Source organism: Schistocerca nitens, chromosome 11 (genome assembly GCF_023898315.1).
Source record: "Schistocerca nitens isolate TAMUIC-IGC-003100 chromosome 11, iqSchNite1.1, whole genome shotgun sequence".
NCBI lineage: Eukaryota > Metazoa > Arthropoda > Insecta > Orthoptera > Acrididae > Schistocerca > Schistocerca nitens.
In genome coordinates this window covers 136,838,323-136,982,501 of record NC_064624.1, presented here as the reverse complement: position 1 = coordinate 136,982,501, position 144,179 = coordinate 136,838,323, and the positions used below count along the sequence as shown (strand labels likewise).

General features: G+C 41.9%; 1 protein-coding gene across 1 annotated transcript; it reads right to left on the bottom strand.

The window, feature by feature from the left end:
* Window positions 1–49,387: 49,387 nt before the first annotated feature.
* LOC126212714 (beta-1,3-galactosyltransferase 6-like) lies at window positions 49,388–128,226 on the bottom strand (the record flags this gene model as incomplete). The annotated part of the gene is made up of 4 exons (XM_049940126.1): window positions 49,388–50,684; window positions 99,041–99,157; window positions 117,385–117,572; window positions 127,945–128,226. Coding segments are annotated over 4 exons (885 nt in total), but the record flags the coding sequence as incomplete, so codon positions are not given.
* Between the last annotated feature and the right edge of the window lie 15,953 nt (window positions 128,227–144,179).

Below are 144,179 nucleotides of genomic sequence, written 5' to 3'. Positions count from 1 at the left end.
AATATCAGAAGGAAACTATATCTGTTTTAGGCTATTTCTCGAAGAAGAACGTTAATGGGTCGGACTGAAAAACGAAGAGCTGGAGAGAGACAATTTTTGCGTAGACATTGATAATGGTAATTCAATTGTTGTTTTGAAGATATGTTTAAATGTCTACTGCACCTGTTGTTGTTGTTGTTGTTGTTGTGATCTTCAGTCCTGAGACTGGTTTGATGCACCTCTCCATGCTACTCTATCCTGTGCAAGCTTCTTCATCTCCCAGTACCTACTGCAACCTACAGCCTTCTGAATTTGCTTAGTGTATTCATCTCTTGGTCTCCCTCTACGATTTTTACCCTCCACGTTCCCCTCCAATACTAAATTGGTGATCCCTTGATGCCTCAGAACATGTCCTACCAACCGATCCCTTCTTCTGGTCAAGCTGTGCCGCAAACTTCTCTTCTCCCCAATCCTATTCAATACTTCCTCATTAGTTATGTGATCTACCCATCTAATCTTCAGCATTCTTCTGTAGCACCACATTTCGAAAGCTTCTATTCTCTTCTTGTCCAAACTAGTTGTCATCCATGTTTCACTTCCATACATGGCTACACTCCATACAAATATTTTCAGAAACGACTTCCTGACACTTAAATCTATACTCGATGTTGACAAATTTCTCTTCTTCAGAAACGCTTTCCTTGCCATTGCCACTCTACATTTTATATCCTCTCTACTTCGACCATTATCAGTTATTTTGCTCCCCAAATAGCAAAACTCCTTTACTACTTTAAGTGTCTCATTTCCGAATCTAATTCCCTCAGCATCACCCGACTTAATTCGACTACGTTCCATTATCCTCGTTTTGCTTTTGTTGATGTTCATCTTATATCCTCCTTTCAAGACGCTATCCATTCCGTTCAACTGCTCTTCCAAGTCCTTTGCTGTCTCTGACAGAATTACAATGTCATCGGCGAACCTCAAAGTTTTTATTTCTTCTCCATGTATTTTAATACCTACTCGGAATTTTTCTTTTGTTTCCTTTACTGCTTGCTCAATATACAGATTGAATAACATCGGGGAGAGGCTACAACCCTGTCTTACTCCCTTCCCAACAACTGCTTCCCTTTCATGTCCCTTGACTCTTATAACTGCCATCTGGTTTCTGTACAAATTGTAAATAGCCTTTCGCTCCCTGTATTTTACCCCTGCCACCTTTAGAATTTGAAAGAGAGTATTCCAGTCAACATTGTCAAAAGCTTTCTCTAAGTCTACAAATGCTAGAAACGTAGGTTTGCCTTTCCTTAATCTTTCTTCTAAGATAAGTCGTAAGGTCAGTATTGCCTCACGTGTTCCAGTATTTCTACGGAATCCAAACTGATCTTCCCGGAGGTCGGCTTCTACCAGTTTTTCCATTCGTCTGTAAAGAATTCGTGTTAGTATTTTGCAGGTGTCGCTTATTAAACTGATTGTTCGGTAATTTTCACATCTGTCAACACCTGCTTCCTTTCGGATTGGAATTATTATATTCTTGAAGTCTGAGGGTATTTCGCCTGTTTCATACATCTTGCTCACCAGATGGTAGAGTTTTGTCAGGACTGGCTCTCCCAAGGCCGTCAGTAGTTCCAAGGTAATGTTGTCTACTCCGGGGGCCTTGTTTCGACTCAGGTCTTTCAGTGCTCTGTCAAACTCTTCACGCAGTATCGTATCTCCCACTTCATCTTCATCTACATCCTCTTCCATTTCCATAATATTGTCCTCAAGTACTGCACCTAATTCCAAAAAATTTTTAAAAGTTATAACTGTGCTTTGATGAATTTACAATGCATATTTTATAATGCAAATCATTTCACACCTGTGATTACTTTACGCGATGCAACGGCATTCACATTGTGTTGTCATGAGTTTTGCCACCATTAACACAACATTTATTTTTCTGCTCATTGTATCAAGTGCTCACTTAAAATGATCAAACACTTTAAGAGAAATCAAAGTATTAGAGGTAGGGGTGTAAATGTGGAAGCGTGTGGGTAATGTGGAAACGTGTAGTATCTGGCCTGCAGAGTTCTGCACTGTAGTGGCGCAGCCAGAAATCGTTGCAATAGTTCCTATTTGTCACGGTAGAGGGTTAGCAGTCCGTTGAGCAACAGACGCCGTGACAGTGACGCAATTTACGTTCGCGCATTTTCTAAACCTTTTTCGAGGTAAGTTGTGCTATTATATTTATCTATATATTTTGTAGTTACCTTTTTTTACGTCTGATAAAGGGAGGCGCATAGAAGGTTTTAACAGTCCTTTGTCAACCTTAAATGGATAGTTGCTTAATGTAATCTACCGAAATTGAAAATGGCTATTGTGTAGGTAATGTGGAAGCATACATACGATGGCATTGTCGAAACGTTTCCACAATACCAACATCAAATACATTACTTCTAATACGTTTTGCGTCTGTTTCTAGATGGCACGAAAGCTAACTGATCGGAAACCAACAGCTATTGTGAAGAAGTGGGATGTTGAAAACATGATTAAGGCTATAATAGCCTCAAGGGAAAGCAGGTGGGGTTAAGAAGAGCAGTAAAAGCTTTCAGTGTACCTCAGACGACACTTCAAAGGTCTGTGCATAGTGGTATGTCACCTGAAGAATGTGTTTCTTTGAGACTTGGATGTAAGCTTGTACTACCTGATGCTACTGAGAAACAGTTGGTACAGTATCTCATTGAAATGGATAAAACAGAAGGTCGACATCGTTGTCAAATACCTCATCAAATACGTGTGTGTCCCCACACGTCCTCTAAAGAGGACGGTTTCCAACAGAGGTCGTAAGCCAGGTTCATCAGCTGCTTTGACATCTTCGCCGTATAAAAGACGCCTTGAAGACTCCTTACTGAAGGGTAAACAGAAGCTTCCTAAGGCACCTGCCAAAGCAAGAACAAACATGGAGCTAATCCCAGAAATCCGTGAAAAAAACGGCTTAAGTTGTCTGAGGATTCAGATGAAGAGCCCAATGCACCAACTGTCTCTTCAGGAGAGTCACATTTGGATCTGACTGTTGGGCAAGAAAAACCTACTGAAGAAGGTGCAATTTGTATTTTTCGTGGAGGCGCATTTTCCAAAGACATTCAGGGAGAATTGTGGATTAAGTGTGTAGTGTGTGAGGAGTGGAGTCACTCTTTGTGTGCCGGAAATGGAGATATTTACATATGCGACTTTTGCAAGTGAACTTCACTTATGAAGCATTTTTCTAATACAGTAGCGTTTAAAAATATTTTGTGTAATTTAAATTTAATATAAAATAAAATAGTTTCTAACATTTTCAATAGTTTTTGTTTGAAGTAGTCAGTTTCCCACAATTTTAAGGCGTTTCCACATTACCCACACTTCTTGCAAAATTAATCAGTTGTTGTGCAAGCAGAAAAGTTTTTTAATTTTTAACGTATTTAGTTTTTGTGTTTCATAATATTACATTCATTGCTAAAACATTATGAATTAGCTTCGGCTAATTTTTGAAGCTGAAAGAGAAGCAAACATTTCTTTTATACAGCAAAAACAAACTGGGTTTCCAAATTTACACCCCTACCTCTACTTCGTAAACAAGGTAGGGAAGCAAAGGACATTCATGCCGATTTCCAGAATACACTGGGGAACTCTGCTCCTTCATATTCAACTGTTGCCAACTGGTCAAATTAATTAAAATTACGTTATGAGAGCTTAGCTGATGATCCGCGTAGTCGTCAGCCAAGACGTGTCACTACACCAGAAATCATTGCAAAAGTGCACAAAATGCTCATGGAGGACCGCCAATTGAAAGTGCGTGAAACTGCTCATGCTTGCCAGATGTCATCTGAAAGGGTACATCACATTTTAACTGCAGAATTACAAATGAAAAATTTTTCTGTAAGTTGGGTACTGCAACTCTTCATGCGCGCCCGCATACATGTGCCGTCGCCATGACAAAATTACACGAACTGAGGTATGAATTGTTGCCACACCCGCCTTATTCGCCTGATGCGGCTCCGTCAGACTTCCATCTTTTCCAAAAACTGGAAATTTTTCTTGGTGGACGAGGATTCACTTCAAACGAAGAATTGATAGGCAGAGTTGACAACTATTTTGCAGGCTTGTAGGAAACTAATTTCTGAGACATCGTTGGACCAAGTGCATCAGTTTACAAGGTGTACAACTTTGCTTCCGCGGTTTGCTGATAGGCGGCGACGACAGTAAGTAGCGGTCGAAAGAAACAGATCGCAGACGTCAGGCGGTTAGCTTGGACCTCGGTAAACATAACCTCATTCAAACATTACTCGATTTGTGTCTGTATCATAAAGTTGTTCTTGACTGAAAATGTCAGTTTACGAGCCAAATTCTTGTCATTTGCGGGAGGTGTTACTGTTTTGTTTCAATGTGAAGAAAACAGCGGCCGAGTCTCAGTCGAATGCTCTCAAGTACGTACGGTAAGGACGCTATTAGTGAAAGAACGTGTCGTGAGTGGTTTCAACGAAGAACGGTGATTGTAACGTCGTAGACAGGCATAGTGGTGGAAGGGAGGATGTTTTCGAAGATGCAGAATTGGAGACATTGCTGAGTGAAGACTCGCGTCAAACTCGAGAAGAATTGGCACGATTAGTGGGAGTGACACAACAAGACATTGCAAAACGTCTCAAGGCTATGGGCATGATTCAGAAAGAAGGAACTTGGGTCGCATGTGAACTGAAAGCAAAAGACGTTGAACTGTGTTTGTGAACAGTTGCTTCAGAACCAAAAACGAAAGGGATTTCTGCATCGCATTGTGACCGGGGACGAAAAATGGGTTCATTACGATAACCCTAAACGAAAAAATCATGGGGATACCCCGGCCATGCTTCCACGTCGACGGCCAAAACGAATATTCACGGCTCCAAGATCATGCTCTGCATTTGGTGGGACCAGCTTGGCGTCGTGTACTGTGAGGTGTTAAAACCAAGTGAAACAATCACATGTGCTCATTATCGAACGCAATTAATGCGCCTTGGCAGAGCAGTAAAAGACAAACGGCCGCAGTACACCGAGAGGCACGATAAGGTAATTTTGCAGCATGACAACGCTCGACCCCACGTCGCAAAAGAGGTCAAAACGTACCTGGAAACGTTAAAATGGGAGGTCGTACCCCACCGGCCGTATTCTCCAGGCATTTCTCCCTCTGACTATCACCTGTTTAGATCAATGGCTGACCAACACTTCCGACCTCATGAAGAAGTCACAAATTGGATCTATTCACGGATCACTTCGAAAGATGAAGAATTCTTCCGACGCGGGATTCGTACACTGTCCGAAAGATGGGAGAAAGTAGTGGCCAGCAATGAAACACATGTGCTCATTATCGAACGCAATTAATGCGCCTTAGCAGAGCAGTAAAAGACAAACGGCCGCAGTACACCGAGAGGCACGATAAGGTAATTTTGCAGCATGACAACGCTCGACCCCACGTCGCAAAAGAGGTCAAAACGTACCTGGAAACGTTAAAATGGGAGGTCGTACCCCACCGGCCGTATTCTCCAGGCATTTCTCCCTCTGACTATCACCTGTTTAGATCAATGGCTGACCAACACTTCCGACCTCATGAAGAAGTCACAAATTGGATCTATTCACGGATCACTTCGAAAGATGAAGAATTCTTCCGACGCGGGATTCGTACACTGTCCGAAAGATGGGAGAAAGTAGTGGCCAGCAATGAAACACATGTGCTCATTATCGAACGCAATTAATGCGCCTTAGCAGAGCAGTAAAAGACAAACGGCCGCAGTACACCGAGAGGCACGATAAGGTAATTTTGCAGCATGACAACGCTCGACCCCACGTCGCAAAAGAGGTCAAAACGTACCTGGAAACGTTAAAATGGGAGGTCGTACCCCACCGGCCGTATTCTCCAGGCATTTCTCCCTCTGACTATCACCTGTTTAGATCAATGGCTGACCAACACTTCCGACCTCATGAAGAAGTCACAAATTGGATCTATTCACGGATCACTTCGAAAGATGAAGAATTCTTCCGACGCGGGATTCGTACACTGTCCGAAAGATGGGAGAAAGTAGTGGCCAGCAATGAAACACATGTGCTCATTATCGAACGCAATTAATGCGCCTTAGCAGAGCAGTAAAAGACAAACGGCCGCAGTACACCGAGAGGCACGATAAGGTAATTTTGCAGCATGACAACGCTCGACCCCACGTCGCAAAAGAGGTCAAAACGTACCTGGAAACGTTAAAATGGGAGGTCGTACCCCACCGGCCGTATTCTCCAGGCATTTCTCCCTCTGACTATCACCTGTTTAGATCAATGGCTGACCAACACTTCCGACCTCATGAAGAAGTCACAAATTGGATCTATTCACGGATCACTTCGAAAGATGAAGAATTCTTCCGACGCGGGATTCGTACACTGTCCGAAAGATGGGAGAAAGTAGTGGCCAGCAATGAAACACATGTGCTCATTATCGAACGCAATTAATGCGCCTTAGCAGAGCAGTAAAAGACAAACGGCCGCAGTACACCGAGAGGCACGATAAGGTAATTTTGCAGCATGACAACGCTCGACCCCACGTCGCAAAAGAGGTCAAAACGTACCTGGAAACGTTAAAATGGGAGGTCGTACCCCACCGGCCGTATTCTCCAGGCATTTCTCCCTCTGACTATCACCTGTTTAGATCAATGGCTGACCAACACTTCCGACCTCATGAAGAAGTCACAAATTGGATCTATTCACGGATCACTTCGAAAGATGAAGAATTCTTCCGACGCGGGATTCGTACACTGTCCGAAAGATGGGAGAAAGTAGTGGCCAGCAATGAAACACATGTGCTCATTATCGAACGCAATTAATGCGCCTTAGCAGAGCAGTAAAAGACAAACGGCCGCAGTACACCGAGAGGCACGATAAGGTAATTTTGCAGCATGACAACGCTCGACCCCACGTCGCAAAAGAGGTCAAAACGTACCTGGAAACGTTAAAATGGGAGGTCGTACCCCACCGGCCGTATTCTCCAGGCATTTCTCCCTCTGACTATCACCTGTTTAGATCAATGGCTGACCAACACTTCCGACCTCATGAAGAAGTCACAAATTGGATCTATTCACGGATCACTTGGAAAGATGAAGAATTCTTCCGACGCGGGATTCGTACACTGTCCGAAAGATGGGAGAAAGTAGTGGCCAGCAATGAAACACATGTGCTCATTATCGAACGCAATTAATGCGCCTTAGCAGAGCAGTAAAAGACAAACGGCCGCAGTACACCGAGAGGCACGATAAGGTAATTTTGCAGCATGACAACGCTCGACCCCACGTCGCAAAAGAGGTCAAAACGTACCTGGAAACGTTAAAATGGGAGGTCGTACCCCACCGGCCGTATTCTCCAGGCATTTCTCCCTCTGACTATCACCTGTTTAGATCAATGGCTGACCAACACTTCCGACCTCATGAAGAAGTCACAAATTGGATCTATTCACGGATCACTTGGAAAGATGAAGAATTCTTCCGACGCGGGATTCGTACACTGTCCGAAAGATGGGAGAAAGTAGTGGCCAGCAATGAAACACATGTGCTCATTATCGAACGCAATTAATGCGCCTTAGCAGAGCAGTAAAAGACAAACGGCCGCAGTACACCGAGAGGCACGATAAGGTAATTTTGCAGCATGACAACGCTCGACCCCACGTCGCAAAAGAGGTCAAAACGTACCTGGAAACGTTAAAATGGGAGGTCGTACCCCACCGGCCGTATTCTCCAGGCATTTCTCCCTCTGACTATCACCTGTTTAGATCAATGGCTGACCAACACTTCCGACCTCATGAAGAAGTCACAAATTGGATCTATTCACGGATCACTTCGAAAGATGAAGAATTCTTCCGACGCGGGATTCGTACACTGTCCGAAAGATGGGAGAAAGTAGTGGCCAGCAATGAAACACATGTGCTCATTATCGAACGCAATTAATGCGCCTTAGCAGAGCAGTAAAAGACAAACGGCCGCAGTACACCGAGAGGCACGATAAGGTAATTTTGCAGCATGACAACGCTCGACCCCACGTCGCAAAAGAGGTCAAAACGTACCTGGAAACGTTAAAATGGGAGGTCGTACCCCACCGGCCGTATTCTCCAGGCATTTCTCCCTCTGACTATCACCTGTTTAGATCAATGGCTGACCAACACTTCCGACCTCATGAAGAAGTCACAAATTGGATCTATTCACGGATCACTTCGAAAGATGAAGAATTCTTCCGACGCGGGATTCGTACACTGTCCGAAAGATGGGAGAAAGTAGTGGCCAGCAATGAAACACATGTGCTCATTATCGAACGCAATTAATGCGCCTTAGCAGAGCAGTAAAAGACAAACGGCCGCAGTACACCGAGAGGCACGATAAGGTAATTTTGCAGCATGACAACGCTCGACCCCACGTCGCAAAAGAGGTCAAAACGTACCTGGAAACGTTAAAATGGGAGGTCGTACCCCACCGGCCGTATTCTCCAGGCATTTCTCCCTCTGACTATCACCTGTTTAGATCAATGGCTGACCAACACTTCCGACCTCATGAAGAAGTCACAAATTGGATCTATTCACGGATCACTTCGAAAGATGAAGAATTCTTCCGACGCGGGATTCGTACACTGTCCGAAAGATGGGAGAAAGTAGTGGCCAGCAATGAAACATACTTTGAATGATACATGTGTAACCAATTTGTTTCATTAAAGCCTCAAATGTTGGGGAAAAATGGCGGAAGTTGTACTGCTTGTACAAGGAGACTACATTGAAAAATAAAAAGTTTCAGTGATGTAAGTACTTTTTTTCTATTTCGTTCTGAGAACTTTTCTAACCACCCTCGTAGTTACACAGTACCTCACCCCACATCCCACATCCCTGACCATCACATTACATCGGTCACCCATTGTGACATTCACTGATGCTGGCACAGTGGCAGATTATAGTTACATTGTGATTTAATACATGTGGACCATTTCAAATCTGTGGTGCCGACTGCCGACTTGTTAGTGTGAACTAAAAAAAAAAAAAAAAAATCCCTCGGAGATGCTGGAACACTGTCCTGGTGTGTTCCAGCTGAAACTGAGCCCTTCACCTGACTTCAGTAAATAAATAAATTAACACTTTTGGAAGTATTATACACTCCTGGAAATGGAAAAAAGAACACATTGACACCGGTGTGTCAGACCCACCATACTTGCTCCGGACACTGCGAGAGGGCTGTACAAGCAATGATCACACGCACGGCACAGCGGACACACCAGGAACCGCGGTGTTGGCCGTCGAATGGCGCTAGCTGCGCAGCATTTGTGCACCGCCGCCGTCAGTGTCAGCCAGTTTGCCGTGGCATACGGAGCTCCATCGCAGTCTTTAACACTGGTAGCATGCCGCGACAGCGTGGACGTGAACCGTATGTGCAGTTGACGGACTTTGAGCGAGGGCGTATAGTGGGCATGCGGGAGGCCGGGAGGACGTACCGCCCAATTGCTCAACACGTGGGGCGTGAGGTCTCCGCAGTACATCGATGTTGTCGCCAGTGGTCGGCGGAAGGTGCACGTGCCCGTCGACCTGGGACCGGACCGCAGCGACGCACGGATGCACGCCAAGACCGTAGGATCCTACGCAGTGCCGTAGGGGACCGCACCGCCACTTCCCAGCAAATTAGGGACACTGTTGCTCCTGGGGTATCGGCGAGGACCATTCGCAACCGTCTCCATGAAGCTGGGCTGCGGTCCCGCACACCGTTAGGCCGTCTTCCGCTCACGCCCCAACATCGTGCAGCCCGCCTCCAGTGGCGTCGCGACAGGCGTGAATGGAGGGACGAATGGAGACGTGTCGTCTTCAGCGATGAGAGTCGCTTCTGCCTTGGTGCCAATGATGGTCGTATGCGTGTTTGGCGCCGTGCAGGTGAGCGCCACAATCAAGACTGCATACGACCGAGGCACACAGGGCCAACACCCGGCATCACGGTGTGGGGAGTGATCTCCTACACTGGCCGTACACCACTGGTGATCGTCCAGGGGACACTGAATAGTGCACGGTACATCCAAACCGTCATCGAACCCATCGTTCTACCATTCCTAGACCGGCAAGGGAACTTGCTGTTCCAACAGGACAATGCACGTCCGCATGTATCCCGTGCCACCCAACGTGCTCTAGAAGGTGTAAGTCAACTAGCCTGGCCAGCAAGATCTCCGGATCTGTCCCCCATTGAGCATGTTTGGGACTGGATGAAGCGTCGTCTCACGCGGTCTGCACGTCCAGCACGAACGCTGGTCCAACTGAGGCGCCAGGTGGAAATGGCATGGCAAGCCGTTCCACAGGACTACATCCAGCATCTCTACGATCGTCTCCATGGGAGAATAGCAGCCTGCATTGCTGCGAAAGGTGGATATACACTGTACTAGTGCCGACATTGTGCATGCTCTGTTGCCTGTGTCTATGTGCCTGTGATTCTGTCATTGTGATCATGTGATGTATCTGACCCCAGGAATGTGTCAATAAAGTTTCCCCTTCCTGGGACAATGAATTCACGGTGTTCTTATTTCAATTTCCGGGAGTGTATTAAGATACAGAATAATAGGTAACACATTACAATGGCAACGTTAGTCAAGTTATAATATGTGAAAATTCGACCACATTTTTTTACAACAATAAATTAATTCAAAAGTGCCGTTTTGTTGTAAACCTGTAAATTACCTAAAGCGGACTGATGCACAGGACACAGAAACGTGTAACAGGAAACAGCAATCACACTACCTTTTGAGCTCTTGCTCTTTTACTAGTACAAGTACACACATTTACAAGCACAGCCGCACTGAAAACCAAAAACACAATCCCGTGGTCACAGTGATACTGATTATTGATAACTTAAGAGTGAAAGCAGTGGCCTGAACCGATGAAGGTGGGAGTAGGTAGGGAAGGACACAAATACTCAGTAGTGTGCGTAAAGGAATTATATTTAAAAAATTTATGAATATATAGACGCTAGTTCAACTACCATAGAGTATCTCTGGACTGAGCACTGCGTTCTGCGCATGTTGTCAACATAAAACCACGATTGTCACGTGTTTTCGGGACTTCGCTGTGCGTGTGTGCTTTTTTCAGAGTTTGAAGTTTATAATATCAAGAGTTTTTGTTGTGTTTTCACCGTTTGTTGATAGTGTAATAGCGGTGGTGAATTACTGTTGTTGCTACGGATGCAAAGAAAAATATGTGAAAGGAGGGATAGTAAATTTTCATGGGTACTATGTTTAAAAATTTCGAGACGCATTATAATTAAGGCTTGATTGTGTAGACCTATTTTTCTACGATTTTATGACTACATAATAGATATTACGGCTCGTACAAAGGCCTACAAACAATCGTTTCCTCTCGTAAATTTGCTTGTGGAACAGGAAAGGGAATGGTTAGTTGTTTCAGCAAATACTATCCTCCATGTATTTATCAGTGACTTGTCGATTATGTATATAGATTTGAAAGACGGGAGACAGATAAATCCAATAGAGTGGGAGTCTGTAATTGTCTTAATATAATATGTGTGTACAAACCTTTTTGTTTACTATGAAGTTACAGTAGGAGACCATGTTAAATCTGTCTGGGACATGGAGAATGATTATGTGTCATTTATATTTTAGTTTCCCGAAGGATGAACAAGGAGTAAAGATGTGGCTCCAGAAAATAAGGAGGAGTAATTTTGTCCTCACAAAATATTCCAAAGTATGTTCAAATCGCTTTCAAGAGGAATGTTTAGAAAGAGAAAAATATGGACGTGTGTGGATGAAGGTAGATGATATACCAACTATTTTTAATTTTCCACATCACCTACTACCAATTTCTGCATTCAGCTTAAATACATTTTCTGCACAAATCAAATAAAAACACAACAGTGTAGCTAATCAAAGTACACATTCATCTTCTTTGGTGTATTTTGCCTTCAATTTATTTTCTTCGTCTTTTGATTAAGAAGCGTAAAATATTAGTAAACATGTCCCCAAACTCTTTCATTTGTGTCACTTTTCACTTCCCTTGATGGTGTTATATGGGTTGGCTGTTACATGACCAACTGTATTTGCTTTACAGTACACTTATTCTCCGATCGCCTCTTTTCCCCCTTCCTACTCAGTCTACTATTTATTTAATAAACTGGGAGCAAGTACGTAAAATCCGTTAAATAAACACTTCAAAGTGTCACCAGTAAGAAAAATTGTGCTTTAGGTCGCAAAAACGAAAAAATAAATACGCAGAAATAGCAAAAAAAAAAAGGACGAATTAACAGGGATATAATCGCTAATATGTGGCAAATTCGGTGTTTTCCTGACACTTGCAAAAGTACTAGCGTACTGCCAAGTCGTTTTGCAACTATCACTGCAAAAATGTACGTCAGGCTCTGTAATGCTATAAAGTACCGTATCATACCGAAAACTACCAAAAATCGAGTGCATCTGAACTGTGGCACCTATCGCAAAGAAGGAGAATGCAATATCACTTGCCCTTAAAAGTTACGTAGCTGGTTTATTCCCGGTATCAAATGGATACTGTTAAAATGTTTGCGCAACATATATAAATAATCCACGACACGTACGAAAAGAATCCGTCTGTACTACGGATGTAGTGACATTGGAAATATACAGGGCGCAATACAGACACACACACGACTCTATGTCAACTACCAGAGATTAATGCGTAAAGCATTTGCTGAACAAAAGAAGCTTTACGCTCTTCGTTTATTAGTTTTAGAATAAGTTACCTTTCGCTGTTATCCTGTGCTAGTGTTAAGACGTGTTGTGCCATTTCTTACTGATAAAATTGAGTTAAAAAATGAAATTGATTTTGAAGCAGAGCGATTTCGTCTTTTGGGACACCATGGGGCCCAGCTCCTGAAATTCTGGAAAATTATTTCTATTATTTTTATTTTATGCAGAGAATTTATATGGAGGCGACGATCTTCATGGAGACGCTGCTCAACAATAGAGGTATGTGAATGAGCTCATCTTTTTCCTTTCGTGGCCGCTACCGTCAATTTCAATATATTTGCCGAGACATTCAGAACCTGCAGTCTTTCTTTTCATTTCGGGGGGATGACAGCCCTCAAAATGTATGTGCCTCTATCCCGTTCGTATGTTCGCATATATTTGAGTGTTTACAAGCGTAACTATATTTAAGACACACTTCCTTTTTTTTTTTTTTTTTTACCACTCATTCGCGAATGTACGTGCCCTCTTATTTGATGTTGTCAGTCAGCCGTAGTCTTTAATAACATTATTCGTAATATTCAGTCGCTTAGTTTTCACGATTGATTATTGCCTGTGTCGCAACAGCGCTTCACGCGGAATACACTACTGGCCATTAAAATTACTACACCAAGAAGAAATGCAGATGATAAACGGGTATTCATTGGACAAATGTATGACACTAGAACTAAAAAAAAAAAGAAACGTGTGACTAGGGCCTCCCGTCGGGTAGACCGTTCCCCTGGTGCAAGTCTTTCGATTTGACGCCACTTCGGTGACTTGAACTGAGATGTGATTACATTTTCACGCAATTTAGGTGCATAGATCCTGAGAAATCAGTACCCAGAACAACCACCTCTGGCCGTAATAATGGCCTTCATACGCCTGGGCATAGAGTCAGACAGAGCTCGGATGGCGTGTACATGCAGCTTCAACACGATACCACAGTTCATCGAGAGTAGTGACTAGTGTATTATGACGAGCCAGTTGCTCGGCCACCATTGACCATACGTTTTCCATTGGTGAGAGATCTGGAGAATTTGCTGACCAGGGCAGCAGTCGAACATTTTCTGTATCCAGAAAGCTCCGTACAGGACCTGCAACATGCGGTCGTGCATCATCCTGCCGAAATGTAGGGTTTCGCAGGGATCGAATGAAGGGTAGAGCCACGGGTCGTAACACATCTGAAATGTAACGTCCACTGTTCAAAGTGCCGTCAATGCGAACAAGAGTTCACCGAGACGTGTAACCGATGGCACCCCATACCATCACGCCGGGTGAAAAGCCAGTATGGCGATGACGAATACACGCTTCCAATGTGCGTTCACCGCGATGTCACGAAACACGGATGCGTCCATCGTGATGCTGTAAACAGAACCTGGATTCATCCGAAAAAATGACGTTTTGCTATTCGTGCACCCAGGTTCGTGGTGGAGTACACCATCGCAGGCGCTCCTGTCTGTGATACAACGTCAAGGGTAACCGTAGCCACGGTCTCCGAGCTGATAGTACGTGCTGCTGCAAACGTCGTCGAACTGTTCGTGCAGATGGTTGTTGTCTTGCAAACGTCCCCATCTGTTGACTCGGGGATCGAGACGTGGCTGCACGATCCGTTACAGCCGTGCGGATGAGATGCCTGTCATCTCGACTACTAGTGATACGAGGCCGTTGGGATCGAGCACGGCGTTCCGTATTACCCTCCTGAACCCACCGATTCCGTATTCTGCTAACAGTCATTGGATCTCGACCGACGCGAGCAGCAATGTCGCTATACGATAAACCGCAATCGCGATAGGCTACAATCCGACCTTTATCAAAGTCGGAAACGTGATGGTACGCATCTCTCCTCCTTTCACGAGGCATCACAACAACGTTTCACCAGGCAACGCCGGTCAACTGCTGTTTGTGTATGAGAAATCGGTTGGAAATTTTCGTCATGTCAGCACGTTGTAGGTGTCGCCACTGGCGCCAACCTTGTGTGAATGCTCTGAAAAGCTAATCATTTGCATATCACAGCATCTTCTTCCTGTCGTTTAAATTTCGCGTCTGTAGCACGTCATCTTCGTGGTGTAGCAATTTTAATGGCCAGTAGTGTATTTATTATGCGACATCCATAATAAATTTTATTTAAAAATTTCGACGGCTGACAGAATAAAAATTATTTCTAACAATAACAACAGCAAAATATAATAGTATAAGAGGACACGTTACATGTGAAAGAGGCAAGTCTTTGGGCAGGTAACTCTGCAGCCACACAATAAGATGAAGGGAGCAGAGACAGTAGGGAAAAAAATGTAGGGAGAGGAAGATGGGATAAAGCACGGCCGGTCAGAAATTGTGCACGCGTGCTGTGCTCCTGCACATGTGGAACTTCCGGGTCACAGCACGCACGCCGCAGCCGTCAGCGTTCATGTAGTGCACATTTTTACGCACAGATGTCGCTTTATCCACTTGCTGGGATACTCTGTACCGGCGCATTTTAGTGCTCTTTCCACAGGTTGCAAGCCAACCCTGGGAAGGTATTTCGCGTATTAAACATTTAAAATTCTGTCACAGTATACTCATTGAGACGTCTACTTTCATGTAATGTTTTTGATCTAGTACCTCCCGTAAACTCGACCCTCCTCACCCGCTCGTCTCCCCGATCCTCACCCACCCCCGCCCGCTGCCGCGCCTGTATTCCCATGTCCCACCCGGTCTCCATCTCTCAACCCTCCCTACCCTCTCCCAAGGTGGCTTCCGCCAGCTCCCCCTCCCTGATGATGTCCTCCTCCCCTGCATCTACCCCTCCTATCAACTTTGATCCTCCCCCCCCCACCTCATGTGTCCTTTCCTTTAGGCACCCTCCCTCCCCCCCTTTCCCTTCCCTTCTCTTTCCTTTCACCCCTCCCTCCTACCCTCTCCCCTGGGCTTCCCCTCCCCCTTCCTCCCTCCCCCTCTCTCCTTTGCCCATGGCCTCTCTGCTCTCCCCTCTCCCATTTCCCCTTCCTCCTCCTCCACCTCCTCTCTTGGCAGGTCCCCGGACTCGTACACGCTTACACGCTCCGTGAACATTCGCGCGCCGGAGAACATCGCCATCAGTGTTTAGTGTGTGTGCATCGTTTTGTGTTTCGTGCAGTTACAACTCAACTGTTCACATGTGCCGTCGCCGTTCTCCGTGTTTAGTGCACCGTGTCTCCAAGTGTTAGTGTTTTTTTCGTCCAACGTGAACGGCTTCTTGTTTCTTGTTTTTTTTGTATCTCCATTTTTTGCCCGCCGTTTTTTGTATTGTATATATCGCCTCTCTGTCATGTTTATTGTTCCACTTAAGGCTGAAGAGCAGCGTACTATGCTGCTGACAGCCCGCCTGTATAGGTGCTTAAAATTACAATAAAGGGAAAAAAAAATTGATCTAGTATTTAAGAAAGAGAGCAGTTAGCAACTTCCAACGAAAGTTATTCACGATTTCAAATAACATTAAACTAATGCAAGGTTTCCTATAACTAATTCTCGGTGCCCTCAGTTACACCCACATAATTTCTGTCTCACTGACCTCCGAACAGAATGATAACCGCAGACCATTCGATGATCACCTGTTATTTCAATACCATTATTGCTACATCTTTCATCAGTTCCGTCTGAAATCTGCATAATAACCGACAATTAGATGAATGTTATGTTTTATCGACTTCAGCTGAGCGTAGCCCTTCACACATAAAAAAACCCTAAATGTAAGTATACATTGGAACAATCGGTTTAATGACCAATGTTCCTGATAATAATGTAACATGGAGCAGAATGAGGCAGTACTGCACAGTTAGTAAAGAATACTTTTTAATTATGAAATGAATAAATACAAACACGTTTATCACTGGTCATGAGAAATGATATAGGTAATATCGGGCAAAAAAACACGGCTCATTGACAAACGCAAGCAGTTGCGAAGATTTTCATCACTTATGCTTGATCGAAACCTTGATTTGTTCATTTTCATCACTGAGAAAAATGTTTCACAATCATATGTCGACCCGAACATGGACATAACTCTCGCGGCTTCTCGGTGCAGGCGTGGAAATTCTTGTTGTTAAAAATTTTCGAATTCTTTTGTACTTCGCGCTGCAAAGAAGTCTTTGTGATACGTATTGTAGTGTCTTTCAATTGAAAACTTACGCTGGCCGCCTATTATTCGTCGGCACAGCAAACACTGTGAGTTTTCACCAACTGCTACAAGAAAGAATTGCAGTTCCCAGTAATTTTTAAACGACTGAGAACATGGATCTCCCGTCCTTTGCTTTTTCATAGTACCTGCCATTTCTCAGCACTTCTCTGTTAAGGTTACGGTCACCAGAGGTAAAAGAGACTGGGTATGTTGCGCTCTTGCTTGTACCACATAAACAGGGGAGTGGAGCCACCGACGTTCATTTAGGACACGTGTCTAATAACAGATGTCGCTGTCGCACACGTGCGCACATGTCCAGCACTTCCACACGTCTGCACACTGTGTAGCGTTTGGCCGGCTCTTGGGTAAAGGGAAGGAGGAAAATGAGAGGAATGTGGGATTAAGAGGGAGAAAGGGATGGTAGGGAGAAGGGTAGAAAGGGGGGGGGTAAGTGAGGGGTAGAAGGGGAGGCTTATATCCACATGGGTGAGGGGAGGGGAGGGGGAAGGGTGATGGAAGTACATGATCTGGATAGCGAAGAGTGGTGTGGACAGAAGAGAGAAGCGAAAAGGTAAGGTGAGACAGTGTGAACAGGTTAGAGGAGGTTTAGAGCAGGAGGATTGTGAGAGAGCAGGATCTGCTACAAACACAATTCCCACTTGCATAGCTCATAGAAGCTTGTGCTGGAAGAGAGTACCCAAATGGCCTGGATATTGAGGCAGCTTTTTTAATCATTTTTGTTCTGATGTGCAGCATGTTGGGCAACTGGATGGCTGAGTTTGCAATTCAGCACAGTTTGGCAGTGGCCATTCAAGTGAGTATACAAGCTATAACTTATATATGACATGGTTGCTTTCACACATGGCCCTGTCTGTTATTGCATAGGAAATGTCTGTGACCAGACTGTGATAGGAGGTGGTGGGTGGGTGTACCACATTCCAGTAACTACAAATGACAGGAACATGTATGAAAGTGGGCGCTGATGACCACGCTGTTTAGCGCCCGTAAACCTCAAACACACACCCACTCAACATGTATGAAAGCAGCTATGTTATAATCAGCTTTGCTGCAATTACTGTACAGAATCCTATGTTGGCACGACAAGTAATTGTACACTCGCACGAATGGTCACTGACGAATCACACACTTGACCATGTAGTTGCCGAACGTGCTGTGCACCACAACATAAATGACCTCAACAGCTGCTTCATTACATGGGCCATTTGGATACTCTGAATTGCACAGATGAAAATTGTCTCTCCAGCATATTCTGTGTTCTCACGATCTCCTCACACCCTCCTCCCGATCTAGGTTGTGCACTACCTTCTCACACTACTCTTTTCCATTCATATCGACATATCCTTTCTCTCTCTCTCTCTCTTTCTTTCTTTTCTTTTGTCCTCTTCATCTCCACCTTCCTCTCCTCCCCCCATCCCCTCTCCCTATATATCTCTCTCTTTTTTTGCTGTACTCTCTGTATTGGTTTTGTCTTCTTGTGCTGCCATGTGCCATGGAGTCATCTGTCCAAAAATCTGCCCCACTTCAGCTCTCTGCATCGTTCCCTACTTTCCCCCCACGTCCATCAGCTCCGACAGCCACTTTCAATAATCGATTAGCAATAATCAGTAATTTCACGGCAATGAGAGTGTGCATTTGGATGTGTGTGTGTGTGTGTGTGAACATGTGTACTTCTGCTATAAAAAGAGCAAGAGCTTGGAAGCTAGTGTAAATGCTGTTAGCGGTTCTGTGTTTCTCTGGTCCAAGCATCGTTTCACTATAAGTGATAGGTTGCCTTTCCCTTATTTTACATATTGCTGCTTACAGAAAGCAGCCACGTTATAATCAGCTACGCTGCAATTACCGTACAGAATCCTATGTTGGCACGACAAGTAATTGTACACTCACATGAATGGTCACATTAAACCTATAAATTACAATTTTAATATATATTCAGTTACTCATTTGTGTCCATTGTCTTTGTTTTTTGTGCAGACATTGCTTCCCTAGAAAGCAGTACTCTTAATCAGAATTCAGTGTGAGCAGTTATAATTTGGATCTCATTGTAAAAATCTCACTACTGTGCAGTGCTTGTGGTGTACAGATCTGAGAGCGCCATATTTTAACAGAATGTGCTTATTATCAAGATATGAGGATTGCAACCGTCTTACCAGCTGACCTGAAATGAATATAGTTTGTGTTTTAAGATTCTGTGTAATGTCTGACCTACATGGATTAGAAGAAGATTTTAATGCATTTTCAGTGTAGCTGGCTCATCATAAGTTTTCCCAGTGATTAACCAGTCACAGTTCACTGTTACATTATTTTAGCTATTGTCTAGTATTAGTCAGCATATTTTAAAAATGGATTTTACAAACTGATGTATGTATTTTGTGTATGTGCTTCTGTGTGAGTGTGACTGCCAGTGGAGCAAAGAGTACCACATTTAAAGTTGATATATTACCTTTTTGAAACACAATGTTAAACATTTCAGAAACATTCAACTCAAGCTAATGTAGTAACATTGGTGACGACTTTGCTGTCGAGCACTGTACATGTACCGCTGAGCAAATGAGCAACCGATGCTAGCTTTGAGGTCAATTCTCAAGTGGCTTTTATTTCATACACTATGTGTTTGAATGGTTAAACCATTATCATTAAAAGGAAAGCAAGGTTGCATGTAAGAATCTCCTAGGCATCCACATAGATAATAAATTGTGGTTGCTCTAGCATGTGGTTAAGTTAACAAAAATCACAGTTCTTCCTGCTTCGCAGTTAGACATATCTCTCACTCTGTTAACTGCAAAATGGTTCAAATGGCTCTGAGCACTATGGGACTTAACTTCTGAGGTCACCAGTCCCCTAGAACTTAGAACTACTTAAACCTAACTAACCTAAGGACACCACACACATCCATGCCCGAGGCAGGATTCGAACCTGCGACCGTAGCGGTCGCGCGGTTCCAGAGTGTAGCGCCTAGAAGCGCTCGGCCACCGCGGCCGGCTGTTAACTGCAGATGAGATTACTAGTCTTATGCTGTTGTCTTCCAGGGCATTGCAGCTAAGGTGAAAACTATTCTACAGAAGTGCTGCAGTAACAACACTGTTTGAAGTCGATAACTGAACATCTAGCAGAAGCCCTCTTCAGGTAGATAGGGATTCTTCAACCTACATGTGAAGACATTTACTCCATAATGGTGTTTGTTGTTAATAATAAGAGTGAGTTTAAGATGAACTTGGTAGTTCACAACCACAAAACTAGAAGTAGAAACATTTACAATGTTGTTGTTGTTGTTGTGGTCTTCAGTCCTGAGACTGGTTTGATGCAGCTCTCCATGCTACTCTATCCTGTGCAAGCTTCTTCATCTCCCAGTACCTACTGCAACCTACATCCTTCTGAATCTGCTTAGTGTATTCATCTCTTGGTCTCCCTCTTCGATTTTTACCCTCCACACTGCCCTCCAAAACGCAATTGGTGATCCCTTGATGCCTTAGAATATGCCCTACCAACCGATCCCTTCTGCTAGTCAAGGTGTGCCATGAATTTCTCTTCTCCCTAATTCTATTCAATACCTCCTCATTAGTTATGTGATCTATCCATCTAATTTTGAGCATTCTTCTGTAGCACCACATTTCAAAAGCTTCTATTCTGTTCTTGTCCAAACTATTTATCGTCCATGTTTCAATTCCATACATGGCTACACTCCATTCAAATACTTTCAGAAACGACTTCCTGACACTCAAATCTATACTCAACATTAACAAATTTCTCTTCAGAAACGCTTTCCTTGCCATTGCCAGTCTACATTTTATATCTTCTCTACTTTGACCATCATCAGTTATTTTGCTCCCCAAATAGCAAAACTCCTTTACTACTTTAAGTGCCTCACTTCCTAATCTAATTCACTCAGCATCACCCGACTTAATTCAACTACATTCCATTATCCTCGTTTTGCTTTTGTTGATGTTCATCTTATATCCTCGTTTCAAGATGCTATCCATTCCATTCAACTGCTCTTCCAAGTCCTTTGCTGTCTCTGACAGAATTACAATGTCATCGGCGAACCTCAAAGTTTTTATTTCTTCTCCATGGATTTTAATACCTACTCCGAATTTTTCTTTCGTTTCCTTTACTGCTTGCTCAATATACAGATTGAAGACTGTGCAATTCTATTAAGCGTTCAGAATGGAGCCATACATTGTCCAGTCACATGAATGTGAATATCTGTCAAAAGCCACAATAACCACCTTTTACAGCACAGAATGGTGCAAGACAAGCAGGGAGAGTGTCGGTGAGATAATGGAAGGTACTGACTCCAATGCTGTGGCCAGCTGTGCTAGAGTTCTCAGTTGAGGATCCACAGCACGAACAGCCCGACTGAGGTGGTCCCGTAGATTCTCAATAGGGTTTAATCCTGGGGAATTGGGTAGCCAGGGGGCGTGGTGAACTCATACTGGTGGTTTTTGAACCGTGTCTTAGTTGAAGATCAGGACTCGGAAAAAATTCCCAAATCAGTACCCTCAGTACCTAAGAAACTTGGTTTCAGCTAAATCGGTTGAATCTAAACATATCTAAGACTCACGTGATGCAGTTCAGAACCAAACAGTCAAAATGTGAGCAGATTAAGATTGTACACAACAACCAAGGTATAGAAGAAGTTGACTCAGTCAAATTCTTAGGTTTAAATGTGGATAAAAATTTGAGCTGGCAGGCACACGTTGAATACCTGGCAAACAAACTGAGCAGCTTTGCATTTGCAATGCAAATATTGTCAACTGCAATTGACACAGACACACGAAAAGTAGCATATACGAGCTACTTCGAATCCATTATTAGGTACAGTATTGTTTTTTGGGGTAACTCGACAAACATAGTGTGGATACTAAAAATACAGAAAAAATCATACGAAATATGTGCACTGCAAATCACAAATAACCATGTCAACCATTATTTAGAAAACTCGCCATCCTTATACATATATGAGATTATCATATTTTTGTACAGCAGACATGAATTATTTGCGGGAAACCATTTTGTCCATTCACATGATACCAGAAACAACCCACTGCCTCAGACCGTATGCCCAGGACCTCAGTACATGGGAATGAAAATTTGTAATAAATTAAAAAGGAACAAGTTGATGCAGATGAATTTTAAGTTCACTTAAAAGAAAGCTGTATGACACTTTGAAATCCTCTCAGAAGGTAACATTAGCATGTTTCACGGCATGTCACACGGCAACATGTCACACAGCTTACAGTACGAATTGTGTTTTATTCATCTCATGACGTACATTTGCAATCCATTTGGTTTGCGTACAGGAGCCATGTCAAAAATTTATAGAACAATTACAATGATTTTTACATTAATAAATAATAGTACTATAATAAATTATCCTTATAGTGTTGTTATTTATTATAGTACTATTACTTATTAATGTAAAAATCATTGTAATTGTTTTATAAATTTTTGACATGGCTCCTGTACGCAAACCAAATGGATTGCAAATGTACATCATCAGATGAATAAAACACAATTCGTACTGTAAGCTGTGTGACATGCAGTTATTACACTAACATGCCGTGAAACATGCTAATGTTACCTTCTGAGGGGATTTCAAAGTCTGACCATGCATGTGTCTAATGGAAAAGGGTATTGGACTATAATTTCGAATTTTGTTAAGTTGGCAGAAAAACCAAACGGCCTTTAACCTCGGGAGTCAACAGAAGTGGTAAAATCATAAATGAATAAAAAAAAATGATCCATCGCTAGCCTAATTAGGCACATTAATTTGGAAGAGAATGTAGATGAAGATGAAATAGAAGATAAGATACTGCATGAAGAATTTGAAAGAGCACTGAAAGACCTGAGTCGAAACAAGGCCCCGGGAGTAGACAACATTCCATTAGAACTACTGACGGCCTTGGGAGAGCCAGTCCTGACAAAACTCTACCATCTGGTAAGCAAAATGTATGAGGAAGGTGAAATACCCCCAGACTTGATGAAGAATATAATAATTCCAATCCCAAAGAAAGCAGGTGTTGAAAGATGTGAGAATTACTGAACTATCAGTTTAATAAGCCACGGCTACAAAATACTAACATGAATTCCTTACAGACGAACGGAAAAACTGGTAGAAGCTGACCTCGGGGAAGATCAGTTTGGATTCCGTAGAAATGTTGGAACACGTGAGGCAATACTAACCTTACGACTTATCTTAGAAGAAAGATTAAGAAAAGGCAAACCTACATTTCTAGCATTTGTAGACTTAGAGAAAGCTTTTGACAACATTAACTGGAATACTCTCTTTAAAATTCTGAAGGTGGCAGGGGTAAAATACAGGGAGCGAAAGGCTATTTACAATTTGTACAGAAACCAGATGGCAGTTATAAGAGTCGAGGGGCATGAAAGGGAAGCAGTGGTTGGGAAGGGAGTGTGACAGGGTTGTAGCCTCTCCCCAATGTTATTCAATCAGTATATTAAGCAAGCAGTAAAGGAAACAAAAGAAACATGGGATCAGTTGGTAGGTCATGTTCTGAGGCTTCGAAGGATCACCAATTTAGTATTGGAGGGTAGCATGGAGGGTAAAAATCGTAGAGGGAGACCAAGATATGAATACACTAAGCAGATTCAGAAGGATGTAGGTTGCAGTAGGTACTGGGAGATGAAGAAGCTTGCACAGGATAGAGTAGCATGCAGAGCTGCATCAAACCAGTCTCTGGACTGAAGACCACAACAACAACAATTTGGAAATATATATTTGATAAAATCGGATACTAGTTGTTGAAGTTACTTTTATTGAGATTTCCCTTTGAATAGCAAACAGGATACTAACTGACACAGTGCACTTTTTACTGTGTGTAGCAGCAGTTACCAATAACTCACCCACACCAGTAAATTATGGGGAGCAAAATTGCACTGACCTCATACTAATGACAGCCACACTCGAGAGCATTACTTAATCAAATACTGAAACATCACTGCATGCAGTGAAGAACTAATTTTGGACATGAGGGGCCTCTACCTTGATAGACATTAAAAACACTAATAAATATCAATAACATCTTACATACACTGTTTAAAGTCCTCTGCATATAGCAGTTTTCATTAATAACAGTGATTGTTCAATTTTTTCTTAATAGGTGGAGAGTCTGATGGGGACCCATAAACTGGTATAGTTTCAGTAGCCAAGTTACTTTGATTATTGCAATAGTAAAAACTAACTCTACAGGCTAATCGTTCACTTAAATTATTTTACAAGGTAATAAAATACAACACTGGGCTTGATTAACTTAAAAAGGAACCATTTGTGATGGATACCAAAACTACACCATCCTTGAAAATGCGTATAACTTCACTTCTAAGAGTACTACCGGAAATCTGTTTGTTATATGTACTTCAACTTTAATCACCTGTGAAACAGGTATTCTTGGCAATAATATTTAAACAACCTTGCACTGTAATCCTACAAAACTATATTTTATAATAAACTAAGGATATTTTAGCAAAAGTGTATCCAATTTCTATTTTGTGGTTTTAGTTTTTAAATAATTAAGGTTTTCACTTTCCTATTAATTGATCTTTGAATTTATGCACTTAAACATCCTACCTTAACAATTTCTCTTGGAGTAGTTCATTAATAAAGCATCCAAATGTTACTCTCACTTTTAACTTTTGCTACTCCTTTTACTTTAGACATAAAATCACTTTTAAACACATTAGGTGAGGACCCTGTGTAGGTTCATGATCAGGACTGAAGTTATGATTTTGAACACGAATTGACGTTTTATGCGATTACTATTCAAACAACACACAAATTAACTGGTCCATGTCCATATACATTACTTAACCGCCTGTATGAAATCTGTGAAGCAGTGGTGAAGATTGGTGGCAGGCAAAATGGTGGCTAACTGTACTCACGGCTCTTGATGTGCGAATGCTCTATAAAATCTCTTCTTGGAATCAGATTTTCAGCATATAAGAGCCATTCCATTATTCTGTGAATACCAAATAATAGATCCACATCTGAGGCAAATTCCTTCTAATGCAGCTTCCAATTGCCTCGTTGAGGAGTACTGTGCAAAGGTAGCCACATACTGCATACTGTTCACACAAAGAAGCCACTCAGTTCGACTGCTAAGCCCACCTTTCACATCTCGCCATACCACTTTTGTTGCGGAGGGACTTCCCTACAGCGTTTACATGTTACAAATGCCCTAAGTGTGAACCAGCTTTTAACAAGCATACATTTTTTTAAAACCTATTCATACCATAATAATTTAAAATTTCAACGTATTCCTTAGCTTTCTTCATATATACATTACAAAACTCTAATTTTCTTGCCATACATCAAAGAGTTCAAACAACAAAGAATGCACACTTCATAAATTACAGATACACAGTAACTTAAAATAAACCTACTCCTAATTGATATAAGTGTTACACATTGCCCTGCTGGTAAATGCCATGGTGCCAAGAAAAAACAAACTGTGTTGTTTCAATAATAATCACATAAAACGTCAAGTCACATTCAAAATCATAACTTCAGTCCTGATCAAAAACCTACACAGGGTCCTCACCTAATGTGTTTGAAAGTGATTTTTTTGTTTAAAGTAAAAGGAGTAGGAAAAGTTAAAGTAAAAGTAACATTTTGATGCTTTATTAATGAGCTATTCCAAGTGAAATTGTTAAGGTAGGAAGTTTAAGTGCATAAATTCAAAGATCAATTAATAGGAAAGTGAAAACCTTAATTATTTAAAAGCTAAAACCACAAAAGTGATGTTAGATACGCTTTTGCTAAAATATCCTTAGTTTATTATAAAACATAGTTTTGTAGGATTACAGTGCAAGATTGTGTAAATATTGTTGCCAAGAATACCAGCTTCACAAGTGAATAAAGTTCAAGTACATATAACGAACAGATTTACGGTAGTACTGTTAGAAGTGAAGTTACACGCATTTTCAAGGGTGGTGTAGTTTCGGTATCCATCATGAATTGTTTCCTTTAGGTTAACTAAGCCCAGTGTTGTATTTTATTATCTTGCAAAATAATTTAAGTGAATGATTAGCCTTTAGAGTTAGTTTTTACTATTGCAATAATCAAAGATCTTTGGCTACTGAAACTATACCAATTTATGGGTCCCCATCATACTCTCCACCTATTAAGAAAAAATTGAACTATTATTGTTACTAAGGAAAAGTGCTATATGCAGAGGAGCTTAAACAGTGTATGTAAGATGTTATTCATCTTTATTAGTGTTTTTCATGTCAATCAACATAGAAGCCCCTCATATCCAAACTTAGTTCTTCACTTCATGCACTGATTTTTCAATATTTGATTAACTAATGCTCTTGAGTGTGGCTGTCATTAGTATGTGCTCGGTGCAATTTTGCTCCCCATAATTTACTGGTGTGTGTGTGTCGGTTATTGGTAGCTGCTGCTACACACAGTACAAAGTGCACTGTGTCAGTTTGTATCCTGTTTGCTATTCAAAGGGAAATCTCAACTAAAGTAACTTCAATAACTGATATCCAATTTTCTCAAATATATATTTCCAAATTAATGTGCCTAATTAGTCTGGCAACGGCTCATTTTTTTCATTCATTTATGATTTTACCACTTCTGTTAACTCCCGAGGTTAAAGGCCGTTTGGTTTTTCTGTTAACTTAACAAAATTTGAAATTATAGTCCAATACCCTTTTCCATTACAGACGGAGATGGTTCCCAAGGATGGCTGCATACTTGCGTCAATCCACTGCGCCTTCCAGACTGGCGAGGTCAGCCAAGGAATGTCACGTAAACATTCCGCAGACTGTAACACTCAGACAATTGTTGCAGGGTGTTTGCTTTCAGGCATTTCACACTACACACCACCAGCCATCTGGCCGATGGAGAATAAAACATGATTCATCTGAAAAGGCAACCTGTCGCCTCTCAGTGATGTCCAGTTACAGTTTTGCCACGCAAATACCGGCCTTTTTCACTGATGAGCATCAGTCAACATGGATACCTGAACAAGGTACCTGCTACAGAGCCCCATAAGCAGCAATATTCGCTGAATGGGTATTGAGGAGATACTTTTGGTAGTCACTTGGTTCATCTGAGCGGTCCGTTGCCCAGCATTTCCACATCATTTTGTCCATATGTACACTATGTGATCAAAAGTATCCAGACACCTGGCTGAAAATGACTTATAAGTTCACGGTGTCCTCCATCGGTAATGCTCGAATTCAATACGGTGTTGGCCCACCCTTAGCTTTGATGACAGCTTCCACTCCTGCAGGCATACGTTAAGTCAGGTACTGGAATGTTTCTTGGGGAATGGCAGCCCATTCTTCAGGGAGTGCTGCACTGAGGAGAGGTATCGATGTCGGTCGGTGAGGCCTGGCACGAAGTCGGCATTCCAAAACCTCCCAAAGGTGTTCTATAGGATTCAGGTCAGGACTCTGGGCATAGCAGTCCATTACAGGGATGTTATAATCCTGCATAATGAACAGGTGCTCGATCGTGTTGAAAGATGCAATCGCCATCTCTGAATTGCTCTTCAACAGTGGGAAGCAAGAAGGTGCTTAAAACATCAATGTAGGCCTGTGCTGTGATAGTGCCACGCAAAACAACAAGGGGTTGCAAGCCCCCTCAATGAAAAACACGAGCACACCATAAAACCTCTGCCTCTGAATTTTACTGATGGCACTACACACCCTACCATCGGATCGCCACTATGTGTACAGTGAATCGTCACTCCACACACCGCATTTCCACTGTTCCATCGTCCAATGTTTACGCTCCTTACAACAAGCGAGGTGTTGTTTGGAATTTACCGGCATGATGTGTGGCATATGAGCAGCCGCTTGACCATGAAATCCAAGTTTTCTCACCTCCTGCCTAACTGTGATGGTACTTGCAGTGGATCCTGATGCAGAGTGGAATTCCTGTGTGACGGTCCGGATAGATGTCTGCCTGTTACACATTACGATCCTCTTCAACTGTCGGCAGTCTGTTATTTAAAATTTCAACAAATTTTTTTGCTTTCTTCATATATACATTTCAAAACTCTTAATTTTCTTGCCATACATCAAAGAGTTCAAACAACAAGGAATGCAGACTTCATAAACTACAGATATCCAGTTACTTGAAATAAACCTACTACTATTATAAGCATTACACAGTGTCCTGCTGGTAAATGCCATGGTGCCAAGGAAAAACAAACTGTGTGTAGGGACGGAGATGGTTCCCAAGGATGTCTGCATACTTGCGTTGGTTCACTGCGCCTTCCAGAATGGCGAGATCAGCCAAGGAATGTCACGAAAACATTCTCCAGACTATAACACTCACTCAGACGATTGTTGCAGGGTGTTTGCTTTCAGGCATTTCACACTTTACACACCAACAGCCGTCTGCCCGATGGAGCATAAGACATGATTCATCTGAAAAGGCAACCTGTCGCCTCTCAGTGATGTCCACTTGCAGTTTTGCCACGCAAATACCAGCCTTTTTCACTGATGAGAAGCAGTCAACATGGATACCTGAACCAGGTACCTGCTACAGAGCCTCATAAGCAGCAATATTTGCCGAATGGGTATTGAGGAGATACTTTTGGTAGCCACTTGGTTCATCTGAGCGGTCCGTTGCCCAGCATTTCCACATCATTTTGTCCATATGTACACTATGTGATCAAAAGTATCCAGACACCTGGCTGAAAATGACTTATAAGTTCACGGTGCCCTCCATCGGTAATGCTCGAATTCAATACGGTGTTGGCCCACCCTTAGCCTTGATGACAGCTTCCACTCTCGCAGGCATACGTTCAGTCAGGTTCTGGAATGTTTCTTGAGGAATGGCAGCCCATTCTTCACGGAGTGCTTCTCTGAGGAGAGGTATCGATGTCGGTCGGTGAGGCCTGGCATGAAGTCGGCATTCCAAAACCTCCCAAAGGTGTTATATAGGATTCAGGTTAGGACTCTGGGCAGAACAGCCCATTACAGGGATGTTATTGTCGTGCATTACGAACAGGTGCTCGATCGTGTTGAAAGATGCAATCGCCATCCCCGAATTGCTCTTCAACAGTGGGAAGCAGAAAGGTGCTTAAAACATCAATGTAGGCCTGTGGTGTGATAGTGCCATGCAAAACAACAAAAAACACAATCAAAGCATAACACCTGTGCCTCTGAATTTTACTGTTGGCACTACACAGCCTACCATCAGATCACCACATTGTGTACCGTGATTCATCACTCCACACAACCTGTTTCCACTGTTCAGTCGTCCAATGTTTATGCTCCTTACACCAAGCAAGGTGTCTTTTGGCATTTGCCAGCATGATGTGTGGCTTATGAGCAGTCGCACAACCGTGAAATCCAAGTTTTCTCACCTCCCACCTAACTGTCATATTATGCTTATCCATTACGGATATTTTAGAACTTTTTTTTTATTTATTTATTTATTTTTTTTAATAATAATGCTTTACTACATGAACCGGTTTTCGAACCTTTTCAGTTTCATCTTCAGATAGTTTTTGGAGGATCTGGGAAGTTACATCATTACTGGTAGTAGCATAATGATGGGTGCTGGTTCTATGGCAGAAAGATGGGTCACACTTTAATGTATCGCCATGACTATAGCTTATCTGTCAATATGGGTGTAAATTTAGTTTTTACTTACTGCGACAGTATAGGCGGCGTTTCTCGGATCTGTCTGCCTCCATTTTGATGTCCAGAACACTTTCACACAAACTATATTAGTTTACAGTTTGACAGTGACACTTTACCAGCATCCAGCGTGCGCTTTACAACTGTTGCTTGTAACAAAGATCTTGACAGAAAGATATGGCATAAGCCTACTTTGTACAGAGATGTAATTGTTGTTCTTTACATGTGTTAAAGCCGATATAAGGGCAAGTATTTTAACCAGAATGGCGATAACATGAGAGCACAAGATATAATAAATAAATAAATTACTACAAGAACAAATTTCAGGTGATCTGATATCTTATTTCTACTTGTATTTTACAAGCAGCTTTTTCTTAATTATTATTATTTTATTTAATAGCAATTATCATGTTTGGCATTAACATGAATCCCAAGGAATCAATAATACAGAGTTATTGTATCTGTATCGACAGATAAGCTATAGTCATGGCGATACATTAAAGTGCGACCCATCTTTCTGCCATAGAACCAGCACCCAGCATTATGCTACTACCAGTAATGATGTAACTTCCCAGATCCTCCCGAAACCATCTGAAGATGAACCTGAAAAGGTTCGAAAACCGGTTCATGTAATAAAGCAGTATTATTCAAAAAAAAAGTGACTGGTTGCAGTTGTGTATAACTTATTTACATACTAACTGTCATAGTACTTGCACTGGATCCTGATACAGTTCGGAATTCCTGTGTAATGGTCTGGAGAGATGTCTGCCTATTACACATTACGATCTTATTCAACTGTCGGCAGTCTCTGTCAGTCAACACAAGAGGCTGGCCTGTACGCTTTTGTGCTGTACGTGTCTCTTCACGTTTCCACTTCACTTTCACATTGGACACAGTGGACCTAGGGATGTTTAGGAGTGTGGAAATGTCGCGTACAGACATATGACACAAGTGACATACAATCTCCTGACCACGTTCGAAGTCTGCGAGTTCTGCAGAGTACCCCATTCCACTCTCACACTACGTCTAATGTCTATTGAGGTTGTTGATATGAAGTACCTGGCAGTAGGTGGCAGCACAATGCACCTAATATGAAAAACGTATGGTTTTGGTGGTGTCCAGTTACTGTTGATCACATGGTGTATCTCCGCTTCGCAGTTGTTTACTCATCATCTATGGCCCTTGGTGCACCACTGTTGCTTTTAGGGTTGGGTTGTTTGCGGGGAGGAGACCAAACAGCGAGGTCATCGGTCTCATCGGATTAGGGAAGGAAGTCGGCCGTGCCCTTTCAAAGGAACCATCCCGGCATTTGCCTGTAGCGATTTAGGGAAATCACAGGAAACCTAAATCAGGATGGCCGGATGCAGGATTGAACCGCCGTCCTCCCGAACGCGAGTCCAGTGTGCTAACCACTGCACCACCTCGCTCGGTTGTTGCTTTGACACTAGGTTTGGATACTACTGTTTTGCCCTGCACAGTATACTTTAACCACAGCAGCATGCAAACTAGTTTGCAAACCTAACCATTTCAGAAATTCTTACACATTTAGCCCAAAATCCAATGATCATGCTCTTTTGGACACCACATAAATCGCTCCATTTCCACATTACTACAACGACTGTACTGTTCTCTATGTCTTCCCGACAAACTTTACATTCCTTCCTCTTCTAGTGCTGCCACCTGCCGTCTGCAGGTGGTTATTGCATGTAGACATCAAACATAGGTAGTGGTCACATTACTGTGCCTGAACTGTGTATATTCTACCACAGAGTGCTAATAGCCATCGGGCAGGGCATATAGAATGCTTATATATTCAAAAACAATGTAAAAGAATACCACATTACCCACTGCTTCTTATAATTCATCAGAATATTTTGACTCATGGATGGAAGTTAACTCTAAATGTTTGTATTAAACAGGTTCTAACTTTGCCAGTATACAGACAGTTGCTGGTGTTCTGTGTAAAGTTACATAATTGCTAGTGTAAAGATAAAACCAGTCTCCGAGTACGGTGAGGTGAGGAGCAGTGGCTTTTTAACCCTTAATTCGTGAGGTGTGGTCTCTCAGACCGCACAAAAATTTCGGAACTTGCTCCCCAAGGCCAGCTGTGGTGAATGCTTCTATAATCCCCTTACCCACCTTAATTTCCAATCCTACAATGTCTTGCTGTCGGTTGCATCATCACCTTCTGTGTTTATTGTTGACACGTGTTATTGATAGGTGTCGGAGTCTCCTAGACCGCACCTCGTGAACTACGTACTGTTTTCTTCAGTACGGTACCGTATAGCTCAAAATGTGTTCGTACGAATGTGTCATTTTTAACTTTCCCAAGTTTGATAAAATTGTTAGTCAGTCTCTGGAGGAAGGTGTCAGTGATATAGATCAAGAAATAAGCAGAAAAGATGACGATTTTACATTAGCCAGTGATGACAGTTCTGTTTCTTCAATGAAATACTTAAAGTGTCTGTGAAAATTGAATGTGTTCTGAGTGGTGATGAAAGTGTAGTTCCCAGCAATGAATGTCAATTTGACAGACTTTATTTTTGTACCTATCGGGTGGAATTCTTTTTGCACAAATTTACACCCTGGAATTTAGTTTTATTTGGAAATTTATTTGCTGCAGAGATTGTATAATTTTTTGGAATGTAAAATTTAGTACTCTAACAGTCCATTTTTGTGTATTATTTAAAAGGACCACACAAAATTGAGTGTGTTATGTGATGAATAGTAAAATGCTGCAGGCTTTGTTTAGTGCAATAAAATGAACTATAATCATTTAAATAATTGTAAAAATAAATGTTATATAAAAAAGCACTCCGTCTTCAGGCCACGAGTGGCCTACCGGGACCATCCGACCGCCGTGTCATCCTCAGTGGAGGATGCGGATAGGAGGGGCGTGGGGTCAGCACACCGCTCTCCCGGTCGTTATGATGGTTTTCTTGACCGAAGCCGCTACTATTCGGTCGAGTAGTTCCTCAGTTGGCATCACGAGGCTGAGTGCACCCCGAAAAATGGCAACAGCGCATGGAGGCCTGGATGGTCACCCATCCAAGTGCCAACCACGCCCAACAGCGCTTAACTTCGGTGATCTCACGGGATCCACTGCGGCAAGGCCGTTGCCGAAATGTTATATAGCGTAGCCTTAAATCTCGGTTTTAACTTAGGGGTCCCAGAGACCTCACCTTGTGGTATACGTTACAGAAATGTCATCTTGTGAGTTAAGGGTTAAAAGTAGGTGCCACCACGATGGAAAAATAAGGTTATGTAACTCTTACTATAGGTACAGACCTACAGTCCAGGTACACATTGTGACCCCCGCATCACAGTATCGTACTGAGTTTGTCCAATACAGACAACTTCATTAGCTGTCTGGATTCCCTTTATGCAGTATTGTGGGGCAGGGAGGGAGGGGGGGGGGACGACATAACTTATTTTTTCAGGGTGATAATGAAAACTTTATGACTACCTCTTTTGTATCACCAGTCTGTCCCACTTTTCCTGGCCACCACAAGTATCTTTTCGTCCAGAAGCAAAATAAAAAGTGTATCAAGTACATGTTGTTTAGCTACCAAGCAGTACACTATATTAAAAAAAAAAAAAAAAAAAAAAAAAAAAAAAAAAAAAAAAAAAAAAAAAAGAGGACCCTATACAGAATGTTTATAAATGAATCGTTGTTGTTTTAAAAATCAATAATATGCTGATTTACAAATTATATAGGCAAATCTTACAGCACAGGCAGCAGCAGCTGTCAAAGTTTTGATGTGCTACCCTTAAAATGAGAACAGTGAGAGACTTAAGATCAGAACTGGTGATCCCGAAATATATTAACTTAAGGAGTAGTGCTATCTTAGAAGCAAAATAACCCAGGACATAAAGAGCAGACTAGCACTGGCAAAAATGGCATTAACTCAAGGAAGAAATTTCCGAGAATGTACGTTTGAGAGCAGTAGTGAAACATGGACTGTGGGAAAACCGGAACAGAAGAGAATCGAAGCATTTGAGATGTGTTGCTACAGATGAATGTTGAAAATTAGGTGGACTGATAAAGTAAGGAAAGAGGAGGTACTCCACAGAATAACTTCCATGGTACTAGAGAGATGCAGAGGGTAAAAAGTGTAGAGGAAGACAGAGAATGGAATATATTTAGCAAATAATTGAGGACGTAGGTTGCAAGTGCTACTCTGAGATGGCACAGGAGAAGAATTTGTGATAGGCCACATTAGTCAGAAGACTGATAACAAAAAAAAAAAGCATGCACTTGTCATGATTATTGCACGGCAGTGTGTCTGTTTCCAAAATGGCATCGCAACAGAGAAAGCATTCTGTGTGCACCATTTCGAGGTGTCCAGATGTATGGTCACAGTGCAGTGTGAGTTTTGGGCACAGTTCATGGAAACGAGACACCTTTGTAAGGTGAAGAGTCCTGATCGACCTCGTGTGTTTAATGGAAATGTTGAAAAAATGCACGAGATGTTTCACCGAAGGCGTCACAAACCACTTAATAAAGCGAGCAGGTAACTGTTTGTGCCCAAGGTTATGATGTTGGTGGTATGTAAGTGGCTGTGTTTTAAATTGGAAAAAGTAGGTGTAGTGCAGGCCCTTACACCAGCAGACAAAGTGAAAAGGCGTGACTTTTTTGAAGAGTTGCATTTAGAAATGGGGAACACTGTTTTTGTAGAAAGACTTGTCTTCTGCCATGAAGCCATTTTCTATGTAAGTGGCATGGTAAACACACACAAGGTTTGTAACTGAGGGTGTGAAATACCATCAAAGTATCAGCATGACTCTCCAAATGTGAATGTTTTGTGTGCAGTGTCACACGAGAACTTTTTCTTTGAGCAACAAGCGGTGATGGGTAACTCATTTCGAGACACGTTGAAAGCCTAATTCGTAACTTCAGCTGAACACCAATTACGATGATTACATTTTACAAATGGACAGTGCTCTGCCCCATTTTCACAGGAATGCACAAGAGCTTAACTGTGATCTTTACCACGCTGGATTGGATGTGCTGCAACACAATCTTCTCCCCTGGGCACCCCATTTGCTGGATTTAACACCGTGTGATTGCGTTCTCTGATGTTTTGTGAAAGACCAAGTTTATGTACTGCCAATGACCGCGTCCCTCGAGGAAGTGTACGATCGCATAAACGGTGCGCTTCAGACCGTCACTGAGAACGTGCTACAATGAGTACGGGAAGAATTTGATTACTGTGTAGATGTGTGTTGTGTGAGGGAGGGCCCACATATTGAAGGATTGTGATTAATGCATCAAAAAATTGGACAGTTGCCACTTCTTTAAACAACCTGTATCAGTTTTATTTGGTGATCCACCTGCTCTTCTCAAGACCTTTCAAAAACATGTCACCGAGCGAGGTGGCGCAGTGGTTAGCACACTGGACTCGCATTCGGGAGGACGACGGTTCAATCCCGCGTCCGGCCATCCTGATTTAGGTTTTCCGTGATTTCCCTAAATCGCTCCAGGCAAATGCTGGGATGGTTCCTCTGAAAGGGCACGGCCGACTTCCTTCCCTAATCCGATGAGACCGATGACCTCGCTGTTTGGTCTCTTCCCCCAAAAAACCAACCAACCAACCAAAAACATGTCACAGTGTACCATTCATGCACGCATGATGTTTTTAATAAACATAACATAAAACTAACTTGGACTGTTCTGTACTAGAACACAGTGCACATGCCTAGAATAAAGTAACATGTCCACTTGCTGGAGATGACAGTAAACAATTGGAAAGCTATACAAGTCACACCAAAATCCAAGAAAGGGAATAGGAGTAATCCACTGATTTACAGACCCACATCACTAATGTCAATTTGTTATAGGGATTTGGAAAATACACTATGCTAGGACATCACCAATCACCTTGAAGAGAACGAATTATTGACAAATAACCAACATGTATTCAGAAAATATCATTCTTGTGAAACACAGCTAGCTTTTTATTCTCACAATGTAATAAGTGCTGTTGACAGGGACTTTAAATTGAGTCAATATATTTAGATTTCCAGAAGGCTTTCGACACCATTCCGCACAACTAAATTGCGTGCCTATGGAGTGTCATCTCGATTGTGTGGAAGGACTCATTATTTTCTGTCAGAAAGGTCACAGTTCGTAGTAACTGACAGAAAGTCATTGAGTAAAACAGACGTAATATCTGGCACTCTCCAAGGGAGTGCTGTTACAGGCCCTCTGTTGTTCCTGATCTACATAAACTATTTAGGAGACAATCTGAACAGTCGTCTTAGATTGTTTGCCTATGATGCTGTCATTTACCATCATGTAATGTCATCAGATAATCAAAACTAATTGCAAAATGATTTAGACAACATGTCTGTATGGTACAGAAAGTGGCAGTTTACTCTAAATTATGAAAAGTTGAAATCATTCACATCAAGTGAAGACATGAGAAGAGATGCTGGTGGATGTAAAGCTGTGAGCGCAGGTTGTGAACCTTGCTCGAATAGCTTACTTGCATTTGCCTGCGAAAGGCAAATGCCGCCGGTTTGAGCGCCAGCCCGGCACACAGTTTCAATCTGCCGAGAAGTTTCACGTTTCTCGTGTGAGACAAATTCGCACTTTAGTATATTTATCATTGACATATAAGCCTAACATTCATGTAATTTCAAGAAATGAGTTTCACAAATAGGTGAAATACATAAAACGCAAAATTCTAGCATCTCGCATGTGGTCCGTATGAGATGATTTTTTTAACCGTCAAATGTGGAAAATCGCTTACTATATGGGACGGTTGTCAACCAGATGTCACACTTAAAGTCATTCAACAAACATTTTCACATTCAATTACCCTATAAAAAAGCAGCCGAAGATCTTGGCACAACCTTGGACCAACATCCAAACTGGGAAGAACAAACTGTTTTGGCATGCAGGAAATTTCTCTCTTGTATGCATATAGCCCAAAAAAATAAAAAAATATTTCCATCTCAAATTAAAGAAAAACTAGTCTGTCTTTACTCCTATCACATATTTACTACTATGATGTCCAACACGACTCAAAGGAAACTCCAGATGACTAGAAGTAGCTATCATTATCTGTCTACTGTATGTGATTAACATTCGGTTCTTTGACCACGTCAGCGCTTCCGGTGCTGATTTAGGGTGGATGCTATCGCACGATTGGTTTTCTTCATCAGTTCCTAGTAACTGGGGTCCTCAAAATCTCCCTTCAAATATCAAACACCTGTTCTCATTCCGTAATTGCAATTGCTTGTGTCCACCATTTTGGCTGTACCTTTGCTTAACACTAATTATATCTCTGTCTGCCTCTCCATTCCGGCACTACAACTGTTAACAAACTACCCTACAACCTGCATCTTGTCCAAAGCCACTCTGTATTAAGAGAGCTTCATCTGTTGGCATCATCGTAGTTTCTCTCTTGGGACACACTACGGGTTTTCCTTTTTGCCAACAGTGAATCAGTGACTCTGTCACAGTGTCAACACTATCCATACTTTTCTCGTCCCTTTGTATTTCTATTTTCTTTCTTCCTTCTCGTCTGATAAACTTATACTGTAATTTCTCGCTCTTCCTCTGACCAGTCACCAAATTACAGTTACACGATAAATCACGTAAATCTAAAGGTAGTAAATTCAACTAAATACTTAAGGATTACAATTATAAATAACTTCAATTGCAACGATCACATAGATAATTTAGTGAGGAAAGCGAACCAATGACTGTGATTTAGTGGCAGAATATTTAGAAGATGCAAAAGGTCTACTGAAGAGACTGCTTACACTATGCTTGTCTGCCCTCTTGTGGAGTACTGCTGTGCGTGGCATCTGCATCAGATAGGACTGACGGAGGACATCAAAAAGGTTCAAAGAAGGGCTGCTTGTATGCACTGTATCGAAAGAGAGGAGAGATTGCCACAGATGTGATATGTGAAACGGGATAGCAATTATTAAAACAAAGGGATTTTTCATTGCGGCGGGACTCTCTCATGAAATTTCAATCACCAACTTTCTCCACCACGTGTGAAAATATTTTGTTGGTGCTCACCTACATATGAAAAAACAATCATCACATTGAAATAAGATAAATCAGAGCTTGCATGGAAAGACTTAACTGCTCATTTTTCCCAGTCGCTGTTTGAGAGCGGAACTGAAAAGAAGTAGCTTAAAGGTAGTTCGATCAACACTCCGCCAGGCACTTAATTGTGCGTGTGTGCGTGCAAGGGATAAGTCCCTGCAGTCGTCCTATTCATCTGTGTCCTCGGTGGCTCAGATGGATAGAGCGTCTGCCATGTAAGCAGGAGATCCCGGGTTCGAGTCCCGGTTGGGGCACACATTTTCAGCGGTTCACATCGAGGTATAACAACAACACCTGTTGGCAGCTGAGGTTGTCAGCTAGTTATCATTTATTCCAGGAAAAAGCTGCACGGTCATCAACAGTAACTGTTCTTTCGAGAACAAGTTACTGTCTTCGTATATATAGTTAAAGGCTACCCAGCCATTGACCTTCGTCTGTGCGAATGCGCACAGGTTGCCCAAACTCTTACGGGAATCGCCAAAGCGTGCGCGAGTAATGAGTGGATGGGCAAATGTCTATAAGGTACATTACATATGTAGAATTGTGGACAGTTGGGGATGTGAGTCTCACGGGAAGCGTGCAAGGGATAAGTCCCTGCAGTCGCCCTATTCATCTGCGTCCTCGGTGGCTCAGATGGATAGAGCGTCTGCCATGTAAGCACGAGATCCCGGGTTCGAGTCCCGGTCGGGGCACACATTTTCAGCTGTCCACATCGAGGTATAACAACAACACCTGTTGGCAGCTGAGGTTGTCAGTTAGTTAGTTATCACTTAATTGTGAATTGCGGAGTAATCATGTAGATGTAGAAAATGTACATCAGTCACTCAGTCAACCACCTTCAGTTGTAGGTTTGTGCAAGTAAAGTGTACACCATGAAAAGAAGGTAGAAATGCTATTTCCCTATGGAGAATGTAATTTTGTATTTTCCTAGTGTTTCTACTTGTTTACTGTCAAATCCAGCAAGTGGAGAAGTTCACGTATATATAGGTAGATAATATATGTAGTGTGTGCTAGTGTTTTTAATAACATCATTTTTATATACAAGGGCTATTCAATAAGTAAGACAACTTTTCAAATTGTGCAGGCAATGTACATTCGATTATTGATCTTTTTATTGTTATGTTGGTTCACATGTCCCGAACATACATTCACAGTTTCAAGTGTACAGCATACTTTGTTTGTTTTTGACAGATAGAAAGGTTAGACATGTTTCAGTGCGCTCAACAATTTTCAATCCTTATAAAAAATGCAGCAAAGAATTTGCAATCAAATTTTGTGTGAAAAATGGAATCAAGTGCTCTAAAACACTATAAATGTTGACAGTGGCATACGGTGAGTCAGCTCTGTGTGAAAAAAAAAAAAAAAAATGTGTACAGGTGGTACAAGCTCTTCCAAGATGGCAGAGAAAATGTCAACATTGTACCTCGCCCTGGATGTCCCAGCATATCAACAACAGATGATAATGTCGAAGCTGTGAAGAAATCAAATTACCGTAAGAGAAGTTGCAAACGATGTTCGCATATTGGTCGGCTCGTGTCATGCAATTTCTTCAGATGTTTTGGACACGAGACGTGTATGGCGAAGTTTGTTCCAAAACTTCTCAATTTTGATCAGAAGAACCGTCGCACGAGCATTGCTCAGGAGCTCTTGAATGATTTCACTGGTGATCCTTATTTGCTCGAAAGGGTCATAACTGGTGATGAAACATGGGTTTATGTTTATGAGATTGAAACCAAAGCCCAATCATCACAATGGAAGCATCCCAGAGAGCCAAGACAGAAAAAAAGCATGCCAAGTTCAATCAAATGTCAAAGTTTTGCTCACTGACTTTTTCACTTACCATGGCGTAGAACATCACAAACTTTTGCCACATAGGTTGTACGGTCAATAAGGATTATTACCTTGGCGTTATGTGTCATCTGCGAGAATCAATACGCAAAAAACATCCGAAATTGCGGAAAAATCATTCATGGCTTTTCCATCACGACAATGCACCTGCTCATTGATCATTGCTTGCGAGAGATCTTTTGGCCAAAAACAACACGACAATCGTGCCTCATGCCTCAACCACCATATTCGCTGGATTTGCCCCCCTGTGACCTTTTCCTGTTCCCAAAACTGAAGAGACCTATGGAAGGACGAAGATTTTCAACGATTGAGGAAATAAAAACTGCATCGCTGGAAGTACTCAATCAAGTCTGTACAAAAAAAAAAAAGTGCTTATGAGAAGAGCTTCGAGGATTGGAAGAAGTGTTGGCACACGTGTATTGTATCTGAGGAGGATTACTTTGAAGGGGACAACATGAATATTGATGAACAAATAAATATTTTTTTCATAAAAATATAAAGTAACCTTACTTTTTGAACACACCTTGTAAATGTTAGTGAGATACATTTTTGAACAGATTTTGAGGAGAACACTGGGATAGCAATAAAAAATACAGAGTGCTATTTAGAAAACTGTTCATATCTTTATAATGCACAAAGTTACAAGAAAGACGGCCGTGCAAGTTAATGTCAGCCTGGTGGTTAAGCATTTGCTTGAAACATACTTTAATTTTTTTCTGGGCAAAAAGTCAGTCAGCACCTGTTTTAATTTTTTGTTAGTTCAATTTACAGATTAAGCCAGCGGTGACTGTTTCTGCCTCTTAATGTATAACTTTACTGATTCCACATACAAAAAGATCCTCCCTGATGTGATTTACTGAAGATGATCTGTGCATGAATCATTGAATGATCACAACAGATTTTCAGGCCATGGCTGTGAACTTTTCCAGTGAATGGGAACATTGCAGGATAAAACTTGTGTATGCATATGCTGTCCAGAAACAGAAAAAAAATTCTTAGCTGTTGGCACTTCTATCAAAATTTCCTCAAAAATGGTTCTGCTCAACCTCAGACATATCGTTTAATTTTATATCGAGCTAAAGGCTTGGACCTCATTTGTCCAAAACGCTTCATACCTTCTTCCAAGACTGTTATTCACCCAATACAGGCTAGCTGACTACACACCTTCGACTTGAAGATAGCAAATAAAATTTCAGTTGCTGTTTCCGTGTGTCTTTGTCTCCCACTATCCTCTACCTGTTGAAGCCTGCAACTTTTCTCAGTCCTTTATCCCAGCAATCGATTGGTATGCCTTGTGGTCTTCATCTTTCTCTGGACTTCACTCTGTTACTGTCTATGTCCATTTTCAGCACACTATGTTACGTCCATTTTCATTTTACAGCCTTTGTCATTTCCACAACATCCTCAATTACTGCTATTGCACTTATGACTTTGTAGCACCCCATCCCTCCTTAATTAATTAATTAGGGCGAGATACTGGTCGTTCCTGCCAATTCACGTAACTGCGTCAGACACACTAATGATACAAGTTGTTCCTCACGAATTATTGTGTGTGGAGGCTTATGTCGACCAGCTCATAAAGAGAAGGTCCAGCACACTGAAAGTTCCTGATCCACCATTTAGAGGTTTGCTATATATGTGTCGAACACGCGAAAGAACTTGCCCCCTTCTAACAGCCGTGTACCGCAAGTCTCTAGAGGAACGGAGGGTTCCAAATGATTGGAAAAGAGCACAGGTAGTCCCAGTGTTCAAGAACGGTCGTCGAGCAGATGCGCAAAACTATAGACCTATATCTCTGACGTCGATCTGTTGTAGAATTTTAGAACATGTATTTTGCTCGAGTATCATGTCGTTTTTGGAAACCCAGAATCTACTATGTAGGAATCAACATGGATTCCGGAAACAGCGATCGTGTGAGACCCAACTCGCTTTATTTGTTCGTGAGACCCAGAAAATATTAGATACAGGCTCCCAGGTAGATGCTATTTTCCTTGACTTCCGGAAGGCGTTCGATACAGTTCCGCACTGTCACCTGATAAACAAAGTGAGAGCCTACGGAATATCAGATCAGCTGTGTGGCTGGATTGAAGAGTTTTTAGCAAACAGAACACAGCATGTTGTTATCAATGGGGAGACGTCTACAGACGTTAAAGTAACCTCTGGCGTGCCACAGGGGAGTGTTATGGGACCATCGCTTTTCACAATATATATAAATGACCTAGTAGATAGTGTCGGAAGTTCCATGCGGCTTTTCGCGGATGATGCTGTAGTATACAGAGAAGTTGCAGCATTAGAAAATTGTAGCGAAATGCAGGAAGATCTGCAGCCGATAGGCACTTGGTGCAGGGAGTGGCAACTGTCCCTTAACATAGACAAATGTAATGTATTGCGAATACATAGAAAGAAGGATCCTTTATTGTATGATTATATGATAGTGGAACAAACACTGTTAGCAGTTACTTCTGTAAAATATCTGGGAGTATGCGTGCGGAACGATTTGAAGTGGAATGATCATATAAAATTAATTGTTGGTAAGGCGGGTACCAGGTTGAGATTCATTGGGAGAATGCTTAGAAAATGTAGTCCATCAACAAAGGAGGTGGCTTACAAAACACTCGTTAGACCTATACTTGAGTATTGCTCATCAGTGTGGGATCCGTACCAGATCGGGTTGACGGAGGAGGTAGAGAAGATCCAAAGAAGAGCGGCGCATTTCGTCACAGGGTTATTTGGTAAGCGTGATAGCGTTACGGTGATGTTTAGCAAACTCGAGTGGCAGACTCTGCAAGAGAGGCGCTCTGCATCGCGGTGTAGCTTGCTCGCCAGGTTTCGAGAGGGTGCGTTTCTGGATGAGGTATCGAATATATTGCTTCCCCCTACTTATACCTCCCGAGGAGATCACGAATGTAAAATTAGAGAGATTAGAGCGCGCACGGAGGCTTTCAAACAGTTGTTCTTCCCGCGAACCACACGCGACTGGAACGGGAAAGGAAGGTAATGACAGTGGCACGTAAAGTGCCCTCTGCCACACACCGTTGGGTGGCTTGCGGAGTATAAATGTAGATGTAGATGTAGATGCCTGACAAAACAGACACCACACATACATTGTAAATCTGTAAGCTTGCTGCTATGATATCTTCAGGGCAGATGTACAACAGCTCTGAACTTCTTGCACGAATAGAGGAAAGGAAATAAGGTAAAGTGGACAGGAACAGTACTTAGTAGTTTGCGATGAGTCGAGAATTTGGATTGGCCATCAAGTATGCTCAGATGGCCGAAGTTGTTATGGCGACCGCTCGCATAGAGCGAACCAGTCCAGCACATATTTTCAACTTTCACCGTTGGATTATTTTAGTGCCCATTTGCGGCTAACAGCAGTAGCTCCCTCAAAATGCTGACATTTGTGGGTGCTGTATCAAAAACAGTGTGTCTGTTCCATCTATACAATATATCAGTAAGCTTGACTACTATATTTTCAAGGCAAGTGTACATTAGCGTCCCAACCTCCTGTGGGAATGCAGCAAATATGCAAGCAAATGAGAATTTGAATTGGTTGTGAAGCATGCATGGATAGTCAAAGCAGTTACAATGACTGCTCATGTAGAGCAGGAAGTCCAGGTTCGAGTCCCAGTCTGGCAAAAATTTTCAACTTTCCCCACTGAAGTATTTCAATGCCCAGTTGCAGCTGATGTTAGTACTTCACTTGAAGTATTTAGAGCTTTACTTACATCACGTCTTGTGAAGCCGTCTCGATGTCCCAACTGTTCTTCTAATCCAAAAGTTATAGCTCTGCACAAGATATCGACTGACTGTAAATAATGGAATGAAAAGTGGAAAAACCTCATGCTACTTTAAATGAAAAGTATCAAGATAGTGGAATGCCCTCCTGTTTCAATGAAAAAGCAAGAGGAAAAAAAAAAGATCTTTAGATCTTTTAATGTACGTTCACAAATTCCAAACTTCACTTATCAAGCACCATTTCAAGTTTGTAAAATTATCTCCACACAAATATGTAAGTTGTGCTTGTCTGAATATATATATATATATATATATATATATATATATATGTGTGTGTGTGTGTGTGTGTGTGTGTGTGTGTGTGTGTGTGTGCGCGCGCGCGCGCGCGCGCGTATGTGGGCATGCATGCAACTGATCCAAGTTTACCTATTGCAGCATTTCATTCACTAACTTCAAAATTTGGCACAGAATTAACTATGGAAGAAATATTTGTAGCACAAGATAAGCTAAGAAATCTGGTTGTTAAGCAAGTTACACAAATAATGTAACAAGGGATAGGGTGTTCTATAATATTTTTTACTTTATTTTTTAAAAACAGCTGACAATTTATCACCACCCTCTCATGACATATATTCTAAAACATCAATATCCTACACATATATGGACACAGAGAACCAGTTATTGTAAACTGACATACACAAAATTCAATAAATGGATCATCATCACAAATTATGCTTGTATGTAGCTTTTGTGCAGATAACTTTTTTGGTTTTGCCTTTAGGTACGAGCATTCAAGCATTTTATGGCTTGTACAATAACAATTATTCTTCTGAATTAACAGGGTACACAAACACTGAAGTACACAAAGACAAAGGAGGTACAAATGTACACAGGACATGATGAGAAGAATACAGACACAAATAAATATCACACAGTAAATGCTCCATTTATATGGCACAAATTACTCGTCCCACTGACAAGCCTGGCGACGAGACTTAAACAACTAAGAACTGAAGCCTTTGGACTAGATATCATTGGGGAGTTGTGTGTACTGACAGCTACACAGTCAAACAACAAATATTTTCCAGGTCACAGCCAAGCAATGTTTCCCTACACTGACTGTGCACTTATGATAAGTTGCCATTTTATTCGCCTATTCACAATTAAGTTTTCTCACAATAGACATTTCACATACCTGTGCGGCAGTTGTGTAAAAGTGTTCATGTACTGCAAGTAGATATTAAGACTGACAACAGCATGCACCGACAGACAAGAGTGAACATTGTTAAAGACTGAAACGGCCTCAAATTAATCACACTAGTTAAAATGTGTATGGAAGAAACCTTCTGCTGAATACAACTCCAGTAGGAGAAACTGAAATTAAAGTTGTATGGTGGGCTGAGACACACGTATTACTTAAACTCGTCTTAGAGAATACTGACAGAGAATTTGCTAAAAGTGACCCCCCCACCCAAGAGACTCGAACTCCAGAGGGAAAACATTATTACATTTCATATGTGGTTGATACGGAATTAATAAAAAATGACGACACAATACTTAAAATGAAGTAATTATTACAAAATCTCTGAGAAAAGAGAACACTGAATATTTAGGGATAAGTACAGCCCCACACACACTGAGTCTGCAACATGCCTGCTGAACGGCCTACGTTCGCAACACATTGCTGTCTGCGATAGTGTCAGAACACATAAAAGGAAATGGTGTTTCTGCCAGCTATCCACATCATCGCCACACGGCACTAGCTTTTTTTACAATCTGAGTTGTGATTTTGTCTGCCAAGTGCCGAGTTTGTTTCACAAACAGTTTAATAAAGGAGTGGACGAGGCAGCAGACTACGGGGGTGGTGTCACTGTAGCGAGCGGAGAAGTGCGCCTGTGGAATGTTTGGAACGAGGACTGCAGGAACAATAAGGGGAAACTACACTGCAGAAAATTTGTGCTGTTTTTGACGTCCAAAGCAACTGCATTGAGAAGAAGATTCCACAACTTGTCGTACAATACCAACACAAGGAGCACATGGTGGAGAACCGTGAGACACTGGATAGTGGCGCCGACTCTGTATACGAGCCTTCACAGTTTGGATTTCGTCCTTGCAGTTTCTGGATGGGATACGTGAACCAAAAGGTGTCATGGACAAATAAGTACAAAAATTATGCTGCATGTCTTTGTTTTTTATACTGTCCACTAACACTCATCCACACACACCACTGTAATAAGACATTTGATAATTTAAAGGGTACAGTATGGTCTAATAAAGTAGAACAGAAAATGACTATTAATGAAGGTAATAATGAATTAAGGATGGGTCTGCCTTTCGGCAAATACACAAATTGTTGTTTTGTCTTATCACCCAAATAAGTTTCAGCACAGTTGTGGGACCTTTAGTGGTTTTTTATTACTATTTTTCTCTTATTTTACATTTTGTGTGTCCTGTGGCTGCCGACCAAAATCAGGCACAGGTCTAAATTAATACACCATATCTGGTCCTTAGCTGTGATAAGTTTGTTTTTATGTACCAGGCGTGTTTTATGTAGTCAAGTTGAATGTTTTCCCCTGATCGTTTGTAAATACGTCATATTGCTGTGACTTGGACACATGTTTCACTGCACAAATTTATGTCTCTGATCAGAGCTACGGCAACATAATAACACAGTATTTACAAACGAACAGGAGAAAACATTCAAATCAGCTACACAAAGCACATCTGGTACAGAAAAACAAACTTGTCACAGCTAAGTACTAGCAAAATGCTACAAGGATGATATGGTGTACTAATTTAGACCTGTGGCTGATTTTGGTTGGCAGGCATAGGACACACACAATGTAAAATAAGAGGAAAATAATAATTAAAGAAAAGCACTGAGGGTGCCACAAATGTGTGAAGCATTTTTGAGTGATAAAATAAAACAATAATTTGTGTACTTGCAAACAGTTAGATCCCTCTTTAATTCACTATTATTTTTCTGCAAGCACAGGAACTGATCTCAAAACTCCAATAAGACTACTAAGAAGTTTTTGAAGGCCTTCCAAGCCATAATGGTGAAACTAGCAGTACTCCTATTGCTATGTTGGAGACTAGGAGAAGCAATCTGTGACTGCTTGCTGACGACGCAGTAGTAAATGTCAAAATGTTGCCACCAGGTAATGGTAGAAGAATTTGGACAAAATTCCTATTTTGTGGCCGGCTGCTGTGGCCGAGTGGTTCTAGGCTCTTCAGTATGGAACAGTGCAACCGCTACAGTCGCAGGTTCGAATCCTGCCTCGGGCATGGATGTGTGTGATGTCCTTAGGTTAGTTAGGTTTAAGTAGTTCTACGTTCTAGGGGACTGATGACCTCAGATGTTAAGTCCCATAGTGCTCAGAGCCATTTGAACCAATCTATTTTGTGTGATGAATGGCAACATGCTCTAAATGTACAAAAATGTAAGTTAATGCAAATTAGGAATCACTGTATTTACAATGTGCTGCTCAACACAGTTGCATCAATTAAATAGATAGGCGTAACACTGCAAATTGAACGAGCACATAAGGATGCTAGTAGGTAAGGTAAATGGCTTTGTTTTAGAAAAGTACAGCTCACCTACAACGGACAGTGCACACAAAACACTTGGGCAACCCATTCCTGAGTACTGCTTGAGTGTTTGGGATCCCCACCAGGTAACATTAAAGCAGACACGGGCAACCTTTGGTGACCCACGGACCTGATTCATTTACTTACTCAACAGCAGTGCTCCTAGCACAAAGTCAAAATCATAGTGTCTGTGACATTAATGTTTACAGTGAAATGCACCAATATCAATGGAACTGCTTCCCTAACACACCATGAAAACAAATTGTGCCTCGAAACATACATTTTTGAAAGTACATTAACTTTATGTTCACCCCATCCTCAGATGTAAATTTACATATGCGTTGTGAAGATTGTTTCTTTGCTTACGTTGCATTCACAGTTTGGTCAGAGTACAAATAGTGACAAAATCTGCACTCTATATTTGATGATAACAATTAAAGGATGGAATATGACAGCTTCACTTCAAACACGGGCACTCAAAAACTGTAGAGAATGTACTACTGTGGTGATTAGTTATGTCATGTAAAGAGTGGAAAACTTAACAATAAACTCTCAAATAATTAGTAAAACTAAATGGATGACCAAGGAAAGCAGTGTTATGTTGTCGTCAAATTACATGCGACTGGAGCAACCAACTAAATCAGTTGCCACCAAACGCTGCTGCAAATTGAGCATGAAATGTAATTAGCATCAACAATGTAAGCACTGGACTTCTGGGATCATGTAATGAAGAAGACAATCTAGCAGTGGTGGATAGCATAGCTAAGAGAAGCATAGGCTTCAGTTTAACCCAATTGTAGGATCTGGGGCTCGAATTGCTTAGTATGTGAAACTTACTGGCAGATTAAAACTGTGTGCCAGACCGAGACTCAAACTCGGGACTTTTGCCTGTCACGGGCAAGTGCTCTACCGACTGAGCTACCCAAGAACGACTCACGATCCGTCCTCACAGCTTTACTTCTGCCAGTACCTCGCCTCCTACCTTCCAAACTTTACAGAAGCTCGCCTGCGAACCTTGCAGAACTAGCACTCCTGAAAGAAAGGATACTGCGGAGACATGGCCTGGGGGATGTTTCCAGAATGAGATTTTCACTGTGCAGCGGAGTGCGCGCTGATATGAAACTTCCTGGCAGATTAAAACTGTGTGCCCGACCGAGACTCGAACTCGGGACCTTTGCCTTTCGCGGGCAAGTACTCTACCATCTGAGCTACTGAAGCACGACTCACGCCCGGTCCTCACAGCTTTACTTCTGCCAGATGGTAGAGTACTTGCCCGCGAAAGGCAAAGGTCCTGAGTTCGAGTCTCGGTCCGGCACACAGTTTTAATCTGCCAGAAAGTTTCATATCAGCACACACTCCGCTGCAGCGTGAAAATCTCATTCTGCTTAGTTTGTGTCAGGATACATATCAAAACTCTCACTCACTCTCTCTGTGCCTGTTAATAAATAAGTGCCCATTAAGGCATCCCTTACAGTATTGACATATGCAGTTGAATAGAAAGTTTTCTGACAGACAGAGAGTAGTATGTCGTCCTGAATGGGGAGACTTCAACAGAAACAAGTATAACATCAGGTGTGCCCCAGGGCAGCGTAATAGGTCTGCCGCTTTAACAATTTACACAAACGATCTGGTTGACGGTACTGACAGTGGCATTAGACTGTTTGCCAATGATGCTGTAATCTACAGGAAAGTAGTATCATACAAAAGTTGTGAACAAATCAATGAGGATTTGCAGAAAATAAATGCGTGATGTAATGACTGGCAGTTATCTCTCAATATTAGTAAGTGTAACCTACTATATATAACAAAGTGAAAATCCCCATTAATGTACAAGCACAAAATAAATTCCCAGTCTTTGGGAGCGGTAACATCCGTCAAGTATCTGGGTGTGATTATTCGAAATGATCTCAAATGGAATGATCAGATTACACAAGTAACGGGCAAGGCGAAATCTAGATTGCTGTTAATTGGCAGAAGGCTTGCTGGTAGAATCCTGAAGTGCAAGGCTTATTGGTAGAATCCTGAAGCGATGCAGTCCTTCAACAAAGGAAATTACTTACAATATGTTACTTCGTCCAGTCTTAGAGTATTGTTCATTTGTATGGGACCCTTACCAGTTGGGTCTGATTCAAGAGACGGAGGAGGTCTGAAGAAGAGCGGCAAGATTTGTGACTGGTACTTTTAGCCATTGCAAGAGCATTACAAATCTCATAGAAAGTTTGAAGTGGGACACACCAGCAGACAGATAATGCGCTAAATGGAAGGGACTGCTCACTAAACTCCAAAATCCGATCTTCACCTAGTACATAGAGCATATATTATTACCACCAACTTTCAAATCACGCAATGATCATCATTCAAAAATCAGGGAAATTAGAGCTTGTACTGAGGTGTTCTGACAGTTGATTTTCCCTCATGCGATCTGCGAGTGGAACAGAGCGGGGGGGGGGGATAGGACTTTGGTGCAAATAGTGCCCTCTGTCACAGACCGCTTGGTGGCTAGCAGAGTACTGGGTGATCAAAAAGTCAGTATAAATTTGAAAACTTAATAAACCACGGAATAATGTAGATAGAGAGGTAAAAATTGACACACATGCTTGGAATGACATGGGGTTTTATTAGGGGAAAAAAAAAAAAAATAGTTCACAAAATGTCCGACAGATGGCGCTGGACAGCAAAACGTCAGTGACTGCTACCCTGACGGGTGAGAGGGGAACGTACGGTATTTATGCAGGATGCCGCTCCAACCGATATTGCTAGATGCGTGAAAGATCTCTTGTGCACGTCGTTTAGTGACGATCGTGTGCTCAGCCGCCACTTTCGTCATGCTCGGCCTCCCAGGTCCCCAGACCTCAGTCCACGCGATTATTGGCTTTGGGCTTACCTGAAGTCACAAGTGTATCGTGATCGACTGACATCTCTAGGGATGCTGAAAGACAACATCCGACGCCAATACCTCACCATTGCAGCTATTGCCGAGGAATGATTGGTGGACATATTGAGCATTTCCTGTAAAGAACATCATCTTTGCTTTGTCTTTGTTATACTAATTATTGCTATTCTGATCAGATGAAGTGCCATCTGTCGGGCATTTTTTGAACCTTTGTATTTTTTTGGTTCTAATAAAACCCCATGTCATTCCAAGCATGTGTGTCAATTTGTACCTCTCTATCTACATTATTCCGTGATTTATTCAGTTTTCAAATTTATACTGATTTTTTGATCACCCGGTATATATGTAGATGTCGATGTTCTTATAAGAAGTTTTCCTTTGAGCAGTTTGACACAGCCTTTTGTTCAGCTTTAGAATTTTACGAGACTTTCTCATTCTTCAGGGTGCCTGGAAACATTTGTTAGGATAGCATGCACAGTCCCATTCTGAATGGTGAGTGATGAAATCTGCATACCACATGCGACAAAGACAATTAGGGAAGCTGTTGGAAACACTGTGAAATGTGACTACAGTAATTCGGGTGCAAACCCAGATATCTGAATAGCGAGATCACACGACAGTACCAATTTTTCAGTAGTAAGCAGAATAGGAAATTCTGCGCACAAACTGTCGAACGATAAGGGGGAATACGAAGACGACGGAGGAGGAGAAGGGAACAGTGCTGCAGTGCCGACGCCGGGCCTCACGGGACGGAGGGGTCGTGCCGGCGGCAGCAGAGAGAGGGCGGCGCCAGCCAGTCGTAGCGGTAGGACAGCCGCAGGCGCGTCTCCTGCCCCCCGGGGCACAGCCGGTCCGAGCCCCAGCGCAACTGCTCCCACATGGCCGCCATCTCCGCGGCGCTCTTCTTGTGCGTCACCAGGTAGCTGTTGTGGCAGCCACGCGACTTGTACTCCGTGTCGAACCGCGGGTCGTGCACGCGCCGCACATCCTTCAGGGGGGCCAGCCACGTCCCCACCGACACGTCCTCGTTGTAGAACAGCCTGCCGACACATTTTGGTAATCGCAAACAGGTAATGTAAACGTATTCGGATATTATTTGTCTGGCCAGTTTGAAATTAAGCTACATTTCGTGCGCATCTCTCTATAACGTAAAGTGCACCGTCCAAAAAGTAGCACGTCAGTGGATTCTAAGCAAAGAAGGGAAACCAGAAAGATGGAAGGAGTATATAGAGGGTCTATACAAGGGCGATGTACTTGAGGACAATATTATGGAAATGGAAGAGGATGTAGACGAAGATTAAATGGGAGATATGATACTGCGTGAAGAGTTTGACAGAGCACTGAAAGACCTGAGTCTAAACAAGGCCCCGGGAGTAGACAACATTCCATTGGAACTACTGACGGCCTTGGGAGAGCCAGTCCCGACAAAACTCTACCATCTGGTGAGCAAGATGTATGAGACAGGCGAAATACCCTCAGACTTCAAGAAGAATATAATAATTCCAATCCCAAAGAAGGCAGATTTTAACAGATGTGAAAATTACCGAACTATCAGTTTAATAAGTCACGGCTGCAAAATACTAACGCGAATTCTTTACAGATGAATGGAAAAACAGGTAGAAGCCGACCTCGGCGAAGATCAGTTTGGATTCTGCAGAAATGTTGGAACACGTGAGGCAATACTAACCTTACGACTTATCTTAGAAGAAAGATTAAGGAAAGGCAAACCTACGTTCCTAGCATTTGTAGACTTAGAGAAAGCTTTTGACAATGTTGACTGGAACACTCTCTTTCAAATTGTAAAGGTGGCAGGGGTAAAATATAGGGAGCAAAAGGCTATTTACAATTTGTACAGAAACCAGATGGCAGTTATAAGAGTCGAGGGACATGAAAGGGAAGCAGTGGTTGGGAAGGGAGTGAGACGGGGTTGTAGCCTCTCCCCGATGTTGTTCAATCTGTATATTGAGCAAGCAGTAAAGGAAACAAAAGAAAAATTCGGTGTAGGTATTAAAGTGCATGGAAAAGAAATAAAAATGTTGAGGTTCGCCGATGACATTGTAATTCTGTCAGAGACAGCAAAGGACTTTGGAAGAGCAGTTGAATGGAATGGACAGTGTCTTGAAAGTTGGATATAAGATCAACATCAACAAAAGCGAAACGAGGATAATGGAATGTAGTCGAATTAAGTCGGGTGATGGTGAGGGAATTAGATTAGGAAATGAGACGCTTAAAGTAGTAAAGGAGTTTTGCTATTTGGGGAGCAAAATAACTGATGCTGGTCGAAGTAGAGAGGATATAAAATGTAGACTGGCAATGGCAAGGAAAGCGTTTCTGAAGAAGAGAAATTTGTTAACGTCGAGTATAGATTTAAGTGTCAGGAAGTCGTTTCTGATAGTATTTGTATGGAATGTAGCCATGTATGGAAGTGAAACATGGACAATAAATAGTTTGGACAAGAAGAGAATAGAAGCTTTCGAAATGTAGTGCTACAGAAGAATGCTGAAGATTAGATGGGTAGATCACATAACTAATGAGGAGGTATTGAATAGAATTGGGGAGAAGAGGAGTTTGTGGCACAACTTGACTAGAAGAAGGGATCGGTTGGTAGGACATGTTCTGAGGCACTGAGGGATCACCAATTTAGTACTGGAGGGCAGCGTGGAGGGTAAAAATTGTAGAGGGAGACCAAGAGATGAATACACTAAGCAGATTCAGAAGGATGTGGGTTGCAGTAGGTACTGGGAGATGAAGAAGCTTGCACAAGATAGGGTAGCATGGAGAGCTGCATGAAATCAGTCTCAGGACTGAGGACAAAAACAACAACAACAACAACAATAACAACAACAAAGGAGGAACCAGACGTGGGCACAATCTTCTCGATACCTTAAAAGTAAAGGATGGAATGGCATTCCAAAACTGGTATCAGATAACTACAGATAATTTCAAAACACTTCTACAGATGGCTGGGGGGACACATTTAGAAAAATTGGCCAAGTGCAATTAGGACTCGCGCACTGAGGGTTCTGTACAGACTTACTTATGTAAATACAGGGTGTATATAAAGTCCGGGAACACTTTTCATTATTTATTGCACAAGAACTAAACACTGACCAGGTAGCTAGTGTCGGAAGTTCCGTGCAGTTTTTGCGGATGATGCTGTAGTATACAGAGAAGTTGCAGCATTAGAAAACCGCAGCGAAATGCAGGAAGGTCTGCAGCAGATAGGTACTTGGTGCAGGGAGTGGCAACTGACCCTTAACACAGAGAAATGTAATGTATTGCAGATACATAGAAACAAGGATCCTTTATTGTATGATTATATGATAGTGGAACAAACACTGGTAGCGGTTACTTGTGTAAAATATCTGGGAGTATGCGTGCGGAACGATTTGAAGTGGAATGATAACTGGTAAGGCGAGTGCCAGGTTGAGATTCATTGGGAGAGTCCTTAGAAAATTTAGTCCATCAACAAAGTAGGTGGCTTCCAAAACACTCGTTCAACCTATATTTGAGTATTGCTCATTTGTGTGGGATCCGTACCAGGTATGGTTTGCAGAGGAGATAGAGAAGATGCAAAGAAGAGCGGCGCGTTTGGTCACAGTGTTATTTGGTAACCGTGAAAGCGTTACGGAGATGTTTAGCAAACTCGAGTGGCAGACTCTGCAAGAGAGGCGCTCTGCATCGCGGTGTAGCTCGCTGTCCAGGTTTCGAGAGGGTGCGTTTCTGGATGAGGTATCAAATATATTGCTTCTCCCTACTTATACCTCCCGAGGAGATCACGAATGTAAAATTAGAGAGATTCGAGCACGCACGGAGGCTTTCTGGCAGTCGTTCTTCCCACGAACCGTAGGCGACTGGAACAGGAAAGGGAGGTAATGACAGTGGCACGTAAAGTTCCCTCCACTACACACCGTTGTGTGGCTCGCGAAGTATAAATGTAGATGTAGATTGTACAGATGTCATACACATTGCATTTTGAAGAGAAACTCTGAAAGTTTTTTTTTTTACGAACCACAACTGACCCGGCAGACGGCAATACAGTAATCAAATTCTTGCCATACCCATCTCAGCATGGTACCATTGACGGTGGAAGTCGCTTCCCGTATTCTCTCCCGGAGTTCTGCTACATCACGTGGTAGACGCAGACCTTCAATGTGTCCCCACAGAAAAAAGTCACACAGAGTTAGATCTGGTGACCGGAGAGGTCATTTCGTGAAACAGCTCACTCCGCACATGAACTCGCTATGTTTGCAACTAGTGCTGACTATTGGCAAATCACCAAACTACACTGTGGCGATATACGTGAAAAAAACTTTCAGGGTTTCTCTTCAAAATGACACATGTATGATATCTGTACAATGTTAGGTTCTCATACAATAAATAAATGAATGTAAGTGTTCCTGAATTTTACGTACGTCCTGTAGATAATTCCTCGATTCTGGGAATCAAGAATCTTGGCCATTTTTGCCTGTTATCGACATTGGTACTGGCAAGACACCAATCCCAGTGATTCACAGATTTCTGAGAATGTTTTAATTTCAATAATATAAATGTGACACAAAATAAAGCAGGAGGCAGGCAACCATTATTATAACGAACAGCAGTTCTGCATTCAGGCTGACTGGGTTGCAATGGCAAAAGTAAAACATGAGGCATCAGACTATTCTGCAAATATCTGTTTCACATACAACTTGAAACACCGTATCTACATGCAGTAATCACTCCTGGATATCTGATAATGTATAAATTCCTAAAAGAGTAATATCAGTCCGATGTTTGATTTTTACCATTGTAAACTAGTCCGCCTGAATGAAGAACTACTGATTGTTTTAATTTCAAGTTTTACATCGGATAACAAATGACAAAATAAATATTTTTTCCATCATACAATTAAAAATTAACAATTTTTGGACTTTTTCCTTTGCTTGTAATGTAATATCTTTCTTCTTGCCAACAGGAAGTACCCTATAGGTTTTGAGGAGTGGGTTTGCAAGTATCAAAATATGTTACCTAAATGGCTGTAGCTTTTGGTTGCAGTGATTTAAAAGCTTACATTTATTAGATGGCCAAGGGCCTATAGAACTTGTTATGTGACATAAATTTCAACTTGATACAGCTACCCATTCCCGAGAAAAAGTGTTCTTATCAGATGGATCAACAGAGTCAGATAAAAAAAAAAATAAATAAATAATAATTTAAAAAAAAAAACTTCTCATGTGATACAGTTTTCAAGTTTTTGCGTTTGGCTGTACTGTGAAATTCTTCTTTTTGCCAAATTTCATAGTCCCATACAGGTTTTCACGAGTGGGTTCGTGAGTATCAAAATATGTGACATAGATGGCCACACCTTCAGACTGCATTGACTTAGAAACTTTTGTATGATATGATTATTAATTTATAGTTTTCAGATTTTTTCCTTTGCTTGTAGTGTGAAACCTTCCTTTTTGCCACATTTCATGAATCTAGGCCTACGGGAAGTACTCTACAGGGCTTGATAAGTGAATATGAGAGTATTAAAATATGAAATAACTGGTGGTATCTTTTGATTGCATTGACTTAGGAGCTTCAATGTTTTACACTGATAAGAGATCACATTTATGTTACATAAATTTCAGCGTGGTAAGTCCAACTCTTCCTGAGACTAAGGGTTTTTGACAGACAGACAGATTAACAAAGCAATCCTATTAATAGTTTCATTTTTACCGACTGAGGCACGAAACCCTAAAAAAGAAGACAATTTCAGAGTGTCCATTTCTGCTTCCCTCTCAGTTGCAACCACAATAACTTCACATTCTCCAAACAATGAACAGTGAGTTATTTAACTTCCAAGTATTGTAAGCAATCATTTGAGAACAAATACATAGGGGGCTCTTAATATTTTATGCAAAAAGTAAAACATTTCCAAAACAACTGCTTCAGCAAGGGATGCATCTTTAATTTGTTTACGTAAAGATGATTTTTTTCAGCAGCGAAGTAGAGTGAACACAAGTCTTTGCATGGCAGGGCAAATTAGTCTGCCACAAAGAATTGGGGCACTGAGTCCCAAGAATGAATCAGTTTGTACTAAGCTTTACAATAGGAGTCCTGTCACGAGGTATACATTTGGATCAGGCACATTTCTTTCTGTGTCAGTTTCTACTATTTGTGGCCTTCTGGCATGCTCTGATCAGCCAGCCTTTGATACATAATATGCTATAAATTCACAAACATATCCACCCTTACACGTTCATACAAGCATGATTCACACAGAATCTTTACACAGGTTGTAAACATATTAATTAAACCATGATGTGTTCCCATCATGGACACGAAATGTCACTCCCAACACCAATTACATATGGAACAGATAACAATGACAACCCCTAAGAAGTTTCCCGGCTTGTGCTGTGTAAATCATTTCAAGTATATCAAATTTATGATATTCAATTATCTGCCATTGTTCTCAGAATTTTATGTGTAACTCTGTGCAGTGGCCCATAAACAGATTTTCTGTTTTGCCAGACAAGATCTCCAGCCATAGACATTTAGTGGTACATGTTCAGAGCATAGGCAAGTTGATAGTATTATACTCTACTGGCCATTAAAATTGCTACACCGTGAAGATGACGTGCTACAGACGCGAAATTTAACCGACAGGAAGAAGATGCTGTGATATGCAAATGATTAGCTTTTCAGAGCATTCACACAAGGTTGGCGCCGGTGGCGACACCTACGACGTGCTGAGATGAGGAAAGTTTCCAATCGATTTCTCATACACAAACAGCAGTTGACCGGCGTTGCCTAGTGAAACGTTGTTGTGATGCCTCGTGTCAGGAGGAGAAATGCGTACCATCATGTTTCCGACTTCGATAAAGGTCGGATTGTAGCCTATGGCGATTGCGGTTTATCGTATCATGACACTGCTGCTCACGTGGGTCAAGATCCAATGACTGTTAGCAGAATATGGAATCGGTGGGTTCAGGAGGGTAATATGGAACGCCGTGCTGGATTTCAACGGCCTCGTATCACTAGCAGTCCAGGTGACAGGCATCTTATCCACATGACTGTAACGGATCATGCAGCCACGTCTCGATCTCTGAGTCAACAGATGGGGACGATTGCAAGACAACAACCATCTGCATGAACAGTTCGATGACGTTTGCAGCAGCATAGACTATCAGCTCGGAGATCACGGCTGCGGTTACCCTTGACACTGCATCGCAGACAGGAGCACTTGCGATGGCCTACTTGATGACGAAGCAGGGTGGACGAATGGCAAAATGTCATTTTTTTGGATGAATCCAGGTTCTGTTTATAGCATCACGATCGTCGCATCCGTGTTTGGCGACATCGCGGTGAACACACATTGGAAGCGTGTATTCATCATCGCCATACTAGCGTATCACCTGGCGAGATGGTATGGGATGCCACTCATTACACGTCTCGGTCACCTCTTGTTCGCATTGACGGCACTTTGAACAGTGGATGTTACATTTCAGATGCGTTACGACCCGTGGCTCTACCCTTCATTTGATCCCTGCGAAACCCTACATTTCAGCAGGATAATGCACGACCGCATGTTGCAGGTCCTGTACAGGTCTTTCTGGATACATAAAATGTTAGATTGCTGCCCTGGTCAGCACATTCTCCAGATCTCTCACCAACTGAAAACGTCTGGTCAACGGTGGCCGAGCAACTGGCTCGTCACAATACGCTAGGCACTACTCTTGATGAACTGTGGTATCGTGTTGAAGCTGCATGGGCAGCTGTACCTGTACACGCCATCCAAGCTCTGTTTGACTCAATGCCCAGGCGTATCAAGGCTGTTATTAAGGCCACAGGTGGTTGTTCTGGGTACTGACTTCTCAGGATCTATGCACCCAAATTGCATGAAAATGCAATCACATGTCAGTTGTAGTATAATATATTTGTCCAATGAATACCCGTTTATCATGTGCATTTCTTCTTGGTGTAGCAATTTTAATGGCCAGTAGTGTACATATATGGACACCAACTCTGTTGAGAAAGTGAAAGAGTGATGAAATAGAAGAACTATGTCTGAGGAAAGAGGTGCGTGATATTGGTAAATAGTGGAAATACTGGGTGGTCATAATTAAAGTGCAACTACTCACAGAGGTTCAATGTTGGCTGCGATTATCATATGGCAGCAAAACCTGGTAACTACTCTAGTGCATTACTGTAGAACCGATTTACACTGGAAAAAAAGCTAGTTCCAATTCTGGCCACCAGGTGCAAATCTGGTGCTGTGAATTCAAGAAAGACATACAGAAAAGTTTCTATACGTAATGGATTAGGAACGGGACGCGGGCAGTACAGGTCAAACAAGTGAGAAAGGCATAATGTTGATTTTATTATTAACAGCAGCTTACATAATTTGTTCATATGAGCACTGAACATGTCAACTTGATGTTGCATCTGCAAAACAACATAATCAACAGTTGGTTGCAGCAGTTCCGGGGAATCAGTGCAACATGTTCCTGCATATTGGCCTTCGGATCAGATCGAGATCAAACGTGTACATGGTAAATGCGTTCTTTTAGACAGCCCCAGAAGTCACACAGATTCATACCACGTGGTCTTGCAGCCCTTGCATCTGGGACACCTCTGCAGATAACACGTTTGTGGAAGGTTGCACCTTTATCTGGGTGAGTAACATGAGGTGTTGCCCATCTTGGATGAAACCAGTGGTTTCTACATAGTTGTGCTCTTCCAAAGCAGGAATTACATGTTGTAAAACGAGGTCTCCTGCAGAGCCATGGTACACCTGAGAGGTCCTACGGGTGTGTTCTCTTCCAGGAAGAAAGGACCGAGAATAAAGGTACTTGTGAATCCAAACCATAGAGTCACATATGAGCGGGGGGGGGGGGGGGGGGGGCAAAAATAACTGGAATTTCTTTCTAGAAAGCATATGCTTTATTGTTTTCAAATACAACCTTAATCTCCTTCGAAGTACTCTCCATTAGCATTAATACACTTGTCCAAATGTTCATTCCAGTGTTTGAAGCACCTTTTAAATTCGTCCTCTTTGATACTAGCACTTTCATGACATTGCGTTTTACGTCTTCCACATCCACAAAATCCTTCCTTCTCAAGTCTCTTTTCATCCTCCGGTAAGAAGCTTCGGCACGAATTTTGCTGTCACTCTTCGCATCCCCAAATTGACGGTCAAGATGCGCCGAATTGAGCTCCAGGACAACCCGGATAAGTTCTCGAGTTCATCGATTGTCCCGTGTTAATATCCACTGATGAGATCACGGATTTTGTTGATGTTGTCTTTGCTTTGAGCAGTTGAAGGTCGACCGGAACGGGGCTCATCTTCAACCACCATTTCTTCCTTTTTAAACCGAGAAAACCATTCTTACACTTGCGTTTTACTAAGAGCACGGTCTTTGTAGGCTGTCTGAACCAGCGCAACAGTTTCTGCTGCGTTCTTGCCGAACATGAAACAAAACTTCACTGCCGCACATTGTTCGTAAAAAATAGCCACTTCCTCGTGTCACGTCTGCACTGTACGCACACTCAAAGAACTGCCAAAGAAACCACACTTCTCACTGTTGGGTGATGGCGCTTGGCAGAATGACTCAGCAGAGCTCGTACTACAACCTCTGGTGGCGCAACCTGCTACTACAAGTACACGATGTGCAGCATCACGATTCCGGTTACTGTTGGGTCCCCCCTCGTATGGTGAATGCAATGGCTCTTGATGCACAACACGTAGGTTAACGGTAACCCAAATCTGGCTGTTCTGTGTATTCCCTGCACCCTGTAGTGTAAAATGTCTCTCATCATTCCACAGAATATTGCCCAGCCACATGTCATAAACTTTGATCTATGCCAGAAACCGAAGAGCAAGCACAGAACATTGTTGCGGATCACGAGATTTCAGTTATATATGACGGTAGTATCTGTTCCCGAAAGAACACATACCATGGATGACCATGCAGCTTTGCTAGAAATGAAATGATAATTAAATAGACACCCTAGCTGCAAACAGGCGTTGATATACTTCATTGGGGACATTACGAATGTAGTGGTGTGGACATGTTGGGAATGTGGATCTCACGGGGAGCGTGCAAGGGATAAGTCCCTGCAGACGCACTATCATCTGTGCCCTCGGTGGCTCAGATGGATAGAGCGTCTGCCATGTAAGCAGGAGATCCCAGGTTCGAGTCCCGGTCGGGGCACACATTTTCAACATGTCCCCAATGAAGTATATCAACGCCTGTTTGCAGCTAGGGTGTCTATTTAATTATCATTTCATTTCTAGCAAAGCTGCATGGTCATCCACGGTATGTGTTCTTTCGGGAACAGATACTACCGTCATATATAGTTAAAATATGGCTTCCCGGCCATTGACCTTCTTGTGTGAACGCACACGCTATGCCCGAACTCGTGCGGGACTTGGTAGATTAATCTGCCACGAGTAATGAGTATGATGGGCAAACATCTATTAGGCGCACTACGAATGTAGTGGTGTGGACATTTTGGGAATGTAGATCTCACGGGGATCGTGCAAGGGATAAGTCCCTGCAAACGCACTATCATCTGTGCCCTCGGTGCTCAGATGGATAGAGCGTCTGCCATCTAAGCAGGAGATCCCGGGTTCGAGTCCCGGTCGGGGCAAACATTTTCAAAATGTCCCCAATGAAGTATATCAACGCCTGTTTGCAGCTTGAGATTTCAGTTGTTGCACTGTCTAGATCCTGCATGGGTACCAGTGTAAAATAGACCACAGAAACTTCCTGTACTGTTGACCATGGGATGGACAATTCTCATGGCACTGCACAAACACTAGCACTACACAGAGGACACACTGCGTGGTCAGTTACAGCAACCGCAACCTCACCAAGAACTTCCACCAGGATAGGATACCTTCCTCTTCCACGTGCCGCACCACACTCACCGAAGTTTTCGAATTTCACTGTCATCTTCTTTAAACCACTTAATGAGATTGGGCATGTCCTCAGAATTTTCAGTCAGCAATACTCAATGCAGCACTTTAAATGCTGCCATTCACATGAAACAGTTTCACCACTAGTAAACACTCTCTCTTCTCAATAGCCACACTGTGGACTCACATTATGGGTTATCAAATGACAGCACGGGTTTCATACCATCATGCAAACAGTGTACAGTGTACAGTGTCAGCTTTGCACCTGGTGGCCACAATTGGAATTTTTTTTTTTTTTCCAGTGTACATCAGTTCTGCATTAATGTGTTAGCATATCTACCAACTTTCGCTACCATACAATAATTACAGCCCACACTGGACCTCTGTGAAGTGGCTAATGCAAAAAAAGAGTCAGTTGCAATATCTTTTTCATTGCTACTACAATAATTTAAGTTTTTTCTTTTGTTAATGTATAATATACACTCCTGGAAATGGAAAAAAGAACACATTGACACCGGTGTGTCAGACCCACCATACTTGTTCCGGACACTGCGAGAGGGCTGTACAAGCAATGATCACATGCACGGCACAGCGGACACACCAGGACCCGCGGTGTTGGCCGTCGAATGGCGCTAGCTGCGCAGCATTTGTGCACCGCCGCCGTCAGTGTCAGCCAGTTTGCCGTGGCATACGGAGCTCCATCGCAGTCTTTAACACTGGTAGCATGCCGCGACAGCGTGGACGTGAACCGTATGTGCAGTTGACGGACTTTGAGCGAGGGCGTATAGTGGGCATGCGGGAGGCCGGGTGGACGTACCGCCGAATTGCTCAACACGTGGGGCGTGAGGTCTCCACAGTACATCGATGTTGTCGCCAGTGGTCGGCGGAAGGTGCACGTGCCCGTCGACCTGGGACCGGACCGCAGCGACGCACGGATGCACGCCGAGACCGTAGGATCCTACGCAGTGCCGTAGGGGACCGCACCGCCACTTCCCAGCAAATTAGGGACACTGTTGCTCCTGGGGTATCGGCGAGGACCATTCGCAACCGTCTCCATGAAGCTGGGCTACGGTCCCGCACACCGTTAGGCCGTCTTCCGCTCATGCCCCAACATCGTGCAGCCCGCCTCCAGTGGTGTCGCTACAGGCGTGAATGGAGGGACGAATGGAGATGTGTCGTCTTCAGCGATGAGAGTCGCTTCTGCCTTGGTGCCAATGATGGTCGTATGCGTGTTTGGCGCCATGCAGGTGAGCACCACAATCAGGACTGCATACGACCGAGGCACACAGGGCCAACACCCGGCATCATGGTGTGGGGAGCGATCTCCTACACTGGCCGTACACCACTGGTGATCGTCGAGGGGACACTGAATAGTGCACGGTACATCCAAACCGTCATCGAACCCATCGTTCTACCATTCCTAGACCGGCAAGGGAACTTGCTGTTCCAACAGGACAATGCACGTCCGCATGTATCCCGTGCCACCCAACGTGCTCTAGAAGGTGTAAGTCAACTACCCTGGCCAGCAAGATCAACGGATCTGTCCCCCATTGAGCATGTTTGGGACTGGATGAAGCGTCGTCTCACGCGGTCTGCACGTCCAGCACGAACGCTGGTCCAACTGAGGCGCCAGGTGGAAATGGCATGGCAAGCCGTTCCACAGGACTACATCCAGCATCTCTACGATCGTCTCCATGGGAGAATAGCAGCCTGCATTGCTGCGAAAGGTGGACATACACTGTACTAGTGCCGACATTGTGCATGCTCTGTTGCCTGTGTCTATGTGCCTGTGGTTCTGTCAGTGTGATCATGTGATGTATCTGACCCCAGGAATGTGTCAATAAAGTTTCCCCTTCCTGGGACAATGAATTCACGGTGTTCTTATTTCAATTTCCAGGAGTGTATTTTGGAAAACTCGATGTGGCATTTTGCTCAATGGAGATAATTATCAAATATTATTACTTTTGTGACAACTTTCGCCAATCGATAAAGGAAAACAATTAACTATAACTGTTTAAAAAGGAACAGCATGTGCAGCACAAGGAGGTTAGAATAGGATAACCACCTTGATGCAGTGTTACAGAGTTCATCCTCTCAGCATCATTGGCCTGCATGACAGTTGTAGCCAGTCTATGTCATGCGGCCGACGAACAAGTCAGCCACAGCGCTCCCTCATCTCTCACAAAATTAAATTAAATTAAAAATAAATAAATATATCCTTGTGAAAGAACGGATTAATTATATTAAATAATAGCCCATTAAAACAAATTGCTAGTGTCAGCAATTTTTTGACACTGCACAAACTTTCTGAATGCTTCAAAATAAATCTTTGTGTGACCTCAACTGCCAAAGCTTCATCTATAAATGTAAGACGACACCTATAATAACCTATTCCACAACATAAAAACATTGACCTCAGGAGTAGTAGTAGTTCAATCTGCCAATGTGCGACGACTCTGTATTTTTTGAATGATGAATTTAGGAAAAAACCTTGTCTTATAACTGGAAAAATACAGTACTTTAATAGGAAACTATTGAAGATAAGAAGAGTGTTACCATAAAAACGATAGATGTCTAAAAGAGAAAGGTGTTATGAGGTAATCATAGGAAAGTTTAAGATTTTTAAGCACTCTGAATGTTGTTCACCTGCACTGTTATTAAGACAAAACTTTAAAACTATTATGAATGAAATTAAGTTGTTATGGAAGGGCAACCTGAATTTCATACAAACAACATGCTTAAAAAATTCTTTCTTGTAAACTAGGCCTTGAAAGAACATTATTACAACTGTATTGTACTACCAAGAAGGGGTAAATATGATAATGATAAAACAGTATTAATTAAAACAAGTGCAGGCATTTTAAAACAGATATATTGTAGTGGGCATCTAGGTTTGAATATTTATCATATTAAGAAAATTTTATGTACAAAAGTAGAGACACGTTCCACAAATTAAAACAGAGCCATCATTACTACTGTATTGTTGGTTAACCTGAAACAATGAAATGTGCAAACAAGAGGCACCTTATTCTCACTATTTGGTAGTAAGCATTGTTAACTTTATAATACTTCAGTAATTTGAGAGATTTATCAAAAGATTTTATTGGTAACACAAAAATATAGTAAAATGATAGAAGCTTGAAAATTAAGAAAAATAGCTGTATACACCATGAGATCAATTGTCTATGTGTGGTATATGTAGTGTTACATAAAATTCCATAGAACTGAACGAAAGCAATAAAATGTGTCATCATAGAGGAGAGCACAAATATTGTGTGATCTGTTATTTTATTTGCATTTGTCAAAAACCAAAACAGATGAACAAAGAAAAATTTTAACTCAAGTAATATAAAATGGGAAGGGGTGTCAAAACCTGCGACATATGTTGCCAACACGGTGACCAATTTGAAAGCCACTATCTTGGATGCAACTCCATTCTCAAAAGGAAAGGAGCTCATGTAATATATCAAACAGATGGAGAATTATGCAAGAAAAACAAGGTGCCGTTTATTCTCAGTTTATGAATCAGGTTTCTTTTTAAAAGGTGTCATGTTAAGGGACGATAAATGCCTTCAATATGGGGCAACTTGGCATGAGAAAGTAGCCGTCCAGACATGAATAATGGAATTCCTGACAACATTGGCCTGCTTTGGAGAAGTACCAAGTCCTCAAAGCATATACATTTTTGACTGTTAATGAAATATAAATAATTCTTTGGCTAGACTTTTATTTAGAGGTTTCATGCTGGATGTTATGCTTTGACAGAAGTTTGGTGTCATCCAGTTGATGATGTATTTGTTGATGGACAATATATGGAATATAAATACAAAAGGTTTTCATACATTTTTCAAGGAAAGTTAAGCAGTCTGTCACAGTTTTACACAACGTAAGGGAAAGCAGCTGAAAGGTGCCAAGAAAACAATTTATTAAATTGTCTTTAATTAAACCACATCCAACACAATGGAACACAACAGGAGTTAAAACATCTCAGTACTGGGACAAGTGAAGTGTTCACTTTGAAAGGAGGTAGTCCATAAGTGTGCGCAACCATTTGTCAAAAACCAAAACAGATGAACAAAGAAAAATTTTAACTCAAGTAATATAAAATGGGAAGGGGTGTCAAAACCTGTGACATATGTTGCCAACACGGTGACCAATTTGAAAGCCACTATCTTGGATGCAACTCCATTCTCAAAAGGAAAGGAGCTCATGTAATATATCAAACAGATGGAGAATTATGCAAGAAAAACAAGGTGCCGTTTATTCTCAGTTTATGAATCATGTTTCTTTTTAAAAGGTGTCATGAAAGCTGACGGTATTGACACAAGTCAAACACACTGACATCATTCTGCAGGGTGGATACTCATACATGGAAGGAAAAAAGGAAACCTAATAATTCCAGGAGTGAGGAAGAAGATCGTGTCAAGAAGCTCATGATACATTGATGGTGAGTGTGCAGGGGGACAGCACACCACAATAACAGGGGGACAGCACACCACAACAATGACTTTTCTTTCCTCTCAGCTGAGCTCCACACCAGTAATAAGTATTAGTTTAATCGTAGTTTCGACACATCAGTTATTAATATGGAATAATATTCATATAATTAACACACTTTGAAACATTAAGTTTTTAAATTTTGTCATTTATAAGATTCAGTAAAGTTCAATTTCCTGAAATTCCCTGAGATTTCCACATTTTACAGAAGAATCGTCTGGAGAGAGAACACCCATGTTACCGCTGAGGACTTCAACCCACACCAACCAGAAAGACCACGTATTACTGCAGTGTTACATATCACTCCAGAAGAGTGAGGTGTAACCCTATGTATTCTTTACCAAATAATTATACTTGTGAACATTACAACAATTTACTACATAGGAGAGCTCGACTACTGGGTAATTTTATTATTTATTTTCATGTGACGAGGGAGTGTGTCTTCAAGATGGGATGGCAATTACAGAAACTTCACACATGATCTGTTCAAATGGTTCAAATGGCTCGAGTACTATGGGACTTAACATCTTAGGTCATCAGTCCCCTAGACTTCTTGTTGTTGTTGTTGTGGTCTTCAGTCCTGAGGCTGGTTTGATGCAACTCTCCATGCTACTCTATCCTGTGCAAGCTTCTTCATCTCCCAGTACCTACTGCAACCTACATCCTTCTGCATCTGCTTAGTGTATTCAGCTCTTGGTCTCCCTCTACGATTTTTACCCTCCAATACCAAATTGGTGATCCCTCGATGCCTTAGAATATGTCCTACCAACTGATCCCTTCTTCTAGTCAAGCTGTGACACAAATTTCTCTTCTCTCCAGTTCTATTCAATAGCTCCTCATTAGTTATGTGATCTACCCATCTAATATTCAACATTCTTCTGTAGCACCACATTTCGAAAGCTTCTATTCTCTTCTTGTCCAAACTATTTATGGTCCGTGTCTCACTTCTATACATGGCTACATTCCATACAAATACTTTGGGAAACGACTTCCTGACACTAAGTCTATACTCGATGTTAACAAATTTCTCTTCTTCAGAAACGCTCTCCTTGCCATTGCCAGTCTACATTTTATATCCTCTCTACCTCGATCATCATCAGTTATTTTGCTCCTCAAATAGCAAAACTCATTTACTACTTTAAGTGTCTCATTTGTTAATCTAATTCCCTCAGCATCACCTGATTTAGTTCGATTCTGTCTCATTATCCTCGTATTGCTTTTGCTCATGTTCACCTTATATCCTCCTCCTTTCAAGACACTGTCCATTTCATTCTACTGCTCTTCCAAGTCCTTTGCTGTCTCTGACAGAATTAAAATGTCATCGGCGAACTGCAAAAGTTTTTATTTCTTCTCCGTGGATTTTAATTCCTACTCCGAATTTTTCTTTTGTTTCTTTTACTGCTTGCTCAATATACAGATTGAATAACATCGGGGATAGGCTACAACCATGTCTCACTCCATTCCCAACCACTGCTTCCCTTTCATGCCCCTCGACTCTTATAACTGCCATCTGGTTTCTGTACAAATTGTAAATAGCCTTTTGCTCCCTGTATTTTACCCCTGCCACCTCTAGAATTTGAGAGTATTCGAGTCAACATTGTCAAAAGCTTTCTCTGAGTCTACAAATGCTAGAAACATAGGTTTGCCTAGCAGTGCAGTTCTGGACTGAAGCGCCTAGAACCGCTCGGCCACAGCAGCCGGCCACACGATCTGTACAGTCCACAAATCACCAGACCATGTTGGGGTAGCATATTGTCCCAACAGTAAGATAAGGCAAACAGGACAATAACAAAGATAAACAAACACTGTACTGTAATTTTATTAAAATCTGTCATACTGAACTGTCAATTCACATTCTCAAATCCAAGTTTGTTAGTAGTATTCTCGTGTGTGAGATGAAGAGTAGCGTACTTGTTACATGAGGATTCCTACATCGGGTTTGAAGGGTACATGACACACGTTTCTGAGAATATCAGCATATTTATTAAAGAAAAGTAGTTTGTTCTATATCATTGTCTTCCAGCACATATGCATAATCAAGTGAAGAAGTCTGCAACTGCTGCATCCATGTTGAACTAAGCAATACTTATGACGGGCAGTGAAAAGAAAGCAAGACAGATGGGAAAATGTAAGTCTACTGTTTATTACTTCAAAAGTAATCACCATGACTGTTAATACACCATGAGACAAGTTGGTGAATGCCTTAATGGAAAAATGTTTGCAGCTGTCTAAGGGACGATGATCGTACAGAGGTGTGCACCCCTTTGTCTGAAGCAAATCCATGGCCACAAACGTCTTTCTTTAGGGGTCCAAAAATGTGGAAATCATCACATGGAGAGAGACTTCGACTGCACAGAGGATGTGTATGGATTTCCCAATGAAACGTCTGCTGCATACTTGAAACAATCTTGGCAACATGTGGGTGGGCATTTTGTTGGCAAACCCCTACACATTCTCTAAATTTTGTTACTCAGCAAATACCACCATTCAAAAAGTTTTTTTTCAGATTTTTAAATTTTTTGAATGCAAACCTTTCTGAAACCCAGCATTGTTCTCTTGTAACCTTAATTCTTCTGGCTCAAAATATTGTTACTTCTATTACGAAAACATGTTGCATAGTAAAATATTTGAAATATAAGATTTGGGTTTTTGAAAATTTCTTGGTTTGCACAATAACAAATGGCCAAAAATCAACTCATAAAAATATAACCTAACACAAAAGCCATTTGATGAATATACGGTCACTGGTTAATGGAAATAACTTCGTTTGCAAACTGATAGCCAGAAAAATAGAAGGAAAAGCTGAAGAAATTATAAAAAGATGGGAAATGGAGGAAATGGCACCCGATTAGGCTGAAACCCAAACATTGTTGAGAGTTTCCAAGAGAATGTTACACAAAGACTAACTCAAATAGGAAAGGAATACAAGTAGGGAGGAATGAGTAGCTCTGAGAAATAAATTGTTGCAGGCAGCAGAGGGGGAACTACAGGTGATTATAATTAAAGTTAAACTTTCAAAACACTAGAAATAACACCACTGGCCAGAATGACGTCAAACTGCAACGGAATATTATCGGAGAAGGTAGAAAACGTATGGCAGAAGAAAAAAAATACTGTGAGAATTGATTAATAGGTGGTGCTGTAAGTGTCAGAATATGTAAATGAAAACACCTGTCATGCGCACGGCCCACTGAAGTTTGTTATAAACACACCGGCTACACGGCTTTTCCTCCTATTGCATCTGCGAAGTTCGCCATGACTATCTCAATGCAGGATTGTGCTCTGCTTGTAAAGCTGTATTACAATAATAATGACAGTGCACATGTCGCTCTCAAGAAGTTCCTGACACTGAAGGGTTTGAAAAAAGGTATTGGTCCGATGACTGCCATGGATCTGAAGAAAATGATTCGAAAATACGGGTTCTTCTGGTGTGCAACCTGGTAGAGGGAGGAAACGAATTTATTCCAAGTCAGTGGAAGTAGTGGCCACAGCAATGCAGAAGACGAGTGGGGGTGGGCAAATGTGTACTGCACGGATAATTGCCCGAACATTGGACATAACAATGAGCACGGTGCGTAAAATCATACGAAACACCCTTCTTTGCTATCCATTTAAAATTACCCGTGTGCACGAGTTGCTTCCTGTTGACCTGCCAGCAAGAGAGACCTTTGCTTTAGAATTTCTTGCTCACAGGGAAGTGGACAATGATTGGCTGTGGAAGATTTTGTGGATAGACGGAGCCCACTTCCATCTGACAGGATATGTCAATACACAGATTTGTCAAATATGGGCAATGGAAAATCCGTATGCAAATCAACCAGAACCACTTCAGCCTGAAAAGGTCACTGTGTGGTGAAGGTTTACAGCATCATTTAAAATAGGGCCATATTTTTTCGAAGAGACAGGTGCTTCCGGTCCTGTTACCTGTACACTCACTGGTAAACGTTACGAATGAATGTCTTTTGTGCAACCAGCTCTCCAACAGCACGGATGTGTGGACGGGATCATTTTTATGCAAGACGGCGCACCTCCGTGCATTGAAACAGCGCACCTCCGTGCATTGAAAATCCAGTTAAGTAGCTGCTGAAGCACCATTTTGGAAATGCTAGAATTATCAGCCGCCACCATTTCCCTACAGCCTGGCCGTCCCGATCACCTGATCTTATTCTGTGTGACATCTGGCTGTGGGGATAGCTGAAAGGTGTTGTGTTCAGTGTTCTGATTGCAAGCTTGGCTGCATTGAAGTCACGCATTGTGCAACACATTCTTAACGTGACCCCGGAAAATCATGCATGCCTATACCAGTATCTTTAGTGCTTCAGTGTATATTGTCACAGAATTTCAACATTCCAGCTGCAATACCAGGGGAGAAAAAAATTACTGTGTGTTACTTTTCGATCCTCCCTCGCACACATGTGGGATAGAAAAACAATTAAAACCACTCGATCAGTTGTGGAACGTGCTGTTTCTCGATTTCAACATGTTGCAGAAAATGGTGGAGAGCATATTGACCACGTTCTGCACCAGTCACATGGAAATTAATAATCCAATATGATTTTTATTGGTGCTTTTTATGTGGTTTTTGGCCTTAGAACAATTAAAAACGAATATGATTGATGCTTTTTATGTGATTTTTGGCCTCAGGACAATTAAAAACTGGTGTGAGTAATGATTTTTATGCAGTTTTTGGCCGCAGGACAATTAAAAACCGATTTTTCCCATACAATGTGATATGACCTTGCTGATGAATGGGCTTACATAACTAACAGTATCACACCTGTACACCCATGCACACTGAGTAGTACAGTTTGTTTAATGTCAAAAGTACACCTCAGGCATTGTTGTATGAGTCATTTGTCATTTGTAGTCATGATGCTTACAGTATCATCTATTGGTATATTTTGTAACTATATATTTTTCTTCTGTCATACGTTTTCCCCCTTCTCCAATAATATCCCGTCACAATTTGATGTAATTCTGATCAGTGGTGCTATTTCTACAGCAGTTTGAAAGTTTCACTTTAATTATAATCATCCTGTAAGCAAAAAAGCAAGGCTCAAAAGAAAACTTTGTCTAACAAACAAGATAAATCTGCGTTATGAAAACAGAAAACATAAAAATGTGGCAAATGAAACAGGTAGCATGGAATATAGATGCCTGAATTTATGACCGTCACGCGCAATGTGATGAAACAGGAGTGACAAGTGAATATTTGCACAGCAGAAGCAGCGTGTATGTCTATGGAAAACACAGACGCTGCTTTCAGGAAAATTATAAAATCTTTAGAGAAAAGGCAACTAGCTTATGAGCTCAAACGACAAGAAGGGAAGACAGAAGCAACATATGGAAGGGATGTATACAGGGTGTTACAAAAAGGTACGGCCAAACTTTCTGGAAACATTCCTCACACACAAAGAAAGAAAATATGTTATGTGGACATTTGTCCGGAAACGCTTACTTTCCATGTTAAGAGTTCATTTTATTACTTCTCTTCAAATCACATTAATCATGGAATGGAAACAAGCAACAGAACGTACCAGTGTGACTTCAAACACTTTGTTACAGGAAATGTTCAAAATGTCCTCCGATAGCGAGGATACGTGCATCCACCCTCCGTCGCATGGAATCCCTGATGCGCTGATGCAGCTCTGGAGAATGGCATATTGTATCACAGCCATCCACAATACGAGCACTAAGAGTCTCTACATTTGGTACCGGGGTTGCGTAGACAAGAGCTTTCAAATGCCCCTATAAATGAAAGTCAAGAGGGTTGAGGTCAGGAGAGCATGGAGGCCATGGAATTGGTCCACCTCTACCAATCCATCGGTCACCAAATCTGTTGTCGAGAAGCGTACGAACACTTCGACTGAAATGTGCAGGAGCTTCATCGTGCATGAACCATATGTTGTGTCGTACTTGTGAAGGCACAAGTTCTAGCAGCACAGGTAGAGTATCCCGTATGAAATCGTGATAACGTGCTCCATTGAGCACAGGTGGAAGAACATGGGGCCCAATCGAGACATCACCAACAATGCCTGCCCAAACGTTCACAGAAAATCTGTGTTGATGACGTGATTGCACAATTGCGTGCGGATTCTCGTCAGCCCACACATGTTGATTGTGAAAATTTACAATTTGATCACGTTGGAATGAAGCCTCATCCGTAAAGAGAACATTTGCACTGAAATGAGGATTGACACATTGTTGGGTGAACCATTCGCAGAAGTGTATCCATGGAGGCCAATCAGCTGCTGATAGTGCCTGCACACACTGTACATGGTACGGAAACAACTGGTTCTCCCGTAGCACTCTCCATACAGTGACGTGGTCAACATTACCTTGTACAGCAGCAACTTCTCTGACGCTGACATTAGGGTTATCGTCAATTGCACAAAGAATTGCCTCCTCCATTGCAGGTGTCTTCGTCGTTCTAGGTCTTCCCCAGTCGTGAGTCATAGGCTGGAGTGTTCCGTGCTCCCTAAGATGCCGACCAATTGCTTCGAACGTCTTCCTGTCGGGACACCTTCGTTCTGGAAATCTGTTTCGATACAAACATACTGCGCCATGGCTATTGCCCCGTGCTAATCCATACATCAAATGGGCATCTGCCAACTCCTTATTTGTAAACATTGCACTGACTGCAAAACCACGTTCGTGATGAACACTAACCTGTCGATGCTATTTACTGATGTGCTTGATGATAGTACTGTAGAGCAAGAGTCGCATGTCAACACAAGCATCGAAGTCAACATTACCTTCCTTCAATTGGAGCAACTGGCGGTGAATCGAGGAAGTACAGTACATATTGACGAAACTAAAATGAGCTCTAACATGGAAATTAAGCACTTCCGGACACATGTCCACATAACATCTTTTCTTTATTTGTGTGTGAGGAATGTGAGAGGGGGTGAGGGGGGTGAGGAGGGATGTGGGGGTGTGAGGGGGTGGGGGTGTGAGGGGGTGGGGGGGGGTGAGGGGGCGTGAGGGGGGGTTGTGATGGGGTGTGTGAGGGGGGGTGTGGGGTGATGAGGGGGGCCGAGGGGGGGTGAGGGGGGCATGAGGAGGGTGTGAGGGGGGCGTGAGGGGGGCTTGAGGGGGTGTGAGGGGTGGGGGTGTGGGGTGGGGGTGTGAGGGGTGGGGGTGCGGGGGGGTTGAGGGGGGGTGATGGGGGGTGATAGGGGGGGTGATGGGGGGGAGGGGGGGAGAGAATGCCAACATGTGTGAGGGGGGGGGGGTGTAAAAGGAAGAGTGGTGGAAGGAGGTAGAGCACGATCTGAATGGGGTGGGAGTAATGTTGACAGAAAAGAGAAGGGAAGATTATTTATAGAAGAACAGACTGACTGGTAGAACCTAATATGGAGAAAGATCAATTTGGGTGCTAAAGAAATGTAGAAATGTATAAGGCAATACTAACACTACAATATACTTTAGAAGAAGGAAAGGAAACCTTCATTTAGAATTACAGTATTTGCATCTACGGAATGAACCTTTGACAGTGTTAACTATACTTGCTGTTATTCACACTTACTGATATTCTGAAGATAGCTGGCACAAAATTTGGAAGTGGTACGTTATCTCAAACTTGTTCAGACATCAGACTGTAGTGATACAAGTCGATGGACGTGAAAGAGAAGCAATAGTTCAGAAGTTTCACAGGGCCCTCTTGGAAGAATGTACATCACCTGGAGACATTGCTATGATCCATACAGTCATCCCCATACATTCCATGCACGTCCCTTGACTTTTGCTCAGTTTGTGCCTTTTGGCCCACAAATATCTAACAACACTTTGCTACTTTTTACAAGTTCAGGTCAGTAACATGTGTGCCTGAACTATTGAACAGTCGATAGTTCAGCCTTCTCTCGCTACAGCTGCACATGAAAATAAAATACCCTCTGTAGCACAAACTTCAAACTACACTGAAGAGTCAAAGAAACTGGTACACCTGCGTAATATCGTGTAGGGCATCTATAAGCGTGTAGAAGTAACGCAACATGATGTGGCATAGACTCGACTAATGTCAGAAGTAGTGCCAGAAGGAACTGACACCATTAATCTTGCAGGGCTGTCCATAAATCTGTAAGAGTATGAGGTGGAGATCTCTTCTGAACCACACATCGCATCCTAGATATGCTCAATAATGTTCATGCCTGGGGAGTTTGGTGGCCAGCAGAAGTGTTTATCTCAGAAGTGTTTTCCTGGACCCCCTCTGTAGCAATTCTGGACACGTGGGGCATCACATTGTCCTGCTGGAATTGCCCAAGTTCATCAGAATGCACAATGGACATGAATGGATGCAGGTGATCAGACAGGGTGCTTACGTATGAGTCACCTGTCACAGTGATATCTAGACATATCAGCAGTCCCATATCACTCCAAGGGTCCCACATCAATCCAAATGCACATGCCCCACACAATTACACAGCCTCCACCAGCTTGAACAGTCCCCTGCTGACATGCACATTCCATGGATGCTTGAGGTTGTCTCCATACCTGTACACGTCCATCTGCTCGATACAACTTGAAACAAGACTCGTCCAACCAGGCAACATGCTTTCAGTCATCAACAGTCCAATGTCAGTGTTGATGGGCCCAGGCGAGGCATAAAGCTTTATGTCATACACTCATCATGAGTACACAAGTCGGCCTTCGGTTCCCAAAACCCATATCGAAGATGTTTCCAGGAATTGTTAATATGCTTACACTTTTGGTGGCTCACACTGAAATCTGCAACAATTTGTGGAAGGGATGCATTTCTGTCACACTGAACGTATCTTTTCAATCGTTGTTCGTTCTTTTCTTGCAGGCTCTGGCCCCAGCGATGTCGGAGATTCGATGTTTTACTGGATTCCTGATATTCACGGTACACTTGTGAAATGGTCATACAGAAAAAATCCCCACTTCATTGCTACTTCGGAGATGCTGTATCCCATCACTCGTGCGCTGACTATAACACCATGGTCAAACACACTTAAATCTTGATAACCTGCCATTTGAGCATAAGTAACCAATCTAACAACTGTGCCGGACATTTGTTGTCTTGTATAGGTGCCATATTCTACCTGTTTACGTATCTCTGTATTTGAATATGCATGCCTATACCAGTATCTATGGTGCTTCAGTGTATATTGTCACAGAATTTCAACATTCCAGCTGCAATACCAGGGGAGAAAAAAATTACTGTGTGTTACTTTTCGATCCTCCCTCGCACACATGTGGGATAGAAAAACAATTAAAATCCTCAAAAGAGGAAAGGCCACTGGACCTGATGGGATACCAGTTCGATCTTACACAGGGTATGCGAAGGAACTTGCCCCCCTTCTCGCAGCGGTGTACCGTACGTCTCTAGAAGAGCGTAGCGTTCCAAAGGATTGGAAGGGGGCACAGGTCATCCCCATTTTTAAGAAGGGACGTCGAACAGATGTGCAGAACTATAGACCTATATCTCTAATGTCGATTAGTTGTAGAATTTTGGAACACGTATTTTGTTCGAGTATAATGACTTTTCAGGAGACTAGAAATCTACTCTGTAGGAATCAGCACACGTTTCGAAAAACATGATTGTGTGAAACCCAGCTCGGCTATTCGTCCACGAGACTCAGAGGACTATAGACACAGGTTCCCAGGTAGATGCCATGTTTCTTGACTTCCACACAGTCGTTTAATGAACAAAGTAAGAGCATATGGACTATCAGACCAATTGTGTGATTGGATTGAAGAGTTCCTAGATAACAGAACCCAGCATGTCATTCTCAATGGAGAGAAGTCTTCCAAAGTAAGAGTGATTTCAGGTGTGCCGCAGGGGAGTGTCGTAGGACCGTTGCTATTCACAATATACACAAATGACCTTGTGGATAACATCGGAAGTTCACTGAGGCTTTTTGCAGATGATGCTGTGGTATATCGAGAGGTTGTAACAATGGAAAATTTTACTGAAATGCAGGAGGACCTGCAACGAATTGACGTATGGTGCAGGGAATGGCAATTGAATCTCAATGTAGACAAGTGTATTCTGCTGCGAATACATAGAAAGAAAGATCCTTTATCATTTAGCTACAATATAGCAGGTCAGCAACTGGAAGCAGTTAATTCCATAAATTATCTGGGAGTAGGCATTAGGAGTGATTTAAAATGGAATGATCATATAAAGTTGATCGTCAGTAAAGCAGATGCCAGAATGAGATTCATTGGAAGAATCCTAAGGAAATGCAATCCGAAAACAAAGGAAGTAGGTTACAGTACACTTGTTCGCCCACTGCTCGAATACTGCTCACCAGTGTGGGATCCGTACCAGGTAGGGTTGATAGGAGAGATACAGAAGACCCAACGGAGAGCAGCACACTTCGTTGAGGATCATTTAGTAATTGCGAAAGCATTATGGAGATGATAGATAAACTCCAGTGGAAGACTCTGCAGGAGAGACGCTCAGTAGCTCGGTACGGGCTTTTGTTGAAGTTCGGAGAACATACCTTCACCGAAGAGTCAAGCAGTATATCGCTCCCTCCTACGTATATCTCGCGAAGAGACCACGAGGATAAAATCAGAGAGATTAGAGCCCACACAGAGGCATACCGACAATCTTTCTTTCCATGAACAACAGGAGACTGGAAGAGAACCGATAGAGGTACTCAAAGTACCCTCCGCCACACACCGTCAGGTGGCTTGCGGAGTATGGATGTAGATGTAGATGTAGATAACATGGAAGTGAAACTTTCATGAGAGACAGTTCAGTTGTGAAGATAACAGAAACGTTCCAAATATGATGCTATAGAAGAATTCAGAGGGTTGGTGGCGTAGGTAGTGCAGCTCATAAAGAGGTGCTAGATCAAACTGGGAAGAAAAGAGCTTTACAGCACAATTTGTCTAAAATAAGAGAGGAGTTGGTAAGGCAAATCCTAAGGAATCATCAATTTGATAATGTAGGGAAGTGTGGGCGGTAAAAGTTGTAGAGGGAGACCAAGGCACGAATGGAGTAAGCAGGTGCAAATGGGTGTGGCCTACAGGTGCGGTGTAATGAGATACCACACAAGACGAGTTTGCAAAAGTTGCTACCAGAAGCACCACGGATGCCCATCCGCAGCAGGAACATCACTGTGTGCAGACCAATCATACTGAACACAAGAATCACGCCCCGTGGAGTGACAGCGCTATCAGCAAGAGAGACGCACACTTAAGTAACCATGTATGAGCAGGAGTGGCAAGTTGTAGTCAGTCTGAGCCCTGCTGGGGAGTTCCCGTAGAATGTTCATCATGTCTTCAAGCCGTCAAGAAAGGTAGAGACAGTGGTTGATAGGCAGACAGTGGCCAGTCTTCAGTAGAAACGGAACAGAGAATAGTATTATTGTGTACGGACAGAGACTGCCTACCTAGAGATTTTAAACTGAGTACTGTTAGTTTGGATCTGTTCTTCAAGTAGTATGTCAAGACAGAAAATTGGCTTTCTTCTGACTTCAGTTCAGAAAACGTTTTTTAGTTTGTGTTTGTGGAACTGTAGTCAATACAGGACAGATGCACTAAACAGCATTCTGCAACTGCTGTAACTAGCATTACCAAAGTTGAGTAATATTTTTTACTACCGTATTTACTCGAATCTAAGCCGCACTTGAATCTAAGCAGCACCTGAAAAATGAGACTCGAAATCGGGGAAAAAAAAAATTCCCGAATCTAAGCCGCTCCTGAAATTTGAGACTCGAAATTCAAGGTGAGAGAAAAGTTTTCGACCGCCCCTCCAAATTGAAACAAAGTCGGTCCGTTGTAACATCGAACACAATTGAGGTCGAATGGATGAAGACACAGCTACCACGACGACCGGCTGCAAGCCCGAAATCTTTTTGAATACAGCTACAGTAGTTTGGTTTGAGTTGTAAGCTTAACAGTTAAGCTTTATCAAGTAGTCATTGCCATGTGTCAGGCGCTCCGTCCATATTTATACGGGTACCCTTCCTTTTTCATGTGCTTCATCTGGTTTGAATCGATTGCTTATTTTGCTATGATCTGATAAGTGCCATTCTCTTTGTTATACGTGTTTACGTCACTCTAAGCTGAAAATGCATTATTGTACTGTGTTGTGCATTGTTTGTCACATTCTGATACTGAGTGTTCATGACCTGTCGCCGCTCGCGGCATAGCTTGCTTTTGTGCATGATACCGTGGCTTACAATGAAAAAAAAAGGGAGCAATTGTCTCATAAGCGAAACAATGGCAAAAGACTGCTATTTGCTGTTACTTACACTGTTGCTTTCTTTGATAATGATCAACAAGAACCGAATAATAGACTGTAGAAGATGTTCTGAACGAGAGTTTAGCGAAAATTTATCTCTGTTTCAAAATATTTGCAGACACTTCTTTAGCACATTACATTCTGCACAGAAATTAGAGACATCTTAAATTTAAAAATCTTATCAGTTGCCATGCTTCATTTCTGAATGTATCACTATTCAACATAAGAATAATATGATTATAAAATGACATGATATTTATATTCTTCTGCATTTGCTGTTGTCTCACTCTAGTTTCGTAGTTTATTAGGCAGACAAGATTTGAATAAGATAGTAGCAAACACGAAAGAATACATGGCATAATGTTTACATTTTTCTCGTTTTTTTTTTTTTTTTTCTCCTTTTTTTTCTGATGCAGAAGTTTTGGTGCCAGTATTTATCTTTGTGCCTGCAAAGTACGCCTACATATATTCGATGGCAGAAGTTAGTTGTGGCTGCACCTACCAACATTTTTCAGAATTTCTCCTTACTTTGCACTCGATTCTAAGCTGCAGGCAGTTTTTTGGATTACAAAAACCAGAAAAAAAGTGTGGCTTCGATTCAAGTAAATACGGTATTCACTATTCTGTGTCACTGTGTGCCTGCTGCCCCAGATCCCGTGCATCCTTCCTACCAGGACACCTTTATTGGTCTTTTTCAGCATCAGCGAGATTTTCATCAAAGTTGACACCCCCCGACCACAACGTGGAAGGTCAGCAGAGGTGAAGAGGCTGGTGCATGATAGAGTAGCATAGAGAGCTGCATCAAATCAGACTTCACACTTCTGGCTACAACAAGAACACAATACGTGTTTTCACATGCTATAAAAACAACAGGTGTTGTTTTCCTTCTCTGTAGAGATTTAAATCTAAAACTTGAACTGCACAATCGTTGGTAACTTAAAAGAAATGGGAAATCCCACAATCAGGCCCTGCACACTGGTCACTTTAGTAATCTAATTTCTCTTTATTGAGTTTGTTTCCTAGTACACTTTACATTTCATCTGAAAAAGTGTGTGCAATGTGGTAATCTCATATAAATTTTACAGCTACTATACAGTGCACTTTAGATGGAAAAAGCAGAATAATAATTGTCAACAAATGGAATTTTGACCAAAGCTGTGATGCAAGGACTGAATCTGAACACAATGTGCTTTTCTGTGCTTCAAAATTTACCATAGGCACTAATGAAGCAGTAAAAGATCTGTACTTCGAGAGGATACAAATGTATGACCCCTGTAAAAATGTCAATATGCTTGCAAATGAGCCAATAACAATAGGAATATCTTTAAAAGTATGAGGGTTACTCAAAGTTTTCACTATCACATAAAAAAATAAAGTTATGTAATTAACTTTTTTGGCTATATACTGGGCAAACACGGCATAAAGACAAATTACAAACTTGCGAAGAAAATCAAAGAGTGTCTCAGATCAGCAAAGGAGAAAAGACCCACTTTCAATGTTGGGAATATATTGCATTCCGTGTACATCTGGAAAAGTCTATGTCGGAAAGAGTGAACAATCAATCAACACCAGGAACACTGAACATAAGGGGCATCGCAGGTTGGGGCAGGTGGAGAAATCACCCATGGTGGAGGACATGCTGTGTGAGACAGACCACATAGCGAAATTTGCTGACAGAAGTTCTTGATGTAGAGAACAGCTATGACACCCACTTGTTCAGGGACACTATAGAAATATGAGGGTTACCCAGAAAGTAATGCACTGCATTTTTTTTTTTCTTCAACAATTCTTCACTGAACATAATTAGAATTACATGTACAATAGGACACTGTTTTATCAACACATCCTACACATCATATATTAGTAGTAGCTGAGGTTCTAGTTAAACTGAAAAGAACCTGGAAAGGACAGAAGAGAGAGCACATTAACTTTGAGAAACTGAAAGACAAAGGCAATTGTGAAAAATTAGAGAATGCATATTGTGAAATCATGATGCAATGACAGGAAGCGGAATGCACAGAAGGAAGATGGGATCGTTTAAAAAATGGGATCAAAAAGGCAGCTAAGAAGACGCTTGGAGTCAAGGAGAGGAAAAAAGGAAAGAAAGAATGGGCAACACCAGATATGATAACCAAGATGGATGATCGCAGGAAATGGAAAACCGTAAACACAGAAGAAGGGAAGTGCAACTACAGGAGGTTGGATAATGAATTAAGAAGAGAGACAGAAAAAGCAAAGGAGAAGTGGCTGACAGAAAAGTGTGAATAGATAGAGAATTAGAGAAAGAAGGAAAATATGATTTGGTGTACAAAGAAGCAATGGATTTGACATTCAGGGAAAAAAGGAACAACAATGGACAAGTTTTTCCTAAAACATGTCACTACCGGCACAGTACACAAGGCAATTACGAGAATCTCTTCCGAGGCAGTAGGAAATGATGGAGTGAGCATTGGCATGATCAAGAACGTCGTAGACACTATTACTCCAGTTATCACAGACATCTTCAACCTGTCTCTTGTCAGTAGTACATATCCTACAAAGTTTAATTCAACCTATACCCAAGACTGACAACCCTAAGTCGCCAGGTGACTACAGGCCGATCAGCATACTACCTGCAATATCTAAAGCCCTAGAATACATCGTCCATGAACAGCTGACGGATTACCTCAAAACTCATAACATCCATGACAAATATCAGTCAGGCTTTCGAAAGCACCATAGTACAGCAACTGCATTAATCAAAGTAACTGATGACATTAAACATGCTATGGACAGACGTGAAGCTACCATCCTAACACTGTTTGACTTTAGCAAGGCTTTTGATACAGTTGACTTTGATATATTACTAATTAAAATGAAGCAGCTGAATTTCTCAAACAGCGCAATACACTGGTTCGACAGCTACCTCAAAAACAGAAGTCAAAAAGTCATTTGTGGGTCGGAAAAGTCATCATGGAAAAAGGTGCGCTCTGGAGTTCCCCAAGGCTCCGTCCTTGGTCCATTACTCTTCTCACTATACATTAATGATATTTCTTCAGTGATTCACTCCTGCAACTACCATCTATATGCCGACGACATCCAACTGTACATAAGTGCAAGCCCCAAGAACATTGCTGACGCAGTAGCGAGTATGAACGCAGATCTTTGCTCTGTTTCTCGATGGGCACAGAACCTAGGTCTGAAACTAAACCCCAAGAAATCCCAGGTCATACTTATAACTCATCCAAAGTTAATCAGTCGGTACTTTCACGAAACAGTCCCTCAAATACACCTCAGTGGTACCCAACTACCATACCAAAAAACAGTAAAAGACCTTGGAATAATCTTGGATGAACACCTAAACTGGGAAGAACAAACAGTTACAGCTTGCCGGAAATCGCTCTCCTCCCTACATGCAATTCAGAAATTTAGAAAAATATTTCCAACCCATGTTAAACAAAAATTAGTCCAAACACTAGTCTTGCCTAATCTTTACTACTGTGATGTAGTTCAACACGGCACAAATAGTGAAAATTCGAGACGCCTCGAGCTAGTGATGAACGCTTGCGTTAGATACGTATGCAATATACGGTTGTATGATCATATCAGTCCTTCATACTCCCAGCTAGGTTGGATACGCCCACATAAGGCACGCGATCTCCACACGATGTGCTTACTTCATCGATTTCTTAGCCACTGGTGCCCCCAATACTTATCTTCTCACATTAAACACCTATCATCATTCCACAACCGCAATACCAGATCGGATACGTCTAGCATCTTGGCTGTACCTTTACATAACACAAAATCTTTCTCCATGTCATTCTCCATCTCAGCCATACGACTATGGAACACGCTCCCCTGTGATCTGCGTCTTATCCGGAACCACTCAACATTCAAGAGTGAACTCAAGACTTACATATTAGGGACGGTATAGCCACCATTGTTGGGCCCCTCTCATCTCTTTCTTTCTCCTCTCCATCATAGCTTCGAATTTTACCATTCTATTTCTCTTCCTCTAACCTATCTACCTCTTCTATATCTCTTTCACCCCATTCTATCGTCTTATGTCTCTGCTTGATGAGAATAACTCACAAGCTGCAAGAATATAACGAGAAAATTCCCAACTAGCAATAGGACTGACATTCATAAAAGAAAATTATGTTTACTTTCATATACATAGTCATTATTATTATTATTATTATTACTAATATTATTATTCTTGATTGTTATAATTAATTTTTGATTGTTATAATTATCATTGTACTACGTTTATAATCTTTTTTTTTTCTTAACATTAATACTGTATAACATGTAATATTTCCTTAATGTTCTGTAGAAACTGAAATTTGTTGAATCTGAGTATGCCTGGTTAGGTGTAAGAGAGGGCCTGAAGGCCCTAATCTTGCCAGGTAAAATAAATGCATAAATAAATAAATAAATAAATAAAGGAAGTAGAGGCAGCAGATGGTGAAATGGTGAATGAACACCAAGAAATGAGAAGATGTATAGAATGACCATACGCTGCAGACAGCCGACCAAGTGAAGAAGACCTTGGGATAGAAGAAGAAGATAAAGTTGCAGATGGTGACAAAGGAAATGCAATACTTGTTGTGGCGTAACAAGACAGCCACGCCACTCAGAAGTAGCCGAAAGGCACGCGCTAAGCTCACGCAGATGGGCGTGAGGTCTGAAACAGGATACGTAATGAATGCTATAAAGAAAAGTACGTAGCTGCTGGAATACTTAACTTTAATCCATCATTGTTGTACATCGCTCTTGACGATACAAGTGAGACTCTGTAGATACATGCAATGTTACTAATAGCGCCTTGCTAGGTCGTAGCCATTGACTTAGCTGAAGGCTATTCTAACTATCTGCTCTGCAAATGAGCGAGGCTTCGTCAGTGTGCATCGCTAGCGAAGTCGTCCGTACAACTGGGGCGCGTGCTAGTAAGTCTCTCGAGACATGCCGTGTGGTGGCGCTCGGTCTGCGATCACTAACAGTGGCGACACGCGGGTCCGACATGTACTAATGGACCGCGGCCGATTTAAAGCTACCACCTAGCAAGTGTGGTGTCTGGCGGTGACACCACAATACTAACTAGTGAGATTGAAGAATCTATGAAGGAGATGAAAAATGGAAAGGCCATGGGAATTGATGAGATTCCTGCAGAACTGTTTAAGTCACTGGAGAAAGAAGGGAAAAGGAAGCTGATTGAACTGTTTAATCAAATATACATGACAAGAAAATGGCCAAAGGACTTTACAGAAAGTATCTTAATACCTATAGAAAAGAAAAAGAACAGCAAAAAGTGTGAGGAACATAGAACAGTGAGCCAGATATCACATGCAGCCACGGTCCTGCTGAGGGCGCTCAACAGAAGGCTATGTGGAAAGCTGAACTGTGTAATAGGAGATGAACAATTTAATATATTGAAAAATCCGACTAAGTTGCGAAAATTTTCTGGACTTTACCCAGGTTTTGGCTAGAATAATCTAGCCTTCTTCAGAAGCATAAAATGTAGTTGCTACTGCCAACCGACCACGTGGTAAAGTGGTGCCGGGGCTGGACTTCAGTTAAGTAGTTTTCAATTCGACACAATACCATGGTACTACAGGTTTTAATCTTTAATGCTGACTGTGCCTTAAGCTGGCATGTTATAGTAATTTTACGCTTCTGAAGAAGGCTAGATTATTCCAGCCGAAACCTGGGTAAATACCAGAATATTTTCGCACTGAGGCAGATTTTTCAATATATTAGTCTATCACAGTTGCTGACGGGGCTGCAATATACTAAAAATTCTTAGATTCATTAACAATTTGGTTTCAGGCGAGGAGTGGGAACTAGAGATGCCATTGGGCTACTGAGAGTGATAGGGAAGAGGTACATGGAGAAGAAAAGGAAGGTGTATGTTGTGTTCATTGATCCTGAAAAGGCTTTTGACTGTGTCAGATGGGACAAACAGATGGAAATCTTAAGGAAACGTGGAGTTGACTGGAGGGATAGACGGCTAATTAGAAATTTATGTTTGAACCAGAGAGCAAGAGTAAGAATAGGATGTGTGATGGGTGAAGGAATAGAACTGGGAAGAGGTGTAAGACAAGGCTGTTTTTTTTCACCAACACTGTTCACTATATATCTGGAGGAAATTATTAGTGAAAGTTTTGATGGAAGGAGAGAAACTTGTATAGGAGGTCAGAGAGTGGAGTGTGTAGGATTTGCAGATGACATAGTTGTGATGGCAGAGAGTGCAAGAGAGATGGAACAAATGTTAGATGATCTAAACACAAAATTATAAGAATGCGGAATGAAGATTAACAAGAAGAAAACTAAAATCATGGTAATTGGAGGAAAGGGGAAAAAATGACATATGAAAACAGGAAGAGAGGAAATAGACAAAGTGAATAGCTTCAATTACTTGGGAAGTGTAATAATGGATGATATGTATTGCTCAACAGAAATTAGGAAAAGAACTGCAATGGTAAAAGAAGGATTCAAGAGGAAACAGAAATTACTTTGTGGACCACTAAACAAAGATCTGAGGAAAAGACATGCCAAATGTTACATGTGGAGCGTTGCACTATTGGTGCGGAGGCCTGGACATTGAGGAAGGAAGATGAAAGACTGGAGTCACTAGAGATGTGGATATGGAGAAGAATGGAAAAAGTGAAATGGTAAGACCGAGTAAGGAATGAAGAAGTATTAAGAAGAGTTGCAGAAGAAAGAAACATGCTGAAAGTTATCGGAAAGAGAAAACGGAACTGGATTGGACACTGTTTGAGGAGGGACTGTTTATTGAAGGAAGGAATAGAAAGAATGGTGGAGGGAAAAAGGGGAAGAGGAGAAGGAAGATATCAAATGCTAGACAATATAAAAGGAGACAAATATTCAGAAATGAAAAGACTGGCTATGGACAAACGAAAGTGGAAGAGACTTAACCCATGACAGGACCTGCTGTAAGGCAGAATACCATACTACTACTACCTATTTTTCCACACAATCTCCATCCCATTCTGTGGTCTTCCTCCAGCGCAAAATGAGGGCGTGTATACCCTGTCAGTACCAATACTTGTCCTGGTGGTGGAGCTAGTGCTTCACTGTGTGAATCAGCTCCTCATCGTACTCAAAGTGTCTTCCACGAATGGCATCCATTAGAGGACAAAAGTGGAAGTCCAAGGGGGTTAGGTCAGGGCTGTAGGGTGGATGGGGTAACACCGTCCAACCCCGTTTTGCGATGTGTTCAGCAGTCCTCAGACTTGTGTGAGGCTGGGTGTTATCAAAACATCTCTCGGGTTGCTGTGGCGCAAAGTCACCAGTAGCGTGTCTCAAGTTTTGTTAATGTGTTGACATATGCTTCTGAACTAACGGTACTACTTCTTAGGATCACGTCATTGGGAATCACACCTCCACAGTACCAAAACACGGTGATCATGACTTTACTGGGTGAAGCAGTTGCTTTGAATTTTTTCTTCCGTGAGGAGTGGGAATGGCGCCATTCAATCGACTGTTATTTTGTTTCTCGCTCAAAACGGTGAACCCAGGTTTCATCACAATCCGGGACAAGAAGGTCTCCCCCTCAGTTTCAAAACATTGCAGCAAATCGAGACAAACGTTTTTTTCTGTGCAATTTGTGATCCACCATTAGACACTGCGGGACCCATCTTCCACACACTTCTGAATATCCGAGAGTGCACATAAATGCATCCACACTTTCTCTGCCGATTGACAGATGCAGTGCCAACTGCCGAGTTGTAATGCGTCGGCCCTCACGAATGACAACATCAGCTCGCTGCAACGTGTCAGGTGTAACAGCTGTGGGTCTCCCCAAACACTACAAATCGTGGAGCTCAGCTGAACTGCCTTCTGATGACCTCACCCTCTGTGCCCAGTGACTAACTGTACTTCTGTTGACAGCAGATGCTCCATAGACTTTGCACAAGCGTTTGTGAATATTCCCCACAGTTTCTTTCTCTGCAGTGAGAAATTGAATGACGGCATTTTGCTTGTTATGTACATAACCTAGAGACACCATTTTGAAACTGCCGTGCAGCTACATTATCTGTCGGAAGTGACGGAAACTTGGTGCACTGACTCAGGAGACTTCCAATAATACATACATAATGTTTTCGATTCATAACACTGTTTTCAGCAGAAAAAAAAGTGGTACATTACTTTCTGAGCAACCCTTGTACACATCACGACAGTAGCTTCAACAAGAAAGGAGAATGGCTCCACGTGAACGGATTCTGGATTCCTATTGCTGCAGCAAATGACCGTTACAGGTAGCAAGGGGAGAACCACACTGGAAATGATCACAAAAAAGACCTCGGATGTTAGCGTGCCAGGTACATATAATCTGTGGCCCCTAGCTCGACTCCAGTCCACTAGCAGCAATTGAGGGGTAAGGTTTGTCAGTGCCAGCTACTTGTGCTGGCAAAGCATTGGAAAAACTGCCAAACAAACATTGGCCAAAGAACCTGTGACAGAAGCCAACAGGCAATTTGTCAAGTAACTTTTTGTTTGTTTGCTTGCTTGCTTGCAGGTACAGGTCTGCAGTCTTGGTACACACTGAATTTCCTGCACCACAGAACTGTGGCAAATCACTAGAAGAGGCAAAACAAAATGATAATATGATGTACTGTGCAGCAATTCTTTTCTGCATTCGAAGGCGAAGGATGGTGTTACAGTCCCTACAGAGTCTGTGGAAGTGTAAGGCAGTGGTGCAGCATCGAGTGACACAGTGGTAAGGTGTATCAAACATTTAATTTCAAGTGTGGTCATAAAAGTCTTAATGAGCAAGAATGAAATAGCAGACAATCTCTCTGTGAAGAACTGGAAATTGCAAGATAATTGGAGGTCCTGTTGCTGAAAGAGTGGCATTTCACAATTGAGGCAACAGCGGTAAAGCTAAAAATCAGCTACAGATCAGTTTAAACATCTTGCACAATATTTTCAAGATGACAAAGGCCGTTTTCTGGTTTCCACAATAGCTCGTCTCCATTCAGAAAGCCATCCAAACTGAGGCAGCAGTGGAAAGTTACAGCCGTATCACACCAAACCAGATGACCTGTCTAGCCATCTAATCGCTGTGGATGAGTGCTACTTATATCACTACGATCCTGGGGCAAAGTAGCAAAGCAAGCAGTGGAAACACGATTAACAACTGCCTAAAATGCACAAGATACAACCACCTTCAGGCAAGGAGGTGCTAAGTGTTTTTCTTGCAATTGCCAATGTGTGATGCCAAGAGATTATGCCTGTAAGAGACAAACTGTAACAGGAGCATATTACTATAACAGTGCATTACATTGGACACGAATATTTCTCACTTGTCAGATGTGCTCGAGTCTTCTGGGGGTGTTGCAGGCTCAGTGGATGACTTGATGGGTGTAGGGAGGCTGCAGACAAACCAGCGTGATCATACAACAGTTCTCTATACACTGACGAGCCAAAGAAACTGGTACACCTGTCTCCTATCTTGCAGAGCCTTATGAGTAGGCAGAAGTAATGCAACACGACATGGCAGAGACTCGACTAATGTCTGAAGTAGTGACAGAAGGAATTGAGACCATTAATCCAGCAGGGCTGTCCATAAACCTGTAAAAGTATGAGTGGGTGGAGATTTCTGAACAGCATGTTGCAAGGCATCCTGGATATGCTAAATAATGTTCATATCTGGGGAGTTTGGTGACCAGCAGAATTGTTTCAATTCAGAAGTGTGTTCCTGGAGCCACTCTGCAGCAATTCCGTATGTGTGGGGTGTCACATTGTCCTGCTGGAACTGCCCTAGTCCGTCAGAATGCACAATGGACGTGAATGGATGCAGGTGATCCAGCAGGATGCTTATGTACGTGTCACCTGTCAGAGTCGTATCTAGACGTATCAGGGGTCCCATATCACTCCAACTGCACACGCCCCAAACCATTGCAGAGCCTCCACCAGCTCTAACAGTCTCATGGATTCAGCATCCATGGATTCATGAGGTTGTCTCCATACCCGTGCATGTCCATCTGCTCGATACAATTTGAAATGAGACTGATCAGACCAGGCAACATTTTTCCAGTCACCAAAAGTCCAATTTCGGTGTTGACAGGCCCAGGTGAGGCAAAAAAGCTGTGTGTCGTGCAGTCATCGAGGGTACACAAGTGAGCCTTCAGCTGCCCACATCGATGATGTTTCGTTGAATGGTTCGGATGCTGACACTTGTTGATGGTCAGCATTGATATCTGTATCAATTTACAGAAGGGTTGCACTTCTGTCACATTGAACAATTCTCTTCAGTCATCATTGGCCCCATTCTGGCAGGATCTTTTTCCAGCCGCAGCGATGTCAGAGATTTGAAATTTTACCGGGTTCCTGATATTCACGATACACTCACGAAATGGTCATTCAGGAAAATTCCCACTTCATTGCTACCTCGGAGACGCTGTGTCCCATCACTCGTGCGCTGACTAGGACACCACGGTCAGACTCACTTAAATCTTGATTATCTGGAATTGTAGCAGCAGTAACTGAGCTAAGAACTCTGCCAGACACTTGTCTTATATAGGTCTTGCCAATCGCAGCACCATATTCTGCCTGTTTGCATATCTCAAGCCTATACCAGTTTCTTTGGCGTCTCATATAGGCGTTGCCAATCGCAGCACCATATTCTGCCAGTTTGCATATCTCGTGCCTATGCCAGTTTCTTTGGCATCTTATGTAGGCGTTACCAATCGCAGCACCATATTCTGCCCGTTTGCATACCTCATGCCTATGCCAGTTTCTTTGGCGTCTTGTATAGGCACTGCCAATCGCAGCACCATATTCTGCCCGTTTGCATATCTCACACCTATACCAGTTTCTTTGGCACTTCAGTGTAAATTCACTGTGCTCGGAATGTCTTCTGAGTCCACTCTATTCCCTGGAAGGGCCCGGTGTTCCCTCGTAATATTCCAGCACCGCAGCAGCTGGCAACAGTGTACAGCAGACGGTGTGCTCGCACTGCTCAGCAGGCAGAGTGCTAAACTGTCATCTCTGGTAAGCTGGTATTGACAGAAGTGAGCAAGCACCTCTCGTGGCAGCGGTGGTCGCCGTGAGGACGTCAAGCTGTGGCACGCTACAGGGCCTACGGTTCGTCGGCCTCCTGTCGACAGCCCGGCACGTGCAGAGACGGCCGGGCCTCGTGTCGTACTTCTGGGAAGGCAGCAAAGTGCAGGTCTGCTGAGGTACCCCAGTGCTTAGGCAGCAGAAAGCAGTTCGTGTCCCGGCAGTGGCAGATGCCTCCGTGTCATGGGTGCGGTGCCGAACGGCACGTGCTCGTCATCACGTAACTGCCCGACTGTTAGCCCGATAACGAGTCGGTCAGCGAAAGCTTCGATACTGTTTCTCCCTGCCGACTTCACAGTAATGGCAGTGTTAGTATGTCACAGAAAAATAGTCTGGAACGGATGACGACCCAGACGTAATAATTGGGGGAGGCAATTCCTTGCCGAGGACTGGCCTGGCGTCGGCACGTGCGGTGTGTCGACACAGACGGCACTGCGAAGCTGGTGGGCATGCAGTACAAAGGCTAGTGGGCACACAGTACAAAGACTAGCAGCTCTGTCGAACTGTGGCTTGATTCTGTCCTGGTGCTGCACTGCTGGCACTATGTCTCATTTATAACTTTACCCTTTACACTACTGAAACAGGGTGTATACATGTTGTTGTTGTTGTGGTCTTCAGTCCTGAGACTGGTTTGATGCAGCTCTCCATGCTACTCTATCCTGTGCAAGCTTCTTCATCTCCCAGTACCTACTGCAACCTACATCCTTCTGAATCTGCTTAGTGTATGCATCTCTTGGTCTCCCCCTACGATTTTTACCCTCCACGCTGCCCTCCAATACTAAATTGGTGATCCCTTGATGCCTCAGAACATGTCCTACCAACCGATCCCTTCTTCTGGTCAAGTTGTGCCACAAACTCCTCTTCTCCCCAATCCTGTTCAGTACCTCCTCATTAGTTATGTGATCTACCCATCTACTCTTCAGCATTCTTCTGTAGCACCACATTTCGAAAGCTTCTATTCTCTTCTTGTCCAAACTATTTATCGTCCATGTTTCACTTCCATACATGGCTACACTCCATACAAATACTTTCAGAAAAGACTTCCTGACACTTAAATCTACACTCGATGTTAACAAATTTCTCTCCTTCAGAAACGCTTTCCTTGCCATTGCCAGTCTACATTTTATATCCTCTCTACTGCGACCATCATCAGTTATTTTGCTCCCCAAATAGCAAAACTCCTTTACTACTTTAAGTGTCTCATTTCCTAATCTAATACCCTCAACATCACCCGACTTAATTCGACTACATTCCATTATCCTCGTTTTGCTTTTGTTGATGTTCATCTTATATCCTCCCTTCAAGACACCATCCATTCCATTCAACTGCTCTTCCAAGTCCTTTGCTGTCTCTGACAGAATTACAATGTCATCGGCGAACCTCAAAGTTTTTATTTCTTCTCCATGGATTTTAATACCTACTCCGAATTTTTCTTTTGTTTCCTTTACTGCTTGCTCAATATACAGATTGAATAACATCGGGGAGAGGCTACAACCCTGTCTTACTCCCTTCCCAACCACTGCTTCCCTTTCATGTTCCTCGACTCTTATAACTGCCATCTGGTTTCTGTACAAATTGTAAATAGCCTTTCGCTCCCTGTATTTTACCCCTGCCACCTTTAGAATTTGAAAGAGAGTATTCCAGTCAACATTGTCAAAAGCTTTCTCTAAGTCTACAAATGCTAGAAACGTAGGTTTGCCTTTCCTTAATCTTTCTTCTAAGATAAGTCGTAAGGTCAGTATTGCCTCACGTGTCCCAGTATTTCTACGGAATCCAAACTGATCTTCCCCGAGGTCCGCTTCTACTAGTTTTTCCATTCGTCTGTAAAGAATTCGTGTTAGTATTTTGCAGCTGTGGCTTATTAAACTGATAGTTCGGTAATTTTCACATCTGTCAACACCTGCTTTCTTTGGGATTGGAATTATTATATTCTTCTTGAAGTCTGAGGGTATTTCGCCTGTTTCATACATCTTGCTCACCAGATGGTAGAGTTTTGTCAGGACTGGCTCTCCCAAGGCCGTCAGTAGTTCCAATGGAATGTTGTCTACTCCGGGGGCCTTTTTTCGACTCAGGTCTTTCAGTGCTCTGTCAAACTCTTCACGCAGTATCGTATCTCCCATTTCATCTTCATCTACATCCTCTTCCATTTCCATAATATTGTCCTCAAGTACATTGCCCTTGTATAGACCCTCTATATACTCCTTCCACCTTTCTGCTTTCCCTTCTTTGCTTAGAACTGGGTTTCCATCTGAGCTCTTGATGTTCATACAAGTGGTTCTCTTATCTCCAAAGGTCTCTTTAATTTTCCTGTAGGCAGTATCTATCTTACCCCTAGTAAGATAAGCCTCTACATCCTTACATTTGTCCTCTAGCCATCCCTGCTTAGCCATTTTGCACTTCCTGTCGATCTCATTTTTGAGACGTTTGTATTCCTTTTTGCCTGCTTCATTTACTGCATTTTTATATTTTCTCCTTTCATCAATTAAATTCAATATTTCTTCTGTTACCCAAGGATTTCTACTAGCCCTCATCTTTTTACCTACTTGATACTCTGCTGCCTTCACTACTTCATCCCTCAAAGCTACCCATTCTTCTTCTACTGTATTTCTTTCCCCCATTCCTGTCAATTGTTCCCTTATGCTCTCCCTGAAACTCTGTACAACCTCTGGTTCTTTCAGTTTATCCAGGTCCCATCTCCTTAAATTCCCACCTTTTTGCACTTTCTTCAGTTTTAATCTACAGGTCATAACCAATAGATTGTGGTCAGAGTCCACATCTGCCCCTGGAAATGTCTTACAATTTAAAACCTGGTTCCTAAATCTCTGTCTTACCATTATATAATCAATCTGATACCTTTTAGTATCTCCAGGGTTCTTCCATGTATACAACCTTCTATCATGATTCTTAAACCAAGTGTTAGCTATGATTAAATTGTGCTCTGTGCAAAATTCTACCAGGCGGCTTCCTCTTTCATTTCTTAGCCCCAATCCATATTCACCTACTATGTTTCCTTCTCTCCCTTTTTTACACTGGAATTCCAGTCACCCATAACTATTAAATTTTCGTCTCCCTTCACAATCTGAATAATTTCTTTTATTTCATCATACATTTCTTCAATTTCTTCGTCATCTGCAGAGCTAGTTGGCATATAAACTTGTACTACTGTAGTAGGTGTGGGCTTCGTATCTATCTTGGCCACAATAATGCGTTCACTAAGCTGTTTGTAGTAGCTTACCCGCGTTCCTATTTTCCTATTCATTATTAAACCTACTCCTGCATTACCCCTATTTGACTTTGTGTTTATAACCCTATAGTCACCTGACCAGAAGTCTTGTTCCTCCTGCCACCGAACTTCACTAATTCCCACTATATCTAACTTTAACCTATCCATTTCCCTTTTCAAATTTTCTAACCTACCTGCCCGATTAAGGGACCTGACATTCCACGCTCCGATCCGTAGAACGCCAGTTTTCTTCCTCCTGATAACGACATCCTCTTGAGTAGTCCCCGCCCGGAGATCCGAATGGGGGACTATTTTACCTCCGGAATATTTTACCCAAGAGGACGCCATCATCATTTAATCATACAGTAAAGCTGCATGCCCTCGGGAAAAATTACGGCCGTAGTTTCCCCTTGCTTTCAGCCGTTCGCAGTACCAGCACAGCAAGGCCGTTTTGGTTATTGTTACAAGGCCAGATCAGTCAATCATCCAGACTGTTGCCCTTGCAGCTACTGAAAAGGCTGCTGCCCCTCTTCAGGAACCACACGTTTGTCTGGCCTCTCAACAGATACCCCTCCGTTGTGGTTGTACCTACGGTACGGCTATCTGTATCGATGAGGCACGCAAGCCTCCCCACCAACGGCAAGGTCCATGGTTCATGGGGGGGTATACATGGACAAGAAAAAAAAATTCCCAAATTTTTCCCAGATTTCCTGGTTGAAAATACACATTCTTCCGGGTAAAAATACACTTTTTCCATGTTAAGTGACAGTACACTTTTCCTCAGCACTGTAAAACTTATCAATTCTTTGGGAAAAATATATTAAAAAAAGATGCTGTGACTTACCAAACGAGAAAGCGCTGGTAGATAGACACAATAAAAAACGCACACACACAAATTTCAAGCTTTCGCAACCCGCGGTTGCTTCATCAGGAAAGAGGGAAGGAGAGGAAAAGACGAAAGGATGTGGGTTTTAAGGGAGAGGGTAAGGAGTCATTCCAATCCCAAGAGCAGAAAGACTTACCTTAGGGGGGGAAAGGGACAGGTATACACTCACACACACACACACACACATATCCATCCGCACATATACAGACCAGATGTGTGTGTGTGTGTGTGTGTGTGTGTGTGTGTGTATACCTGTCCCTTTCCCCCCCTAAGGTAAGTCTTTCTGCTCTCGGGATTGTAATGACTCCTTAGCCTCTCCCTTAAAACCCACATCCTTTCGTCTTTTCCTCTCCTTCCGTCTTTCCTGATGAAGCAACCGTGGGTTGCGAAAGCTTAAAATTTGTGTGTGTGTGTTTTTTATTGTGTCTATCTACCAGCGCTTTCTCGTTTGGTAAGTCACAGCACCTTTTTTTAATATATTTTTCCCGTGTGGAATGTTTCTTTCTATTATATTCTTATCAATCCTTTGAATGTTTATGGTTTTATACACTGACATAGAATTTCACAGCACTTTAGGAAACGAAACTCGGAGGGAAAAAAAAACACGTTTTAGAAAGATCTTGGATGTGCAGCAACATGTATGCCGCATATTTTCATGTTGCGAAGGTATAAAGTCGAATTCCACCAAACACCGCACGTTACTTTCCGAAGCATTGAAATCGAGATTGCGACGCGCTTTTGTAAGTCAGTTGTAGCTCGTGTCACGTGATCTCGCCAGCTGATGACAGCATAGGACACATGATGTAGTCAGCCAATAGTAACATCACTGCTAAGTAGCGTGAACACACAAGTACGAAAAGTTAATAGTTTAAATTAATATACATAGTGTTGCTACAGGGAAAACAAGGCTTTCACATATAATGTTGGTCTAGAAGATTAATAAGCTGCAATAGAAGCTAAGCTCCCACATATAATGTTGCTCTTTTTTGCGCATGTTACACTTTAAGATACATCACACAAATGTACCAGTAAAATTTTTAATAACGACGTAAATATCTGACGATCTGGGCTTGAAAATCTTCTAGATGGTCATCCTCAAAGAGTTGATTTTTAAATGAGAGTCAAACGCTTTGCGATTTAAGAAATTCACCGTACATTCTCACACTCAGCTTGAGTAAAAGGAAATTTACTTTGAAAGTAACACTTTTCAAACCACCATTCGCAATATTTTCCAGTGACCTGTTAGAAATTGGTTCGTTTCAGCAGTTGCCAGAGAGTGCCAGATAACAGGTGTCACTGCACTTACGCAGCTACGATGACGAAGGAAGCCCGCATGTTCGCATGTGTAAAAAAGATCTTGTGTTATGTTATAAAAGAAACAAGACATCAGAGGATACTTCAAGAGCATCGGAATTTCGTGAACCATACTAAAATGCACAATTCGGCTTAAAGTGCACATTCATATGTCCAGATTCAGATGTAAATTTTCTTGAGTACCAGTACTGTATTATCTCATGTTTGGTTCTTTGTTATGGCATTAATGCCATACGCTTCTCCCCATGAACCATGGACCTTGCCGTTGGTGGGGAGGCTTGCATGCCTCAACATGCCTCAACATGCCTCAACAATACAGACAGCCATACCGTAAGTGCAACCACAACGGAGGGGTATCTGTTGAGAGGCCAGACAAACATGTGGTTCCTGAAGAGGGGCAGCAGTCTTTTCAGTAGTTGCAGGGGCAACAGTCTGGATGATTGACTGATCTGGCCTTGTAACACTAACCAAAACGGCCTTGCTGTTGTGGTACTGCGAACGGCTGAAAGCAAGGGGAAACTACAGCAGTAATTTTTCCCGAGGGCATGCAGCTTTACTGTATGATTGAATAGCATGGAGAGCTGCATCAAACCAGTCTCAGGACTAAAGACCACAACAACAAAACAACAATGCCATACGAGCTAGAAGATGGAAAATGTGCACTTGAAATGCAGTGAACAGTTGAAACTAGCCAACAGTGTGAAATTAAACACTTCGTTTCAAATAAAGTGACTGCCTCAGCACAAAAGATTGTTGTTGTTGTGGTCTTCAGTCCTGAGACTGGTTTGATGCAGCTCTCCATGCTACTCTATCCTGTGCAAGCTTCTTCATCTCCCAGTACCTACTGCAACCTACATCCTTCTGAACCTGCTTAGTGTATTCATCTCTTGGTCTCCTCCTACGATTTTTACCCTCCACACTGCCCTCCAATACTAAATTGGTGATCCCTTGATGCCTCAGAACATGCCCTACCAACCGATCCCTTCTTCTGGTCAAGTTGTGCCATAAACTCCTCTTCTCCCCAATCCTACTCAGTACCTCCTCATTAGTTATGTGATCTACCCATCTAATCTTCAGCATTCTTCTGTAGCACCACATTTCGAAAGCTTCTATTCTCTTCTTGTCCAAACTATTTACCGTCCATGTTTCACTTCCATACATGGCTACACTCCATACAAATACTTTCAGAAACGACTTCCTGACACTTAAATCTATACTCGATGTTAACAAATTTCTCTTCTTCATAAACGCTTTCCTTGCCATTGCCATTCTACATTTTATATCCTCTCTACTTCGACCATCATCAGTTATTTTGCTCCCCAAATGGCAAAACTCCTTTACTACTTTAAGTGTCTCATTTCCTAATCTAATACCCTCAACATCACCCGACTTAATTCGACTACATTCCATTATCCTCGTTTTGCTTTTGTTGATGTTCATCTTATATCCTCCCTTCAAGACACCATCCATTCCGTTCAACTGCTCTTCCAAGTCCTTTGCTGTCTCTGACAGAATTACAATGTCATCGGCGAACCTCAAAGTTTTTATTTCTTCTCCATGGATTTTAATACCTACTCCGAATTTTTCTTTTGTTTCCTTTACTGCTTGCTCAATATACAGATTGAATAACATCGGGGAGAGGCTACAACCCTGTCTTACTCCCTTCCCAACCACTGCTTCCCTTTCATGTCCCTCGACTCTTATAACTGCCATCAAAAGATTAATAAAAGCAAAATCGCTTTAGCAAACCGACAAAAATGACTTCATTGTTCTGCAAGGTGATTAATGCTCGACTGTCAGAAAGGTGGAAATAAAACCTGAAACTAATAACATATTTTAGCCTTCTGTAATTATGCAAATGTATTTTAATTCATTTTGTAGCTCCCAGCCACAGAAATCCGTTTTGTTTTCATTTAATGTGAGAGCAATAAATGAAGGGGAAAGAGCAAAATCACTAAACGTAAACACAGGTCATGTGGAGACTACCCACCTCCCCACTACAACTCAGGCTACTCTTTGCATCAGCCCCAGATCTACCATATTTCAGAAACAGGGCAATATTAGATAGTGGCGCCCAGCCACACATCTGTAGCCAGAAGCGGGAGAAGGTACTGCTCACATGCGACTCATCTGCGGTGCGCAAGAGCCCGCCTGCAACTGCTCAGTCGAATCTAATGTAAACAGCTGTCACGCCACGCCCATCGGAGGCAATTTGTTGTTAGGAAGCATTGCACAGTCTTCCTAAAGCCTTTGACATACTTTGCTGTTGACAAACACTTGTATGAGCACTGTGTTTTGTTGTTGTATATGGCACATTTCCTTTGCGACTTAAGTTCCCCCCCCCCCCCCCCCTCTCGTCCATGTTTTGTTGCTGCAGTATTATTCTGCAGAAGCGGGACATAGTAACATCCTTTGTTAGAGTATTGGTTCTTACCAGTCAAAATGACGAAAATTTAACTGAAAACTAAAACAATGAAATATCCCCAGAATCCTAAAAAATTCCCGGGTTTTTCACGGTTTTCTCCCAGATGAAAAAATTCCTGCGTTTTTCGCGGATCTCCCGGTTGCCCCGGGTCGTATACACCCTGCGAAATATCGTGATGAGGTTACGAGAGGCTGTCAAGCTAAAGCATCGCAGAAAGTTCATCATATTCAATTCCACAGGATGATTGTGCCCCATGACCATTATGTAATCCATGACAGGAAGAAGGTCAGCACCAGTTGTAACATCCTCTTTCTTTTTTACTGCATTGCAAATCTAGGTTTCAACTGACAATGCAGCCATCATCAGTGCATTATAAGCGGTCATGGAAACTGACCGTAATTATAACAACACATGTTCCAGTCTAACTCAGGAATGTACAAGCATTAGTCCATGCTTTTACATGCCTGAGTTAGATTGGAATGTGTGTCATTATAATTACATTCAGTCTACATGAGGATGGCCACTCTGTCAATTGAAATCTAGAATTTGCAATGCAATAATAAGAAGACAGATGACTTTACAACCGAAGGTGATCTCCTTTCTGTCCTGGATCACAGGAAGTTGTTTGAGGGGATGTTTTGCTGCATGACAATGCCCCAGCTATTTATGAACAGGACACAGTTAACTTGCTGCTTCTTTCAGCTATCAAATTATGCCTCACCTCCTATATCCTGCTGACATGGCACCCAGAGACTTCCTAGTCTTGGTTCAGATAAGGAAAACATTGCATGGCAGGCATTTCCAGAACGGTAATGTGACTTTCAACTCTGAACATTTCCTGAACAGCAAAATACAGACTTGTACGACAGAGGTCTCCACTGAGTCATCCAATTGGAATAAATGTAACACAGTGAGGGGCAAACATGTAGGGCTGAACTGATACAATCATCAAATGTCAAGTTTGTAGCTTGATTTCTCATTGTAATAATTAAAACTTTATGAGAACCATTATACTTTCAATGTCTCCAAAATCACTGTAAATGTGAAACTTATAACCATACTCTGCAACTTTTAATACTTGATGGTTGTAGCTCACTATATTACTGAACAAGAAGATCACACTTCACACTTCCTGAAAGTACACATATTTGTCCACCCGTGTAGAGTGGCAGGACATGAACCCCCCCACTCCCTCCCCCCACCCCCACCCCCAATCCTCCCCCCGACAGATCAGCTACAAAAGGCAATGCATAACTAAAAAATAGCAATATGGATGTATTTCACTCTTTTACTTAGTTGTCATCTTTATTTCTTCTTTATGCAATATCAAGCTGAATTGGGACATTTACGGTACTTTTCCCATCTTATCACCATTCTTCTTCTATAACTCCAGATTTCTACCTCTTAAACTGGTCTTTAGTAAGTCAATCCATCTTGCACTAGGTCTCCCTCTGGCCCCAAACTTGACCTCCAGTGTTTGTTTCATTCTTTTTCTATCTTCTATTCTCTTTACATGTTGAAATCATTTTAATCTGTCCTTCTCAGTTCTCTCATTGAGCCTTTCTAATCCAATTTCTCACTGTGTCTCTCATCATTTTCCCAAACATACTTCTTATGAATTTCATTTCACTACTTTGGATTCTACTCTCCTCTCTTCTTGTCATTGTCCCAGGTCTCTGATCCACATGTCAGTATGGGTGTACAGTACATCTTGCACAGCACTTCCTTACTGTTCATTGGCACCTCCCATTCCCAGACTAAGTCTCTCACACACAGCTAAATGCATTTCTCTGGGATACTGTTTTGCTAGCTTCTGTCTTTCATTCTTGCATTCTCCTTTATCACATTTCCTGGACTTTTTAAGCTACCCACAATTTCAGTACCCTTTCCTTTAACTTTAATCTGTTCCTTGCCTTCTCTGTCTCCTCCAGTTACCACCATAGTCTTGCTTTTCTCCACACTGCATTTCGTTCCAGCCATTCTCTCACCACCTTACAACCTGTATTTAAATTGCTATTGTAAGACCTGTTAAGTAGCTTTGCTAAACTTTTTATTCTCACTGTGTATTTAACAATAATGTGTGCGCAGAAGACAATTTTATCATCAATGGACCAAATACCAATAAATAATCAATTAACTGTAAAAGTGAAACTTCCTGGCAGATTAAACTGGGTGCCAGACCAAGACTCGAACTCGGGACCTTTGCCTTTCGTAGGCAAGTGCTCTACTGGCAGAAGTAAAGCTGTGAGGACGGGGCGTGAGTCGTGCTTAGGTAGCTCAGATGGTAGAGCACTTGCCCGCGAAAGGCAAAGTTCCTAAGAGCGAGTCTCGGTCGGGCACACAGTTTTAATCTGCCAGGAAGTTTCATATCAGCGCACATTCCGCTGCAGAGTGAAAATCTCATTCTGTGAACTGTAAAAGTGTTCATACTCCCAACAGAAACTGATTTCACATGAATGTTATTGGTGCATATATTGTACATAAAAATCTATAGGCCACCCTCCCCCCTACAGGATAATGAGAACTATCAGAAGTAATCAATACTAAGGCAGCAGTGCACGGCAAGAGAAGAAAATGCACGAGACAAGTCTTCTGAATCTCAGCCAACAGGTTTATAGATGAAGTATCATTTCCTGTGACTTCTTTCCCCATCTCTCATTAACAGTGCTCCATATTGATTTGATTTTATGTGTGACCAGCCTTCAGCACAGTAAAACTTGAAATCATTATGATGATTCACAGAATAGTTGTATCCTACAGGTAACCACAACACCTTAAGATCAAATTGATTTCAAAAAAATCAAACAGATGGCATCAAATGGCAGTACCTACTGAGAAAATATTATGTTACACAGATAACAAATACTCACTGGAGGTCATGACGGTTACGAGTAATGTAATGCAGCAGTCTGGAACCCAGGATGTAACCGCCTCCGAGGGCATACGGGAGGTAATGGTCGCACAAAATCCAGTCGTTTTCCTGCCACCTGCAAGGACAAACAGTACTTTAGCTAAATAATGTTAGTGAATTTAAAGATTAATGAATTACTATATTTAATTTTAACAGCACAGTAATGAGATTTATGGAGCAGGCACATTCATCAGTGGTGTACCATAATTAATAATGACAACTGATGTGGGTGAAAGTATATAATGAGAGAAGCGATAACTTTACAGTGAACATGGATCCACAAAATAGCTGTATTGTGAGTTATTACAAACATGTTAATGTATAATGAACCAGCACAGACTTCAGCATGAAATGTCCTTGTTAAGCCAAATTTATTTGAAATGTAATCTTTCAAATCAGGTCCCAATCCATGTAGGCTCAAATTTCACCCATCACCCACTTTAACAAGAATTACAATACAGAAAATGGTTCAAATGGCTCTGAGCACTATGGGACTTAACATCTGAGGTCATCAGTCCCCTAGACTTAGAACTACTTAAACCTAACTAACCTAAGGACATCACACACATCCATGCCCGAGGCAGGATTCGAACCTGCGACCGAAGCAGTCACGCGGTTCCAGACTGAAGCGCCTAGAACGCTCGGCCACACCGGCAGGCAATTACAATACAACTGCAGCACGTTACTATTTACTGTACATTCGTACCTGTTAAAGGAGATATTCTACATGTCATCACATCTCAAGGCTATATCAGTGGAAGTACTGTACACTTTTGAGATGGTCCCAGACAGAAAAATTCTGAGGACTGAGGGAAGGTGACCTCGGAATCCCAGATACAGGCCCTGCTCAACCTATTCACCTCGGACAGTATCGGCCATTTGATATTATCTTACATCAGCATCAAAATGTGGTAGTGTCCCATCATGCATGTGTCATATTTTCCAAATATTGACCACAGCTCATATTTGTGCTCTCTCTCTCTCTCTCTCTCTCTCTCTCTCTCCCTCTCTCTCTCGCCCCCCGCCCCCCAAATAACACACGTGTGCGCGCGCGCACACACACACACACACACACACACACACACACACACACACACACACACGTGCACGTGCGATTGGTAACCATCATAGCTGTGAACATCGTGTTTCACATGGCATGCAGTAATCATTACATCTTGGTCTTCTTAGGAAAAAATAAGTATCTTAAAGTAGTGAGAAGGACATAACTTTGGAAATCAGCTTGCTCACTGTACATGCTATTCCAAAGGCCACAGTTTCTTCAATAATTATTCACTCTTTTCATTGTGGTTTCCCATCAGTGGGGATGCCAATGTTCTCAGAGTATTATCTAAAGCATGGTTTCTTAATTTGAAATAGCGCACAATTTGTCAATGGTTATGGTTCTCAAGTGTTCTGAATTTTCTACAGCAGTCACATCTATCCTGGCATCTCTAAACACTTTTTCGAAATGCAGAAATGCCCCAGGCTTTAATCTTGCATTGCATTCCACCATTTCCCTTCTATTTAAAACACTCACCTGACCTTACAGAATTCTGAGAGTTATGTAATCTTGATCTCTGGCTACACTACAAATCAGGCTGTCACCACATCACATACAGTCAGTACTGTTTATAGCGACATTGCTTTTAATGACGTAATGGTTAGAAAAGCAAAATCTAAAGGTCCCATTTGAATCCTATTAAACGCTATATTTACCAATATGTAGTACGACATCGCTTTATCGTACAAAACGATGTATTTTTTATTGCATTTTTGGATAAATATGCTACTGGCCATTAAAATTGCTACACCACGAAGATGACGTGCTACAGGCGCGAAATTTAACCGACAGGATGAAGATGCTGTGATATGGAAATGATTAGCTTTTCAGAGCATTCACACAAGGTTGGCGCCGGTGGCGACACCTACAACCTGCTCACATGAGGAAAGTTTCCAATCGATTTCTCATACACAAACAGCAGTTGACCGGCGTTGCCTGGTGAAACGTTGTTATGATGCCTCGTGTAAGGAGGAGGAATGTGTGCCATCACGTTTCCGACTTTGATAAAGGTCGGATTGTAGCCTATCGCGATTGCGGTTTATTGTATCGCGATATTGCTGCTCGCGTTAGTCAAGATCCAATGACTGTTAGCAGAATATGGAATCGGTGGGTTCAGGAGGGTAATACGGAACGCCGTGCTGGATCCCAACGGCCTCGTATCACTCGCAGTCGATATGACATGCATCTTATCCGCATGGCTGTAACGGATTGTGCAGCCACGTCTCGATCCCTGACTCAACAGATGGGGACGTTTGCAAGACAACAACCATCTGCACGAACAGCTCAACGATGTTTGCAGCAGCGTGGACTATCAGCTCGGAGACTGTGGCTACTGTTACAACCTGACACTGCATCACAGACAGGAGCGCCTGCGATGGTGTACTCGACGACGAACCTGGATGCACAAATGGCATAACATCATTTTTTCAGATGAATCCAGGTTCTATTTACAGCATCATGATGGTGGCATCTGTGATTGGTGACGTCGCTGTGAACGCACATTGGGAGCTTGTATTCGTCATCGCCATACTGACGTATCACCCGGCGTGATGGTATGGGGTGCCATTGGTTACACATCTCGGTCACCTCTTGTTCACATTGACGGCACTTTGAACAGTGGACGTTACATTTCAGATGTGTTACGAGCCGTGGCTCTACCCTTCATTCGATCCCTGCGAAACCCTACATTTCAGCAGGATAATGCACGACCCCATGTTGCATGTCCTGTACGGGCCTTTCTGGATACAGAAAATGTTCGACTGCTGCTCTGGCCACCACATTCTCCAGATCTCTCGCCAATTGAAAACGTCTGGTCAATGGTGGCCGAGCAACTGGGTCATCACAATACGCCAGTCACTACTCTTGATGAACTGTGGTATCGTGTTGAAGCTGCATGGGCAGCTGTACCTGTACACGCCATCCAACCTCTGTTTGGCTCAATGCGCAGGCATATCAAGGCCGTTATTACGGCCAAAGGTGGTTGTTCTGCATACTAATTTCCCAGGATCTATGCACCCAAACTGCGTGAAAATGTAATCACATGTCAATTCTAGTATAATATATTTGTCCAATGAATACCCATTTATCATCTGCATTTCTTCTTGGTGCAGCAATTTTAATGGCCAGTAGTGCACATTGGCTACAACATCTAGAATTCACTTTTGTTTGTAACATATTTGGGGATTACTAACAACAATGTAACACTTGTTTCCAAACTTTACTTTACTTTTCTGCAAATTGTTGGTTTCAAATAAGGCATTAAAATGAATGCATTGTCAATTGCAAAATGTCTCCCAATATCTTAGAAGCAAAATGCAAACAATGCTGATTACCTTACGGAGGACAGTATACTGTAGTATGCATTACCGTACTATGCTTCAAAGTTAAAGCAGCTGGTTAACAAACTAAATAATACTGTCATGCTGCCACTGTAGAAAACAAGAAAGTCCAATATGTGTTACGTTTTCAAAGTGCAGAAGTGGAATAATACAATATTTGTTATTGATGTTTTGTCGTTATGTATGTTAGGTATTTTAAATGTGTTAGGTACAGTACATCACATTTCCACATTTTAAAAAGAAATATAGAAGAAGGTATATGCTTTCGTGTAATTTATGTGTAGGATACTGTCATTTCATTTTGCTGCTGTTGATTAATTTTTGTAATAAAATAACAGGAACAAAATTGTGTCATTGATGACTATTAAAGCACATTTATCTTGAGTTCGTAACACGTTTAGCAACACGGTTCGCAACATTTTTCGTGGCTAGTACTGGACTACTGACATTCGTTAACATCTACATATACATCTAAATCCCACTGTACCAGTTATTAGGGTTTCTTCCTGTGTCATTCAAGTATGGTGTGTGGGAAGAATGATTGTCTGAATGCTTCTGTGTGTGCGGCAATTATTCTAATCTTATCCACACGATCCCTATTGACCGATACACAGGGCGTTGCAGTATATCCCTAGAGTAATCATTTAAAGATGGTTCTTGAAACTTTGTTAACAGACTTTCTTGGGACAGTTTACATCTGTCTTCAAAAACCTGCCAGTTCAGTTCCTTCAGTATCTCTGTGACACTCGCCTATGGCTCAAACAAACCTGTTACCATTTGTGCTGCCCTTCTCTGTATACTTTCAATATCCCCTGTTAGTCCTACTTGGTACAGGTCCCACATACTTGAGCAATATTCTAGAACTGGTCACAGGGGTGATTTGTAAACGATCTTCTTTGCAAACTGATTGGTATTCCCAGTGTTCTACCAATAAACTGAAGTCTACCATCTGCTTTACCTATAACTGAACCTATCTGATCATTACATTTCATATCCCTACAAAGTGTTACACTGAGGTATTTGTCAGTTGGCCGATTCCAACAGTGACTTACCGTTATTATAGTCAAATTGTGGGGGGCACATCCGAAGTTACTTCTACATCTGATGATGACTATCCATCCAGCTGCAATTAAGACCTCCTTTACCCCATACAGACACATACTCTGATTCATTTATTTTGCAATGACTCCTTGTCCCAAGACGCAAAGGCATTGTGGACATATAATAAGGTGTGCTCCTATCTCTGTTGTTCACCTCACAAATTTGAAATGTCAGATAAGCAATAATTTCTCGACTGTTAAAAGCCTCCAGGCCTGCTACAGTCTCTACTTTACCATCAAGCTGTGTCCTCCTTACCAAAAAGTCCCCAATCCAGTCACAAACTTTACTTGAGACCCCATATTAGTGTACACTGTGTGATCAACAGTATGCGGACACCTGACTGAAAATGACTTACAAGTTTGTGGCGCCCTCCATCGGTAATGCTGGAATTCAATATGGTGTTGGTCCACCCCTATCCTTGAGGACAGCTTCCACTCTCGCAGGCATATGTTCAATCATGCTGGAAGGTTTCTTGGGGAATGTCAGCCCATTCTTCACGGAGTGCTGCACTGAGGAGAGGTATCGATGTCAGTAAGTGAGGCCTGGCACGAAGTCGGCGTTCCAAAACATCCCAAATGTGTTCTATAGGATTCAGGTCAGGACTCTGTGCAGGCCAGTCCATTACAGGCATGTTATTGTCGTGTAAGTCTGCCACCACAGGCCGTGCATTATGAACAGGTGCTCGATTGTGTTGAAAGACGCAATAGAGTGTACACGTTGACAAGGAAAAAAAATTTCCAGGATTATTCCCGGATATCCCGTTTAAAAAATATACTTTTTCCTGGGTGAAAATACACTTTTTCCATGCTAAGCGATAGTAGGTTTTCCATAGATTTTTCCTTTGGAATTGCAACACTTATCACTCCTTTGAATGGTTAATGTTTTATCCTTTAATGTGCAGCAACATGTATGCCGCATATTTTTGTATTATGAAAGTATAAATTCGAACTGCACCAAACACAGCATGTTAGTTTCCAGGGCGTTGAAATCGAGATTGTGATGTCCTTTTGTAAGCCAGTCATATCTCATGCCACGTGTTCTTGCCAGCCGATGACAGCACATATTCAGAGCACAGGACACATGTTATAGTCAGCCAATAGCACCATCACTGTTATGTAGCGCAAACACACAAACAAGAAAAGTTAACGGTTTACATTAACATACATAGTATAGCTACAGGAAAAGCTAAGCTTTCACATATAATATTGGTCTCAAAGATTATTAAGCTACAAGAGAAGCTGAGCTTTCAAATGTAATACTGATCTATTTTGCGTGTGTTATACTTTAAGAAACATCACACAAATGTGCCAGTAAATTTAAAATGAAGACATATATGTCTGGTCTTTTGGGAAATTCTTGTAAGTGGCTGGTCCTCAAAGTGTTCAGTTTTAAATGCTCTGTGATTCAACAAATTCATCACACTTTCTCACACGTAACATAATTCATTTTGCGTAAAAAGAAATTTAATCTGAAAGTAACGCTTTTGGAACCACTGTTCACAATACTATCCTGAGACTGTTAGAAATAGATTCAATTTAGCAATTCGCAGAGAGCGGCAGAAAACAGGCATTATTGCGCGGGGGCAACTGCAGTGGTGTAGGAAGCCCGCATCTTAGTATTTATAAAGCACTAAGAGAGGTTACTTTACTCCATAAAAGAAACAGGATATTAGAGGATATTCCAAAAGCATCGGAATTTCGTAAACCATACTAAAATGCATACTTTGGCTTGAAGTGCACGTTGGTTTTTTCCAGATTCACAATGAAGTAGGTCCCATCTGATATTAAGCTTTTCTGGGAGTACCAGTACTGTACTATCTCATATTTGGTTCTTTATTACGGCATAATGCCATACATGGCAGAAGATGAAAATGTGGTGCACTTGAAATTCTGCGAACAGTTGGAACTAGCCAATACTGTGGAATGAAACACTTCATTTCAAATAAATTGATTGCCTCGGAGGAAAAATTAATAAAGCCAAATTTCTTTAGCAAATTGACAAAAATAACTTCATTGTTCTGCTAGGCAATTAATGCTTGACTACTAATAATTTGTAAATAAAATAAAATCAGAAAACTGAAACTAATAATATATTTCTGCCCTCCATAATTACGTGAATGTATTTTAATTCACTTGATAGCTCCCGGCCGCAGAAATCTGTTTTGATTTCATTTGATGTGGGAGCCGTAAACAAAGAGGAAATAGTGAAATCACTTAACTTGCGTACGGGTCACGTGGAGACTAACCCCCTCCCCACTACACCTCAGACAAATCTGTGCATGCGCGAATCTGGCAGCTAGGGAGTGCGAGAAAAAATTTTCTCATTCCCATCTAGCTGCTTGCTGCTGATACAACTAACAGCCACACATCAAGTAGCGGGAAGTGGGAGACGGTACTGCTCAGATGCGAGTCAACTGCACATGCGCATGAGCCCGCTGGCAACTGGCAACTGGTAAAATGAACCTGATGTAAACAGTTGTGCTGTCACGCTCATAGAAAACAGTTTATTGCTACTAAGTATTACATAGTCTTCGCCCTAAGGCCTTTGACATATTCTTGCTATTTGCAGACGCTTGTGCGTGCACGGTGTTTTGTTGCTGTAAATGGCACATTTCCTTTGCCACTAAAGTTTTATTTTTTTTCTCGTTTATATTTTATTGTTGCAGTATCATTCTCCAGTAGCAGGATACAGTAACATTCTTTGCCAGAGAATCAATTCTTACCAGTCAAAATTACAAAAATAAAACTGAAAGCTAAAACAATGAAAAATTCCCAGGTTTTTCCTGGTTTTCTCCCGGATGAAAAGATTCCCAGGTTTTTCCTGGATTTCCCGGTTGTCCCGGGTCATATACACCATGTGCAATCGCCATCCCCGAATTTCTCTTCAACAGTGGGAAGCAAGAAGGTGCTTAAAACATCAATGTAGGCCTGTGCTGTGATAACGCCATGCAAAACAATGGGTGCAAACCCCCTCCATGAAAAACACGACCACAGCACATCAATCCACCCTATCCACATTCCTCCAGAACTCCTCCTCTCCCTTTCGCTCCACCTGGTCCTACTCAACCCGACAAGCCACCTTCCTAGGTATTGACCTCCACCTCATTAATGGCTACAGCAGTACCTCCATCCATATAAAACCTACTAACCAGTAGCAATACCTCCACTTGTCAGCTGCCACCCTTTCCATAATACCAAGAAGTCCCTTCGATACAGCTTAGCCACCCGTGGCCGTCACATCTGTAGTGACGAGCGGCCCCTCACGAAATATTCTGAGAAACTCACTGAGGCCTTTACAGATCGTAATTATCCTCCCAACCTTGTACAAAAACAAATCTCCCCTGCCTTATCTTTCCAGTGCCAAAGTCTCACTGTCTAGCCACAGAGGAGCATTCTCCTCGTATCTTAGTAGCATCCAAGACCGGAGCAACTGAATTACATTCTCCACCAGGGTTTCGACTACCTCTCATCATGCCCTGAAATGAGAAATGTCCTGCCCACTATACTTCTCACCCCTTCCACAGTGGTATTTCACCGTCACTGAACGTACACAATATACTCGTCCATCCCTGCACAACCCCTGCTCCCAACCTCTTACCTCCTGACTCATACCCCTGTAACAGGGCGTATACATGGACAAGGAAAAAAAATTCCCAGATTTTTCCCGGATTTTGCAGTTCAAAGTACACTTTCTCCCAGGTGAAAATACACTTTTTCCATGTTAAGTGACAGTACACTCTTATTTGGCACTGTAAAACTCATCAATCCTTTGAATGTTTATGGTTTTATATACCAGAGTAGAATTTCCCAGTACTTTAGAAAACGTAACTCAGGGGGAAAAAACACGTTTTGGAAGACCTTCGATGTGCAGCAACATGTACGCTGCATATTTTCGTATTACGAAGGTATAAATTCGAATTCCACCAAACATTGCATGTCACTTTCCGAAGCATTGAAATCGAGATTGCGATGCGCTTTTGTAAGCCAGTCATAGCTCATGTCACGTGATCTCGCCAGCTGATGACAGCATTGGACACGTGATGTAGTCAGCCAATAGCAACATCACTCTTAAGTTGTGCAAACACACAAATAAGAAAAGTTAATGGTTTAAATTAATATATATATCATTCATCTATAATATTGGTCTTGAAGATTAATAAGCTGGAAGAGAAGCTTGTTACACTTTAAGATACATCACACAAATGTGGCAGTAAAATTTTTAATAATGACGTAAATGTCTGATCTTATGGGCCCGAAATTATTCTAAATGGTCATCCTCAAAAAGTTGATTTTTAAGTGGGAGTCAAACGCTTTGTGATTTAAGAAATTCATCGTACATTCTCGCACATAGCTCATCTTATGTAACAGGAAATCTCCTTTGAATGTAACACTTTTCAAACCACCATTCATAATATTTTCCTGCGACCTGTTAGAAATAGGTTCATTTCCGCAGTTGCCAGAGAGCGCCAGATAATAGGCATCACTGCGCTTGTGCAGCTACGATGGTGCAGGAAGACCATATGTTCGTACGTGTAAAACATTAAAAGATCTTACATTATGTCCTAAAAGAAACAAGACATCAGAGGATACTTCAAGAGCGTTGGGATTCGTGAACCATACTAAAACGCATAATTCAGCTTAAAATGCACATTCATATGCAAATTTTCTTGGAATACCAGTACTGTATTATCTCATGTTTGGTTCTTTATTATGGCATAATGCCATACGTGCACTTGAAATGCAGCGAACAGTTGAAACTAGCCAATAGTGTGAAATTAAACACTTCGTTTCAAATAAATTGACTGCCTCAACAGAAAAGATCAATAAAAGCCAAATCTCTTTAGCAAACCGGCCAAAATAACTTCATTGTTCTGTAAGGTGATTAATGTTTGACAGTCAGAAAGGTGGAAATAAAATCTAAAACTAATAACATATTTTAGCCTTCCGTAATTACGCGAACGTATTTTAATTCATTTGATAGCTCCCGGCCACAAAAATCCATTTTCTTATCATTTAAAGTGAAAGCAATAAACGAAGAGGAAACAACAAAATCACTAAACGTAAACACAGGTCACTTGGTGACGACCCACCTCCCCACCACAACTCAGACTGCTCTGTGCATCAGTCCCAGATTTACTAATTTCCAAACTGGGGCAATATTAAGTAGTGGCGCCCAGCCACACTTCTGTAACCAGAAGCAGGAGAAGGTACTACTCGTACGCGACTCAACTGCGCATGCGCAAGAGTCTGCCCGCAACTGCTCAAATGAATCTAATTTCAACAGTTGTCACGCCATGCTCATCAGAAGCAATCCGTTGTTACAAAGCATTGCATAGTCTTCCTAGCCTTTGACACACTTTGATGTTGGCAGACACTAGTATGAGCACTGTTTTGTTGTTGTATACGGCGCATTTCCTTTGCAACTTCAGTTTTATTTTCTTTCTTTTTTTTCTCCTGTTCATGTTTTGTTGCTGCAGTATTATTCTGCAGTAGCAGGATACAGTAATATCTTTTGTTAGAGTATTGGTTCTTACCAGTCAAAATCACAAAAATTTAACTCAAAACTAAATCAATGAAAAATTCCCGTAATTCTAAACAATTCCTGGTTTTTTCCCGGTTTTCTCCCAGATGAAAAAATTCCCGGGATTTTCCCGCATCTCCCGGTTGTCCCGGGTCGTATACACCCTGTGTAATACACGTAGATACAAGACCTGTCCCATACACCCTCCCACCACCACCTAGTCCAGTATGGTCACAAGCATCACCTGTCCCATCAAAGGCAGGGCTACCTGTGAAACCTGTCATGTGATCTACAAGCTAAGTTACAACCACTGTGCTGCATTCTACGTGGGCTTGACAACCGACAACTGTCTGTCCACTTGAATGGGCACTAATATACTGGTAGAGTGACAAAATTGTTCATATGTATATGGAATATACCGGGTGATCAAAAAGTTAGTATAAATTTGAAAACTTAATAAACCATGGAATAATGTAGATAGAGAGGTAAAAATTGACACACATGCTTGGAGTGACATGGGGTTTTATTAGAACAAAAAAAAAAAAAAAAAATATTGCTAGACGCGTGAGAGATCTCTTGTGCACGTCATTTGGTGACGATCGTGTGCTCAGCTGCCACTTTCGTCACGCTTGGCCTCCCAGGTCCCCAGACCTCAGTCCGTGCGATTATTGACTTTGGGGTTACCTGAAGTCGCAAGTGTATCGTGATCGACCGACATCTCTAGGGATGCTGAAAGACAACATCCGACGCCAATGCCTCACCATAACTCCGTACATTCTTTACAGTGCTGTTCACAACATTATTCCTCAACTACAGCTATTGTTGAGGAATGATGGTGGACATATTGAGCATTTCCTGTAAAGATCATCATCTTTGCTTTGTCTTACTATGTTATGCTAATTATTGCTATTCTGATCAGATGAAGCGCCATCTGTCGGACATTTTTTGAATGTTTGTATTTTTTTGGTTCTAATAAAACCCTATGTCATTCCAAACACGTGTGTCAATTTGTACCTCTCTATCTACATTATTCCGTGATTTATTCTGTTTTCAAATTTACACTGACTTTTTGATCAGCCGGTACTTCATATCATGGTGAGAGAAACACCACGAGTGAGAGAGAAAGATGGGTTTCCAGGGAAATAAATTTGATTAGTGATTTAATTAATCGTGATGATGGTTTCAACCCCGTCAATATGTTGAATCCGGCAAAGGCAATAATTAGCACTGACAGACAACTATATTACCTCACTATTGTCAAGAATTTGTAACATAACATCCTCCGCGGAGTATGTCACAGTAGTACATATCTCTGCTGTGTGGTACTTTTTTCACTACAATTTACCGTGTATAGAAGCACATCTGGCTTGCCCTAATGGCCCCCAAGGTAGACAGAAGCACTTTGCCACAAGTCTTTACAGCCAGCTCCCAAGATAGTGGAAAAGTTTGCAGCAGAAATATTAGCAGAAGTCGAAGTTTGGTTACAGCTCGTAATGAGACAACGTGCCATCTAGTGAATGCCAGGCATAGTCAAGGCGCAACGGTAGAGAAAGTGGACACTTATCCCATCTGTGGGCCAGAATCGAAGGGAAAGCACAAGTACTTCCACCTGGTGGCAGCTAAATTAAAGAATGCTATGTGGTTGGCTTGTGCTGCACTCTGACAGCGAAATAACAAAAGAATTAAACTAAATAATATTGTTACGTGTAGTAAGAATATAAATGTAATATTACTTTAATATATGAAAATGACTGTAATTGAATATGGACCTTGCCGTTGGTGGGGAGGCTTGCGTGCCTCAGTGATACAGATAGCTGTACCGTAGGTACAACCACAACGGAGGGGTATCTGTTGAGAGGCCAGACAAACATGTGGTTCCTGAAGAGGGGCAGCAGCCTTTTCAGTAGTTGCAGGGGCAACAGTCTGGATGATTGACTGATCTGGTCTTGCAACATTAACCAAAACTGCCTTGCTGTGCTGGTACTGCGAACAGCTGAAAGCAAGGGGAAACTACAGCCGTAATTTTTCCCGAGGGCATGCAGCTTTACTGTATGGTTAATGATGATGGCGTCCTCTTGGGTAAAATATTCTGGAGGTAAAATAGTCCCCCATTCGGATCTCCGGGCGGGGACTACTCAGGAGGACATCGTTATCAGGAAAAAGATAACTGGCGTTCTACGAATCGGAGCGTGGAATGTCAGATCCCTTAATCGGGCAGGTAGGTTAGAAAATTTAAAAAGGGAAATGGATAGGTTAAAGTTAGATATAGTGGGAATTAGTGATGTTCGGTGGCAGGAGGAACAAGACTTTTGGTCAGGCGAATACAGGGTTATAAATACAAAGTCAAATAGAGGTCATGCAGGAGTACGCTTAATAATGAATAAAAAAATAGGAATGCTGGTAAGCTACTACAAACAGCATAGTGAACGCATTATTGTGGTCAAGATAGACACGAAGCCAACGCCTACTACAGTAGTACAAGTTTGTATGCCAACTAGCTCTGCAGATGATGAAGAAATTGAAGAAATGTATGATGAAATAAAAGCAATTATTCAGATAGTGAAGGGAGACGAAAATTTAATAGTCATGGGTGACTGGAATTCGGTAGTAGGAAAAGGGAGAGAAGGAAACGTAGTAGGTGAATATGGATTGGGGGTAAGAAATGAAAGAGGAAGCCGCCTGGTAGAATTTTGTGCAGAGCATAACTTAATCATAGCTAACACTTGGTTCAAGAATCATGAAAGAAGGTTGTATACATGGAAGAACCCTGGAGATACTAAAAGGTATCAGATTATATAATGGTAAGACAGAGATTTAGGAACCAGGTTTTAAATTGTAAGACATTTCCAGGGGCAGATGTGGACTCTGACCACAATCTATTGGTTATGAACTGTAGATTAAAACTGAAGAAACTGCAAAAAGGTGGGAATTTAAGGAGATGGGACCTGGATAAACTGAAAGAACCAGAGGTTGTACAGAGTTTCAGGGAGAGTGCAAGGGAACAATTGACAGGAATGGGGGAAAGAAATACAGTAGAAGAAGAATGGGTAGCTCTGATGGATGAAGTAGTGAAGGCAGCAGAGAATCAAGTAGGTAAAAAGACAAGGGCTAATAGAAATCCTTGGGTAACAGAAGAAATATTGAATTTAATTGATGAAACGAGAAAATATAAAAATGCAGTAAATGAAGCAGGCAAAAAGGAATACAAACGTCTCAAAAATGAGATCGACAGGAAGTGCAAAATGGCTAAGCAGGGATGGCTAGAGGACAAATGTAAGGATGTAGAGGCTTGCCTCACTAGGGGTAAGATAGATACTGCCTACAGGAAAATTAAAGAGACCTTTGGAGAGAAGATAACCACTTTTACGAATATCAAGAGCTCAGATGGCAACCCAGTTCTAAGGAAAGAAGGGAAGGCAGAAAGGTGGAAGGAGTATATAGAGGGTTTATACAAGGGCGATGTACTTGAGGACAATATTATGGAAATGGAAGAGGATGTAGATGAAGATGAAATGGGAGATAAGATACTGCGTGAAGAGTTTGACAGAGCACTGAAAGACCTGAGTCGAAACAAGGCCCCGGGAGTAGACAACATTCCATTAGAACTACTGATGGCCTTGGGAGAGCCAGTCATGACAAAACTCTACCATCTTGTGAGCAAGATGTATGAGACAGGCGAAATACCCACAGACTTCAAGAAGAATATAATAATCCCAATACCAAAGAAAGCAGGTGTTGACAGATGTGAAAATTACCGAACTATCAGTTTAATAAGTCACAGATGCAAAATACTAACGCGAATTCTTTACAGACGAATGGAAAAATTAGTAGAAGCTGACCTTGGGGAAGATCAGTTTGGATTCCGTAGAAATATTGGAACACGTGAGGCAATACTGACCCTACAGCTTATCTTAGAAGCTAGATTAAGGAAAGGCAAACCTACGTTTCTAGCATTTGTAGACTTAGAGAAAGCTTTTGACAATGTTCACTGGAATACTCTCTTTCAAATTCTGAAGGTGGCAGGGGTAAAATATAGGGAGCGAAAGGCTATTTACAATTTGTATAGAAACCAAATGGCAGCTATAAGAGTCGAGGGGCATGAAAGGGAAGCAGTGGTTGGGAAGGGAGTGAGGCAGGGTTGTAGCCTCTCCCCGATGTTATTCAATCTGTATATTGAGCAAGCAGTGAAGGAAACAAAAGAAACATTCGGAGTAGGTATTAAAATCCATGGAGAAGAAATAAAAACTTTGAGGTTCGCCGATGACATTGTAATTGTGTCAGAGACAGCAACGGACCTGCAAGACCAGTTGAACAGAATGGACAGTGTCTTGAAAGGGGGATATAAGATGAACATCAACAAAAGGAAAACGAGGATAATGGAATGTAGTCGAATTAAGTCGGGTGATGCTGAGGGAATTAGATTAGGAAATGAGACACTTAAAGTAGTAAAGGAGTTTTGCTATTTGGGGAGCAAAATAACTGATGATGGTCGAAGTAGAGAGGATATAAAATGTAGACTGGCAATGGGGAGGAAAGCGTTTCTGAAGAAGAGAAATTTGTTAACATCAAGTATTGATTTATGTGTTAGGAAGTCGTTTCTGAAAGTATTTGTATGGAGTGTAGCCATGTATGGAAGTGAAACGTGGACGATAAACAGTTTAGACAGGAAGAGAATAGAAGCTTTCGAAATGTGGTGCTACAGAAGAATGCTGAAGATCAGATGGGTAGATCACATAACTAATGAGGAAGTGTTGAATAGGATTGGGGAGAAGAGAAGTTTGTGGCACAACTTGACTAGAAGAAGGGGTTGGTTGGTAGTACATGTTCTGAGGCATCAAGGGATCACCAATTTAGTATTGGAGGGCAGCGTGGAGGGTAGAAATCGTAGAGGGAGACCAAGAGATGAATACACCAAGCAGATTCTGAAAGATGTAGGTTGCAGTTGGTACTGGGAGATGAAGAAGCTTGCACAGGATAGAGTAGCATGGAGAGCTGCATCAAACCAGTCTCAGGACTGAAGACCACAACAACAACAAATGCTGTGGTATGTTTAATTGTAAATAGAGAACTTGGTGTAATGTAAAATAATGTTTAGGTGTGGGGGGAAGCCGCGAGAATGAGAACAGTGTACAGTTTGGCGCGTAATATTGCCAGTAGAAGTAAGTTGGTGTAGCTCTGAGGCAGAACAAGTGTTAAGTGGCGTAAAAGTGACTGCCGGTGTGTGCTACGGTAACGTCGCTAACAGACCATTTAGAAGTGAGCTGAAAACAGATATGGACTTCGTTTATCGTATGGCTACAAGCTAAATGGGCACTAAGACTTGTAAGACGCGGTATTTCGACAGAGATGGGCTGTGAGCAGCAAAATAGTACGGTTTCCCGCTCTGAGGTACTTGGCACTGCATGGTGCAATGCTGTGTTAATTGTGACGAGTTGCTCGTGCCAACGGCGAGGTGTGAAGGGACCAGTAGCTGCATCCAATGGCGTATTGTGATCTCAATAATTGACGAGGTCCATTGGTGAGCTCACTTTGGTAGCAATGAACTACAAGTTATCTTACAAGAGTATTATTATGAATAGTGGTTTTGTAAATCAGTTTGTGTAATAGTCAAACCAAGTTCTCTACAGTGTGTAAAGTTTGGGGGCAATAATAATTTTGTTGTTTAAATTGCATTCCCTGAGTGTAATCAATTATTTACAGGAAATAGCTCATTATTACCCCATATCCAGTGATTTCTACATACTGCCACATCAGTGAAAAGTTAAGGTGCGTGAGTATTGGCGTAGCTATATTGCAAGAGAAAATAGTCAGAATTAACGCCGAAATTGCCAGCAGACACCGCTTCATGCAACGGATGGAAGATGCCAGGTACTGTGCCACCTTAATTACTATCCAGCTCAATGTGGTGGCTTTTCAGTACATTGCCATAGTCAAAAATTATTCAGTTCCGTCCGAGCAATGTGATTCTCAATTAGTGTTTTCAGTAACTATATTGAGAAGCAGATCTATATTGTGCTTTAATTAAGCATTCAAGGAAATTGCTGCCACCACGGTACACATTGTGCCTTCAGCAATGCAAGCTGAATATTAAATTCGGTAATTACACTTCGTGTAGTTTACATTAACGTAAAACAAGTTCAAGTGGTTATCATGTGTGTTTATGTATTGTGAAACGATTTCAGGCTGTAGTACTGTTTTAAATGAATAATGTTCTCCAGCTAGGCAATATCAAACATACAGAATTAAGTGCTCCCTGTTCAGTCACTTCAAAGAGATTGTCAATGCTACTGATAATCAAATATAGACGTAAAAATAAGTTTGTTACATGCCATTATCATTATTTATTCCAAAAATTCCGTGTAGTAGTTGGATCACTATAAGGTGTCTATTCAAACCTATAACATGCGAGAGCCGCTTTCCGGAAGTCCGATGCCACACGGTCTAATAATAATACACTAAATTCGGGTAGTGGCATTGCAAGCTGAATCCTTACAATTTAATGGACCACGTAGTGCACTGTGAGAACATACAGGGTGTTTCAAAAATGACCGGTATATTTGAAACGGTAATAAAAACTAAACGAGCAGCGATAGAAATACACCGTTTGTTGCAATATGCTTGGGACAACAGTACATTTTCAGGCAGACAAACTTTCGAAATTACAGTAGTTACAATTGTCAACAACAGATGGCGCTGCGGTCTGGGAAACTCTATAGTACGATATTTTCCACATATCCACCATGCGTAGCAATAATATGGCGTAGTCTCTGAATGAAATTACCCGAAACCTTTGACAACGTGTCTGGCGGAATGGCTTCACATGCAGATGAGATGTACTGCTTCAGCTGTTCAATTGTTTCTGGATTCTGGTGGTACTCCTGGTCTTTCAAGTGTCCCCACAGAAAGAAGTCACAGGGGTTCATGTCTGGCGAATAGGGAGGCCAATCCACGCCGCCTCCTGTATGTTTCGGATAGCCCAAAGCAATCACACGATCATCGAAATATTCATTCAGGAAATTAAAGACGTCGGCCCGTGCGATGTGGCCGGGCACCATCTTGCATAAACCACGAGGTGTTCGCAGTGTCGTCTAAGGCAGTTTGTACCGCCACAAATTCACGAAGAATGTCCAGATAGTGTGATGCAGTAATCGTTTCGGATCTGAAAAATGGGCCAATAATTCCTTTGGAAGAAATGGCGGCCCAGACCAGTACTTTTTGAGGATGCAGGGACGATGGGACTGCAACATGAGGCTTTTCGGTTCCCCATATGCGCCAGTTCTGTTTATTGACGAAGCCGTCCAGGTAAAAATAAGCTTCGTCAGTAAACCAAATGCTGCCCACATGCATATCGCCGTCATCAATCCTGTGCACTATATCGTTAGCGAATGTCTCTCGTGCAGCAATGGTAGCGGCGCTGAGGGGTTGCGGCGTTTGAATTTTGTATGGATAGAGGTGTAAACTCTGGCGCATGAGACGATACGTGGACGTTGGCGTCATTTGGACCGCAGCTGCAACACGGCGAACGGAAACCCGAGGCCGCTGTCGGATCACCTGCTGCACTAGCTGCGCGTTGCCCTCTGTGGTTGCCGTACGCGGTCGCCCTACTTTTCCAGCACGTTCATCCGTCACGTTCCCAGTCCGTTGAAATTTTTCAAACAGATCCTTTATTGTATCGCTTTTCGGTCCTTTGGTTACATTAAACCTCCGTTGAAAACTTCGTCTTGTTGCAACAACACTGTGTTCTAGGCGGTGGAATTCCAACACCAGAAAAATCCTCTGTTCTAAGGAATAAACCATGTTGTCCACAGCACACTTGCACGTTGTGAACAGCACATGCTTACAGCAGAAAGACGACGTACAGAATGGCGCACCCACAGACTGCGTTGTCTTCTATATCTTTCACATCACTTGCAGGGCCATCTGTTGTTGAAAATTGTAACTACTGTAATTTCGAAAGTTTGTCCGCCTGAAAATGTACTGTTGTCCCAAGCATATTGCAACAAACGGTGTATTTCTATCGCTGCTTGTTTAGTTTTTATTGCCGTTTCAAATATACCGGTCATTTTTGAAACACCCTGTATAAATTTTCTCACTAATTTGCTTTCTGTTTTCAAAGCATCAAATACTGATCAGTAACAGACATCTCAAACTGGAACTACGACATTTGCTGAATTAAGTTGAGACTTATAATTTTGAACGAGTATTGGAGGTGGAGTTAGATGGGCAATCAGGGAGTTTTTGCAACAGTGTGGGAGGGATGGGGGATGGTGTAGCAGCACTCACTTGCCCTTCTTCTGCACAGCAGCACGTCCATCAAAGAACCCCCAGTAGAGTGATGCGGACGACAGTGCTGTTTCGCCCTCCTTCAGCTCGTTGACGATCTTCGGCAGCCGGACGAACGTGTCGTCGTCACACTTGAGCACGTACTGTGCCCCCGCCTTCTCGTCCGCCCACACGAGAGCCGTCAGCACCTGTCAAATGGGCACTGGCTGATTACACTTGCCTGACTTGAAGCGTAACAGTTCATTTTTCATACAATCTTGAAGCTAGCTCGGATTGCATGATTAACTGTTATATCATTAGATATGACCCAGATAAGTAATTTCGCCTTTTGAGCTCTGTAACATAACTTTCAACAATTTTGTGAGGAACATGTATTGTCAATGTGTTCAAATGCAATTGGGGCTTTTCACTTACTATCAAGTAACAAAAGAGATAGCAAAAATGCTGTACTATAATGTTCAAAACCTACAACTGTTTTATCATACTGTCAGCTGGCTACGCTATTGGCTAACATAACAACATCTAGTTACCTTTCAATTACTGCACTTCATAAAATGAAACCAGATTCATAATGTAAACAAATTGTTTATTTTGGCTGCTGTATTATATATTGTACTCATATTGAATAGAATAGGGGAGAAGAGGAGTTTGTGGCACAACTTGACAAGAAGAAGGGACCAGTTGGTAGGGCATGTTCTGAGGCATCAAGGGATCACCAATTTAGCATTGGAGGGCAGTGTGGAGGGTAAAAATCGTAGAGGGAGACTAAGAGATGAATACACTAAGCAGATTCAGAGGGATGTAGGTTGCAGTAAGTACTGGGAGATGAAGAAGCTTGCACAGGATAGAGTAGCATGGAAAGCTGAATCACACCAGTCTCAGGACTGAAGACCACAACAACAACAACTCATATTTGAAACAAGAAACATGGTAGGAATGCTTAGGATAAAGTAGTTTCAGTATAATATACAAAAATGTAATTACATTGTTTATTCATATCATTTCACTTTTTTTTCTAAAAACAAGAGATATATAATCATATTCGATGCATTTCAATTGCAACCACTGGATAACATTTTCTGTAGTTATCAGCAACTTCTGCAATTGTAATCAGCAAATTTGCTACACACAACAATACATCAATTGTGAATAGGAGTATATAAGATCCAGAAGAAACTGTGTGAGAGACGCAGCACAACATAAGATCTTGAGCAGGACTCTGTGATGTAATAAACTGTACATCTAAAACAATAACTAACCTTTCACCTCATTTGAGAACCATAGTATTCTCTAATCTTATTTTACTTAAGAAACTTACAGGAAACATCAACTGCAGTGAAGGATCGAAAGACAGACAATTTCTGATCAATGTTTATTATTCTGAATAAACTGGGTTACACCAACCAAATTTCAAGAAATACCCAGGCTTTATTTGTCCAGAATCAGAAAGAACACTTGGCGGCTTCCAGCAAACTTTACACATAATTTCAAACCTTTATGAAACTTTTTGTCAGTGACACCTTCCACATCACGATGAAAGTAAAATAGTTTATCGCTTATTACAGTTTGACTGTTTACACAGTAAACCTATGGCATCAGGCTCAATGTTTTAATTTATTTCTTCTTTACTACTAACTGTATTAGCAACAAAATTTCCACATAGTGCCCACATATAGCACTGAATGCAGCTGCAAAATTATACCGCTGAATGACATAGCTCACGAGATACAATGTTGCAAACATTGAAATGTGTGAAATACTTGCTTTTGCTTAAAATGGAGAACAAATTACTCAGACTACAGTACCCTCCGTAAGTGTGGAAACACCAGTGCAAAATGGAAGTGATCTATGTGAGTTACTGGTTAGAATACAGAATAGTGTGCTCAAATAACAATTAATAATGACACTCCAGAATGAGATTTTCACTCTGCAGCGGAGTGTGCGCTGATATGAAACTTCCTGGCAGATTAAAACTGTGTGCCCGACCGAGACTCGAACTCGGGACCTTTGCCTTTCGCGGGCAAGTGCTCTACAAACTGAGCTACCGAAGCACGACTCACACCCGGTACTCACAGCTTTACTTCTGCCAGTTTGGAAGGTGGGAGACGAGATACTGGCAGAAGTAAAGCTGTCAGTACCGGGCGTGAGTCGTGCTTTGGTAGCTCAGATGGTAGAGCAGTTGGCCGCAAAAGGCAAAGGTCCCGAGTTCGAGTCTCGGTCGGGCACACAGTTTTAATCTGCCAGGAAGTTTTTTAATAATGACGCTTACAGTATTTTACAAATAATTATTGTACATATACATACATATTGGTACATACCAGTATTGCTCATTTTTATATAAACTGACTTTTCCTGTCTAAACAGTTCTACTAAACACACCAGGTGGCGTCAATAAACAGCATGACTGTGTAGAGGTATGTTGTTCACAGTTTTGTTCACTTGTACTTATTTTTGTACAAAGGGAGGACACCACTGCGAAAGAAGGTAGTACACACAGCAAAAGTAACTGAAAATGACCACAAGATGTCAGATTCCTTATGATGTGTGAGTTAAGATAATCACTTTGCACCAAGAAGGCAATAGTGTCCGACAACCATCATAGAAATTGAAAATTTCCATTAGCAGAGTTGTCAAGACCGTACACCAGCAATGAGATAAGATTCTCCAACGATGATCGTCCCCACTCAGGAGTACCCGGGAAAATATCAGAATGCCAGGAAAAGTACTTGGTACTTGGTAATGACCAGTAAATGTAGCAGATTCAAAAGTGTCCATAAATTGATTGCTGAACTAAACACAATGAGCATACACCAAAGGGTGAGTCAACAGTGAGATGACACGTGGCAGAAAACAACCTCCAGTGTTATGTTAGCAGGAAGAAAATCATTTTTACACCCTGTTAATAAGAATAAAAGAGTAAATGGCTTCAATGGGTTACAGCACACCAACACTAGACATCCGAGGATGACGAATCCAAGTTCAAAACATTTTGAAGTAAACACCATTGATTCGTACACAAGTAAACACCATTGATTCGTACACTGTTTACCCGAGGAATGGTTGATTCCTCAGTGCATAATACCAACTGTGATGGTATGGGGATCTTTTGGAGGGAATAAAGTTGGAGATTTGGTGAAATTAGATTGAAAAATGAACCAAAAGGTTTATCGTGCTATTTCAGCAGCATGCCAAGGCACGCGTCTGATTGGGAAAGGGTTTGTCTTGCAGCAAGGCAACGACCCAAAACGTACATCCCCACCTGTGTCGGAACTACGTGAAGTCTCAAGAGGCTCAGAAAATTTTGAAAAACATGCAATGGCCACCCCAGTCCCCCGATTGTAACCCAATTGAGCTACTATGGTACGAGTTAGCCAGGGCGATCCAAAAACTGGGAATCTGTGAGGGACACACCTATGGGAAGTCCTGCAGCAAGAATGAAAACTAATTCCAACTGAGAGCCTGCCAAACCTGACCCATCACATGCCGAGAGTATGCAAGACAGTGACTGAAGAAATATGTGGCTATTCTGAGGAAAGGAAATTGAATGGGGATCACTGTTATCAGTTGCAGTGGGATATAAGAGGAATCACTGGCAAGCGGTACACATTTTCGCTAAGCCTTATAAACCTGGCTGGATGACGGATCCACTTTCTTCAGTGCGAATGCATAAATACACCCGACCTTCTGTGGGAATCTCTAAGTAGCGAACAGGAGTATAATGGACTGGGACTGCGGATAGGTGGCACCCAATGGGAGTGTCAATCAGCCGTGAGGCGTACTGAGATAGTCCGTGCAGTTGCGATAATGCGGAGTTCCGGGTGGCGCACTGGTTACCACACCTGCCTAGAAAGCAGGAGATCCCAGGTTCGAATCCCAACCCGGTACAGTTTCAAATAACATTCTGAGGAATCTGAAATATAATAGCTGCATTTACCTATGTATTGCTTGAGCTTAATAAACATTTAAAAAACAATAAAATGCAATTTTATAATGTATTTTGTTTCCAGTGTCCATAATTGCCTCGTGTCCCTAAACTTATGCAGGGTAGTGTATATTCATCCATTGCTTCATAATGGGAGTACTTAGTAGCTTCCAACAAACTTTAAGCACAATTTCAAGCCTTTTATTAACTATTCTCACTTATCTGCTTGATATCATGCACTTAACACATTCACTCATTTTTCAGTTGGTTTTGATCTTCTGTTGATTTTTGTTGTTGTTGTTGTTGTTGTTGTTGTTGTTGTGGTCTTCAGTCCTGAGACTGGTTTGATGCAGCTCTCCATACAGTAAAGCTGCATGTCCTCGGGAAAAATTACAGCTGAAGTTTCCCCTTGCTTTCAGCCATTTGCAGTAGCAGCACAGCAAGGCCGTTTTGGTTAATGTTACAAGGCCAGATCAGTCAATCATCCAGACTGTTGCCCCTGCAACTACTGAAAAGGCTGCTGCCCCTCTTCAGGAACCACACGTTTGTCTGGCCTCTCAACAGATACCCCTCTGTTGTGGTTGCACCTACGGTACGGCCATCTGTATCGCTGAGGCACGCAAGCCTCCCCACCAATGGTAAGGTCCATGGTTCATGGGGGGCTGTTGATTTTACTAGACACTAAACAACAGGTTTATATGCAAACAATGTAATAAGACTGCTTAGATTGCCTTCTAAATTGTTTACATAGACTAGGAATAGGAACGAGCCTATAAAACTTCCTCGGCAGGAAATCACGAATCCAGTTACATAACTTCAACAATACTCCGTGGGCACACAATCTGATTAGAAGCCACTTGTGAGCAACAGTATCAGAAGCCTTCTGAGAATCTATAAATATGGAATCAGCTCAAGATCCCCTGTTCATTGCTGTCCTTACTTTATGTGAAAGAGAGGTTCACAAGAAAGATATTTTCTGGAACTGTGTTGACCCTGTGGCCATGCGTTATTTTCTCCGAAGTAATTCATAATTTTAAAACAATGTAATAAGACTGCTTAGATTGCCTTCTAAATTGTTTACATAGACTAGGAATAGGAAGGCGCCTATAAAACTTCCTTGGCAGGAAATCACAAATCCAGTTACATAACTTCAACAATACTCCGTGGGCACACAATCTGATTAGAAGCCACTTGTGAGCAACAGTATCAGAAGCCTTCTGAGAATCTATAAATATGGAATCAGCTCAAGATCCCCTGTTCATTGCTGTCCTTACTTTATGTGAAAGAGAGGTTCACAAGAAAGATATTTTCTGGAACTGTGTCGACCCTGGGGCAATGCGTCATTTTCTCCGAAGTGATTCATAATTTTAAAACACAGCTGTTAGTGTTGTTGTTGAACTTTATAGAAATGATACTCTGACTGTGTGCTGCACGATTTGCGTTGTCAGTAGTGTTAATGTCATGATTTGCCATTAGGCACCGGTACTGATACTGGTATGATGATGTAGGGTTGAAACACAGGAACCAGTGTGTACTGCAGTTCAGACAGTTAACATATGTCTGTATATCAAAACAACAGTAAGAGCGCTGTTGCTCTTCACAAGTACAGATGCATTACAGGAACACAGAGAGCTCCTCTTTTTGCAAAGTGGGTTGAAGAACACAATTTAGAATTTCACATTAACTGGCGATTCGGGAACTGCTCCCGATAGAGACTGACGCCCAATTGCTCTACAAATTGTTGAAGAAGTTACCGCTACCACAGCTGAGAATGCTGGAATCAATCTATAATCTTCGAGCAGTGCACGAGCTGTGTTCGATAACTGAAGATTCCGTGGCTCACCATTCGAGAAGTACTGCGAACAAGTGTGAAATGGTATCTCTTACGCGACTGCAGGCTACTGGAGATGCAGATGGTCATCACAGTACAAAGTCTGAACCCCTTCGTGTAAACATTCCACACAAGTAACAAATATTACCATCTCATATGGAAACTACAAGGGTTGACTGAAAAGTAAAGCCTCCACCTTCATAGCTCTTCAGCAGTTGGCAGCATCGGTATGCGGCAGGTACTGGCTTGTTCCGTAACCTCTTCTCTACAGCTCCAGTTGGCAGGAAGCCGTAGCATTGAACGGTTGTGTTGTTACAGTGTGAAGTATGGTCCCCTGCGCAGATGGTCGGTCAATGCGATTTAAGCAACATGCAGTCATTGAATTCTTGACAGCAGGTGTTACCCCAAGGGAGTTTCATCAGAGAATGAAAGCAGTTTATGGTGATTGTGTTGATGTGACTACTGTGTGTCACTGGGTGAGTAAGTTTAAAGATGTTGGGGCGGGAACATCTGGCCTGTGTGACAAAAAAAAAGAGTTGGACGTCCTGTGACAGCAACCACCGAATTTCACAAGCAGAATGTTGACAGATTGATTCAGCATGATTGTCGTATCCCTCAGAGAGAAATTGCAAGCACAATCGGCATTTCGCAAGAACGTGTGGGTCACATTATTGCTTTGCTCGGCTATCGGAAGATCTGTGCACGATGGGTTGCCCGGGTGCTGACTACCGAAGTGAAAGTGCACAGACTTGAAATTTGTCAGGAACTCCTCTCCCATTACGAGAATGAAGGTGACGCCTTTCTCCATTCAATTGTGGTAGGAGACGGAATGTGGACACACCATTACGACCCGGAGATGAAATGTCAGCCTATGGAATATCGATACAAGTGTCGCCCCAGAAAAATAAATTCAAGATGCAGCCCTCAGCTGGAAAAATCATGGCCAAGGTGTTCTGGGACGCAGATGGTGTTATATGTGTCAATTTCCATGATCACAGAACAACAATAATTTCAGAGCGTTACATCACAATGCTGCAAACTCTGAAACGATGGCTAACGAGGGTCCGAAAAGAAAAGGGAAATGTTTTCCTGCAGCATGACAATGCCAGACCACACACTTCACGTGCCACGACAACAGAACTTCAGAGACTGAATCTCACCACCGTACGGCATCCTCCATACAGTCCAGATTTAGCACCGTCTGACTTACACCTGTTTCCAATAATCAAAGACGATCTGCGGGGACATCATTATGCTTCTGATGAAGAGATTGAGAGAACTATGAGACTGTGGTTGCGGAAACAGTGTGTCGACATCTTCCGTGATAGCTTCAGAAAACTTGTTCATCGTTGGCAGAAATGTATCCAATTGGCTGGTGATTATGTGGAAAAGTGAATATTGGTAATCAAAGATCACATTCTAAGGATTATTTCTGCATTTGAATTATTAGAATATTACCATCCAAACCTAATTAACAAAGGTGGAGGCATTACTTTTCATTCAACCCTTGTACTGGGTGTTTCTCTGAAAGGTTTATTTGTTATTTCTCTTCCACGTGTCCTTACAAATGTTTCCACCAAGTTTCACTGTCCTACAATCACGCATTTTTCAGGAGGAGAGGGGGGGGGGGGTGTTTGAAGTGGTTTCCAAATGGCAAAAGTTTACTTATCTATTTATGACCAAGAATCCTGTCTTCTTATGCATACAAAATAACCAGCATATACATATGAAACAAACACTTGTGACATGAGGGTGGTGTACACACACAAGGAATGATTAGGCACTGACGCACACACTCCACAGTGCGCTGTCACTGGAGATGGGCAGAATGGCCACTTTTGTTGTTGTGAATATATACATTTAATAAGAGTGCTGGGTGGAAAATGTTATTTTTAAAAGACTGCAGCAGTGTGGATGCAAGGAAATAGAAAATAATAGTAGTGTTTAATATTGTTAAACTACAGGGTGTTCAAAAAGTCGCTCCATAGTGCCGTATGATTGTTAGCCGCGTGTGCCGTATGCTGCAGTGAATATACCGAAACGAAACTCAATGAAATACAAGTTATTAATTTATTGAATATTCATTTTTACTTACCATCTTGTTGAAAATAACCATTTAGTATTTCACTTAACACAAGTTCTCCTATGAATGGCTACAGAATATCACTGCAGTATCGTTGTGCGTTTATTGTTTCGTTGAAAAATGTGGGATCCGCAATCCGACGTCTAGAAATTGCAATCCAAACTCCTATTTTTACAGAATGAAGTGGGTCCTCATGAATACACAGTGGATTTGCAGTACTCCACATACGAGAATTTTGCGAGTTCATGTACCCGGATAAATGAAACCAGGCCCCATCAGTGAAAAACTTTTCATTAAGAAAAACCCTTCCATTTTGTTGAACGAAATTTTTGAACCATTGACAATAATGCAGTCTCTTGCCATGATTAGTATTTTTCAGTTCCTGCACGACTGTCGCTTTGTATGGGAAAAGTTCTAGTTGTTTCCTTACAGCTGTGTGGGCCGTTCCGATACTAACATCGATTTCCTGGGCGAGTTTTCTTACTGAGTTGTTCAGACTTGTGAACATTTTATCAGAAATATTGAGCAGTATACCCTCAGACAAAACACTAGGACGACCACTTATCGGTGCATCTGTCACTAAACCCATTCTTCAAAATTTGTTAATCAAATCTCGCACAGTATCACGATGTGGGAGTTTTGTCTCCAGGAAAACTGAATTAAATGTTTGATGAACTGAAACTGTGTATTTAATGCCCTCTTTGAACACTTGTTCGACTAAAAACACATGTTCTTCAATGGTTAGCATTTTAACAGTGACAAAAATGAAACAGATGAACAAAGGAACTAAGCTTAAACGTTCACGTCAACACGTAACGACACACACCAACAATACCACTGATGCTGGCTGATATAAACAAAACAGTGGAATGTTGGGAGAGTCCACTTGGAGGGAAGTAACCCAGGCAGTCGAACATCAAACGGCACGCGCGGCTAACAATAATACGGCACTGCGGAGAGACTTTTTGAACATCCCGTATATCACTGGATTGAACTAAAATTAATTTAAAGGTAGCTGCTTGACTACTTTTCACATTTCAGATATCTCTAATTGCAGGATCCACAGTATATACAGGGTGTTTCAAAAATGACCGGTATATTTGAAACGGCAATAAAAACTAAACGAGCAGCGATAGAAATACACCATTTGTTACAATATGCTTGGGACAACAGTACATTTTCAGGCAGACAAACTTTCGAAATTACAGTAGCTACAATTTTCAACAACAGATGGCGCTGCGGTCTGGGAAACTCTATAGTACGATATTTTCCACATATCCAGCATGCGTAGCAATAATATGGCGTAGTCTCTGAATGAAATTGCCCGAAACCTTTGACAACGTGTCTGGCGGAATGGCTTCACATGCAGATGAGATGTACTGCTTCAGCTGTTCAATTGTTTCTGGGTTCTGGCGGTACACCTGGTCTTTCAAGTGTCCCCACAGAACGAAGTCACAGGGGTTCATGTCTGGCGAATAGGGAGGCCAATCCACGCCGCCTCCTGTATGTTTCGGATAGCCCAAAACAATCACACGATCATCGAAATATTCATTCAGGAAATTAAAGACGTCGGCCGTGCGATGTGGCCGGGCACCATCTCGCATAAACCACGAGGTGTTCGCAGTGTCGTCTAAGGCAGTTTGTACCACCACAAATTCACGAAGAATGTCCAGATAGCGTGATGCAGTAATCGTTTCGGATCTGAAAAATGGGCCAATGATTCCTTTGGAAGAAATGGCGGCCCAGACCAGTACTTTTTGAGGATGCAGGGACGATGGGACTGCAACGTGGGGCTTTTCGGTTCCCCATATGCGCCAGTTCTGTTTATTGACGAAGCCGTCCAGGTAAAAATAAGCTTCGTCAGTAAACCAAATGCTGCCCACATGCATATCGCCGTCATCAATCCTGTGCACTATATCGTTAGCGAATGTCTCTCGTGCAGCAATGGTAGCGGCGCTGAGGGGTTGCCGCGTTTGAATTTTGTACGGATAGAGGTGTAAACTTTGGCGCAGGAGACGATATGTGGAAGTTGGCGTCATTTGGACCGCAGCTGCAACACGGCGAACAGAAACCCGAGGCCGCTGTCGGATCACCTGCTGCACTAGCTGCGCGTTGCCCTCTGTGGTTGCCGTACGCGGTCGCCCTACCTTTCCAGCACGTTCATCCGTCACGTTCCCAGTCCGTTGACATTTTTCAAACAGATCCTTTATTGTATCGCTTTTCGGTCCTTTGGTTACATTAAACCTCCGTTGAAAACTTCGTCTTGTTGCAACAACACTGTGTTCTAGGCGGTCGAATTCCAACACCAGAAAAATCCTCTGTTCTAAGGAATAAACCATTTTGTCTACAGCACACTTGCACGTTGTGAACAGCACACGCTTACAGCAGAAAGACGACGTACAGAATGGCGCACCCACAGACTGCGTTGTCTTCTATATCTTTCACATCACTTGCAGCGCCATCTGTTGTTGAAAATTGTAACTACTGTAATTTCGAAAGTTTGTCCGCCTGAAAATGTACTGTTGTCCCAAGCATATTGCAACAAACGGTGTATTTCTATCGCTGCTCGTTTAGTTTTTATTGCCGTTTCAATAATACCGGTCATTTTTGAAACACCATGTAAGTAATGTAATGCAAAAGGAACTGTTAACCGACACCAGAATCAGATCACTCTCGTGCGAACAAAATGGGAGAGCACCGTACAGGGCAGGGCGGTCCACGCACCTTGAGCGTGAGATTGGCGAACGTGTCGGTGACTTCGGGCAGCAGCAGCAGATCGTGGTGGCGGTCTCGCTCGTCCTCCAGCTCGCGCACCGTGTCCTTCGGGAGACCGGCGGTCCCCGACACGAAGTAGCACCGCACGTCGCCGTCCTGCGGGCAGGAGCGGAACCACGTGTCGCGCAGCGTGTCGCGGGCGCCCTCGTTGGCCGGCGCCGACACCACCAGCACTACCAGGAAGTGGCCGGCGGGCTGCTCCGGAGGAGGTCCCCGTTCCGGGCACGCCGGCCACGGCGAGGGCAGCCCGCCGCTCGTCACCGCCAGCAGCAGGAAGCTGCCGGCCAGGACGAGCGCCACCGCCACGTACGCGACGGAGAAGAAGCGCCGCACCAGCACGTGCAGCAGCAGTCGCGTCAACATGGCGCCCGCCCGGCTGTGGTGCAAAACACGAATCGATGGAATAGGGTTTGCTACGGCAAATTGAACACACCGTACTGGTATCGAAGTGGTCGGCATGCGGAAAATGTGCACACTTCCTGAGAAGCTAATTCAGATTCTGACCATCTAGTAGGCTCCAAAATGAGACAGAAACTTGCTGTGTCTCCCAAAGGAAATAACACAAGAACAAAGAAATGGAATACATAAAAACCGAAAGATAGGTCTACTGTTAAAGAGAATCAGAACAGATTGAGACACGAGTTACAAACAAAAGGTGGTGGAGACTGTATAGACAAAGAATGGAACGCTATTAAAAATGCCATTCTGACAACAGCTTGTTAGATACTGGGGGAAACAAGGAGAATTAGAAATGAAGACTGGTATGATGATGAATGCAGACAAGCAGCAGAACAGAAAAAGGGAAGTGAGGCTGGAATGCTTACAGCAAAATACGAGACCAGATCAGGCATTATACAGGGTGTTTATAAATGGATATTGGGGTTTCAACGCTTTATAATATTTATTATATTAAACTTACAGTTATAAATGATATGTTAAATGAAAGAGCAACTCAAACAGTTTTACCAAGAACCTTATAAATGTTCAATGTGAGCACCATTTGTCACACAGCACACATCAAGTCTATAACTGTGTTCTTCCCAAACGTTGGTAAGTGTGTCTTCAGTGATTGTAGCAACAGCTGCTTCAATCTGGTTTCTTAATTCAGGGGGGTCTGCTGGTAACGGAGGCACATACACACGATCCTTGATGAAGCCCCAAAGGAAATAATCGCATGGCATTAGGTCGGGCAAATGTGGAGGCCGTGCAAAGCAAGCACTGTCATTGGGCCCCTTGCGGACAATCCAGCGATCGGCTATAGACTTTATGTGTGCCATGTGACAAATGGTGCTCACACTGAACATTTATAAGGTTCTTGGTAAAACTGTTTGAGTTGCTCTTTCATTTGACATATCATTTATAACTGTTAAGTTTAATGTAATAAATACTGTAAAGTGTTAAAATCCCGATATTCATTTATAAACATCCTGTATAATGAAAAGATGTAGAGGCAGCAAGGGTGTGTAGTAGAGGGAAAAGAAGGAAGTCATAAGGAGAAAGATGGAGGAATGGAAGAGCACTGTCAAAGGAAAGAGAGCAGAAAGTTTTGTAACAAAATTTAAGAAGAAACTCAAGAATATACACAGAAAATAACAGCATGTAAGGGAAAAGAGGGAAATTTGCTGACAAATAAACAAGAGAATACTTCAACGAAATTCTGGAGGGCTATCCTAGCAGAAATGTGCAACCACTCTAATGGTTCAAATGGCTCTGAGCACTATGGGACTTAACATCTATGGTCATCAGTCCCCCAGAACTTAGAACTACTTAAACCTAACTAACCTAAGGACAGCACACAACACCCAGTCATCACGAGGCAGAGAAAATCCCTGACCCCGCCGGGAATCGAACCCGGGAACCCGGGCGCAACCACTCTATTATGCTGCAGATCCAGAGATGGATGAACCCACATTACGGGAGCTACAGAAGATATTGCACTGTCTGAAAAAAACTACAAGAGATCAGGACTGATGGAATAACATCAGAACTGTTGAAAAATGGGGAATTGGTCTCCATAAGCAAATCCACAAACTCATCAAGTTGATACAGAAGCAGGAAAGAACCCCAGAATAAAGGGACCTTACGGATAATCCAGCCAAGCCATAAGAAAGTAGACAAGGCTTGTTAAAATTACAGAGGCAGTACCCTGCTGAATGTAACCTATAAGATTCTGCCTAGTATTATTTATAACAGACAAGTTCCATATGCAGAGGAGACTCTGGGAGAATATCAGTGTCGATTTTGGCCTAATAGACCAACAACAGATTAGATATTTGTGCTGAGGCTAGTACATGAAAAGGCATATGACTATAATATTGTGCTTCATAGCTTCTATGTAGACTTCAAGCAGGCTTTCAATAGTCTTAATAGGGCAGAAATACTAAATGATTTGCTTGGCATACCACCTGAGTATGTTTAAGTTATCCAAACAACACTGGATGGTTCCAAGGCTGCAGTGTGAGTGGATGGAAAACCCAGTAAATGGTTTAGCATCAGTAAAACATCAGATAAGGGAATGCCATTTCTACAATGCTTTTTAATCAGACTCTTGAAGCAGCCATTCAAAAGCTTCAAACATCTGGTTACATAGGCATGAAGCCAACTCAGATTTATGCATATGCTGATGATGTAGCAATTATCAGTGGAAAAAGTGTTTCACGAGAGAGAACAATAGTCAATTTGAAATACTAAATGATTTGCTTGGCATACCACCTGAGTATGTTTCACTTATCCAAACAACACTACCTATGGGTCTTGCTTTATTCAGCACTTGCACATACAAGAGCGCAGAGCGAACTGCTTCTGGCCAGAACACATGCAGTATATGAGAGGCATTTGAAAAGTCCATGCAAAAATAAAAACTACTTACTTGTTTGGGATAAATCTTTTTCTATTTTTCGACATAGTCTCCTTTTAGACTTATACACTTTGTCCAACACTATTCTAATTTGTTGATCCCTTCTGAATAATAGGAATTGTCCAAGTTTGCAATATAGTTATTAGTTGCTACAATCACCTCCTAGTCCGAATAAAATCTTTGTCCTGCCAGCCATTTCTTCAAATTGGAGAACAAATACTAGTCTGAGGGAGCCAAGTCTGGAGAATAGGGGGGATGTGAAATGAGTTGGAATCATATTTCCTTTAATTTTGTGACCACAACTGCTGAGGTGTGCGCTAGTGAATTGTCGTGATGGAAAAGGACTTTTTTGTGGTCCAATCGCTGGCGTTTTTCTTGCAGCTCGGTTTTCAAACAGTCCAATAACGATGAATAATATGCACCTGTAATAGTTTTACCCTTTTCCAGATAGTCGAAGAGGATTATCCCTTGCGAATCCCAAAAGACAGTCGCCATAACCTTTCCGGCTGAAGGAATGGTCTTCACCTTTTTTGGTGCAGATTCTCCCTTGTTAACCCATTGTTTAGATTGTTGTTTGGTCTCAGTAGTACAGTAATGTATCCGTGCTTCATCCACAGTGCTGAAACAATGCTTAAAGTCCTGCAGATTCTTCCTGAACAGCTGCAAACAATCTCTGCAACACTTCACACGATTCCACTTTTGGTCAAGTGTGAGCAACCGTGGAACCCATCTTGCTGATAGATTTCTCATGTCCAAATGTTTATGCAAAATATTATATATCCATTCATTCGAGATGGCCACAGCACTAGCAATCTCATGCACCTTAACTCTTCCGTCATCCATCACCATATCCAGGATTTTATCAATGATTTCTGGAGTCGAAACCTCCACAGGCCATCCAGAACGTTCAGCATCACTTGTGCCCATATGGCCACTCTGAAAATTTTGAAACCACTTATAAACTGTTCTAATCGAAGGTGCAGAGTCACCATAATGTTTATCAAGCTTCTCTTTAGTCTCCTGAGGCATTTTGCCTTTCATAAAGTAATGTTTAATCACCACACGAAATTCTTTTTCGTCCATTTTTTGACAATCCCTCGACTTCCTCGATTCACACGAATGCCAAACAAAAAGAAATAGACCAATATGGCTGAAATGTGGTGTGCGTTCTTTCCAAAGATGCTACTAACTAGACATGACCTCGATACGTGCTGGTGGTGCCATCTCTCGGACGTTGCACGGACTTTTCAAACGCCCCTAATAGGTGCTGTGGTGGACAGAATAATGGTGGGACAGATAAACTGATCTATCCTACAAGAAGTGTGGGTTTTTTACAACAGATGGCAACACTGACATCACACCGAGGCAACAGATGCAAGTGTACATAGTGTGTAATCATGGGCGGATCAGTGAGGAATCACGAGGCCGTGTGCAAGTCATGCTTGATGTTGTTTAATTATGCAAGTCCATTGTATCCATAAATACTGATGTGCTGCTATACCCATGCGGAATATGCAGGCATGTTGTTTGTATGCAGCTACTGTTATGGCACTACCCGTGCAGCTCTGAAAGAATACCAGAGACTTTTTCTTGAGGGACGAACTACCTATGTCAGGTTATTTCCCATAGTTTTCAGATGTTACATGAACCCAGAACACCACCCAGTGTACAAGTGAAACCAGACTGTGAGGCCATCCAGTCAGCTGAGGAAAGGGAAGGCTTCATCACAATGGTACAACGGAATCCCACAGCCAGTACACGGCACATCAGTTGCCGCCTCGATATTCTGCAGATGTGTGTGCGGCGTCTGTTACATTTCGAAGGCTTGTACCCATTCCCTGTGCAGCCTGTGCAACATGCCGATGACCCAGTAAGCATAAAACAATTTTGGGGTCAACGGAGGCATCCGATCCCACCTATCGGCTTTGACCCGTGACGTAAGGGTGTTGTGTTGTACAACGTCATGACGGTGCGGAGTTTAGTTCATGAGTGTGTTGTGTTTGTAGACGTCATCTTGTTGCGGTTGGTGGTATCCTCTTGTGGTGTATTGGGTTCATTTGGGTGTCGCTGCTTGGAGTGTGCATTTATCGGTCGTGACTTATAGAAGAACGGCAATTAGTTTCAGCAAGTTAAGAATTAAGTTTACGGTGTGTTTATGTTATTGCGGTGTCGTTTGATGTTATCGGTTTGCTGTCTGTCGCGCGGTAACTCATTTAATGCAATTTGTGGCTTCTTTTGTTAGGTACAGACATGACTTCTAAGTTTAATAGCATGCGTCCGTGGGCTGAAATGGGGACGACATGTTGTCCGTCATTAAGTTTCTGCAACTTTTTGGGCTTGTGACAGAGACAGTTAACTGTGGCGTATGCCAGCAGAATATGCGAGTTTGGGGTTAGCATGTAGTGCTGGAACTTTTTTATGGTAAGTAGTCGTTTTCTTTGGGTCTATTGTTCATGTGTTATGATCTTCGTGGGGTTTTTATGTGTTGTTGGGTCGGTGTTATTTACTGCATGTGTTGGCGGTTGATGTTTTGGTATCGGCACTTGTGGTTGATTTATGTATCTTAGGGGGAAGTACATTATTTCAGTTTTCAGTTGTATTTGAGCTGCTTAGGTCATGGGAAGTGACCGATTGCAATTTGTCGTCATAGCTCTGTGTGACTTGGTATCGTGAATTGCTGTTGACTATATAGGTCAAGGGAAGTGTACAATTCCAATGTGTAGTCGCTGTGTGTTCTGGTATCGTGAGCTGCTGTTGACCTACATAGGTCAAGGGAAGTGTCCGATTCCAATTTTTGTTGTTTTAGGTATTGGTTTTATGGTATTGATAGTTGCAGTGTGATTATAATTTTTGGAATAGGTTGTTTTTATTTTGTGGTATCGACAACTGTGGTTGAGCTATGTAGATGAAGGGAAGTGACCGATTCCTGCCGATATTGTAAGTGTAGCGGAACTTGGGAATTTTGTGTGTTTTTATGTCATCGTCTTGTGTGGTTTGGGATTGTGGTGTGTGTGCCTGTATGTGTTTATATTTAGTTTGTCCACACCCAGAACCCCCCAATCTCCCACATTCGTCCCGTTAGTTTGATTATATTTTTGGAGAGAGAGATGTGTGTTGGTGTTATATGCATTTTCCTGTTTGTTGTCATTTATGTAATGACATCATAGGCATCATATTGGAGACGTTGAGGATGGATGTTTCTGCCATACTGGTGACATCATGGGTCAAAGCAGATGGGTGGAATCGTACGCTTCTGTATTCCCCAATTTTGTCAATGATTGACTGTACAGACATATGTCATGCTACACACTTTATTTACAGAAGAGTGGACGTCTGGTGAGGTATCATTGGTGACATCTGACTCTTGAAGTGCCAGCTGTCGGGTGCGTTCTTGGCGCATAGCTGCTAGCGCAGGGTTCCATGTTGAACTTAGCTGATAGCCCTTGACCCTGTTAACGAGGTTACACGGAGTCTTATCTCAATAGATTCTTTGATGATACTCTCCCAATAATCACTAGCTCGGCAAAACATTTTGGTTTCCTTAAATTCGAATGTACGTCCCTCATTGAAGCTATGTTCTGCCACTGCTGATTTATCTTATACCCCTGATGTATGCATCTAATGTGTTCTATGCAATATTGTAAGATGTAGTACTGTGTTTCTCCTATGTACTGGTGGCCAGTACATTGTATGTAACGGGCATTTGCTGTGAATAAAGATGGGAAACATACAAGATCATCAACAAATACCAACTTCGGAAACCAAATATGACGACAGTAGAACAGAGAGCACTAAGACTGAAAAGAAGATGAAAAAGCAATAGCCCTGCCTGCTGACAAAGGAAATGCTACACTTTCATTACGTGCTGACGATTACCACTAGAAAATAACAGCTCTGCAACAGGATCTGGTCTACAGGAAGCTGAAGAACAATCGAACACCAAAGATGAGAAGTTTACAGATTTGATTTTGATAGCCAAGTACTGTCACCACAGCTGTTCTATTGATCAACTTACAAAAGAAATGGGGCAATGAACCAACTATAGCCTTGCTGGAAATACCAGCAAGCACTGAACTGCAGCATCACACAGAAACAATTCAAATTCTAAATTGTCACTACCTCATCATAACATAAAACTTATGAAACATAAAATCCTAGAAAAACTGAAGATATAGAAAAAGTCAAGGTATACGCTAACAAAATATAAGTAAATCATCAAAACTTAATCATGTACCATATTAACAATAAACTATCACTATATTGCTTCATGCTATTTGTGCTTGGGGCTGCTAAAGTCAACCTAGAATATAAGAAAGAAAGTGGATGCTTCTTCAGTTAAATCAAATAGCTGCTTTGTTTGCTGTTTGTATCTTAAATTTTAGGCGTACTTGATTGCATTAGTATTTTTCAAAGAAAATGTTTATCAACATTGCACACACAGGGACCTGATTCCAGTACATGAGCAAACATTTAAAATGAACACTTCATCTTCCCCACTAACTAAAAGAAATTTTGAATCTTTGACTCTTGCTAATCACATAACTTGTCAAAGAGGCAGGTAAAGAGGTATGTTACAATTTTCTTTTGAGCAGTGGGGATTCCAAATTTCTTGCTTCTACATCTACATCTATACACTGCAAACCACTGTGAAATGCATGGCAGAGGGTATATCACACTGTACCAGCTATCAGGGCTTTGTCACATTTCATTCAAGTACGGAGTACGGGAAAAATGATTGTTTAAACACCTCTGTGAGCACTGTAATCCTATCTTCATGATCCCTATGGGGTTGTGTATATTCCTAGAGTCATCATTTAAAGCCAATTCTTTCTCGGTATAATTTCATGAGTCAGTTCAGTTTTTTCAACATTCAGTGACACTCCCACAGGTCAAACAAAACTGAGACCATACATGCTGCGCTTCTCTGTATATGTTCAATATCCTTTGCCAGACCTGTTTGGTATGGATCCCACACCCAGGATGGGTCAAGTGAGTGTCTTTTTAGCGATCTCCTTTGTAGACCGATTGCTTTTCTCTAGTATCCTACCAATAAACTGAAAACCTACTACCTGCTTTCCCCACAACTGAACCTATGCAATTGTTCCAGTTCATGTGCTTAATAAGTGTTACAGCATTGTATTTGAATGAGTTTACCAATTCTCACTATGACTCATTTATATTATAGTCACAGGATACTATGTTTTTATTTATTTATTTTGTGAAGTGCACAATTTTACATTTCTCAACATTTAAAGCTAGAAGCCAATCTTTGCACTACTTCAAAATATTATCACAGTCTGACTGAGTATTTGTGCAGCTAGATTCAAACTGTACTTCCTTGCAGATAACTGCATCATCTGTAAAAAGTCTGACATTACTTTTAATATTGTCCACAAGGTTATTAATATACAATATGAACAGCAAGGGAACCAACACACCTCCCTGTGGTATACCTGAAGTTACTTTTACACCTGTCAGTGACTCTCCATTCAAGATAACTTGCTGCATTCTTCTTGCCAAGACATCCTCAAAGCTGTCACACATTTCACCAGATGCCCCATACAATTGTACTTTTCATAATAAGCATATGTGAGGTACTGACTCAAACAATTTTTGGAAATCGAGAAATACTGCATCCATCTGACTGTCTCGATCCGTGACTTTCAGGATGTCACATGATAAAAGTGCGAGTTGGGTTTCACATGATCTATGTTTACAAAATCCATGCCGGTTGGCATGGAGGAGGTCATTCCCCAAATGGTTGACAGGGGTAGTGGGCAGGGGTTTTGTGGATCACATCTACTAACCTTCTTGTAGACACGTGCCACCTGTGCTTTTTCCAATGACTGGACACAGTCTGTTGTTTGACGGAACGATCACAGACTGCAGTTAACAGAGGGGCTAACTCAATTGCAAAATGGGTACAGAATCTGATAGGGATTCCATCAGATCCTGAGGCTTTGTCAAATTTCAGTGATATCAACTGCTTCTCAATGACACACTAATATCTATTTCACTCGTCTTTCCAGAGGTGGTTGTTGTTGTGGTCTTCAGTCCTGAGACTGGTTTGATGCAGCTCTCCATGCTACTCTATCCTGTGCAAGCTTCTTCATCTCCCAGTACCTACTGCAGCCTACATCCTTCTGAATCTGCTTAGTGTATTCATCTCTTGGTCTCCCTCTATGATTTTTACCCTCCACGCTGCCCTCCACTACTACATTGGTGATCTCTTGATGCCTCAGAACATGTCCTACCAACCGATCCCTTCTTCTAGTCAAGTTGTGCCACAAACTTCTCTTCTCCCCAATACTATTCAGTACTTCCTCATTACCTATGTGATCTACCCATCTAATCTTCAGCATTCTTCTCTAGCACCACATTTCAAAAGCTTCTATTCTCTTCTTGTCGAAACTATTTATCGTCCACATTTCACTGCCATACATGGCTACACTCCATACAAATACTTTCAGAAACGACTTCCTGACACTTAAATCTATACTCGATGTTAACAAATTTCTCTTCTTCAGAAACACTTTCCTTGCCATTGCCAGTCTACATTTTATATCCTCTCTACTTCGACCATCATCAGTTATTTTGCTCCCGAAATAGCAAAACTCCTTTACTACTTTAAGTGTCTCATTTCCTAATCTAATTCCCTCAGCATCACCCGACTTAATTCGACAACATTCCATTATCATCGAATTGCTTTTGTTGATGTTCATCTTATATCCTCCTTTCAAGACACTGTTCATTCCGTTCAGCTGCTGTTCCAGGTTCTTTGCTGTCTCTGACAGAATTACAATGTCATCGGCGAACCTCAAAGTTTTTTTTTCTTCTCCATGGATTTTAATGCCCTACTCCGTTCTTTTGTTTCCTTTACTGCTTGCTCAATATACAGATTGAATAGCATCGGGGAGAGGCTACAACCCTGTCTCACTCCTTTCCCAACCACTGCTTCCCTTTCATGCCCCTCGACTCTTATAACTGCCATCTGCTTTCTGAACAAATTGTAAATAGCCTTTTGCTCCCTGTATTTTACCCCTGCCACCTTCAGATTTTTAAAGAGAGTATTCCAGTCAACATTGTCAAAAGCTTTCTCTAAGTCTACAAATGCTAGAAATGTAGGTTTGCCTTTCCTTAATCTTTCTTTTAAGACAAGTCGTAGGGTCAGTATTGCCTCACGTGTTCCAATGGAATCCAAACTGATCTTCCCCGAGGTCGGCTTCTACCAGTTTTTCCATACGTCTGTCAACACCTGCTTTCTTTGGGATTGGAATTAGCTATTATATTCTTCTTTATGTCTGAAGGAATTCCCAGAGGTATGAGAATTAAGTTGGGGCAATACTCCTAGGTTTTCCTTTCTAAAGGAATATTTGAAAACAGTTAAGCATTTCTACTTTTACTTTGCTACACTCGATTTCAGTTGCTGTCTCTTCCACGAGTGAATGGACACTTCCGTGCTACTACCGGTAACAGACTCTACATATGACCAGAATTTATTTGGGTTTTGTCAAAGGTAAATTAACAACATTCTGCTTCAGTCAAACATGTTTCATTCAGTATCTCTCGATCTATAGCCCTATGCTTTGTTTTATACTGTTATTCAGTAGTCTCTGTTTGTTTTTTTTTTTTTTTTTTTTAAAAAGCAGTCTTTTATAATGTCCATATACCATGGAGGATCTCTTCAATTATGAACTGTTCGATTGGGTATATTGAATTTTCTCATGCTGAGAAATCAGAAGGAGTGATCTGTATTACTTTGTAAAAGCTTTCTCAAACCAAGATCGCATAAAAATCTCTTTATTTACAAACAACTGGTTACGACAGACTTTGTCGTCAACTTCAGGCCTTCGAAAATTTTTGCTATAAAATGTGTTCATTTTGGATTCAACTTCATGCCGAGTTGTCATGTAGACAAATGTGCTACACTCTATCTACATGACTACATGATGTGAGGTCAAACTCAAAATGAACAGTTCTTAAAACAAAAATTTTTGAAAACCTGAAGATGATAACAAAGTCTGTCAAAACTGGCTGTTTAGGATCCTAAACGTCTCCCGCAAACTGGATCCCCCCCCCCCCCCCAATCCTCTCCAACCCTAGCTCGCTATCGTGCTTGTACCACAGAGTCCCGCGTGGTCTCCATCTCCACACGCTCCATACCCTCGCCCAAGGCGGCTTCCACCAACTCCCCCTCCCAGATGATGTCCTCGTGTCTTCCATCTACCCCTCCTACCAGCTCTAATCCCTCCTTCTTCCCCCCCCCCCCCCTCCACAGGGCTCCCTCTCTCTTCTTCCTCCTTTTCCCCTGCCGACCACCTTCTTTCTCCTTTTCACCTCCGCCCCTCTCCGGGCTTCTGGCACCTTCCTCCCCCCCCCCCCCCCCCGTGGTTTCCTCCTACCGTCTCTCCCCACTCCCTTCTCTTCCCCCCTCCTAACCTTCACCCAGTGGTAGGTCCCCTTCGGTGCAGTAATTTTTAACATTTTCATTGTGGTGTAAGTGTTTCTCCAGTGCTGTGTGCAGTGCTATGTTCCTCCAGCACCAACAGTGTCGCCAGCATCACTTATTTGTGTTCCCACTACGGTGTTTCTTTGTTTCCATGTTGACTCACCACAGAGCTCGTTTTCTGCGTGTGTGTGTGTGTGTGTGGCTCTTGTCTACGTCGTTTTTAAATCAACCATTTATACTCATCTATTTTTGTTCTTGTTTATTCACCAATTTACACCATTTATGTTATGTGTTGTTTTCTCATTTGACTATGTTTTTCTCTTGGCTGAATAGCGGCGTATCGTGCCGCTGCCAGCCTGCCCCATTTTGGGGAGTGAAAAAGTGCTGTAAGTAGTTTTCAGAGAATACATTTAGTATTGTTTTGCAGGGTATCTTGTCATGCCCACCACTAGCAGAACAAAAAATATCCCAATTGATTGTTGGACGGTTAAAACCTTCTCCAGTGATCACATTCCCATTAGGGAACTCAAGTATAAGCAAAGTGAGATTTTCTCTTAAGTTGTTGGTTATGTCAGGAAGAGAATCGGGTGGTTGACAGGAGAGCACTATTATAATTTTTTGCCCACCCATGATACTGAGTCTTGCCCAAACAATTTCACATGCAGTTTCAACTTCTGTCTTGGTGGATTTGAGTTTCTTCTCTACTGCAACAAATACAACATTTCCCTATACTGTCAGTATACACTTATGTTTTCTCCAATGCTCTCACTACTGTAACTGCAGATTTTACCAGCTATCTGTGCCTAAAATTACTCTAGTGTCATTGTTTTTTTGAGGATCACTTCAAACTCTGGCAGTTGGCTGCAAATAATTTGGCAGTTAATCACTAAGACTCATTTCCATGGATCTTACACTGATACTTCTGAGTTTCTCACAGCTATCATTACCTAGATTGAACAGAGAGTTGCCTACTCTACAAAAACCTTATGTTAGGCAGGAACTTGTTGAGTATCCTAGCAACAGAGTAGATAACTCCACACTGAACCCTAGAAAAGGAGACAAAGTCTACATAATAATCATTTTCATTTCTAATTTTATGATTCTGCAGCTCACAGTTCAGTTGAAATTTATTTTTATTATTATCAATATATCATGTTGAAAGCATATAGACTAGGAGCTACCACAGAAGCACATGGTGAATAGGTACACATCTCAATACGTTGTTACAGAAATGGTCAAACAGCCCAACTATTAGACTTTTTTTAAGTAATATTGTGAGAAAACAATTGCAGATTCTTCAACCATTTGTTGAGCACTACACATCATTTGACACAGAAACATGCACCAGTCAGCACACTGCAGGATATGGAATTCTGGAGGAAGAAATGCTCTTTCCACTGAGAATTATCTTCAACCCTTATCACAGACAGAAGTTTCTATAAACGTTCTAAACAGTAATGGAACTGTTTTAAAAACTAATCATTAAGTATTCTCTATAAGGGCAATATATTTCATACTGGTAGACTAAATTGATAAAACTGTAAAGGTATTCATTACATTCATACTACATGTTGTTAGGTGCTGCCATTTGGACAGCGAGAATAAGAAAATTATAACGTGTGTCATTCCACCTGCCACTGGGTTCAGCTATCAGTTGCTGTAATGCAGCTTTTAAAAGGTCACTGCAGAATTCGCGAAAAATGTACATGTTAACCACTTTTGGCAACGATCATATTGCTCATGAGGTCAGTAGTTTAATTATTCGTCCTAAGACCACTCAGTACAACAGTACTGAACACACGAGACACATTACAGAAAAAATACATACTTATGTAAAACATTTACAACGTAGAGAAGGATTAAGCGAGGGCAGGAATGGAAATCGACCAAAACGTTATAAATCCAGCCATCCAAGCATTCACCTTAGTAACAACTGTGGAAAACAACGGAAAACCCGTCAGGATGACTGGACAGGGTACGGAGTTTCCATCTCTACGAATCTGCATAACGCTGCATTCATTTCATCAGTGTCAGCGTATGTTAAAAGAGTTGTGAATATGTGCGTCCTTTCTCAATATGCGGTATGGCTGGCCACCTGTGAATGTTTCTATTAACGGGTATAGACTCCAATCAAAGTGCAGTGAATTATACGTACATGTTCGACGAAACTAAAAAATATCCTCAAGAAACTGAACGATTTTCTTACGTCCAGTATATCACATCCGCCGACTTCCTACAACACGTTGTCTTCTAAATTAATATTTGTTATAATCTGGAAACTCATTCTAACTTTGTAATGCTGTTACTTTGTACTAATTACACTTAACGAAAATATCAAAACTTCTCAGCAAACTGCCGTGGCTTCTTCCTTCTGTCTACAGTTCCGTATTTGATATCTTCTACGAAAACCCAGTGTTTTTGTTTATTTGTATCGCCTTCGGTTTGTTTACAATACAATAAATCTATCACTCACATGGGTGTTCCACAGACGACAAAAACAGTTTTCTCACATGTTTCTACGTTTATTAACAATTACACTCGAGGAGATAAACCTCCTAGATTAAACTTTCACGCGGCTTTACAATTAAGTCGTATCAAGTACTACTTGTTTTCGCAACATAAGCATTCATTTCATTCGCATCTCAGGTCTGATTTGTGACAATATCGATTATTAGCATCAGCCATTTCCATCCATTGCAAAATGTCGACTTCTGTCAGTAACCGCGAAGAACAACTGAGATATGTACAAATGATTACTTCCGTGGCAATTGGTTTCAGTACGCTTATACTCTTAAGCAGAAAACATAACGTAAAATATTGAAAATAGTGATTTTGTCCTCGTTTTTTCTGTTTGCTCTGCGACAACAGCTGCACTATGCGATCTTTGATTTAGTGTATCTTTCTCATCTATGATTTGATTTTTAATCAGCTCACATGTATGGGGTCGTATGTTTAATGTTGTTGTTTTGGGGTAACAATTTCTATGCATGGTAGATTTTGAGTGAAGCAGTTTACTAATCTACCTGATGTGTTTCAAAATATTTAAATTTGTAACTCCTGAGAATCAAGAAGTGTCGCTTCATCCCTCCACAACATACGTTAAAGTCGATATTGAAGCTAAACATTCGAAGCACTAGAATGATAACGAAAGCAGTCTGGGAATGAAGAAAGATTTTACAGAAAATAAGAAATAGCTTTCAACGCAGTTTTCATTTCCATCATTACTTAAATCTGCCACTTCAAATATCGCATCTGTAATGCATATCCGATTCCCGTATAAGTATTAAAGCACAGGTGCACAAAAAGAATTTCCCACAGCGGATCATGCTATACAAACTACACAATAGCGTCATATAGTTTCATTTTCGTTGTCCATGACAGAGTTAATTTGTGCCCTATATATAATGGGTCCCAGGTATCCTAAGGGCTAAAATCTATATGAAATGGACTGAAACTGAATGAATGGGCGCATAGGGATGAAATCAATGAAGATGCAATTAAGTCATTTTACAGTGCAAACCATTCAAAAATTATGTATCGGCAATGTACTGAATATCTTGTGACAGTTGAAAACTTGTCAGATTGAGACTCAAACCTGGATTTGCCGCGTATGGTGAGCAGCCCTGGCGTGGCTTAAATTTTCTATTGTCACTACATATTCATTACATTTATGATAAACAAGAATCTTTTGGCATAGAAAGAAAAAAATTCTTATTTCGATTCATTTGGTGGTGGTTGCATGATCCTTTCTTGGTCTGGCAAGCTAAATTCTGTATCATGATTATACTAAAAGTCGAAAAACAAAATATTACAGAAAAAGAGAACAAAAAACTGGAAATTACATACATACAAGGCGTACAATATTACACATACACACAAGATATAATATTACTGTACCATGTATAATATGATACATCATTTACATAACTGACTGCTCTAGAAATTCATTTAAATTATATATAACATGGTTTGTATGTCTATACTCTGGAAACCACTGTGAGGTGCATATCAGGGGGTACTTTTATTTTATTTTTATTTATTATCTGGTGACTTCTGCGAACGTCACAGCATTTTTATACAATTTTTGTACAAACAGTTGGAATTTGCAATTCACATGTACAAGAAGCCACTTGGCAGTATATGGTGCAGTACTTCACAATGCAACGTACATAGTATAGGTATTTGAATTTACAGCAAGTTGTTACGAAAATAATATATATTAGAATCACCTCAGAATAGTACATTGTATAGATAGAAGAGTTAGGCCTACATTTAAGAATAGCTACATTTTAATATCAGTATTCATTCAGTGAGTACAAACATTTGAGTGTTATGAATTATTTTAATTCCCTTTTGAATACTTTACCTCTGTGGCATCTTATAGCACTTGGCAGATGGTTAAACCGTTCTGGCCATTAATCCAAGGACTGTGATCTGTTGTCTTTAGTTTATTTCTGTTTCTGAAGAAGCAATCTTTTTGTCTTGTGTTATGGGTATACACATCAGAGCACGTAGTTTCATTACTTTTATAGTCCACAAAGAATGTTATTAATTTTTACAGATACAAGGAATATACTGTTATTTATGTTGTACAAAGGTTTCTCTACATGAATCTCTGTATCCTAGTTGATGCATGGTCCTGATTGCTCTTTTCTGTAGTGTTAGGATTCTGTTCATGTGTCTATCAGCAGCACATCCCATACCTGTATTCCATAATTAATATATGCAAATATTGTCCCATAATAAGCAGATTTTAATGTTTGATCAGAGACTAATTTTGATAGTTTGCTAATTAAGTGCAGTGAACTGCTGATTTTATTGCATACAAAATTGATATGGTCTACCCATCTACGATTTTCATCTAGGTATATCCCCAAA